The sequence below is a fragment of the Perissodus microlepis genome, chromosome 3 (assembly GCF_051167445.1).
Source record: "Perissodus microlepis isolate ML-2025 ecotype Zambia chromosome 3, ASM5116744v1, whole genome shotgun sequence".
NCBI lineage: Eukaryota > Metazoa > Chordata > Actinopteri > Cichliformes > Cichlidae > Perissodus > Perissodus microlepis.
This window is the reverse complement of record NC_140463.1, coordinates 31,328,619-31,472,797: the sequence shown is the minus strand read 5'-3', so window position 1 is coordinate 31,472,797 and position 144,179 is coordinate 31,328,619. Positions and strand designations below refer to the sequence as shown.

Below are 144,179 nucleotides of genomic sequence, written 5' to 3'. Positions count from 1 at the left end.
CTAATGTCTGCCTTGGTTCATTATTTGGTTCTAGGAGTCATCACATTCTCAGTTTTCAAATTTACAGGCCGTAAAAGAACCTCAGTATTTTCCCCCTGAAGAACAAAGAGTAAAAAGTGTTCTTTCATCAAAAGCTGAACGATGAGTTCACTGCATTCAAATCACCCCTTTCTGAAGTTCTGAGGGAAAAAGGGGGTTCAATCCTGTACTAGCAAGATGTACCTAATGACATGTCTGGTGAGTGTATGTGTCTTTCTTAAGAGCTCAGCTCACACATTGGTGTACAAGCCCCACCTTGTGGAAGTAGGAAAATAACTTTTTTTGGTACTCTGTTAACTAAACAAAAGGTTGATTCTGTTCATGTGTATGTAATGTTTTTAGTGGGAGAAATGTTTTATCATTCATCCAAGTGATTCATTCAGTCTAAAGACTGAAGACTCAATAAGTCAATAAGATAAAAATGAAAGTTCACTGCAAAAAGTGGCATCAGAGTTCAACTGTTTGAATCATAATCAAAGGAAACTGAGAAGAGTAATAACAGAATTCCCTCATTCAGAGGATTTTAAATGAATCTTACAGCTTTTAGTGTTACCAACAGTGAGGACAGGTGTCACAAGTTAATCTGGCTGTGTAATTAACAGATAAAATGATCAGTGTTGTCTTTGCTTAATGACTGGTTTTAGTCTTGACAATCCACATTGCTGGCATTGCATCTTTTAACATGTTTGTGGGTAGATTTGAATGCACCAGATGTAAGTGCAGCCACTCAGCCTCTACTCAATGTGGTCATAGAAGCAGGTGCAAATGTGTCACAAGTTAATCTAGTAGTAGGCTATGGCATAGGTGGCAGTAGTGGACTGACCTCCATTTGAGACTGCTCCAGCTGCTATGTGATAGTCAGTGAACCTGCTACAAATTGAAGATCATATGCAAATTTTGGAAATTAAATCATGAATCATCATAACTTAGATTTAAAACAAAAGATTTCAAACTCTCCTCCAGACTCGATAACACATGACAAACCAACTGACACACCTAAGACACTCACGTTCTTAAATCCACTCACTCTCACAAGCTCTACTAAATCACAAAGGCGCTTGTTTATTACTAATCACTGTGTAACTGCTGTAAATTCTAATCTCTTGGTGGCGCTGTCACTTGGTGTTCGCTCGCTCTGCGGTAGAGTATCACTTCCTGTTCCTGCTCAAACACAGTGGTGTTTCTGAGTAGCTTATTTGCTTAGCAATTTAATTAACAACTTTTAAATACATTCTTCTTTCATAGTATAATCTTCACGTGCTTCATCCGAAGCACACTTTCTGTGTACTCACTACCTAATTTATAGCCAAAGTTTTCACTCACTGTCTCTGTACTGTTTCGCTAGCTTAGCTTAGCTCGTAGCCGACTCGTTAGCACCATGGCTACTTCACCTGTCCCTCCTGCACTTTCTTGCTCATTGTGTCAGATGTTTAGTTACTCCTCGGCCTCCTTTAGCAGTAATGATATCTGTAACAAATGTAGCATATTTGCAGCTCTGGAGGCCAGGATTACTGAATTGGAGACTCGGCTTCGCACCCTTCATTCACCCGTAGCTAGCCAGGCCCCTGTAGCTGGTGCAGCCGAAGATAGCGTAGGCCCCGCTAGCTGTTCCCCGGCAGACCCCAAGCAGCTGGGGAAAGAGGGCGGCTGGGTCACGGTGAGGAGGAAGCATAGTCCTAAACAGAAGCCCCAGGTACACCACCAACCCGTTCATGTGTCTAACCGTTTTTCCCCACTCGGTGACACACCCGCCGGGGGTCAAACTCTGGTAATTGGTGATTCTGTTCTCAGACATGTGAAGCTAGAGACACCGGCAACCATAGTCAATTGTCTTCCAGGGGCCAGAGCAGGCGACATTGAAGGAAATTTAAAACTGCTGGCTAAGGGTAAACGTAAATTCAGTAAAATCATAATTCACGTCGGCAGTAATGACACCCGGTTACGCCAATCGGAGGTCACTAAAATCAATATTGAATCGATGTGCAACTTTGCTAAAACAATGTCGGACTCTGTAGTTTTCTCTGGTCCCCTCCCCAATCAGACCAGGAGTGACATGTTTAGCCGCATGTTCTCCTTAAATTGCTGGCTGTCTGAGTGGTGTCCCAGAAACGATGTGGGCTTCATAGATAATTGGCAAACCTTCTGGAGGAAACCTGGTCTTGTTAGGAGAGACGGCATCCATCCCACTTTGGATGGAGCAGCTCTCATTTCTAGAAATATGGACAAATTTATTAAACCCCCCAAAATATGACTATCCAGAGTTGGGACCAGGAAGCAGAGTTGCAGTCTTACACGCCTCTCTGCAGCTTCTCTCCTCCTGCTACCCCCCCAAAAACCCATCTCCATAGAGACTGTGTCAGCTTCCAAAAAGACAAAAAACAAACTAAAAACCAGCAACAAACAACTTAAACATAAACAATCAAAAAGAAAGAACAATACAGTATCCACATCTGAACCAAAGAGTAAAACAGTGAAATGTGGATTATTAAATATTAGGTCTCTCTCCTCCAAGTCTCTGTTAGTACATGACTTAATAATTGATCAACAAATTGATTTACTCTGCCTTACAGAAACCTGGTTGCAGCAGGATGATTATGTTAGTTTAAATGAATCAACACCCCCGAGTCATTCTAACTACCAGAAACCTCGAAGCACAGGCCGAGGGGGCGGTGTGGCAGCAATTTTTCACACCAGCCTATTAATTAATGAAAGACCAAGACAGACTTTTAATTCATTTGAAAGCCTGATGCTTAACATTGTCCACCCCAGCTGTGAAACTCAGAAACCAGTCTTACTTGTTATCATCTATCGTCCACCTGGGCCTTACACAGAGTTTCTGTCTGATTTCTCAGACTTTATATCTAATCTAGTTCTGAGCTCAAATAAAATAATTATTGTGGGTGATTTTAACATCCATGTAGATGCTAAAAATGACAGCCTCAACATGGCATTTAGTCTGTTATTAGACTCAATTGGCTTCTCTCAAAATGTAAAAGAACCCACCCACCACTTTAATCACACTCTAGATCTTGTTTTAACATATGGCATAGAAACTGAACATTTAACAGTGTTTCCTGAAAACCCTCTCCTGTCTGATCATTTCCTGATAACATTTACATTTACAATAATTGATTACACAGCGGTGGAGAGTAGATTTTATCAAAGTAGATGTCTTTCTGAAAGCGCTGTAACTAAGTTTAAGAATATAATCCACCCACTGTTATCATCTTCAATGCCCTGTACCAACACAGAGCAGAGCAGCTATCTGAACGCTACCCCAACAGAGGTTGATTATCTTGTTAATAATTTCACCTCCTCACTACGTACGACTCTGGATACTGTAGCTCCAGTGAAAACTAAGGTCTCTAATCAGAAGTACCTGACTCCGTGGTATAATTCTCAAACACGTACCCTAAAGCAGATGACTCGTAATCTGGAGAGGAAATGGCGTGTCACAAATTTAGAGGATCATCATTTAGCCTGGAGAAATAGTTTGCTGCTTTATAAGAAAGCCCTCCGCAAAGCCAGAACATCTTACTATTCATCACTGATTGAAGAAAATAAGAACAACCCCAGGTTTCTCTTCAGCACTGTAGCCAGGCTGACAAAGAGTCAGAGCTCTGTTGAGCCAACCATCCCTTTAACGTTAACTAGTAATGACTTCATGAACTTCTTCACAAATAAAATTTTTATCATTAGAGAAAAAATTACCAGTAATCATCCCACAGATGTAATATTATCTACAGCTACTCTTAGTACCATTGATGTTAAGTTAGACTCTTTTTCTCCAATTGATCTTTCTGAGTTAACTTCAATAATTACTTCCTCCAAACCATCAACGTGTCTTTTAGACCCCATTCCTACAAAACTGCTCAAAGAAGTCCTGCCATTGATTAATTCTTCGATCTTAAATATGATCAACCTATCTCTAATGGTCGGCTATGTACCACAGGCCTTCAAGCTGGCTGTGGTTAAACCTTTACTCAAAAAGCCATCTCTAGACCCAGCAGTCTTAGCTAATTATAGGCCAATCTCCAACCTTCCTTTCATATCAAAAATCCTTGAAAGAGTAGTTGTCAAACAGCTAACAGATCATCTGCAGAGGAATGGTTTATTTGAAGAGTTTCAGTCAGGTTTCAGAGCTCATCACAGCACAGAAACAGCTTTAGTGAAGGTTACAAATGATCTTCTTATGGCCTCTGACAGTGGACTCATCTCTGTGCTTGTCCTGCTAGACCTCAGTGCAGCGTTCGATACTGTCGACCATAATATCCTATTAGAGCGATTAGAACATGCTGTAGGTATTACAGGTACTGCACTGCAGTGGTTTGTATCATATCTATCTAATAGACTCCAATTTGTGCATGTAAATGGAGAGTCCTCTTCACCCACTGAGGTTAATTATGGAGTTCCACAGGGTTCAGTGCTAGGACCAATTCTGTTTACATTATACATGCTTCCCTTAGGCAGCATCATTAGAAGACATAGCATACATTTTCACTGCTATGCAGATGACACCCAGCTCTATCTGTCCATGAAGCCAGATAACACACACCAATTAGTTAAACTGCAGGAATGTCTTAAAGACATAAAGACCTGGATGGCCGCTAACTTTCTGCTTCTTAATTCAGATAAAACTGAGGTTATTGTACTCGGCCCTGAAAATCTTAGAAATATGGTATCTAACCAGATTCATACTCTGGATGGCATTACCTTGGCCTCCAGTAACGCTGTGAGGAACCTTGGAGTCATTTTTGACCAGGACATGTCCTTCAACGCACATATTAAACAAATATGTAAGACTGCTTTCTTCCATTTGCGCAACATCTCTAAAATTAGAAATATCCTGTCTCAGAGTGACGCTGAAAAACTAGTTCATGCATTTATTACTTCCAGGCTGGACTACTGTAATTCATTATTATTAGGATGTCCAAAAAACTCACTGAAAAGCCTTCAGCTAATCCAAAATGCTGCAGCAAGAGTACTGACAGGGACTAGAAGGAGAGAGCATATTTCTCCTGTTTTGGCTTCCCTTCATTGGCTTCCTGTTAAATCCAGAATTGAATTCAAAATCCTGCTCCTCACATACAAGGTCTTAAATAATCAGGCCCCATCTTATCTTAATGACCTTGTAGTACCATATCACCCTATTAGAGCACTTCGCTCTCGCTCTGCAGGCCTACTTGTTGTTCCTAGAGTATTTAAAAGTAGAATGGGAGGCAGAGCCTTCAGTTTTCAGGCCCCTCTTCTGTGGAACCAGCTTCCAGTTTGGATTCGGGAGACAGAAACTATCTCTACTTTTAAGATTAGGCTTAAAACTTTCCTTTTTGCTAAAGCATATAGTTAGGGCTGGACCAGGTGACCCTGAATCCTCCCTTAGTTATGCTGCAATAGACGTAGGCTGCCGGGGGATTCCCATGATGCATTGAGTTTTTCCTTTCCAGTCACCTTTCTCACTCACTATGTATTAATAGACCTCTCTGCATTGAATCATATCTGTTATTAACCTCTGTCTCTCTTCCACAGCATGTCTTTTATCCTGTCTTCCTTCTCTCACCCCAACCGGTCGCAGCAGATGGCCGCCCCTCCCTGAGCCTGGTTCTGCCGGAGGTTTCTTCCTGTTAAAAGGGAGTTTTTCCTTCCCACTGTCGCCAAAGTGCTTGCTCATAGGGGGTCATATGATTGTTGGGTTTTTCTCTGTATCTATGAAGCGCCTTGAGGCGACTTTTGTTGTGATTTGGCGCTATATAAATAAAATTTAATTGAATTGAATTGAATTCACGAGCTTCTGTCTTCTCTATTGTAACTTGTAGCACATAAATCTTTTAAGTTAAATTGCCTCTGCAATATAAACCTGTAATGTATATATCAAATATTGCACCTCTGTCTCCATGTAGTGTCCAGGATGTGGATCCACTGTGACGAGAGAGAATGGGTCAGATTTGAATGTCCTCTGTAAAGTGTGCACAGCAGTAAAAGGACGGCCGTTTGAATTCTGCTGGCAGTGTTTGAGGGAGTGGAAAGGTGCACGGCCTCGGAAGGACCGCTGTGAAAATGATGACTGCTCAAACCCGTCACTAGAAACACTAAAAAAAATGCTTGTGCAGATATCACATGGTATGGGTATGGAGTCCATGTGTGCGCCTCTCTGTCCGTGTCTGTCCCTCCTGTGGTTTGCAGCAATTAGGAATGCCCATGTACATGTTTGTTAACCATTTGCATTGCTGCCCCCAGACAGACCTCTATACCTGTTTGGAAGAAGAAATGATTGGAAAGAAACAAGGTCGTTAAGTTTCACCTACTTTGTATTGAGAGTGCCTTTTCTAAATGTAAATGTCAGCATGCTGTGTTTTAAACTCTCTGCTTTAATAACATCACATTATAAATAAAAATTATTGTGTTTTATTAGTGAGAAATTTACTAACAGATGTGATCTATACAGCTGTGTCATGTCTGAAGTCCAGTGATAAATCTACATAAATCTAATGTCAAATGTCATTTCAAATATCCAGTGGCTTTGAGGTTTCCATTGATGAAGAATGGACCCACTATCGTTGTACCCCATATACCACACCAAACCATCACTTTTGTTGTTCCAACAGTCTTGGAGGGATCCATCCAATGTGGGTTAGTGTCAGACCAATAGCGGTGGTTTTGTTTGTTAACTTCACCATTCACATAAAAGTTTGCCTCATCACTGAACAAAATCTTCTGCGTGAACTGAGGGTCCTGTTCCAATTTTTCTTTTGCCCATTCTGCAAATTCTGTGCGCTGATCTGGGTCATCCTCGTTGGGATGCTGCAGTAGCTGGAGTTTGTAAAGGTGCCATTTGTGAGTAGCTAATATCCGCAGAAGGGATGTTCGACTAATGCCACTCTCCAGTGACATGCTGCGAGTGCTACGCTGTGGGCTCTTGCTGAATGAAGCTAGGACAGCCACTGATGTTTCTTCATTAGTGACAGTTTTCTTGCGTCCACATTTTGGCAAATCCAACACTGAACCAGTTTCATGAAACTTAGCAAGCAGTTTGCTAACTGTAGCATGGGAGATGGGTGGTCTTGTAGGGTGTCTTGCATTGAAATCTGCTGCAATGACCCGGTTACTGCGTTCACCAGATATCAACACAATTTCGATCCGCTCCTCACATGTTAACCTCTTCGACATGTCAATGGCTGTGAACACAGAGAAACTTGTAAATAACTTATGAAAAAATAAAGTTACGTTGAAACCAAGCACACCATTGTTTTTCTTGTGACATTACCAATAAGTTTGACGTGTCACATGGCCCTATTCCTATTGAAAAAAACAAAAGTTGTATCCAAGATAGCCGACTTCTAAATGGCCACCATGGTCACCACCCATCTTGATGAGTTTGCCCCCTCACATATACTAATGTGCCACAAACAGGACTTTAATATCACCAACCATTCCCATGTTATTACGGTGTATCCATATAAATGGCCCACCCTGTAGATCACTGCATGAATTGCACTGAGGTAAACAATTTATAGAAGAAATTCTGTTTGCCCAAATCCACATTATGATATATGATATATAATACACATGTCAAAAGAGCAGGTCTGAGATTCTGATATGAAGCTTAACTCTAAATCACTGCCTTCAGCACCTGATTATGGTGCCTCAGATAGCGGCCATCGTGCAGAGTCTGTGGGCAGCTGCTGAGTAGATATTCCAAGGAGCTGCTTCCAGAGCAAAGGGGCAGAAAGGAGTTTCACTCTTTCTCAAGCTGATAAAGGTTTACCAGGTTAGCCAAAACTTCTACTCTCCTTGCCACCACAGTCCCACTGCTCTGCTCATTCCGTTTGGCCACACCTGCTTTGACCTCTTCCTGAAGTAGGTGGTAGGTGGTGTTCCTTTTTGCCCCAGGCCTCTAGGCCCATCATCAGGTTGCTCAAGCCATCTTAGACCATTTGTCTCAGATGACCATGATGAAGGCCTATGATTCCATGATAAGCTTATGAGTTAACCACTGTAAACTTATGTGCTTGTATTCCCAGAATGAATGCTCTCCTTTTACCCTTAATGCTGGTCAAGTGATACATTATGAAGAACATTAGCTGCATTGCTTTGGTTACCAGCAGAAGAAAATGTATCACAGAAAATACACACTAATCTAAATATGGAACCCAAGATGATCTGTAAACGAAAGAGTTCAACTACAGCTGAAACATGTAAGCGATGTTCATCATAATGCCTCGTAGCTAAGTGTAGAAGTAAATCTGGTTTTACAACATGCTTTCAAACACGGTTATTGAGCTGCAAATTGGAAACTACCTATTAACTAGAACTGTTTGTATCAGTGTTTGTTGTGTAACCAGAACAATGCTTGGTTTGGTTTTTGCTTGTTTACATCCTGGTTGTTGTGCCAAATGGTGGCCCTGAGTGGATTCATCAGTCCTATTTGACAATCATTCATATTAAATAATTCTAACATCCAGTTTGATGCATATTCAGAACACTGGAGAAGTAACACAATAATCCCCAAAACTCTCCAAATAAAATAATAAATCCAGGTCATAATGCTAGAAACACAGCGTCACCGGTCAGATCAACTTTGACTTCATGGTGGCAGTTTACTAAATATAAAGTGATAAAACCCATAAATCATCACATAAATAAATCTCCACTCGCAGCAGCACTAAGACTCTCATTATATAAAGTAAAACCATAGAAGTGCTGATCTGCAGTCGTATGACTTCTTGTAACTCCTGGAAAGAAAATGAAAGTGACAAAAACAAAGTAAAACAGTCTTGGGGACATTCCCTGGTGTGTGCAGAGGTCCGTGTCTGTGTTTACTGATCAAATCTGAGAAGGATAACAGGTGGGATCCAAATGAACAGAGTGCAGATAATTCTATGAAAACCGAAGCTTTAAATTTGTCTGAAGATGATGTGGTTTCACTTTGAAAGCAATAAAAGCTTGACTTCTACAGTTTAGCATGTTGTTGCTTGCAGGGCAAGATCTTCTAAATTCACAATTTTTCTCTCGACGTTTGTGCAGGTAATGAACGGCTTCACTGTGATGTGAGTCATGCACCAATTACACTGTTTGACCAGTTAAAGAAGTTAACTTTTTTTTAAAGATTCTACCACACATTTTCACTTCACTTCAGGGACTGTGAGGTCTCAAAAGCTTCAGCTTCTTCTTTTGGTGTAACAAAACAAGCTTTTTTCATCGCTCACTCATTTTCAGCTAATGAAGCTGAGTGTGAAGAAACTGGGACGAGAATCAGCACCTAAAGTCTGGCCAGCTGAAATGGGTGGAGCGCACATCAGCACCACTTTTCGGGGATGAACTGCTGCCCTGATTGGAAGATTTCAAGTATTTTGAGGGCATGTATAATAAGTGATGGGAGAGTGGGGCAAGAAATGGACAGGCAGTTTGGTCCTTTATTGGTTTGGTGTGGTGAAAAGAGCAAAGGGTAAAAATAATCAAGATTATAACTAGAAACTCAAATTAAAGATCATAACAAAATACTTAAATATGGCCCGATGTATTTGAGTAAAATATTGGCCTGAACTGTCCAAGCTCCAACCCCAGGATTTGAACAAGTTAGCAACACCTCATTTGATATAAGCTTGTAGATTTTTCTTTCTTCCTGCCATGACGTTACTTAGAGCCCACACAGATAAGTAAAAATCATCATGTAAAATATGATCTCTTTTTTAAATTTGTTATCAGAAAATGTGGTTTAGTTGTGCCAATGTTGATTTTAAAGTATTTACAGAAACAGCTAAACTAGTATAATAATCAGGATAAGGTGGAAATTTCCTCAGAGAACGTTTCTTTGAGATTACATAATGGAACGTTTTGCATTTATTTTTTTCATTGACAGTCTGATTTCTCTGAGACAGTCTTCTATTTTATCAAAGTTAAATGATGCAAACCACGAGGAAGCCAGATTCCTATTTATTTCTTCCACATTTAGCTTTGAGTCATTAAATATATTCTGAAAAAGATTTACTTAATTGTTGTGATTGTTAACTGAACAAAACATGTCACAGAAAATGAACAATTACGTTTTAAAATATAATCTAGGATCATTTGTGAATTACAGTGTTTACATACAGACATCAGTGAGCCGAACAATAACATTTGGTGATGTGCATTTATTCATGTACATTGTAAAAAGATAATGTATCACATAGGAAATTGACAATCAATGTGTTCCTTTGTTTCAGTATTTACTTTGTGGAGGTTCATCTGTGTATAGTTACATTTATTCTAATTTCTTCCTGTAACAATAATAATATGAGCTTCCTTACTGATTGTTTGTATCCTCTGTTTCAGACAGTGGATCTATGTGATGTCAGTGAGACTAAATAATCCTAATATTGTCATCTCAGGCACACACCTCTGACTGTGAAAACAGAAGCCCCAGAAACTTGGTAATAAAATAAAACAAAACTTTTGCACCTCAATTAATCATTATTAATATGTAATACTGAATAAGTGCTGACTATAGGTATGATAGGAGGCGTAAAATGTGAAGAAAGTACAAAGGAGAAGGAAAGCCATAGATGCAAGACTTCAATCAGAATTTTGTGTTTTGTTCTTTACATGTATTTATGGTTCGGTATATCCTATAAATTTGATGTAATCAGATGAATTCATGATGGACTCCTTCATCCTCCGTGAACCATAATCACCGCCTGCACTTTTTTGCCGGCTTTAATTTTGTATTGTGTCACTGGTGCAAAGTCGTTGTCCAGTGGCATGCCATCAATGTGCAGCTTCATATCATCCTTAGTGTCTCCTACAACAGCTTAACAGAGGACAGAGAGGATTTTACTTTACAGTCTTTAGAATAAACATAGCTACAAATATGTCATCAATAATTATACCATGTTCCCTGCATTAAAGTGAGCCACATCAGAGTGATTGTCAGTAAAGGTGATCCGTAGCAGTTAATTAATAATATAATAATATATTTTTATTATGAATAATAATAAAAAATAATTTCAAGAAAAAATCTTCCAAGGCATTTGCACTTCATAAAATTTTATTGATTCTTTTAAATAATAAAAAAATGAATGTAGAGTCGTTAAGCACTGATCATTATAATTTTTATTTATTTGTTAACAATTTTTAGGTTACTTACATTCCTTTATGAGCATTTTTAGCACTTCCTCTTTGAGAAGGCTCACAGTCATTTCTTGCAGCTGTTTAGCGCTCAGAGGCATCACGCGCCTCCGACCATCAGGCAAGATAATGAAGACTTCTAAAAGCATCTGAAAGTTATGAGAGGAAACGGTTACTACCTTTGTTTAACAGCGCTTAACACATTTATTAGATCACATATCATAAAAAAAGGAAAACAGAAATAGTTTAGAAACCTGTCTTCTCTTTTCAGTGAATGCTCTATGTGCAACCGTTTTGAAATGGAGTGAGGAAACTCGGTTCATGTTTTTATACCAAAATATTAAGTTAAAATAAAAATGTAAACTAAACATTTACACAGAAATGAATTATAATTTATTCCATGTGATATTAAATTTGTGCTGGGCATAGGTGTGACAGGAGCCTTAAAATGAGAAGGAAGCTCAAATTAATGATGGACCCCTTCCACCTCCCTGAACCATAATCACCTGCACAGTTGAGCCAGCTTTGATTCCGCAATCAGCCAGCAATGCAGAGGGGTTGTCCAGTGTCTTGCCTTCAACTTGCAGAATGACATGTTTCTCAGTGTATCCTACACACACAGTATTAAACAGGTTTGAGTAACTGTATGTGCAACAATTAAAAAATTAAAAAAAATCTTTGAAGGTGTTTGCACTCCACTTCACAACATTTAATAGTTTTTTTGGTAAAATAAACAACAACAAAAAACAAAAAGAAAACAGGTTTTAGGGACAGTTGATTATATCCTCATTAAAGACTGTAGGTTAGATCATTATTTATTTAATGTATCAGTTTTCAGTTCTTAGGTTATTAATCATGGATGGCCCACACTCTCAGTATGTCTTCTTTGAACTGGCTTACAGTCATACTTTGCAGCTGTCCAGGGCAAAGCATCATTGACAACCTCCAACCATCAGGCAAGATAATGAAGACTTCTAAAAGCATCTGAAAGTTATGAGAGGAGACGGTTACTACCTTTGTTTAACAGCGCTTAACACATTTATTAGATCACATATCATAAAAAAGGAAAACACAAATACTTTAGAAACCTGTCTTCTCTTTTCAGTGAATGCTCTATGTGCAACCGTTTTGAAATGGAGTGATGAAACTCAGTTCATGTTTTTATACCAAAATATTAAGTTAAAATAAAAATGTAAACTAAACATTTACACAGAAATAAATTATAATTTATTCCATGTGATATTAAATTTGTGCTGGGCATAGGTGTGACAGGAGCCTTAAAATGAGAAGAAAGCTCAAATTAATGATGGACCCCTTCCACCTCCCTGAACCTTAATCACCTGCACAGTTGAGCCGGCTTTGATTCCGCAATCAGCCAGCAATGCAGAGGGGTTGTCCAGTGTCTTGCCTTCAACTTGCAGAATGACATGTTTCTCAGTGTATCCTACACACACACAGTATTAAACGGGTTTGAGTAACTTATGTGCAACATTAAAAAAATAAAATAAAATCTTTGAACTTTGCACTCCACTTCACAACATTTAATAGTTTTTTTGTAAAATAAACAACAACAAAAAACAAAAAGAAAACACGTTTTAGGGTCAGTTGATCATATCCTCATTGAGGACTGTAGGTCATTTTTTTTTTAATGTATCAGTTTTCAGTTCTTAGGTTATTTACCATGGATGGCCCACACTCTCAGTATGTCCTCTTTGAACTGGCTTACAGTCATACTCTGCAGTTGTCTGGGGCACAGCATCATCGAAAACCTCCGACCATCAGGCAAGATAATGCCGAGTTTATGTCTGTGAAGGTTCTCAGTCATCCAGGTCATCGTAGTCAAAGGAGCTTGCAAAGAAAAGTGTCTGGACTTCTTTAAGTTGCTTGAAGACGTTTCACCTCTCATCCAAGAAGCTTCTTCAGTTCAAAGGTCAAATGGTGGGGAGTCCCAGATATAAACCTAGTGGGAGTATCCCCCCCGCAGAGGGACAAAAGGACCCCCTGATGAGCCTCTAATCGCCTGAGCCAAGGTGTGAAACTGGGTGTGGGTCCCAATCAGCCAGGGTTTCGGGTGAGCTCATTGTGAAACCTGGCCCCACCTTATCATGCGAATTCCTGAGGTCAGATGGCCCAGGATGTGAGTGGGCGTTAAGGCGTCTGGGAAGGGATCTCAAAACTGGATTATAGATGGCAGACAGTTGGTGTCGTAAACCACCGCCTCTGTTCAAAGATGGTCGCTCACAGTGGACATAGATGGCTTCTTTCACTCCTCTTTCAAACCATCTGTCCTCTCTGTCCAAAATGTGAACATTGGCATCCTCGAAAGAGTGACCTTTGTCCTTTAGATGCAGACGGACTGCTGAGTCTTGTCCTGTGCAGGTGGCTCTTCTATGTTGTGCCATGCGCTTGTGAAGTGGCTGTTTGGTCTCTCCAATGTAGAGGTCTGGGCATTCCTCGCTGCACTGTACACCCACTCACATCCTGGGCCATCTGACCTCAGGAATTCGCATGATAAGGTGGGGCCAGGTTTCACAATGAGCTCACCCGAAACCCTGGTTGATTGGGACCCACACCCAGTTTCATACCTTGGCTCAGGCGATTAGAGGCTCATCAGGGGGTCCTTTTGTCCCTCTGCGGGGGGGATACTCCCACTAGGTTTAAATCTGGGACTCTCCACCATTTGACCTTAGAACTGAAGAAGCTTCTCGGATGAGAGGTGAAACGTCTTCAAGCAACTTAAAGAAGTCCAGACGCTTTTCTTTCCAAGCTCCTTTGAATGCCGAGTTTACAATTTTCCTTGTTTAGGGGGGGAACTTGTGATCTTTCTAGGTTCTCTGTCTGAAGGTTATGAGGGGTAACAGTTAGTACCTTTTCTAAACAGCGCTTAACATTTTTTATACCACATATCATGGAGACAAAAGAAAACGCAAATATTTTAGCGACATGTCACCGCTTTTCAGTGAGCCCTCGACGTCCAGCTATTTTGAACTGTAGTGAGGAACTTCAGACTTAGTTCATGTTTTTAAAAAAATATGATATTAAAATAAAGATGTCAGATAAAAATGTTCACTTCAATGAATTATTATCTATTCAGTTTAATACAGAATTAGCATAAGTATGACAGGAGCCGTAAAATGCGACAAAAGTGCAAAGGGGAGCAAAAGCAAAAGATGCCACACTTCAATCAGAATCGTGCATCTTTTTCTTTACGTGTATTTATGATTCATGAATTTGATGTAGTCAGATGAATTAATGATGGACTCCTTCACCCTCTGTTAACGTTCCTCACCATCTGTACAGTTGAGCCGGCTTTGATCCCGTATTTTTTCACTGGTGCAGAGTCATCATCCAGTGGCTTGCCATCAACCAGAAGCCTGATATTATCCTTATTGTATCCTAAACACACATAACACCGGACAGGGAGGATTTTACTTTGCAGCCTTTAAACTAAATATAGCTACAAATGTGTCATAAATAATTATATTATGTTCCCTACATTAGAGTGAACTGCATGAGAGTTTGATTGTAAATAAAGGTGATCCTTAGCAGTTAGCAGTTGAGCCGTTTTATTAGTAACTATAATATAATATAATATAATATAATATAATATAATATAATATAATATATGAAGAGATTAAGAAATTATTAAGAAATTTGAATATAGAGTTTTTAAGTGCTGATAACTATAATTTTAATGTATTTATTTTCTGTTTTACGTTACTTACCTTTTTTGATGAGCATTTTCTGCACTTCCTCTTTGAAAATGCTCACAATCATTACTTGCAGCTGTATGGCGCTCAGGAGCATCAGACACCTTTGACCATTAGCCAAGATAACGAAGATTTCACACATTGCCTTGGTTAGGAGCATCTGAAGGTTATGAGAGGTGACAGTTAGTATCTTTGTTTGTAGTATTAAATCAGCGCTGAGTATAGGTGTGACAGGAGCCTTAAAATGTGAAGAATGCTCAAATTAATGATGGACTCCTTCAGCCTCTACTTACCATCCTCACCATCTGCTCAGCTGAGCCAGGCTCGGCAGTGGACAGTGGTGCAGAGTCGTGGTCCAGTGACTTTCCTCCATATTTCTTAGTGTATTCTAAACACACATAGCACAGAGAGAATTTTACTTTGCAGTTTTTAGACTAAATATAGCTACAAATACGTTTTAAATAATTATACCATGCCCCCTGCATTAGAGTGAACCACAACAGAGAATATTTTAAAAATTAAAAAAAAGAAAATAAAGGTGACTAGAAGCAGTTAGCAGGTCAGCAATTTTATTCATATTATCTGATACCTAAGTGTATCCGTAGGTACAACATTACAAAAAACAAATATGTGAACGTGCTTTCGCTTCACAAAATTTCACAGATTTTTTTGTAAATAGCAAACAAACACGTTTTAAGACATTTGAATATAGACTTATTAAATTACTAATAATTACACATTTATTTCAGTTTTTATATTACTTACGTTTCAGCAGACTTTTCTTCAACCCCCACCGGTAGTGGGGGTTCATAGCATCGACTGCCGCCATTGCTTTGTTTAGAAAGTGAGGCTGCGATCCTTTCAGGTTCTCCGTCTGAAGGTTATGTGAGTCGACGGCGTGTTTATATTATTTATAGACTCGCGGGTGGGTGTTACCTGTTCGTTGTTTCATTTTCAAAGGGAAATAACATTGCACACATTATTATTATCATTCATCTGACTCTACTGTGGGTATTATCAACACACCTTTAAAATTCAAAGTGAAAGCATTTTTGTGCATTTTTTCTGTTGTTTCCCATACAAATAATTTCTTATTACTCATGTCTTTTTCATTTACTAAGAAAGATATTTTCAGTTGTTTAAACAGTGCTTAACAAACAGTGCTTATTATGCCACGTGCCATAAAAAAGAAAACGCAAACCTGTCTCTGCTTCTCAGTATGTCCTCGATGTGCAACCATTTTGAACTGGAGTGAGGAACTTACACTCACTTCATAGTTTTATACCAAAATATGACGCAGCACATTGGACTACTCTGAAAAGCCAGAAATTAATCAAACACAAAATTCAATCACTGAAAACATTCAGTTTAGCAGTTCAGGCAAGCAGCTATAATTTGGGGTCTTATAAATAATAATAGTGTTTTACTATTTTTTCTTACTTTTTATAAAACAGTAACTTAGCAAACAATGACTGAGAACCTTCACAGACATATTTCCCTAAACTTTGGGAGGAACACCCTTCAATTGGTGTGGAAGTATAAAAAGGAATCAAGGAAACTAGCGGATTATAGGAACAATCTCCGCATCAACCTAAGATACAGACAAACTAGAGTCGTTCCCAAGAGTTTGTGCCTTGGATTCATGGTCAGGGGACACAGAGCTGAGTTGATTCTAGGGAGAGCACAAAACAACTTCTAAGTGAAAGGATAAGACAGGTCCATTTCACTGTTGATGCCCTCCGGACCAAATTAGCCAGACTCTGCAGGAAGTGAAAACACTTCTACCCTCCCCTATCTTGTAAACAAGGCTCAGCAGGCCCAACTCACTAAAGGAAAAGAAAGACAACTCAGGAAATTTCACACTTTACTAACAAAAATTAGAGCCTACGCCACACAGAGGAGAACAGGAAGACTTCACAACTGAAGGCAGTCAGGAAAAATTCAATAATAATGAGGGCTGTATTGAAAAGAGCAAGTAACTGCTTTGGCTAGGGGAAAAGCATGTAGCTAAAAAACTAAACTAAACTCCAGTCCAGTGGAATAGCAAAGAAAGATGACAAAAAATGATTACTTATGATTACTTTTAGAGGGTCCCACCTGAAAATGAAGCAGCTAATGAAAGAGGTGAAGAGAGAAAGATGGCAGCTTGGTCAGCATTAGTGGCCTCTATAATGTATGCAAATACATGTGGGTTGGAATCCCCGCCCCTCAAGCGCGCCCCCAGAAGACAAAACAGAACCAGCAGATTGAAACTGAACAAAGAGAATTGTAAGAAAAACAAATAAATTGTAAGCGGAAACAAAAAAATTATAGTTTCAATTATTTATTTTTTTACTTTCAATACAAGATTTTTCAGTACATTTATTTCAGTTAGAATAATTTTTTTTCAGTTTCAATATTTTGTCAGTTTCATTTTAAGTTGGCATCAATGCTTAAACAAAATTGAATAAATAAAACATGCAGTTCATTTACATAATTTAATTTCAAATTACAAAACAAAGTATCCCTGAAATTAAAAATACAAGTAACACGACGTTTAATATAAAGTTTAGGGAATTCGGGGTGACCATTTCTATTCTGTGTTTATCATTTGTACTGCGTGATTCGGGCTAAACGCAGCAAAAAATTTAAGAAATTTGTGTTTGGGTCTGATTAATTATTTCTTTTTTGTGCTTCTTGGCAATAAAGGAAAACAAATTTGTGGGTTGAGCAGCAGAGTGAGTATCAAATCTTCTGAGCCAATGCTAAACAACTCCAAACTTTGACCTTTCGATCCAGCTGCTATAGGCAGAATCTGGACTCATTGCAGAATATAATGTTCCACCACATCTTCTGGTTCCAGTGAATCATTTTGGGAATAACAATACAAACTGGTCCGAGTGCAGGGCAGTGACTGACTGTGTAGAGAGCCGTCTGCCAGATCATCCTGCAAACCTTGACCATAAATCTGTAGCTACAGCCTAAAGTTCTCCTCAGTGCTGACACTGAGAGCAAACTTGTTCACTTTGGGGTTTGTCTCAGACATTCCCCTGTTATACTTGGCCTTGAATTTGGAGATGGTACTGGGGCTCGCTCCAAATAATGCTGCAGCTTGGTTTTGCAGAGCACCAGCTTGAAGTTGCCCCATGGCAGTAATGTTGATCACAATACCTGGAAAATCATTGTAGAAAAAAATCTCCTTATTAAATCAAATGTTGTCATTCAGATGAGAACTGGAAATTACCTAACACACCCTCATCAGTCTCATATGTAACCACAACAATGTTTGGTATTTTTCTGGGTTTTTGTCTGCTTCACATCCGGCTTGTTGTGCCAAATGATGGCTATGAGAGAATGCATTAGCTGTGTTGTATAACCATATAAATAATAAAACTTTTTAACATCCAGTTTGATGTACATTCAGAACACAACAGTGGCAAAAGCAACACAATAAGCCCACAAACTCTCAGAGTAAGATAACTACATGGTACAATGTTCCAAAAGTAGTGCAATAAAACCCATAAATCATAAATAAATAAACCTGGACTCTCCGGAGCACTGAGGGCTTAAGTAAAATATGTATAAAATAATCATGATCGCTAATCTGCAGTCACATGCCTTCCTATTACTGCTGGAGAGAAACCGAAAGTAATAAAGATTAAATAAATAAAGAATTTTAGGAGCATTGCCTGGTGTGTGCAGAGGGCAGGTTCAGTGTTTACTGTTCATTCAAACAGATGAAAGGATAACCGATTGGCAGCAATCGGAGCAAAAAGAAGGGAGACTTAACACAGAGATATGACTGTCTGTGTTTGTGGTTTTGCCATGAAAACAAACGTTTCATGTGTGCAGCAGAGTATGTTGTTGCAAAGAGCAAGGTAATGAATGGCTTACTGTGACATGAGGCATGCACCAATTACAGAGTTTGACCAGTTTAAGGATTTGTAAGATCTTCCCACAGATTTTCACTGAAATAGAAAAGTAATGTGAGCTTCAGCTTTTCTTTTTTTTTTGTATCTCCAAAAGTTGATTCTGTTCATCTGGATGTAGCAAGTGACTTCTTCAGTAACCTGCAGTCAGCGGAGACTGAAGAAGTCACTTGGATGAGTGACGAAACATTTCTCCCACAAACGCTACCTCCAGATGAACAGAATCAACTTTTGGAGATTTACTTACCTGGATGGTTGAGCATGCATCAAGACGTTCTTTTTTTTGTAGTTTATATTGAAGCCTAATGTCTGGTTCAGGTCATTATTTGGTTTCTCACTGTTCAACTTTACTGGCTGTAAAACAACCTCAGTATTTTCCCTCTAAAGAACAAAAGTACAATATGTTCTTTCATCAAAAGCTGAATGATGTCTGGTTAGTGCATGTCTTTCTTAAAAGAAGTTCACATGTCATTTGGTGCACAGCCCCACCTTGTGGCAGTAGGAAAAGTACTTTTTAGGTACTCCGTGAACTATAAATGTATATGAACTGCAGTATATCCGGTATCTGTGATTAATGGTCCTTTATTAGAAAAAGACTGATTCAGGTACTAATGTGATATGTGGAATGCTAACTGACACTGATAAACCCATCAAGACTTTTAAATGTAATTAAATAAGCTTTAGTTGATAAAACTGCTGGTGGTGCTTTATTGTAGTTTTAATATGTTGATGTTGAAAAGAATCAGCTTGGTTGCAAGAGTTAAATAACTTTAACTGTGTTCAAATTAACTTCCATGTAGTCATTCATATTAACTATAGACTAGAGGACTTAATGAAATGCTCCAACATTTAATCTCTACCTGCTGGTGGCTGTCGGGATGTGAATATTTACTTGTAATGTTCACTGAAGTTCCTTACAGAGCACAGCTTCAGTTGCTGACATATAGAAATATAAATGAAATATAGATTAGATGGGAAAATTACCTTCACATGGTCTTTTTAGACCTTGCCAACGCCTTTGTGTCAGTTCCGCATGAGATCTTGTGGATGGCCTTCAACTATTTCAGCGTACCAAACCACATCACAGGACTGGTCAAGACCTACTTTCAGGATTTACAGTTTTGTGTCACAGCTGAGAACACCACCTGGGAATTGGAGTAATGGCAGGCTGCACGATTTCCCCTCTGGCATTTATCATGGCAATGGAGTTGGTCATGCGGGGATCTCGGTGGGTAAGAAAGGAAAACTGACAGCCAAGCAATTCTAGATCAGTGGAGAACCAATTCCAACAGTCTTAGAGAAGCCCATAAAGAGCCTGGGACGGTGGTACAATGCAGACCTCAATGATACGTGGCAACTAGAACAACTAAGGCAGAACTTGGCTAATGACCTCCGAGGACAGAGGCTGGAAGATTAAGGTGCGCCCAGTGGAAGTGGGGTCCGGGGATTTGTTTCCAGTGCCACAGCAAAACAGCTTAGAGAGATTGGGATCAGAGGACAGACGCAACACCAGTCACTGGCTATGGCTAGAAAGAGCTGACATCACTTGGGCAGCTAAGACAGCCAGCTAACCGCGAAACACACGCCCAGGATTGATTGTCCCGTGGTGGGCCTGCCTCAACAGAGGGCGTCAAAAGGGTGAAATATAACATTAGAAATTTTGCTGGTTGCTGTCTATCAACTGTCTTAGGGCCTCCTGGGGACTATGCAGTTAACCTCATGGTAGTGAAACCAAAAGGAGGAATGAAAGAAAAGAAAAATGTTCCACTCTTCTCTCCTCTTCTCTTCTTCCCTTTTCTGGGAGGCAGTGGGGAGGTAGAGCATACAGCCTGATCCGGCTGGGAGGTGTGGGAAGCCAGCTTGGGCGCCCCCCTTCCGGCTCTATTCTCTGCTCTCTCCTATATTGTCCCTTTTGTCTTACTCCTCTCTATCACCTTTTCTATCCCTTTGAAGAAGTGAGGCTCCATAAATTCTAAAGAGGTTAGTATTATTTCTCAGTTGCAGTGAATAGATAGAAAATAAACTGTAGAAAACTAAACAGCAGAAAGAAGAAGAGAAATAACAATTTAGCATAAACCAGTGACACACTCCGGGGCCTGATCAACCCTGGCAGGCCCTCCTTGGATGAGGGTGTCTAATGATAATGGCCGAAACACCCGAAGAATCCAAGGTCCACTACGGACGATGCGTCCCAAATTTTAATATGATAATCTAGACCAGATATCTAATTCCTAAACCTAACCAAGGAAAAAAATTGCAGATTAGCTTGGGTATAAGACCGAAAGTTGAGACACACAGCAATGTGTGCCGCTGGTAAAGCTTCTGGGCTGCCTCATAATAGCCACCCCTCAAGATTTTCTCCATTTAAAGCAATGCATTATCAGGGATTGTAACATCTAGTCCTTTTACTGAATCAGATGGGAAAATTATAGTTGATTCAGTGGCCTGTACATTAATACTTTAGAGCAAGGGTTTCACACTTCAGTCCTCGAGGGCCAGTGTCCTGAAACGTTTACATGTTTCCTTGCTGCAGGTGGGGTGGATGTGGATCTTTCTGCAATTTCTGTGTGTGTGTGCTAAGCTTCATCCACTGTTTACAAAAGCACATTCTCTCTTCTGGTACTGCACTGGCAGTGTGTTTGGGATCATCGGGTGATGATGGTGGATCAAAATTTGATCATACTTTTCTACATCCATAATGCTGCTAAATTTTTTTATATCTATTCAAAATCTAGAGCAACAGTCTAGTTTAGTCTGAGAGTCCAAAGTCCAGCTGATTATAAACTCCTTTTACTGAAAACCAAATGGAATCCAGAGGCAGTGATTGCAGTAGCAGCTCCGGGCGATCCAGAGATTATTATAATTAACAGAAATCGGTTCTCAACTCTATTAATACAAATACAGCAGTGACAAACTAAAAAAACACAATAAAAATCAGACACAATTAAAACAATAAAAAGCAATTTTAAAAATCTGTATAAAATGACTTTTTAAAATGACAAAACAAAGCTGATACTGAATACTTAGGTATGCTCAGTTAATGAGTTTGAATTTGAGTCTAACAGTAACAAAATTTATATAGACTTATTCTAACTTTAAAACAATGAGCCACTTACTCATGATAACCAGTACTGACACCTCCTGACTAGAGGCCAAAAATTAAGCAAAGAAGAACAAAAACATTGGCTGTATCCCAATTCAGGGTCTGCAGCCTTAAAGTACGCAGCCTCAACGATCCTCAAGGGCCGCGTACTAAAGACCGCTAAGGCCCGAAATGCGAGGCTTGTGAAATGGGACGGTCTAGCCTCCGTTGCGCTGCCCAGGTTGCCTAGCAACCATGATACTAACAGCTGGAAACGTTCTATACAGCATTGTTTGACAGAAATGAAGGAGAAAATCTTTTGTTCATTTGTTTGTTTCTTTCTACATGAGCTTTGATCATTCTCTGTAAGATTAAGCTCAGCTATTGAACGGCGTATATTTTAAAGTAAAGGCTTTAAAACCAAGTTAGTACAAACGTCACTAATGTCACATAACTTTGCCGACATGTGGCCAACAGTAATGTTTTAATGTTCTTCGTTATTAAACATTTGCACATAAATAAGTGACATAATATTCAGCACTTACTTAAAGTTTACTCTTCGGGCGCCCCTCATCCGCCGTTTTTTTCCGGCAAAATTATCCACACCCACCACCGCGCTATGCATTCTGGGATATGTTAGGCCACGAAGTCTACACCGCCACGTCCTTAAAATTCAGGGAAATGAAGGACGCATTTGAGGGCCGCATTTCGAGCAGCCTTCGAATTGGGACAGCCTTCGTCGCGTCGCTGTGACGTAATCGGCCTTAAAATGCAGCCTTTAAGGCTGCAGACCCTGAATTGGGATACAGCCATCGATTTGTTTTGAACTGCTGGTACCCCAGGTGGTGACAATCAGACGCCTGATTAGCAGCTCCTGTGAGACTGTGCGTCCTAGTCCAAGTTCAAGCTGGTGTTCTGCAAAACCAAGTTGCAGCAGTATTTGGTGTGACCCCTAGTAGCATCTCCAAACTGAAGGCCAGGTTCCATGTAACGGGGGGTGTCAGAGACGGGCTGTGAAGTCAAAAAATTATTTTTTTTCACTCAGGTTTTTGTGGTGTGTTTCAATTCAGCCCTCTGTAAGTTGATAACTTGGCTCTTTCCAGGACTGAGGAAACATAACAGAGCACTTCTCTTCATAGATTTTGATACACTACAACTCGTTGTCACGTTTCAGAGACGAGTGAGCTTCTCCTGGCTCATGCATTTGTCCTGACTGTACACTTGGTCGTTCACTAATCACCCACCCAGTACTTAAGGTTGAAGATTACCCTCTGTCACTACCAGATTTTCTCACTTGCTGTGGTAGTGTTTAGCTCCTTGTGCTCTGTAGTTTGACCTTGTGAGAAAATTTTGTATTGCTTTGGATTTACACAGGTCTATTTTGTGCAGACATTTCCAGCTGTGGGTCTGAGAAACCTGTTAGGAAAAAGAAACCCAAAAAAGGAAAGTTGTTTTAAGAATTTGCTATTCATATGCCCTAATCTTCATTCTTTATTTCCTGTGAAAAGTCTTGTGTGCAAAATAGTTCTATTGAACTTTAATTCTGGTTGTTTAGGTTTGAGTTATGACAGAACGATGTGGTCTCAAACACGGATTCCGCAGACACCAGCCATGGAGTGCTTCTCGGAAAACACAACCAAGTACAGTGGCGCCAACAGGAAGAAATTATACATCATGTAGCTCAAATAGAAGTGCACAATCTAAATCAGCTTAATCATACACCAGAAGTCTTCACTGAGAAGTTGGAAGAATGCTGAAGTTTTCTAGTGTACGCATGGGTTTAGACAAATCTGCTGCACCTATTCTTTAGATCAGGCAAAGTTTCCTTGATTATTCAGTAGAATTTGGGCTTCTATGTGAGCTGCATAGCTGCATTTGAACTTAAACAAACAAAAAAATTTACTCTCTCTATGCTCACTTATAGCACCAGCTACAGGTTGAAGTTCTGCAACTGCAACTTATAGACATCTGCACCAAAAATACAGTGCCGGATGGCTCTGGTCCACTTTAACCCCTGAGTACAGCTCTATAAATGATACAGTATGTTATTTGTGTTACAATGTAGGACGTAGCAGAAAAATGTTATTAGAAAAATACTCAAGTACAGACAAATGAAAATTCTACTTATGTACAATAATGAAGTATTTGCAGTTCATAACTTCTAAATTTGAAAGACACTGTCTGAATTATGTGCCTTTTTTGTAATTTAATGCAAAAACATGCTTAGGAGGTATATATATATATATATATATATATATATATATATATATATAAATAATTAGCTTTATTCTATGACATTATACACTTTAATGTAAAAATCCTCTCAGGACTGGAACATCCACTGCCTGAGAGCCAAAATGTAACTCCAACTAAATTAGAAAACCAATTTTATGCTATTTATCTGTATACAGACATATCTGAACTATATTCATTTTTAAAGTTATGTTTCACAATAAGCCTATGTGCACAGACATTCAGAAAGCCTATGTAGTGGTAGGGGCTTCAGGTTGTCAGGTTTTGCAAAGAGGCCACTGAGTGGTGCTCCATCCCTGCATTATTTGGGCTGACCTCATGGCTGCAAAAGTCACAAGGTCATGATGAATAGGTTAAAGTTGAGCCAGGTGCTTCAGCGCCTCCCCCTCGCAGCTACAGGAGGGCAAAACCAAATCTGTATGCTACCTCTGAGACACTGTTTAGTACTTTTTGCTCACAAATACTGAAGACAGGAAAATCCTCAAGGTTTATCGTCCTCAGTGTTCACATGTTTCTCTCACCTGTGCCACCTTGCTCATTAGTGCTTTACCAACACCCTTCCCTGAAAGACAGATCATGTGCATTACTTTAGATCTTTTGCGAATACAGATACACAGTGATGATGAGACATCTTCTCAGAGGCTGTACTGTACCTCTGAACTCAGGCATCACATACAAGTCCTCCATATAAATGGCTCTGCCTGACCAGGAGCTGTAGGAATAGAAGTAAAGTGCATAGCCAATCTTTATGTGCCCTGAAAGAAGAAAAATATCAGTCTGAGCTAGCTTACGGTTTACAGTTAACAGTTTCAGTATTCATGAAATTTGTATATTTTTTTTGTCATTCCTTCCCACTGAGTTAATGACTCTGAATATTTAGCACAATGATTTACACACAATGTGCTGATTTACTTTACACTGTAAACACATAACTATTCCTTTACATCAGTGAAAAAATGATACAATTTGTGGTGCTGCTCACAGTTAATGTGTAGCAAACTTTATAAATGAAACCTCACATTTCCCAGTGGTGAGGCTGGTTAGGTCATTTTAACCACTATTACTTTTTTGGTTTTGGTTTCTTGGAGGCAGCAGAACGTCAGGAGTCATGTTGCTGGTGCCCAGGGACACTATGCAATATATTCAGTTTTAGAATTTATATTCAGTGTTAACTGTAGCCTGGCTCAAAGTTAATGCTGTCTTATTTTAATAAACAACACTGTCATATGCAAAACCAGCGTGGCACTAAGGGTGGATAATTTCAGGCTGGCACATGCCATCCCTCTAGATCTGCCCCTGCTAGTGACTTGATGAATCTGATGATTCTGAGTCCAGAACAATTTAGCTGCTAACTTCTCTGCTGATTGGTTCTGGACAGTTCATGGATTTATTGAGTTTTTCTAGCAGCTGATGAGAGCAGAGCACAACATTAATGAGGTCCAGGACACAAGTAGCTACTTCTCAGTATAGACTGATATTTGAAGTCAGCAGATAGTGGACAGCAGTGACTGTGTGGAAAAACACATGTGTCATGGAAGGAAAAAGCACAGCTGGGCCGCAGAGAGTAAGTAAGCAAATAAGAAGTGTTTATGGAGGTAGACTAATGTACAATAGAAAGTACAATAAAACTTACTTGCAAAAAACTAAAAATGAGGCTTACAACACTTTTGTACCCTGTTTGGGTTTTATAATAGTTTATTAAGGCTTACAGAATAATAAATTTGCTTGCAAGAACTTGAACATAAAAAAACAAGAGAAAGGTGACTGTTTCCTATGTTTCTTATTGTCTTTCCCTCGCAAGCAACAGAGACTTTGTGCTCACTCTAAGACCTACTGGCATAGTTAGTATCAGTGTAGTGAAAACAGTGTGTAAAAACTGAGTGTAACATGATCACCTTCTTTGGTTTTGTGCTGTTCTGGCACCTCAGCGATGATCCCATAAAATAACGGGTTATTGGAAAAGCCATCTTGCTCCAAGTCTGAAAAGAAATTACAGACATAAACATCCATCCATCTATTCTCTTTCACTTATCCTTGGCTGGAGCCTATCCCTGCTACCATAGACAAATATAATTTTTTTCCTAATATTAAGGTCACACATTACAGAGTGTTTGTAAACAGGTGTTTTGGACAGAAGAAAGAGGCCAAGGACACTTGGTGGTGGAATGAAGAAGTGCAAGAAAGTGTTGAAAGAGGCTAGAAAAGAAGGTTGGAAGAGAGTGTGTTGGGAAGATGGAAGGAACAGTTTGAGGAAATGATGAATGAAGAAAATGAGAGAGAGGAGGACGGGTGGAGGACTGCTGGTCTGCAGCTATGAAGACGATGAAAAGTGGGAAGGTGGTTGGTTCAGAATACATGTACTATTTTTATAAAAGGAGAGAAGTAATGTTCTTAGCTTTATTATATGCTTGTTTGGTACTAGCCTTATGTGGCTTTGATGTAAGTGTTTCTTGAGTCTCTGGGTGTCTATGAGACTGTGACCAAACTGCTTTTAAAATGATGTTGTCTTTTTATTATAATTATTTTCCTAAATCTGGCCTCTGACATATGTTCTCGAAACAGTTAGAAAAATAATAAAACTAAGACTAAAACTAATAAATAATCAACAAAAACTAAACATTTTCAAAAAGTAAAAACTAAAGTGAAATATGAAATTCCACCCCAGAAACTAAACTTTAAAAACAAAAAATCAAAATTTAAAGAAATACTGTATATAATTTTTTTTTTAAACTACAGTAACTTGGCTCTGAACCTCTTTTGGGATATCACCTTGGATTTAATATGTTTATGAAAAGTATAAAATAATACATTTACAGTTATGGCAAAAACGTGAGACATCACTACATACACTACCTTTCTGGGTCACTTTCACATGCTCTGCCAGGTTTTCATACTCTGCCAGTTCCTGGAGAAAATCATAAATAGCATCAGCTGTTTATATAACAACAATATTCAGCGCTTTATATAACCTACTTCCATACTACTCTCAGGAGTGTCCCTGAGTGAATTTTAAACTGACTTTGAAAGAATGGAAGAGCAGATCAGAATTATAAAGGGATATTTTAACAAAGGGCATTCACTTGGGGCTTCATGGAAAATGGAAAATTAATGATTGCTGAACCTGATAAAGAATATCTCACTGCTGAGAGTAAACCTGGAACACAAAATGAGGTCAGTTCATTCAGCCGTACATTCTCATTTTTTCATAAAATCCAATATTTTATATTTCTTTCTGTTTTTTTCTGGAAAGTTGTGGTTTTTTTTAACTAATAAACCTCATTAAGCTTCTAAACATTACACGTTTTCAGTTATTTTTTAACAGTACATTTTCTTTTGATTTCCATTTTACATATGATCAAAGATTTTGAAAATAATAAAAAAGGGTAAATTTGCAGGCTCGTTAAACAAATTGTGGAGAGATATATTAACCAGGCTTCAGTGTTTTTTACTGTACTGATATTGTAATGAACCGCTGATCTGTACCATAAGTTATCCTTGCGGGGGTTTGTAGGAACTTTATGCGCAGTCGCACTGAGGACAGATATGCTCAGAGGCATGCCCCGTAACGTGTATGGAGAAGTCTGTCGTGCGATGGGAATAAGTTGTACAAAGTCCATGTAAGTTACGATAATACTTTGATAAGTATGATAACTGTGTTTCTAATGTAAGGTATGTTGCTGCGTTTGTATTGTGAGCTATCTGAAAACCTTTTTATTCTGTACTTACGTTACTTACATCCATGTGCTATTTTTTAGCTTAGACTAATTCAACCAGACCCAGAACTGATCCGGAATCAAAACAGGACTACAACAGTAAACAAGACAGAACCAGAATCAGAACTAGATGTTAGTAGCACTAAAAATCATCATAGACCTGCATTACACTTATTTTTTAATTCTACCAAAGTACAATATTTAGATGGCAAACAACCATTTGACTAACATGTGTGTCTCACCTGCTCTTGTTCCATCTCTGTTCTGTCGTCATTCTCTCTCTCTCTCTCTGTTCCTCTCTCTCCCTCTCTCTCTCTCTCTCTGTTCCTCTCTCTCCCTCTCTCCCTTTCTCTCCCTCTCTCTCTCTCTCTCTGTTCCTCTCTCTCTCTCTCTCTCTCTGTTCCTCTCTCTCTCTCTCTCTCTGTTCCTCTCTCTCTCTCTGTTCCTCTCTCTCTCTCTCTCTCTCTCTGTTCCTCTCTGTTCCTCTCTCCCTCTTTGTGCTGACAATCAAGCCAAACACTAACATCATCAAATATACAGTTGAAACCAGATATTTATGTACTCTTCAGATAAAAACACAAACACTTTTTTAATTGTAACATCAAATCAGACTAAATGTTTATTTTTTTAGATTGATAAATATAAAAACACATTTGTTAACTTTATTCTGAGCCACACTTATGGAGCTCCACAATTCTTTTCCAGGTGTTTTGGTTGACATCTCTTGATTTTTCCATGTCACAGAAACAGGCTCTGTGTTTTGCCTTATATGCATCCACAGGTGTGCCACCAATTTACTCACATGGACTCTACTAACCTATCAGAAGCTTCTTCAGCTCAGAATGGAATCGTCTGGAGTTTTCTTATTAATTAACAATAAACTTAGTGTATATGTGCTCCTAAATTTGATGAAAGTGATTAAAATAGACAGCTCCCTCTTTTTATTATGACATTTAACTAATTCAAAAGATATTTCAAAATTTATTTATCTAAAACAAAAGTTTACTCTAAATTGATGTCTAACAGTAAAAAAAAGTTTTTATGTTTTCTAAGTGTATGTAAATATCTGGTTTCAACTGTGAATATACTGCTGTGTATTGAAATTCCTCTTGTTTTGCATAGATATACTGAACAACATCCAAAGCATAATGTATAAAATAACATCTACCTGAGTTTTTTCTTTGAAAGAAGCTCCTTATGTCCATTGTTGTGTTCATCAGTACACAATTGAAACCGATTTAGTGAGTTTGTTTAGCCGTGGAGGGTAACAACTGAAAATATGAAATGTAAGCTAAGACTCTCTAAAAAATCAGCATTGCTGTTCGGCTTTTTATTTATCCATTTGTTGATTCACTCGAAGAGCAAGTAACGCAACCAAGTGATCAGTTTGATATCAATCTTTTGTGATACACCGTCATATTTACATTATTAGTTCAGTACGAATGATTTGCTTTGGTACCTGGTCAAACTTAAGCTCTCCTCTGTCTGCAGCAAACTCGCAGGTAGCAGCTTCTCCCCCCTCGCTCACATGGGTGCTGTGCTCAGTCTCCTAGTGCCTGAGCTCGGATCATACCAAAATTAGGGGGAATTTACGATGGTGCGCTCTGTGCTTCGTGTGTTGTTTTTGTTTTATACAGTTGTCAGTCAGGCATCTAACTAACAAATTACACTCCAAAAGACCCCATGCTTCTGAAAAAATGACATGGGCTTAAGCCCAGTAAGTCACCCCCCCCCCGCTCCGCTGATGGTTGACTCCACATCTCCCGAACACTATGTCGATTTAAGAACGCAAGACCGAAACAGCGAGACCAAGACCGAGACCAAGACAAAAGTCTGTCGAGACCAAGACAAGACCAAGACAAAAGTCCGTCGAGACCAAGACCACGTAAAAGTGGTCTCGAGACCAAGACCGGTCTTGAGACATCCAACTCTAGCTTAGACATGTGTGTCATGCAAGCTAGCAGCACCCCATGAGAAACGGGCCGAAGTGTTTAAGTGTTCACGGGAGTTTGCACCCTTGGCAAGCGGACTGAGGTATGTGATGAGAACTGATCTGTTGTTATATTTTATTTAACCGAACGGTGTAACCCCTTGATGCTGTTTGAAGTAACCCTTTTTGTTTTATTTAATCTGTGACTGTATATCCCAGAATTACTTGTTTGAACTTACCTGAATTAACTTAAGCTCATTGTTGTTATTGCTCATTGTTATACTTCAAAAGGACTGTACGGGTATCAATTTTTTCTTATTTTATAGTTTTCACAGTGCTCAATGATGTCCAGAGAATGAGGCGCGTGTGGTGAGGAAATAAATGGCTGCACCCGTTAGAGACTCTTCTGTCATTCTTGATGCCAAGGGCTGCTACAGTGAAAACTCATCGCTGCCTTGCAGCCATCTACATTCATCTTATTCTTTCGTCGAACTGTGAGTAAAGGAGTGTATCGCATCATCCAGAGACTGCTGGATCAGTAAAGGACTCAAAATAAGGACATTATAAATACAATGTCATGCACATCTGCATCTTGTAAGCTGTGTGAGCAAATGATCTTCAACATGGCAGTCTAAAGTAATGCAAGAAAGAAAGACCTCTTCTGTATTTAACACAGCATGTAAACTTGTGATGCGGAATATCCCACATTTCTTGCATCAGAATGCCTAAGACTGGATCTGGGCTTTATGCTATCAGTTGTACTTCTGTAAAAACTTAAGTGGCAAATTGTCTGATTTGAGGGCATCATCAGTATTATTATGTGTTAAATTATTTGGGTTTTGTTGCCAGTCTGTGAGGTTAAAGGTGTAAATATCTAAGTTGAGTGTTAATAAGTTTTGAAACCACCACTCAACCCATTTGAGTTCAGATATATACACTTAAAAGGGCAGGTGCAACAAGCCAAAAATAAAACTAATAATAATGTTGTCCCCCGTTGAAGAAATAGACAAATCTACAGAGGCACAACAGGCCAGGTCCAGCTCCAGAGAGCGAAGACTAACAGAAAAGGGGCAGGAGATGCATGAACAGGAAGCCAAGAAAAATGAAAGGTCACTTAGCAAGGCATATGAGTCCTGGAAGGAGTTAGCAAGAGGAGTTAGAACAAAACTGAAAGGTTTCTGCTCAAACGAAGACCTTGTTAGAACACAAACGGACATTAAGGCTAAAGAAGCATTAGTGCATGAACTGTATGAGCCTATCCGACGTAATCATACTTCTACTCCAGATGTTGTCAAGAGAATGGATGCGTGTGTTGCCCTAACAACAGAAATTTGTGATCTCATTAGTAAACTACTAGAAGATATAGATAAGACTTTTTAATGACAGGCTCGAGAAGGAGCGTGTAAGGATGATATTAAGTAAGGAGGAGTATGGATCTGGTTTTGGGAAAACTGAAACAGAAACAGTTATTTCAGAGCATTCAAAGGGCTCAGATTCATACCAGAGCCACCTCTACGACTTCTAGCAAACATGTGGATGCCGAAGCTGACCTTGCAGCTAAACTAGAGAGGCAAAGGCAATGCAACGAATACATGAACAGCAAGAAAAGTTGAGTAGCCTAGAGCATGAGTGGAAAATCGAGGAAGCACAAATGATTGCAGAAATGACAGCAAATCTAGAGGAAGAGAGAACTAAACTGCAACAGCTACAGGCAGAAAATGAGGAAAAAGTAGCAGCAGCCAGAGTGAGAGCTTACAACAACTACGATGGATTGGAAAGCCTTAAGTATGAGGCAGATGACAAATCACAACTTGATAGCCAAATCATTGAATCTCAAAATCCATTGAATCCACAGGCTGAATCATTTCGACCTCAGTGTGCACCACCTGAGATTTTGCAAAAGCAACAGGAGGTCAGCTTAACACAGGAGCTTGCAAGCTTGTTCGTCTCCAACCGTCTGCCTGCACCTGAACCCACAGTGTTCACTGGTGACCCTTTAAAGTTTATAGACTGGAAGATATCCTTTATGGCATTGATTGGCCACAAACACCTCCCCGCAGGTGAAAAAATGTTGTACTTGAAAAGTTATTTTGCAGGTGCGGAAGGCGGTCGAAGGATTCTTCTATCGAAACTCAGAAGATGCATATCAGGGTGCCTGGGAGATTCTTCAGGAGAGGTATGGAAGTTCATTTGTCGTCCAAAAGGCTTTCAGGGATAAACTGATGAAATGGCCAAAAATAGCTCCCAATGACCCAGTAGCCCTCAGAGAGTTTTCAGATTTCCTTCAAAGTTGGGTCGCGTTGTTGTGGATGAACTAGACAGATGTCAAGAGTATCCACCATTTGCTCATTTCACCAGATTTCTACAAAGGGAAGCTAGAATAGCCTGCAACCCCATTGCTTCTCCCTTCTTATTAACCACTAAAGTAACAGATGAAAGGCTTCCTAAGAGAACCAAGGCACTCAGCACAAATGCTCAAGCTAAGCACTCTGCAGGTAAACCAGGGATCTTAATTTCAAAGCCAAGACCACCATGCTTCGTCTGCAACGATGAAACACACGGTGTCGCCAAGTGCCCAACCTTTGCCGCAAGGCTTCCTGATGAAAAGAGAGCTTTCATTCGTGAAAACCGTCTTTGCTTCGGCTGTTTAAGAAAGGGTCACACTAGTAAAGAATGCAAAAGAAGGCACACATGCACTATATGTAGTCGAAATCATCCAACTTGCTTGCACATAGAGAGAATTGAGGGAGCCAGTGAAATGTTAAACAGTGATTCATGTGACGCCCACAAGTGTATGGTCACAATTGTAATTGTTTTGTGAATTGTTTTTGATGTAAAAGACCTGATTTTATGGTGGTATTGCACTTTTCATTTAGAGTTATGGACAATGTAATTGCGTGGCATTGCCACAAGGGGGAGATAGTGGTGAGTGCAATAGGCCGTTGCAGCGCGTCTCTGCCTCAGACGAGGAAGAGCCTGCAGACTGAACGCAACTGATGTCTCCTGTCTCTGCTTTTCTGTTAAAAAAACAGGTCAGTAGTTCAAGTTTGCTCACTGCAATGTACATATAAAGGCAAGAAACCTTTTTCTGTCTTAGTTTAAAGACTGCGAATGTTGTGAGAGAGTGTGTTTTCACCGATTGAGAGAAAGCTAACTATACCGCCATTTGTAATGGAAGCCGCCATTTCACTCGTAGTCTAAATAGGCAGCTGGTCTTATTACCTGTTTTATTTTGTGACAAATGCAGCTCTTAGACACTTCTTTTATCCTGACATTATTGGAAGTTACAGTTGATTAGGACCTACCCAGTTCTTATGTGTCAAATGTAAATAATCTGATGTATACTGTTTGTGGATGATTGTGAACTGTTTGTGAGCAATGATAGAATATTTTTGTTTATTGGTTACAAATGTAATATATTGTTTGAATCTGTTAAAGTATAAAGAATGTATTATGGTATATAAGCGGGTTAATTGCAGTGTTAGTGGTGCTGCACAGAAATGTTTTTGATGCTAAAATGCAGTAGAATTGGTTACAGATTTATTGTAAATAAGGACACTCATATACAATGATTAGTTTATAAGTTTATTCTTGCGAGAGTGCAAGGTAACCAAAAGGGTTTGAGCTATGGACCTAATTGAATGTTTGTGTTGTTAAAAGAGAAATGTGTGTGTCTAAATGGAAAGAAAAGGACGTTGTTAAATTCTGTTAATAAACCAGACGAGGAAGAGCCTGCAGACCGAACGCAACTGATGTCTCCTGTCTCTGCTAACAGTTTAAAAACAGACCCCATCGAAGGCCTGTAACATAATTTTGGTGGCCCGTACGGGGATCAGCATGCTACGAGGGTGACTGCTGATCCTTTAATCAACGAACCAGAGACAGCCATCACAGGGCAGGCGTGTTGGAACAGCAGACGTGCAACTGAGGCAGCAGCGGGACCTGTGTCGAGGAGGGGAACCCCTGCTGGAGAGGTGACGGGCTGCGTGTTTGAGCTGACTGCACTGTGAGGAGTTGCTAGCCAAAGAACACACAATGGAAGACAGTGAAAGAAAAGAACTGGCTTGGCAGATCAGAAAGAGTCTCTATGCACTGACAGCAGAGGAACTCTTCCAGATTGCTACAAACATCACACCAGTACCTGATGTGGACCCCGCAAGTGTAAGACGTGGTGATGAGGAAAGTTGTTTTGATTATGTTTGTGCTTATCTGCGCTGTCAGACATTGCTTGACTTAGAGGATCAGGGGTTTTCACACCTACTGTTGTTGAAAGATGCTATTATTCATCTCATTGATAGTCGTACCGCTGAAGTATCTCACCCTGTAGTCTCAGAGGAAAATGTTGTTACTCTCACAACACTTAAGCACCCTGAACAGAGTGATGTACTTACCTCAGCTATATTGCCTCTTGAGTCTGTTAATCCACAAATAACAGAGTATGAAATGCTAAAGGCTAACTACGAGGCACTTGGTAAAAAGTTAGCAGATTTACAAGTGACATCCGCAACACAAGACACACCCACCCCCACTATTACACAGTCACTCCAGCCTCGAGCTGAGAGCGTGACAAACAGCCGGTCCACCACAGACATGCGACAATCTAAGCCTGATCACATGGTTTCCCTAAGAGACCTGCCATTTTTGCAACGCAGAGAGTTTAAAGTACATGGTGGTCAGGTTGGGGACATTGCATCTGACATTAGCTACCATGGACTGTGTAAGCAGATTGAGGAGGGGCTCAAGGTGAAGCACACAGAGGGAGAGATCATTCAAGGTGTGCTCCGTATTATCAAGCTGTGAAGAGAAAAGTTATTAGAAAGGCAAATGAAGTCACACTCAGATATCTAATTTTTACATGCGCATGGGCGGTCAGTCCGATCTGCTCTGCTGTCAAAGTGCGCACAACAGATGTGACAGAAAAACCGCCCAGGGCTCTCAGCGCATTCTTTATTTATACTCCAAGTGAGCTTTCAAGGAAGTGGGAGTGGTATGTTCAGTATACAAAAACGTTTCCATAATAGGAGAAACCTTTAGCTTGTCTGTTGAAATAGGAGATAGCTTGGTATGTATAGAAACTTAAACATTTCCTTAAAAGGAGAGTGAGAGAGGGGGATGACCGTTAACTCAGGATGTAGTATGTATGTCACCGCATTCCTCTACACATCTGGTTCCACTTTCCTTTCCTGTGGTGGTTCCAACTCACAAGCTCTCCTATCTTAAATGAAGCTACAACTAAACAATAATCACAAAACTAAAAAATCTCTTATCATTCCCTCCTGTTTGTAGCGATTTTAAGCAAATACATCAATGTGTTTCAGACACAGACCCTACATTGTGAGTGCTTTCGGTCTGGTCGTCATAAAATGTGTATCATTCAAACATAATCATTCATCACATTAGTTTCATACTCATCGTCTTCTCCTTCTTCCTCGTCTGGCATAGTGACATATGCAACAAGAGATTGAGATATCATTCTTGATACCATTCCTCTTACACAGGGGATAATGCATGTAGTAAAGATACAAAACATAATAAGTATTAGGCCAATAAACATTAAAACCTTAAACATCAATGTTTTCCATGAGCCGCTCATAAACCAATTCCACCAATTACTTTGTGAATTTGCCCAGTCGGTTACCTGTGCCTGTTGAACGTTTCTAAGTAATTGTAGAGCATTTGTCATATTATCAGAATGCACATTGTCTGGAATATATGTACAACAAGTTATATTAAACAAAACACAGTCTGCGCTTTTCTGCCAAGATCATGTCCAGGGCAACTCTGTGTTGCATAACAGTTATTCTTATGGCATCAATTTCCTGATTTTGCTCTTTGTTGATGCTGGTCGATGCATTTAAAAACAGTCCAAAACTATAGTCCAATAGTCAGGAGGTTGCTGTGGTTTAGGACAATTCCTGAATATTGATAACCTAGACTGGCAAAGCTTGCTGCGCATGTCACTTGAATCATGTTCATAAGTCTGCCATATAATGTAGCATGCTGTGTTGTAGCAGGCATGTGTGAGCATATATAACAATCTTTGTCTTCTTTGCGATTATATATGTATCTATACCAGGCGTTGTTCATCCAGGGATGGATGTGGTCCTGTGTCACTTCAGCCAGGTGTGAGTTGTCATATGTCCATGCCCTTCTATGCATGTTGGCTTCTTGATCCTTTAAGTGCATCAGGGTCCATGCTGTAAGCAGCAGGGCCAAGGTGGTAAGCAGAATAATCTTCATGATGACCAGACACACCGATTTACTCTGGTGAGTAGACTACAGGCGAGAAGTAGAAGGCGGGATATACCCAATCAGCCCTCCCTTCACCTGTAGATCACCAAAGAGTCGGGATGGTGGTGTCTTTAGGTTGTGCTGTCACTCACTTCCATTTTTGCAATGGCTCTGGTGGGTCCAAGAGGGCCTCTCAGCGTTTTTGCAAGCTGTTGGCGTCGTTAGGAGTACTTGGTATGGACCTTCCCACCGGGATGGGTTCCAATTCTTTCTCTGGAGTACTCGTATAAGGACCCAATCGCCTGGTTTTAATCTGCAAGAGACTTGAGAAGCGTCGCATGGCAGTTCAAAACAATATCCCTATTTTCTACTAGTTTTGCCATTCTTTCTACTAAAGTTGTCTTTCTAACAGATTTATCTATTGGTTCATTTTCATCAATTCATGCATCTTTTCACTGAGGTCTGATTCAAACTATCTTACTTCTAATTCTTTCCAAAAATAATTTCACATGTAACAATTTATGTATGTGTGTTTTCTATTTTTGTTTACCTCTTTGTTGTGATCTGGTGGACATCTCTAAACACCATCATAAGTTCAGGCTTCAATTTCAACCCAATTATACTCCTCTGGGCTTCACCTTCCCACTGGCCCCTGTACCCTTCTCAAAGTGTCCTTTGTTGTGTTAAATCTCCAGCAAACACAATCTGTTTCTTCTCTGTTTCTTCCTTTTAGATTAAGTCCCAGCCAGGCAAAATATCACATTCAGTGCCTTTAAACAGTCATGTCACACTGTTCTTACCAGCCTGCTGTTAATTCTTCAATTCCACGATATTCTGTTGGTCTTCATCAGGAGATTGACTGTCCTTTGAGCTTCTTTTCAGGATCGGGACAAGTGGGAGGTCAAGCTGTAAAATTTTAAGCCAAACTTTGGCTTGTTTTCTCCCAATTATGTTAATCTATGGTTTTGCTACTATGCTCAAAATTCTAGGTTGAGAAAAGTCCACCTTTATTTATTTGTGACCTATATTGACACACTAAACCATACCATTAATATCATTTTCATTTCTTTTCTTAAAGCCTCCATTTGCTTCATCTGGCTAGAGTCTGTCTCTTCTGTTTTTCTCTCTGGGTGCTCACTCCTTATATGGGCATGCAAAGTTCCTGTCACACACACACTTCCTGTTACTCTCTTTTGTGTTTCTACAGGCTAATCAAACTCATTTTGTATTTACAATCTACAAACCCTCTGTAATTCTACTAACTTCTAATCTAAAATGTAACGTCATTCACACAATAATTTCATAATCCTCTCACACACACTGCCTTTTAAATAAACTAAACTCTTTGCATTTTTATCTATTTCAGACATTTTCTGAGTCTCTGTTTTATGGTGCCGTTAGTTCTCTCTACTAACCCTGCACTCCATAGATGATAAGCACAATGATTTCTTATACTGAATCCTAGTGCTTCAGAGACCTTACTGATCACATCATTGACAAAATGTGTCCCATTGTCTGATCTTATCAGAGAAGGGATACCATATGTTGGAATAAAATGATTACATAAACATTTTGCAATGGAGATTGCCTCTGCTTTCACTGGATATATCTCTGGTCAGTTTGAAAACACATCTATGATCACTAAGGCATATTTTAATCCTTGACATTCATTCAATTCAATAAAATCCATGTGGATGGTGTGGAGAACTGGCCTCTCTTAGGTCTTAAGTTTCCTTATGAGTTGTGTTTTTGACAGAATAGGCATGTTCTTACAAATTTTTCGCTGAAGTTTCAAAATTTATAGTGTAAAAGTATTATTTATCTATACTATATTTCCCTCCTGTTGACACATGTATTACTTCATGTGTCACTACAGCCGCTGTCCTGTGTAACGACTCTGGTAATATTGGTTTTCCATCACAGACCATTAAATCATCTTTCAGTTGTGCTCCACATTTCAGCCACTTGTTCTGTTCAGTGATTGTTGCAGCTTTTTGTTCGGTTTTTAGTACATCAAGTGGTATTTGTGTACAATGTTCGGATGTTAGAAGCGTTATCGTTTGTTGTGCAGCCTGCTTTGCTGTTTGATCTGCAAAATTATTTCCTTTTGTGACAATAAAATTGTCTTTTTGATGTGCTGCACATTTACAAAGTGCCAATTGTTTTGGCAAGCTAATCACTTCCAATAAGATTTTTAATAAGCTGCCGTGTTGCACGGGGTTATCCGTAGAGGTGACCATACCTCTGTTATGCCAAATTTTGGCAAAGTGGTGCACTGCTGAAAAAACAAACTGGCTGTCAGTGTATATATTTATATTTTGGCCTGCGTGCAATTCATATGCACATATGACTGCATACGTGCAGCCGACTCTTTTACTGCCTCTGCTGCGGCTGCATAGGCTTACATATGCAGGCAGGCCTGACGCTACAGAGTCTAATTTACACGAGTCTAAATTTCACCAGGAATGTTAACAGGTGTTATTTTTCTCCAAATACCTGTGTTATCACAGCTTTCATATAACCTGCTCCTCTATCTACACGTAAGTAGAAAGGCTTATCATAGTCAGGCAGTGCTAAAACTGTATCTGTCTGTAATGCCTATTTTTAAATAACTGAATGCTTCTTCTGTCTTCTCTATAGATGCAACATTACATTTTCACTTAATGCATTTTTAGATAATTTCTAGTTTTTCAAAGAATCCACCCATCTCACACATCTTACACATTTCAAACTTTGAAGTTAGGGTTTTATATATATATATATATATATATATATATATATATATATATATATATATATATTAAACTTTGAATTGCTCACAGTTCTAAAACTAGGCATTTGTAAATCATATGCCTAATCACTATGTGTCACTGTGATCCACAAGTATGGTCACAAATTCGCTTCCAAATCAACAAAATAAAATAATCAAACAAAAAACATACATGAGTCAGGACACAAAAAGAAAAATGCTGCTACTGAAACAGAGCAGAAGTGTGAGGGAAAAACTGAGCTCACAGACAGCTGCGTGTGTTGGCTTTTAATGCAGCTTCTGCTCTAAAAACAAATAAATAAAAATAAAAGAAAATGTGTAACATGCTCATCAACTTAGCGGTGTCCACATATTTAATTCAGCTTCTCAATCCTGTAGCTTTAGCTGTTGTCTACAGGGTTTGGCTTATTAGTTGTTATTATAGGTGTGCTCTATATCTCAGTAATATTTTATCCAGGATAAATGACAGATGTTTAAGCAGGTCAAGTGCCTCTATGCACGTAATTAGTTTAGATAGTTTCTTTATTTTCTTCATCTCATGTGTCATTATACTGAGTTTGAGCAAACCTTAAGCTTGATGCAGACTACTTCATAACAATCATCCACTTCACATCATAACTGACTAGGTTGCTTCTCATTATTAATATTATGTCATTATTAATATTATCATCTTTTTCTTTCTATATTATGACAATAGTATACTACAATATTTTATTAGTGTATACCACTATACTACTACTGAGCCAATTTAATAGTTAGGATCATCTTACTCAGCAAACAGATAATTTAGAATTCATCCAATCTGTACAAATTTGCTTTTCTCTGAACAGGTTTGTGCCTACTTTTTAGACTGGTCTTCTGTTTGTCTCATCTCAGATCCAACCTTCAGTCACATTCATTCTCTCTGTTGCGTGACGAACCAAGCAATTTATTATTATATATTTTATATTTTATTTTGTATCCATCAAGGGCTTCGGGTGATCTGCAGTTTCACCCTTTCCCAAGCTGGAGACATTCACCTTTTCACACACTTTCCTTGGCTGAACAATGACACAGCCCTAATGTACCTTATGCATCTCTCTATTTTATTTAAAAAGTTTTCGTGTGAATTATTTCCTTTCATTGATTTTATACATTCTGGGCATGATTGTCATGCTAACTATGTTTCATTGTTAATATCAGCTTACAGGTTGTTATCTTTCCTATTATTAGTTTCAATACGGTAAAAATAAGTTCTAATATAATTTTGTCTTTATTTATTTTATTTTTGTACTTCTTATATTTATATCTATTCGGTGGGGTCTGTTTCCAACCTTTTTAAACTACTTTAAACTATTTTGATCTCTAGTTTTCACTTAATAAGGGTTTTATTAGTCACTGCACTGTAGTGTGACCTGATGCTGATTTTACTATTAGAGTATCTTCTGAGAATTGTACTTCCTGTGGTCTTCTGTTCAAAACGGTTTTACATACTCCTGTATCACATAACATCTGCACTGGTTTGCTATTAACATATACTGTCAGTGTAGGTTTGCCTTTTACTTCAGACACTAATTGATAGACAGTAAATACTTCTGCGTCACTTTTATCATTTTCATTTGGCTTTTTCTCATTTAGTCATTCATTTGAATATTGCCGTTTGTCTGTTTTATGTCTGCAATCTCTGGCGAAATGCCCTTCCTTGCCACAATTCCAGCACGTATTATCTCTTTCTTCACTTCTTTCGCGTAAGTCTGTCTGTCCTACATATCTCTGGCCCTTTCCTCTAAATCCTCCTCTGTCCCTGTCTGTTACCTCTCCACCTTCTCCACCTTCCCCTGCGGGATGGCCGTATCTGGGGTTTAGTACTGCTATCATGGGAAAAATGCCGGGAGGACCAGGTGGATCAACATCACCTCCCATATCTCGTCCGTAGCGATCTTTTCCTATTTTTTCTTTTTTCTTTTTTTTTTTTTCTGTGGATTTTCACCTAGTGCTATTTCATCTAACATGTTTTGTGCCTCTGCATAAGGACCAGGTTGAGGTCTGAACGGATCACAGGATTGTTTAAGGGGGGTCGCAGCAGCGGAAGTGGGGGCTGGTTTCACAGCAGCAAAAGTGGGGGTCGGCCTCGCAGCAGCGAGTGGAGCATATGGTGGGGGGTCTAATACCTCTGCCTTTTCTTTCTTCTTTTCTTGTTTCTTTTGTTTATTCTCACATCGTCTATCTGCCTCTCTCTTCCATACTTGGAAATATTCTAATTCTTACGTGCGTTTTCCTTCTTTCTTTCTCTATTTTGTCTCTCCTATTTCTTTCAGTAATGCTTCTTTAAGTTGTATTAATGCAGATGGGCTACATTCTCATTTAGTCTTTTTAGAACTTCTCCATCTTTGCACACTAATTTGTCCGGCGCCTGGACACTTTTTTCCTAACCACTGTTCGTCAACAGTAAACTTAGTGGGCTAATTACCCATTAAAACAGAACTGCAGAGCCTTCTCTGGTATTAGACTTAAAGAGTGGTTACTGACTACGCCCTTCTACTCCACTCTAATTAGTGGAGCGGTGTCAGTTTTATGAGGCGGAACTCAACCGTTCTCTTTTGTCACCAGTACTTCAGCTACTGACAGGAAATAAAATGACAATAACAATGAGAGTGATTCAGCAGCGTATTTGTGCTGTTTAAATCAATTCACTCTCAACACACAGAAAACACAAACATTTAAACAGACATTTCACACAATCGCGCAGACCTTTTCGGAAGGCCAGTCCTAAAGCTTTTATTTTGAAAATCCTTTCGGCGGATCAGTCCAACGCTTTTATTTTGAAAATCCGTTCGGTGGATTACCCCAACGCTTTTATTTTGAAAATCCGTTCGGTGGATCACCCCAACGCGTTTATTTTGAAAATCCGTTCGGTGGATCACCCCAGCGCTTTTACAAATCCGTTCGGTGGATCACCCCAGCGCTTTTACAAATCCGTTCGGTGGATCACCCCAGCGCTTTTACAAATCCGTTCGGTGGATCACCCCAGCGCTTTTACAAATCCGTGCAGTGGATTAGACTAATTACACCCTTTCGGCGGGTGAGACCAAAGTTCGTTTTACGCGAGTGTAAATGAGTGACTTCCTTTACCTTCCCAAGATTCTCTGGCTATGTTGAAAGTCAGCCACTGGATCCCAGCGTCGTGGACCACTTGATAAAACACTGGCCAGGAATCGAATTTTAGCGTCCCTGGACTTTTTCACTCCTACCTAGAGGACAGATTTCAGTGCAGCTTTCCACGACGGCAGGACACAGCGGCCGATGCTTCCTATCCGGCTCGGAGGACCAAGAAAATGTGAAGAGAAAAGTTATTAGAAAGGCAAATGAAGTCACACTCAGATATCTAATTTTTACATGCGCATGGGCGGTCAGTCCGATCTGCTCTGCTGTCAAAGTGCGCACAACAGATGTGACAGAAAAACCGCCCAGGGCTCTCAGCGCATTCTTTATTTATACTCCAAGTGAGCTTTCAAGAAAGTGGGAGTGGTATGTTCAGTATACAAAAACGTTTCCATAATAGGAGAAACCTTTAGCTTGTCTGTTGAAATAGGAGATAGCTTGGTATGTATAGAAACTTAAACATTTCCTTAAAAGGAGAGTGAGAGAGGGGGATGACCGTTAACTCAGGATGTAGTATGTATGTCACCGCATTCCTCTACACATCTGGTTCCACTTTCCTTTCCTGTGGTGGTTCCAACTCACAAGCTCTCCTATCTTAAATGAAGCTACAACTAAACAATAATCACAAAACTAAAAAATCTCTTATCACAAGCCTGGACAGTTTAAGGACATGTTGATCAGTAAAGATGACTTGACCCTCATTGAACTCAAAAGCTTGCTACGTTCACACCTGAGTGAGAAGAGTGGGAGTGAGTTATTTCAGGAATTGTTGAGCACTAAGCAACATGACCATGAAACTCCACAACAGTTCCTCTACAGGATGATTGGACTGAAGCAGAAAGTCATGTTTGCATCCAGGCAGGATAACATGGACGTTGCGTATGAGACACATACGATCCAAAATGTGTTTCTACGCACCATTCATCAAGGTCTTCTACCAAAATATAGTGATATTCGTAATGAACTCAAGCCACTACTATCAGACTACAGTGTGTCAGATGAAGCCTTGATAAGGCAAGTGAACAAAGTGTCAAGTGAAGAGAGTGAGCGACAGCGAAGACTTGGATATTCCACTCGACAAAAGGTAACACATGCTCATACTGCTCAACTTGAACCGGCTAAAGACACTGAAATGACTGACTGTAAATCTAAGAGTAAGAATAAAGTCATAGAAGAGCTGGCTGCAAAGGTGGAAACCCTGACCAAAGTGGTGGAGTCTCTCACAGCCAGTCAGGCTCGTGAACCCACTTGTCAGTGTGCACACCCAAAGCAGAAGCCCAGACAAACTGCAAAACAGTACGGCTGTCCCAAGTGTATTGAAAGCGGGGCCACTTCATGCACTCATTGTTTTATCTGTGGGGAGACAGGTCACAGGGCAGTGGGATGTCTCAAACGAAGCCAACACAGAAGCTCTAGTTGGCCTTCTGCTGATATACACACTCCCAGAACCAATGGACAGCCAGACCCAAAATCACCAGGTATGTGCTCAGAAGAGTTTGCTCATGTCAGAAGTAGTTGGGCGACCCTTCCAATGAAAAATGCAGACACAGGGGCAAGTGAGAGAGTGGCACAGCTTGTTGGAAAAAAATGTAAAATCAAGTGTTACATTCATAGCTTTGCAGTGGACTGTTTATTGGACACAGGTGCACAAGTGAGTCTCATTGATCGCCAGTGGGCAAAAACCTACCTCTCTGACCACAAACTCCGGCCACTGACAGAACTTATTGGAGATAAGGCTCTTAGTGTGCTTGGTGTTAATGGCCAGCCATTACCCTACGACGGCTGGGTGGGCATGATGGTGAGTCTCCCAGAGAATAGTGACCCAAACTTGATTGTACAAGTCCCCTTTTTAGTAAGCAGTGTGCCCATGGACTGCCCCCTGATTGGTTTCAATGTAATTGAACAGCTGATACTGGGGCCAAATGCTAGTACAAACCTCTTACCCACCATTGTGAGCCTCCTGCGCAGCGCAATGAACCTCCAGGATGACACAGCGACGGCACTAGTCAACTTCATCCAGACCAAGCTTACCAGTGATAACGTGGTCAGCCAGAGGGTCCTAAAAGTGGACCTGTATGATGTAGTAATCCCAGCTGGTCAAGTTAAGTATGTTAAGTGTAAAGTCTCCTCTACAGTTGACATGTCCAACCCCCTCGTGCTCTTTGAACCAACTGAGAGCAACCCACAACTGCAACAGCTTGATGTTGGCAACAGCCTCCTCACAGTTTGTGATGCCAGAGTCCCATATGTCAAAGTACCTATTGGCAACCACACTAAGCACGATGTGACCCTCACCGGCAGAGCAGCCCTTGGAACTATTGAACCAATAGCAGGAGTCGTACAAACTGACTTACCAAACCTCGGTGAGCCCAAAGTGACCCAAGATGTCAACTCTGATGTATCTCAAATACCCCAGCAGTGCGGTGAAGATCAAGCAACACAGGAATGGGATCCACCTGTTGATGTTAGCCACCTGACTGAAGACCAACAAACTGTTGCCAAGAAAATGTTAAGAGAAGAGTCAGGGGCTTTTGCACGTGATGAGAATGACATGGGGTGCATTCCCAGCTTGGAAATGACAATAACAGTCAAAGACACAACCCCAATTCAGAAATCGTACACCTCAATTCCAAAACCCCTCTATAAGGATGTTAAAGAGTATATTGAGGACCTCCTAGCAAGAGGATGGATTGTAAAGTCTAGATCTCCTTACTCTGCGCCAATAGTTTGCGTGCAGAAAAAGGATGGCTTCCTAAGACTCTGTATCGACTACCGTCTCCTGAACCAGCGCACAGTACCTGATCGCCACCCATTACCAAGAATCCAGGACCTCATTGACACCTTAGGGGGTTACAACTGGTTCTCCATTTTGGACCAGGGAAAAGCCTATCACCAGGGCTTTATAGCAGAAGGATCCTGCCATCTGACTGCATTCATCACCCCCTGGGGCCTTTATGAATGGGTGCGAATTCCCTTCGGTCTTACCAACGCACCTGCTGCATTCCAACGCAGTATGGAAGAAATGCTGGCTCCCCTTCGGGATGAGTGCTGCATCCCATACTTGGATGACATCTTGTGCTACGCCAAGACTTTTGAGGAACATGTGGAAGGGCTGAGGAAAGTCTTGAGAGCCCTGCAGAACTACGGAGTCAAACTCCGGCCGACAAAATGTGACCTATTTAAAAGAGAAGTGAGGTATGTTGGGCGCTTAGTGTCAGCTGAAGGAGTACGCATTGATCCAAAAGATCTCGAGGCAGTGTACGCCCTGAAAAAGGAGACACCTGCCACAGTGGGAGATGTGAGGAGGATCGCTGGGTTCCTGAGTTACTATCGCTCATATATCCAGGATTTCTCGAGAATAGCAAAACCCATCTATGAGCTTTTGCAACCAAAGAAAACCAAAGAGGAGCATCTTCTGGGGAAGGTTACAGGACAGAAGGGGAAAGGTGCACAGTTACCATCCAAAACACCAGTTGAGTGGGCCGAGAAGCACCAGGGTGCCATGTGTAAGTTGATTGATATGTTGGTAAACCCCCCTGTACTTGCCTACCCGGATTTTGAGCTTCCCTTCGTCCTTCATACAGACGCATCTGATAAAGGACTTGGGGCCGTTCTCTACCAACATTAGAATGGGAAGCTCAGAGTGATTGGATACGGCTCCCGAACACTGACACCGGCTGAAAAGAATTACAGACTCTACTCGGGCAAGCTTGAGTTTCTTGCACTCAAGTGGGCTGTCTGCGAGAAGTTCAGGGATTACTTGTTCTATGCCCCGTATTTTACCATCTACACAGACAACAATCCCTTAACTTATGTCATGAGTACCGCCAAGTTGAATGCGGTTGGGTTCAGATGGGTGGGAGAGCTATCAGATTTCAGGTTTGATATAAGGTACAGACCTGGCAAAGTAAATGTTGACGCAGACACCCTGTGGAGGAGTCCCCTTGACATTGACAGATACGTCACTGAATGTACAAAAGAGCTCTCCAAAGAAGCTGTTGCCGCTACTTGGGAGGGATGTGGAGCAGGCAAGCATGGAGATGTCGCATGGATCGCTGCACTGGCTCTAGCACAAGGTGACCAGCTTGAACCAGTAATCCAAGAAATGGTCACGCCCATCAATTTGGATGAACTACAAAGGGCTCAAAGAGCAGACCCTGCGATAGGTGAGATCATGAAAATGAAAGACTCAGATCAAAAGCTGACAGATGACATGAGACGGAATGTGAGAGGTCCTGCAAGGAAAATGATGCATGAGTGGACAAAGCTGAGCTTAGAAGATGGAGTTCTGTACCGTAAGACTGCAGAAAAACGCCAACTAGTCTTACCAGCTAGCTTCAAATCCCTGGTTCTGAAACATCTGCATGATGACATGGGGCATGTCGGGGTAGAAAGAGTTCTCAGCCTGGCGAGGCAACGGTTCTACTGGCCATACATGAGGCGAGACATCGAAGCCTATGTCACCCGGCAGTGCCCGTGCATCAAACAGAAGAAACCGGTGACACATGTCCGAGCTCCCATGTCCAGCATTACCACAAGCTCACCAATGGAATTTGTTTCAGTCGATTACCTCCACTTAGAGCCAAGCAGGGGCGGATATCAGTATATCCTAGTTGTGGTAGACCACTTTACTAGGTATGCCCAGGCCTATCCAACCCGCAACAAGAGTGGCAAAACTGCAGCTGAAAGGATTTTCAGTGATTATATCCCCAGATTTGGCTACCCTTTAAGGCTGCACCATGATCAGGGATGGGAGTTCGAGAACGAGCTCTTCCGGACTCTGCAACAGTTGAGCAATGTGGGGCACTCTCGAACAACCCCGTACCACCCTCAGGGTAACCCAGCTGAACGCTTTAATCGTACCATCGTGCAGATGCTGAGGACCCTGGGTGAAGAAAAAAAAGAAAGATGGAGAGAGTATCTCCCACAGATGGTTCATGCGTACAATTGCACGCGCCATGAAGCAACGGGTTACTCACCATTCTTTCTGCTTTTTGGTCGACATCCACGAATGCCAGTAGACCTCCTGTTCAAGTTGGTTACTGATGGAGAGCCACAAACTGCAAGAGGTTATGCTGAGAAATGGAAAGAACGAATAACTGAAGCTTACAGGATTGCGTCTGGAAACAGCCAAAAGTCAAGTGATCGTGGGAAGAAACACTATGACCGGCACTTGAAAGGAGTGGTACTCCAACCTGGAGACAGAGTACTAGTGCGGAACCTGACTGAGAGGGGTGGTCCTGGCAAGTTAAGGTCCTACTGGGAGAACACCATTTATGTGGTGAAGGAACAGATCAATGACAGCCCAGTGTACAGAGTGACCTCAGAGGCAAAGAAAGTGCGTGTTCTGCATCGCAATCTATTGCATCTTGTCAATGAGCTTCCTGTGAACTTGCCTGCTGGAAATAAGGGGGACGGGCCATCCGCCGTCAAGAAAAAGAAACCAAAACCAGCTCAAAGAGAGACAGAGTTTCAACCCCACTCTGATACAAGCTCTGATGACGATGAGAGTTCAATGTATTATGAGTTGAGGTATGATTTGAGGAGTGGGAACAAAGAGGATGCTCTACATACCTGGAACCATACTGTTGGACCCTCAAGGGGAACAGGTGAGTTCAGCAGAGTGGTTAACTGTGACGCACCTCAGCCAACAGAAGCAACAGTATTGGGGGAACCAGAAGCAACAGATGAATTGAGGGAAACAGGAACGGAACAAGATGGTGGACACCAAAGCACTGAACTTGACAACGACATGGGAGAGGAGGAACATGAGAGGGTACGGGAATCAGGAGTCACTGAAGTGCCTTTCACAGTCGACGAAGGAGAAGTTGGACTGCCGCTTTCAGAAAGGGCACAGTATACACCTAACGGGACCCTGCCGACTAATGAATCAGTTCTAAGAAGGTCTACTAGAGAACGACGGCCTGTTACACATTTCACATATGACACCCTTGGCCAGCCCTCTGTCCGGGTGCATCCATCAGTCAGTTGTGCTGAAGTGCACGAGTCACCAAACACAACACACTACACCATGCCACCATATCCCCTGTTACCTTACTTCCCCCTAGTGCCATATCGCATTCCAACATCTCACTGTGCACACCCAGGCACCTTCCCTCTATATTATAACTGTCCAATCTATACATGTTAGTACACAAGGAATGTGGGTATGTGGGAAGGGGATGTGTTTTGAGCTGTTTGAATAATGAGTATAATGAGTTTTAAAGGGTAAGAGGTTAAATGTCAGGAGCCATTTTCTTTTTGTTGGGGAGTGTGTGACGCCCACAAGTGTATGGTCACAATTGTAATTGTTTTGTGAATTGTTTTTGATGTAAAAGACCTGATTTTATGGTGGTATTGCACTTTTCATTTAGAGTTATGGACAATGTAATTGCGTGGCATTGCCACAAGGGGGAGATAGTGGTGAGTGCGATAGGCCGTTGCAGCGCGTCTCTGCCTCAGACGAGGAAGAGCCTGCAGACCGAACGCAACTGATGTCTCCTGTCTCTGCTTTTCTGTTACAAAAAACAGGTCAGTAGTTCAAGTTTGCTCACTGCAATGTACATATAAAGGCAAGAAACCTTTTTCTGTCTTAGTTTAAAGACTGCGAATGTTGTGAGAGAGTGTGTTTTCACCGATTGAGAGAAAGCTAACTATACCGCCATTTGTAATGGAAGCCGCCATTTCACTCGTAGTCTAAATAGGCAGCTGGTCTTATTACCTGTTTTATTTTGTGACAAATGCAGCTCTTAGACACTTCTTTTATCCTGACATTATTGGAAGTTACAGTTGATTAGGACCTACCCAGTTCTTATGTGTCAAATGTAAATAATCTGATGTATACTGTTTGTGGATGATTGTGAACTGTTTGTGAGCAATGATAGAATATTTTTGTTTATTGGTTACAAATGTAATATATTGTTTGAATCTGTTAAAGTATAAAGAATGTATTATGGTATATAAGCGGGTTAATTGCAGTGTTAGTGGTGCTGCACAGAAATGTTTTTGATGCTAAAATGCAGTAGAATTGGTTACAGATTTATTGTAAATAAGAACACTCATATACAATGATTATTGCGAGAGTGCAAGGTAACCAAAAGGGTTTGAGCTATGGACCTAATTGAATGTTTGTGTTGTTAAAAGAGAAATGTGTGTGTCTAAATGGAAAGAAAAGGACGTTGTTAAATTCTGTTAATAAACCAGACGAGGAAGAGCCTGCAGACCGAACGCAACTGATGTCTCCTGTCTCTGCTTTTCTGTTAAAAAAACAGTTTAAAATCAGACCCCATCGAAGGCCTGTAACATTCACCATCTGCAGGAAATGAGACAAAGGAAGTCCGCAATGTCATGTCACACACATTAACAAGATACTCCTCTGCTACGTCTAGCATTGTTCCAGTTTTTGTGTCCTTGGCAGAAGACCCCAACAGAGAGATTCTCACATATGCTCTGCTCGACACACAGAGCGATTCAACTTTCATCTTGGGAGATCTGGTCTCTGCACTAAATGTGAAGACTCAGCCAGTGCAATTAAAGCTCAGTACAATGACAGCAGTAGACACAGTCATAGCTAGTAAAGTGGCTTGTGGATTGGAAGTTCGTGGGCTCCATAGTGAGTCGCATGTTCAGCTACACCAGGCATACACAAGGGATTTCATCCCAGTCGATAAGTCTCACATTCCTACAAAGGACACCGCACTTCAGTGGCCACATCTGAGGCAACTGGCAAACAAGCTGCAGCCACTTCAAGACTGTGAAGTGGGATTGCTGATTGGCTATGATTGTCCATCAGCACTGGCCCCTCTAGAAGTCATTGTAGGGTCAGAAAACCATCCATTTGCTCAAAGAACCGTGCTTGGATGGAGCATCATAGGATCAGCAAATCCATATCTTGATAGAAAGCAACATCAGAGCTTTGTGCACAGAGTGGCAGTAAAGGAAATGCCATTGCCTCCGGTCAATGATGTGTTAAAGGTCCTAGAAATTGATTTCAGCGAAAGAAACTATCAAGATAAATATGTTTCTCAAGATGATGTTCATTTTGTAAAACTCCTCGGCAGCACAATCACAAAAGGGAAGGATGGACACTATGACAGGGCTCGCAAAATTTCAAAATCCCTGGTAGCCCTTCGGGCAGGGACTCTTCAGTTTTTGGTAGCCCAAAATAAATTTAAGTAGCCCGAATAAAAAAGAGAGCAATTTTTTGATTGATGTTTTGTTTCCTGTTTTGTTTCTGTTACAATATTATACATTAAAGTATAATATTGTAACGGAAACAAAACATTAATCAAAAAATTGTTTAAACACAAATTACAACATTGTATAAAAATTACAATCATCAACTCAAATACTTGGTTCTAATTGAACAGAAATTTCTATGAACTTGTAAGAACTGTGTAGGACATGAATCAGTCTGTGTCAGATCCTGAATTTGAAATTTCCACTGAAGTCACAGGAAAGAGGCAAGTGGAACCAAGATCGAGGCCATTTGCTTTTTGAAGTTTGCAAAGACTGCTAAATTTTGCCAGTGGTAGTTCACTCTTTGCAACATAGTACGCTGTTTTAAACTGATTTTCAGGTTTATTTTTAGTATGTTATTTGCAATTGGTGTTTGTTCTGGGAAAGATATTGCAGACTGAGCAATAATGCATTTCTTGCATTTCTCATGGGTTCTAATGGGGGCCTTTCTTAAAATGACTGGTCCCAGTAACAAAGGCGCTTGTCGACTCAGAAATCGAGGGAAAAGCAACAACACACCCGGCAGAACATTATGTTATTTACACGGGTGCACATAAGTGGTCCGCATGTGCGCATTCGCTGTCAAAATAAAAGACGCGCACCAGATAAGAAGTTGCAACGCGCGTTTGCGTCCATATAAAAGGCAGTGTTTTTGTCCGCTAGAGTGGGATTTTCACGGCACATTCTGCACCACATCTCTGTGCGTTCATCATTTGTTTGAAGCCAGCTCACCTCCTGCAAACACTTTTCCGAGAATACGTGCTTCTTTTGTGGTTCGGACTCCATCTGACATTTCTTTGGAGGTGGAGGAAAACCAAAGTAATTGCTTAAAGGAGCTTGCTTCTTCGACATCTTTAAGAGTTCTAAACAAATGTCTGTCCTCCTCCAGAAAATCTTATGTACGCAAACACACGTTGCAACTTCTTATCTTGTGCGCGTTTTTTTATTTTGACAGCGAATGCGCACCTGCGGACCACTTATGTGCACCCCTGGTTATATAGCTCATCATATCGCAGCCACAGAAATTCTTTTGTCCATGAAACCATAAAGCTGCACTTTCTTTTTGCCTTATAGTCTGATTTGTCATAACCTTTCCGTTTTGTGGTAAGCTTTTCTTTGGCTGTCACTTCTTCACGCTGACCTGTCTTATTTGGCTCAGCAGAACTAAAATATATATCCTGCTGCTTTTACACACGCACTCACATAACGCTCAGCGATTCTCTGCGCGATCAACCTCTCACATGTTTAAGCTTGCTGCGGGAGATTTTACTTGTCATGTTTGCATAGTAAGCTAACGATTGATAAGACGATGTCAGAGGAATTGGTGCGCAAATTATCATCACTCACCAATCAGTGCTGTCGCTCTCTATAAAACAGTTCGCGCGATTGCAAAGTGAAAGCAAAAAACAAGCGCAAATTCAAACACGATTTCAATATGTCACATATTGACAGTGGCTCACCGATGCCAATGACATAATTACCCAGCTACATTTCCGAAAGAATGCAAAAGCATTGAAATATATTTTCCTATGATAGCCCGACGGGCAGGGCAGAGACAGATTTTGGTAGCCCGACTGGAAAAATCGCTAGCCCCGGGACATCGGGCTAGCGATTTTGCGAGCCCTGTATGAGATGCCACTTCCTTTCAAGAGCAGCTCTCCACCCATGCTGCCAAATAACAAGCGACTGGCTGAAGCTCGTTTGCAACACCCCAAGAGGAAGTTACGGTCCAACAATCAGTACCATGACCATTACACAGCATTCATGGAGGAAACCATCAGCAAAGGTGTTGCAGAACCAGCCCCCCCTGCACATGAGGGAGAGACAATTTGGTACATCCCACATCATGGGGTGTACCATCCTAGGAAACCAGATAAACTTAGGGTGGTCTTCGACTGTTCAGCCAAGTTTCTGGGCATCTCTCTGAATGACACCTTATTGACTGGCCCTGATCTGATAAACTCTCTAGTAGGAGTTCTCTGCCGCTTTAGGAGGGAAGCAGTAGCCATCACCTGCGACATTGAAAAAATGTTCCATCAGTTCTATGTCCCACCCAACATGCGGAACTACCTGAGGTTCCTATGGTGGCAGGGCGGTCAGCTGGAAACAGAACCCCAAGAGTATAGAATGGCGGTGCACCTTTTCGGTGCTGGTTCCTCTCCAGGGTGTGCCAATTTCGGCCTTAAATATCTTGCACAGCAATGCGAAGCCGATTATCCTTCGGCGGCTGCTTTCATTGAAAATAACTTTTACGTTGATGATGGACTAACCCATCAGCCACAGAAGCTACAGACCTGATTATCAATGCACAACAGCTGTGTAAGACTGGAGGTTTACACTTGCACAAATTTAACTCGAACAAGGTGGAGGCGCTATCTGGCGTTGCACCTTCAGAAAGGGCAGTAACCACTGGGCCTCTCAACCTTAGCCTGGATTCAACAGCGGAGGGTCACGTACTTGGCATTCAGTGGTCAATAGAAAGTGACACCTTCAGCTTCAACATTGACAAAAGGGATCAACCCTCAACTCGCCGTGGTATCCTGTCTGCTGTTTCCTCCCTCTACGACCCTCTTGGTCTTGTAGCTCCCTTTATCCTGAGTGGTAAATGTATTCTCCAGGAGCTGTGTCACATGGGCATAGGTTGGGATGATCAGCTTCCCAATAGCCTACATGCACGGTGGGAGCAATGGAAAAGGGATCTACACAGGCTAAAGGAAATAGCGATACCCAGATGCTACCATCCTCCAGACCAGACCTTCCCAAAGTGTGGGGCCCGCCCCCTGGGGGGGGGGGGCGCAGAGCCATGGCAGGGGGGGCGCGGGATGACAAGGGGGAAAAAAAAAAACACTGCTAGCACGGGGCGCCTACAGAAACGCAAAGCAGGAGATGAAGCATCGCTGAATATGTTTCCAAACCAACTTCATTCAAAGCCAAAGACTAGAAAATAGGGTGAAGCATATCTTCCCTTTGGCTTCACCTGCACAAGTGCCGAGGTAGGTCTCCCCTGCAGAATTGGTTTTCCCTTTGTCGGGAGCAGCGCTGGGCTGTCTAAATCACGGACAAACAGTATCCCACATTCGTGATTTTTAGTTCACAAACACTTCTTGTAATGACTAACTACTCCTGACATTTTGGAGATGTTAGCTCTTTATACAGTAAAGTTACAGCGGGATACAAATAATATCAGGCTGATCCTGCCACGATTTGTTTCCCCGGTTCTAATCACGGACAAACAGTATCCCACAGCTGTTTATGTTTTTAAACCTATTTTGCACAGAGAGGCATTTTTTGAAAAATGTATTGATAGCAATGTTGAATATTATTACACAGGAAAAAAACAACAACTACATGTAAAATAATAACATCGTGACGCCTCTGCCTTTCTAAATGGAGGGACAGTAACTGCGTGTGTATATGTAAGCGTGTAAAACCTGAAGATAGTCAGATTAACAGTATTTTGTCTCTATCTGCCATTCTGCAATTCATCTCATGTAAACAATAACGTGGCGCACAGCGTGACGTGAAAAAAGGCACATACCTTTGACGTTGCGTGACGAACTCTGTATTCCTCGTCCACACGTAAACGCAAAAAAGGATTTTTTTTAAAAATCTCAGTTTTCGGTGATTCGAAACACCGTTTATGTGTGGACGAAACAGCTGCGTTTTCAAAAATACCCGTATAGGTGCAGACGTAGCATAAAATAGTTAGTAGTTTATTTTCTTACTACCTGCAATTTATTGCAGATTACTTGTATTTGCTTAATTGTTTACTAAATGTTTGAGGTGTGAAATAAACCGCAATGGAGCAAAATATGGGTGTGTGTGGTTGGAGGATGTGTGCGTGCGTGTGCGTGCGTGCGTATGCGTGTGCGTGCATGCACGAGGGGGGGGGGGGGGGGCGCAACATTTTTCTTGTAAAACAAAGGGGGGCGCAGCCAAAAAAGTTTGGGAACCACTGCTCCAGACTTTGGCAACATAGTGAGGGTGGAACTGCATCACTTTTCAGATGCCAGTAACATAGGTTATGGTGCATGTTCCTACCTCAGATACAAGAATGGAAAGGATGAAGTACATTGTAGCCTTGTGTTAGCCAAAGCAAGAGTTGCACCAACAAAGCTCATGCGCATCCCAAGGCTGGAGCTTTCGGCTGCAGTAATCTCCGCAAGGCTAAGCGTCATGTTAAAAACAGAGCTCGGCATGCAGATTAATGAGGAAATTCTTTTGGACTGATTCCCAAGTTGTATTGGCCTACATCAGCAATTAGTAGTGGCGGTCCTAGCCCGTTTGGCGCCCCGGGCGAACACTTTTGCTCGTTTCTCCTCCTCTTCTTTTCTCTTTTTTCTAAACTGAGCACCTGATGGCTTTGAACTTTCCTTGTCCATCTTGGTTTTAATTTTGCACTCCAGTATGAACACCCATCCCCCAACTTGAGGATCACCATAACATAAACTATTAGACCTACACCTTAGTTCACAGATTCACTTTGTCTAGGGTGCATTTCTGGGATTTCACACAACCCAGGATTCAAATCATAAATACATAATGGGCTTGGATTTACAACATTATGATTGAAATGCGCTCTATTTGGAAGCAGCAGGGCCCCCCTCCCCTTTCGACGGGTTGTGTGTGAGACTTTAAATCATCAAACTGTAAATTATAAATTTTAAATTGTTATTGATCCCTTTCCCCCGAGTCCTAAAGTGTACATTTATTTTCTTACTCTTCTTATATTTATTGTTTGTTTACTTGCACTGCTGTAACTGGAGCCTCGTTGTCTCGTCTCTCTATATACTGGACTGTATGTAGCGGAGATGACAATAAAGTTTGCTTTGACTTCAGCAGCAAGCAGGCGCACCGAGGGCTCTCGCGCTCACTTTTCGCGTATAGAATTTCGAAAAAACATCGTGCAAATTATGTCTTTATCATAATGTGTGGTGTTTTCGTGTTTGTTGTTTTGTTTTTATTTTGTTTTATTTTGCGAGTTGGTTATTAGATGCTGCTCCAGCCAGCCAGCCAGAGAATCCCCCGCCGCCCCGCCCTCTCCTCCCTGTGCAGCAAGCAGCAGGCGCACCTCGCAAACGGAGGGTGCCCTTACTCCCAGCAAAGGGGCGACAGAAAACCGATCGGTCCCTATGCCATGCCCAATATGCACTGGCTGATGTCGGGCAGCATGAGTACGAGCAATTTGGGGTTTTTTTTTGCCAATATCCGTGATGCCGCCCTGGGCAACCGCCCGTGTCGCCCGTATCAAAAACCGCTACTGGCAATGAGGCACGGTGATTCCATGTGTTTGTCGCAAATCGTATTCAGCTAATCCGAGAAACCACAGACCCTGCTCAGTGGCACTATGTGGATACGGCAGAAAACCCAGCTGACCACGCTTCGAGAGGTGTTTGTGCAGGGGACATTCTGTCAACGAACTGGTTATCGGGTCCTAAATTTCTATGGAAACCTGAGATACACCCAACACTACATTTTTTACCAGATTTGCTAGTCTGTGACCCTGAAGTTAAATCGGTGAAAACCTTTGCCACCCATGCCAATGAGCAAAATGACATTCTGAACCGTCTAAGCTGCTTTTCTAGCTGGACAACGCTCATTAGAGTAGTTGCAAGAATTAAGAGACTAGGCATGAAGTCAGATCGTGTCAGCAGCATTGTGACGGTGAAGGAAAGGGGAAAGGCTTGTGAGCTAGTAATCAGTCTGATTCAGCGACAAGCCTTTTTGCAAGACATAAAGACACTTCAGAAGGGCAACTCTCTTCCATGCTCTAGCCCCCTAAGCTGTCTTGATCCCATCTTAGATGAAGGACTACTTCATGTCGGTGGAAGACTGACAAAGGCAACGCTCAGTCGAGAACTAAAACACCCGGTTATCCTTCCAAAGGAAAGTCACATTACAAGACTAATACTGTCTCATTACCATGCCACCATCTGTCATCGGGGTCGCAGTCAAACTCTAGCAGAACTCAGAGCAAATGGGTTTTGGGTGCTTGGGGGAAGCAAAGCAGTTGCCAAGTTAATACATAAATGTGTGCAATGTCGAAAACTTCGGCGCCCCACCGAGGAGCAATGCATGGCAGAGCTCCCAAAAGAAAGGATTGAAGCCTCCCCTCCTTTCTCGTACTCTGGTAAGGATTGCTTTGGTCCATTTTCCATCAAGCGGGGCCGTAAGGAGTACAAAAGGTATGGGCTTATCTTTACATGCCTGTCTTCACGTGCTGTCCATATCGAGATGCTAGAAGACCTATCAACAGATGCATTCATCAATGCCCTTAGATGCTTCATCAGCCTCAGAGGAGCTGTTTGCCAACTCCGCTGTGACCAAGGCACAAACTTTGTAGGAGCCAGAAATGAGTTCAAAGAGGCTCTCAAACAATGTGACATGCAGGCACTGGAGGCTTTCCTGGCAGACAAACAGTGTGAGTTTGTTTTCAATGCTCCTTCTGCAAGTCATGCTGGTGGCATCTGGGAACGCCAAATTAGGACCATTCGTAATGTGCTAAATGCCACTACCGCTCAGTGTGCAGGGAGACTAGACGATGCCTCTCTTAGAACTTTGTTTTATGAGGCCATGGCTATTGTAAATAGCCACCCCTTGACTGTGGGCAGTATCTGTGACCCAAAGGCACCTGAACCTCTTACTCCGATGAAGTCCAGAGTTGCTCTACCACCACCTGGGAAATTTGTGAGAGAAGACTTGTATGCAGCGAAGAGGTGGCGTAGAGTACAATACTTAACTGAGCAGTTCTGGGGTAGGTGGAAAAGAGAATACCTCATGAATGTCTCCACAAGACAGAAGTGGCACAAAACCTGCCGTAATCTAAAAGTGAATGAAATTGTTATCATCAAGGAAGATATTTTACCAAGGTGTCAGTGGCAACTGGGACGTATTGTTGAAACTATTGAAGGCGATGATGGTTTAGTCCGTCGGGTCAAGGTTCAAGTAGGAGTCCAAAGTCGGACCAAGAAACAGGACCGTGCTTTCAAGCCCCCCCATTATCGAGCGGCCTATTCAAAAACTGGTGGTTCTTGTTGAAAGAGAATAATAACAACCATGTTATTATCTGAGAGGAACTGACATGCTGACATAAACAATGTAACAGTCCAGGTGGCACCTGCTCTATGATGTTTGTACACCTTTATATTGGTTGAAGTGGTTTCATTTTGTTGTTGTTCAAATCATGTATAATTAGCTAGTTTGTAAATCATAGCATGATTGGTGGGAGTGTAATGAACCGCTGATCTGTACCATAAGTTATCCTTGCGGGGGTTTGTAGGAACTTTATGCGCAGTCACACTGAGGACAGATGTGCTCAGAGGCATGCCCTGTAACATGTATGGAGCAGTCTGTTGCGGCAGGAATAAGTTGTACAAAGTCCATGTAAGTTACGATAATACTTTGATAAGTATGATAACTGTGTTTCTAATGTAAGGTATGTTGCTGCGTTTGTATTGTGAGCTATCTGAAAACCTTTTTCTTCTGTACTTATGTTACTTACATCCATGTGCTATTTTTTAGCTTAGACATGTGTGTCATGCAAGCTAGCAGCACCCCATGAGAAACGGGCCGAAGTGTTTAAGTGTTCACGGGAGTTTGCACCCTTGGCAAGCGGACTGAGGTATGTGATGAGAGGTGATCTGTTGTTATATTTTATTTAACCGAACGGTGTAACCCCTTGATGCTGTTTGAAGTAACCCCTTTTGTTTTATTTAATCTGTGACTGTCAGTGTTGGGAAGGTTACTTTTAAAATGTATTCCATTACAGAATACAGAATACATGCCCCAAAATGTATTCTGTAACGTATTCTGTTACGTTACTCAATGACAGTAACGTATTCTGAATACTTTGGAATACTTAATATATTATCATGCTTTTTACAACAACGTGAATGTACTATTGCTGTGTGATTTATTACTATTACTGAAGGTCCGCGACTCCGAACTGTAGTAAAGGGACCTCTGACTAATACGGCGGGGTCCCTGTCGGCTCGTAGCCGAAAAATAGCTTTACTTTGTTGTGTGGGTCAACTTTTCTTGCGAGAGACAGAGAGAGGCGTTGAAAGACTGCTGCAACGGAACTTATTGTTTTCGGAGGAAAACACGAACACAGTGTACAGTCGAGTCTTAATAGCTTACTTACAGCTGGGCTCGTCAGGCTCTCTTCTTGGCTACAGTGGTTATTATTATATTTACATGCTTCCAGCTCCCGTTTTTGCTCGATGACAACTCGTACCTTTCCACTCCCCTTTTTCTCCCTCCTCGCGCTCACAGACCCATAACGTGTATGGCAGTCCATTCTCCCTGCAACACGGACTACACTGCCCATGATGCTACATTCTTTAGAGCTATGCTTGTAGCATTCTGCCTGTTAGCTTAGCACAACAACAACAACAACGAAAAGGCGCTCTCTCACCCAGGAAACACACAGTCGCAGAGAGAGAGAGAGCGTCGCCCTGTAACCATGGCAACCGTAACGCTGCCGCCTGGAACAACAGAACGTAGCTGTCAAACAAAACCCAAACAGTCCTGACCCGCGACAAAATGAAACAGGAAAGTACCGCAGTGTAATCCATTTATTTCAACAAAGTAACTGTATTCTGAATACCACCTTTTTAAACGGTAACTGTAACGGAATACAGTTACTCATATTTTGTATTTTAAATACGTAACGGCGGTACATGTATTCCGTTACTCCCCAACACTGGTGACTGTATATCCCAGAATTACTTGTTTGAACTTACCTGAATTAACTTAAGCTCATTGTTGTTATTGCTCATTGTTATACTTCAAAAGGACTGTACGGGTACCAATTTTTTCTTATTTTATAGTTTTCACGGTGCTCAATGATGTCCAGAGAATGAGGCGTGTATGGTGAGGAAATAAATGGCTGCACCCGTTAGAGACTCTTCTGTCATTCTTGATGCCAAGGGCTGCTACAGATATGAATATAATTTGTTTTCTCATCTAGCTCCAGAAGAGAAAGAATGTATGTGAAATGTTAGACGTCTGTTGAATACAAAAACAAATCAAAAGATTCAGGAGGAAATGTAGCATCAAATATAAGTCAAAAAGAATGAATTCAATGATGCGTTGCCTGTTTTTGTTAACTTAAAACACAACTGTTGAACTCACAAAAACAAACGCTAATTCTTTGGTATCCATCCAAAATTTGACAGTCCAGTCTGGCAGCCCAAAGTCCAGCTTATTATTAACTCCTTTCAGTCCAAGCAACTGGAGACCAAAGGTAGTGACGGCTGTCACAGTTCCAGGAAGTTCCAGAGTTGTAATTCAGAGAAACTGGTCAAGCAAACAACCTGTTATATCAGTTAATACAAATACACAGTACAAAGCAGTATGGTGGTAATTTTTTATCTCTGTTCTGAAACACAAAATGATAGCCAGTAAAAGATCCATCATTATATAAAAAAAATAAAATATAATTTTAGTCTAACAGTGATTTGTTTTGTTTTACTTCTCTCTATCACCTTTTCTATCCCTTTGAAGAAGTTAGGCTCCATAAATTCTAAAGAGGTTAGTATTATTTCTCAGTTGCAGTGAATAGATAGAAAATAAACTGTAGGAAAGTAAACAGAAGAAAGAAGAAGAGAAATAACAATTTAACATAAACCAGTGACACACTCCGGGGCCTGATCAACCCTGGCAGGCCCTCCTTGGATGAGGGTGTCTAATGATAATGGCCGAAACACCCGAAGAATCCAAGGTCCACTACGGACGATGCCTCCCAAATTTTAATATGATAATCTAGATCAGATCTCTAATTCCTAAACCTAACCAAGGAAGGAAAATGGTAGATTAGCTTGGGTAAAAGACCGAAAGTTGAGGCACACAACGATGTGTGCTGCTGGCAAAGTTTCTGGGCTGCCTTTCCTCATAACAGCCACCCCTCAAGAGTCTCTCCATCTAAAGCAATGCATTATCAGGGACTGTAACATCTAGTCCTTTTTACTGAATCGGATTTATTTAATGGAGATGGACGTTGACCACCAAACATTGAGCGATTCTACCATGATATCAAGTGCTGACATCACCTGACTAGTGGTGCTAAATATTTTTTTAAATAGTTTTTTGTAACTTTAAGTAGCCAAAGGACTTAACTCATCTACTTTATTTACCATTATAGTGCAAATTAAACCGTTCTTTATGTGGTGAGGAGGATGGACTTGTTTCAAGAGTTCAAAGAGTTTAAAGTTTTACTGCTGCCAATGTTGAAAGTGTCACTGGCTCTTCACACTGTGTGCTATCCGCCTAGCTGAACCAGTTTAAACGTGGCATGGAAAACTGCTAATTTATAGAAACTACAATTCATAATAAATCAATCAATCAATCAATCACAAAGTGCTTTACATGGTTAAAAGCAGCTCAGCCCACCCCACCCCACCCCGCCCTCCAACTCACTCCCCACACTCTCATTAACATCAACGATCATGGATACATACACCCCCCCCCCCCCCCCAACGCACACATACACACACACACTTAAAGAGTAAAATTGGGCTGGGCACACATGAGCCAGGTGAGGAAACACTATCACGGGGAGCCGTCTGCACCAGGAGCCGGTGTGCCCAGCCTCCAGGCTGTAGGAGGGAGGCAAAGAAGCCCCCCAGCCAGGCTGAGAGGACCCACAGAGCCCCAGCAGCCACGGTCGATCACAGCCCCTGTGCAGAGAGCCCCCTCCGAGGAAACACTGGAGATATGACCTAATAAGAGTATATACAGAATAAAAAAATAAAATAAATAAGAATGGGATACAATATAAATATAAATAGAGTAAGAAGATAAAAAAATGAATAAGAATGAAATCAATAAATATTAGGTAAAACCTAAATTAATAATATAAATAGAATAACAGGATAGAATAAATAAGCATAAAATAAATAAACGTTAGGTAAAAGCTAAATTAAAAAGGTGGGTCTTGAGCCTGTTCTTAAAAACATGTACGTTCTCTGCAGCCCTGAGCTCCTCCGGCAGGCTGTTCCACAGATGAGGACCATACCACTGAAAAGCTGCCTCTCCGTGAGTATGTGTCCTGACTTTAGGGACAATCAAAAGGCCAGTACCAGAGGACCTCAAGGTCCGCGAGGGTTCATATGGTAAAAGCAAATCTGAGAGATAAGAAGGCCCAAGACCATTAAGACATTTAAAAACCAATAAAAGAACTTTAAAATCGATCCTGAAACACACGGGGAGCCAATGCAGCGATTCTAAAACCGGTGTAATGTGGGCCCGCCCTCTGGTCTTCGTCAGCACATGAGCTGCAGAGTTTTGTAAAAGTTGTAAAGGTGAAATATTCTTTTTGGGGAGACCAGAGAGCAGGGCATTACAGTAATCAATGCGACTGGTAATAAAAGCATGCATCAGCATCTCCGTGTTGGCCCGAGAGAGAATAGGGCGGACTCTGGCTATATTTTTTTAGATGATAAAATCCAATTTTGGTTACATGTTTAATATGTGGGATAAAACCAAGCTCAGAGTCAAAAATAACACCCATGTTTTTCACTTGTAGTGAAGGGCATAGTGAAAATGCCTGTAATTTAGACAAGAGTTTCTCTCTCTGAGCCTCAGGACCGATGATTAAAACTTCAGTCTTGTCCCGGTTAAGCTGTAAAACGTTTTCTGCCATCCAAGATCTTATATCTAAAATACAGTTAAAAAGGGCATCCATTGGTCTGGTGTCATCAGGAGACACGGAGATGTACAGCTCAGTGTCATCAGCGTAACTGTGGAAGTTCACTCCATGCCTCCTGATGACACTGCCAAGAGGGAGCATATACAAATTAAAAAGTACAGGGCCTAAAACTGACCCTTGGGGCACACCACATGTCATTTTATGAATCTTAGAGGAGCATGTATCCATACTCACCATAAAAGTTCTGTCTGTGTACAGCACCAGAGAGGCCCACCATGTGTTTCAGTCTGTTTAAAAGAATAGCGTGGTCTACTGTATCAAAGGCTGCACTTAGATCCAGTAGCACCAGGACTGAGAGCTTTTGGGAGTCCCAGTTACATCTAAGATCATTTAAAACCTTTAGGAGAGCAGTCTCTGTGCTGTGGTTCACCCTAAATCCAGACTGAAATATCTCCAGGATCTGTCTATCATTCAGAAAATCATTAATCTGAGTAAAAACAAGTTTTTCTAAAATTTTACTTAAAAATGGTAAGTTGGATACAGGTCTGTAGTTATTAAAATCATTACAATCCAAATTGCTCTTCTTCAGAAGGGGCCTCACCACCGCCGTTTTAAAGGCAGCAGGGAAGACACCCAACTGAAGAGAGCAATTTATCATGTATAAAAGCTCAGCTTCAAAAAATCCATAAAGTGTTTTAAAAAGTGAAGAGGGGATTGGATCTAAAAGACATGTGGTGGGTCTCACTGTGGAAAACTTTCTTAAGGTTCTCAGCATTAACCAAGACAAAGCTGTCCAGTGTCTCCTCAGGTACAATCGAGCCCTCAGATGTGTTTAAAATTATATCGCGATTAAATAAAATATCAGATCTGATGGCGCTGACTTTTCCCCTGAAGTGGTCTGCAAACTGCTCACAGAGTGAGTCTGTGGGGGTTCTTTGGGAGCTGTTAAAATCAGGGTTAAATAAATGATCTATGGTAGAAAAGAGGACCTTGGGATTATTTTTGTTATTACTGAGTGATGTGCAGTGTTAGTTTTCTGCCACACATAGCGTTTTGCATTTTGGCCAAAAAGTTCCATTTTGGTCTCATCTGACCAGAGCACCTTCTTCCATATGTTTGCTGTGTCCCCCACATGGCTTGTGGCAAACTGCAAACGGGACTTCTTATGGTTTTCTGTTAACAATGGCTTTCTTCTTGACACTCTTCCATAAAGGCCAACTTTGTGCAGTGCACAACTAATAGTTGTCCTATGGACAGATTCCCCCACCTGAGCTGTAGATCTCTGCAGCTCGTCCAGAGTCACCATGGGCCTCTTGGCTGCATTTCTGATCAGCGCTCTCCTTGTTCGGCCTGTGAGTTTAGGTGGACGGCCTTGTCTTGGTAGGTTTACAGTTGTGCCATACTCCTTCCATTTCTGAATGATCGCTTGAACAGTGCTCCGTGGGATGTTCAAGGCTTGGGAAATCTTTTTGTAGCCTAAGCCTGCTTTAAATTTCTCAATAACTTTATCCCTGACCTATCTGGTGTGTTCTTTGGACTTCATGGTGTTGTTGCTCCCAATATTCTCTTAGACAACCTCTGAGGTCGTCACAGAGCAGCTGTATTTGTACTGACATTAGATTACACACAGGTGCACTCTATTTAGTCATTAGCACTCATCAGGCAATGTCTATGGGCAACTGACTGCACTCAGACCAAAGGGGGCTGAATAATTACGCACACCCCACTTTTCAGTTATTTATTTGTAAAAAATGTTTGGAATCATGTATGATTTTCATTCCACTTCTCACGTGTACACCACTTTGTATTGGTCTTTCATGTGGAATTCCAATAAAATTGATTCATGTTTGTGGCTGTAATGTGACAAAATGTGGAAAAGTTCAAGGGGGCCGAATACTTTTGCAAGCCACTGTACATGTACAATGGACCCATGTCGGATAGCATAGTCACTGAAAATTTAGATAGTCTGAAGTCTTTGTTTCCTTGGTGAGTGTCAGTATTGAATATATAAATTCTTATGCCCAGCTTTATTCCTTGATTTTTTTTTTTTGTTCAAACAATTTTAGTCCTTAATATATGATTCTGAAACAGAGCACCCATTTGCACTTGCTGACTTTATATCAAATTTGCATGTAGACTAAGTTAATGTTTGAATTCTGTTTTTATATTTATTCATTACTCTCAGACTGTTCAGACTATTGTTTGTTCAACAATTTCATCAATTACATATTGAGTAAAATTCAAAGGACAATACAGATACACTGAGGCTGGGCTACTTTTCTGTTGTTACAAACAGACTTAATGGAAAGTCTGCTACAAAATGATTCAGCTCTTAGTTTGTGCAGTTTGTCAACTGAATGTCACCCATACTGGTTCATGGCTTATTAAAACACTAAGTAGCACAGACTGTTTAGTGCAAAAGCGCAGGCACATGTTTGCTAATAAGTAATTAAGTATTAAAGTATAGTAGAGGTCCAAACTGTTTTTGTACCAAGGTGTGAAAATGTGCTTAATGTAAAAATGTGTTTAATGAAGCCGCATGCCATGCGCATGTGGCTTCATTAAACAGCACATTTCATCAAGTCCATTTAAATGAACATTTCCCTTTATTCCAACTGTATGTGATTTCTTTTTCTAACTCCCTAGTTTACAGTTATACATGTTCAAGGGTGCAGTGACTTTGACTAACAGGAGTGGAATACCTGTATCTAACTCAGAGGCTAACTCAGAGGCAGTGAACTGGACCCATCAGCCATATTTGTGCTGTTGGTGCCTTTTGGAACATTTATCAAATAACATGACTTGCTTCATAGGTAATTGTGATTTTCTTTTCTTTCTTTTTTTTTTTTTTTTTTTTTGTGATTTGGCCTGTAAAATTCTAGTATGGTTATTTTATATGATTTCCTGAGATGATTCAGCTCAGGATATCAAATAAGCACTGATGATTTATAAGGAAGGGGAAAACGTGATGACTTAAGTCTCTACAGGGAGTGCAGAATTATTAGGCAAGTTGTATTTTTGAGGAATAATTTTATTATTGAACAACAACCATGTTCTCAATGAACCCAAAAAACTCATTAATATCAAAGCTGAATGTTTTTGGAAGTAGTTTTTAGTTTGTTTTTAGTTTTAGCTATTTTAGGGGGATATCTGTGTGTGCAGGTGACTATTACTGTGCATAATTATTAGGCAACTTAACAAAAAACAAATATATACCCATTTCAATTATTTATTTTTACCAGTGACACCAATATAACATCTCCACATTCACAAATATACATTTCTGACATTCAAAAACAAAACAAAAACAAATCAGCGACCAATATAGCCACCTTTCTTTGCAAGGACACTCAAAAGCCTGCCATCCACACATATGAAGAGAGAGAGAGTATGCATAGCATGCAAACAGCTACCAAACAGCCATCATAAAGCCATCCATAAAACCTTAGAAAAATCAGTCTTGAGATATTTCTTGGCCCAGTCTTGACGTTTCAGCTTGTGTGTCTTGTTCAGTGGTGGTCGTCTTTCAGCCTTTCTTATCTTGGCCATGTCTCTGAGTATTACACACCTTGTGCTTTTGGGCACTCCAGTGATGTTGCAGCTCTGAAATATGGCCAAACTGGTGGCAAGTGGCATCTTGGCAGCTGCACGCTTGACTTTTCTCAGTTCATGGGCAGTTATTTTGCGCCTCGGTTTTTCCACACGCTTCTTGCGACCCTGTTGACTATTTTGAATGAAACGCTTGATTGTTCGATGATCACGCTTCAGAAGCTTTGCAATTTTGAGACTGCTGCATCCCTCTGCAAGATATCTCACTATTTTTGACTTTTCTGAGCCTGTCAAGTCCTTCTTTTGACCCATTTTGCCAAAGGAAAGGAAGTTGCCTAATAATTATGCACACCTGATATAGGGTGTTGATGTCATTAGACCACACCCCTTCTCATTACAGAGATGCACATCACCTAATATGCTTAATTGGTAGTAGGCTTTCGAGCCTATACAGCTTGGAGTAAGACAACATGCATGCAGAGGATGATGTGGACAAAATACTCATTTGCCTAATAATTCTGCACTCCCTGTATTGATTTCACTTAAAGAAGTTGCAAATGATCCCTAAAGCATTTTGACATGTTAAATGAGAATATTATGGGGTCTGCTGATGACAATTTAATAGATTTTATTTCTTTCTGAGACCACCGAGCAGCTCAACAGAAAGTTGAGAGAGCAAATATTGGTTTTAGGCTTTGTGATTCTGTCAACTGTTCCCCTCTGTACTTTGGTTGCTTCTCAGCTGACTGTAAAAGCAGAGTGAAGGTGGTGGACCCAAACGTGACTGAACATACAGTCAAATTTAAAATATACCACATGTTTTGAAAAAGCAAAGCACAAGGCTAAATATGAAATTGCATTAAATGCATAAAAGTTTTATACAGCTGTATTATATACAACACCAAGCATGCAAACTATGGAAATATTAGTGCATATTATTCACATAATTAATTGTAACTGATGATAAACTTGGAACTTGGAAAAGTAATTAAATTCCGAAACCTAAACTGAACAATAAAACCCACACCTCATCTGCTTATGACACACTTGTGCAAGCCTACACAGGTGTGTCAAACATTTCTTCTCTTTTCTCTGTATGAACTCTCTCTTTCTGTGTCAGCGCCATGGTTAAACCACAGAAGGACTTATCACATCATAAATACCTAACTCCCTGGGATTTTCAAGAATTACCCTCTTCCTATTTTTAATACATCAAATATTAAGTTTCTCAGTGGTCTAGTCTTTGTAAGGAGTGTAAAAATGTAAAAGTAATTGAACTTGGTCTATTTACATATTTGATGCTGTAATCTGTGGTTATAGATTAAGATTGTTAAGATTGTTCTTTCTGTATTAAGGATGCTGTTTCTCTCCTCTTAGTGTCAATGAGCTGACTTGTACATGTAAACTAAACACAAAAAGGAAAGTTTGTGTTTGATTTTTTTTTTTTGTGGTAACAATCCTTAGCAATAAATCTCATACCATTTAAAAGCATGTTTAATCCCCGTTAAATGGTGCTACATTTGTTGGATGTACAGAAATAAATTATTTCTATTGTGAGGCCCAGCAGATTTTAAGGTCCTGCTGCTCACCTACAAGGCTTTAAATGGTTTGGCACCCTCATATATGTCTGACCTTTTGCACCTCTATGTTCCATCCTGTGCTCTCTGATCTCAGGATACTGGCCTTCTAAAAGTTCCTAAAGCCAGAAAAAAGACAATTGGGGAGCGTGCTTTTTCATTTCGTGCCCCATTTTTGGCCCATATTAGGCAGGCATGCTCTGTAGAGGCTTTTTAAGCTAAGTTAAAGACCCACTTGTTCACCCTATCCTATGTGTCCTAATTCTATGCCTATTAGTTTTTAAATTGTTATCAGTTTTTAAATTGTGTTGCTTTTATTCATTTCTGAGGGTTTTTTTTATCTTCAAATAACTGTTCAGCACTTTGTTTGAAAGTGCTTTATAAATAAATCTAGCATTATTATTATTATTATTATTATTATTATTATTATTATTATTATTATTACTGTTTCCAGTATTTCCTTGTTGGCTGTTGGAGTGAAATCTACATCAAAAACTCTTCACTGATTACTCACCTCTCCAACAGCTCCATCCACCCCAAGTCACAACCCTGCAGACCCTAACCCTTCGTGGACATTGTCTTCAAATAGATTAAGTAAGCAATCTGGATCATTCTAAATCATTTTAACCCTGTGGATTTTGTTGCTCTGGACAGTTTTTGGGATAAACTCACCCAGCTAATACCCATTTCCTCTTCCCTATATAACTTGTCTGTGACCAACTGTCAACTTACCCTGACTGGTGTATTCCCAGAGCGCTGTCAAAGCCTTCTTTTGTCTAAATTCCTTGGTTCTGCTTTTGCATTTACTTGTTTTGCTGACCTACCAGGTCTGATATTACATTCTTGAACTTTTATACAAATGTTTTATAAAGACATCTATTGTAATGAAATTTATTGTGGAGTGCTGTGTAATTTATTTATGATGGTAAAACTGTTATCAAAAAATGGTTGGACAAAAGAGGATGTTAAGGAAATACTGTTAAATCTTTAGCCATATGTCAGGCCAAGATGCAGAGTGTGAGTTAAACAAACAGTAGGATCATTTACATTTTGACACAAGTCAACTGAGTTTAATAAAAAAATTACATGAGGTGTTGAGACAGTAATTTTTAACATCTCATTTTAAGTTTAAAATCACGTACAATTATTTTATAGGATGGCAATAGATAAAAACCAAAAGTGTTTTTTAACTTACACTTTTCCAGTTAGGGTGTAAAAAGCTAAGGCTTTCAAATGAATTAAAACTGTCTGGATCTTTGGTTGACTGATAGGCTAGTCTGAAAGATGGCTGCCACTCCTCCTACTTGGCTTGAGCTTTAAGGATTTTGACAGCATGACTTAGCAGTGTTGATTCCTTAGAGAAACCTGTTAGAATAAATGAATATGAAGTTCTATTAAATAATTTACTAACAGGGATTGCAGAGAGCCCTAATTACTTCTAGCCCACATTTACATGGGGATGCAACTGGCTATCATTATTGCTTATGTGAACGATAACCTTAGCAAATCTATGCTCTTAACCAGCAGTTTAAAATTTGCTTCAGTGGACTCAGTCCTGATTATCTAGAGCAGGGGTCTCAAACTCACGGCCCGGGTGCCACTTGCAGCCCACGTCACCCCTACCCCACCCCGTATATTGGCGTGAAGAAATATAATGCAATTCGGCCCTTGAAGTTACTTTTTTTGTTAGAGAGGATTTGTTTGCTGTTGAGTGCAATGTTAAAATACGTTCTTTAAAAAGCAAAAAATAATTTAATGTGAAGGCAATACGAGCAGAGTACAAACATGTTGAGGGATTGGCTCTATTAGTTCAGTGAGAGAGTCAAAAACTAATGTGTACACTTATGTTTGCATTTTTATTCTGTTAAATACAAACAAATTTATAGTAGAAGGGCGGCCACATGACTGGCCAGAAAGAGAATACTAATTTGTTTATTTGGTAGTTCAATGAACCAGGCTTCAGTTAGTTAAGAGTGAGAAGAAAAATTGCGTTAATGTTTGCAGTTTTGTCTTGTAATACAATATTTGTAATTAAAAAACAAACAAACAAAACACTACATTTTCAGAAATATTTGTGGGTGTTTTCTTGTTTGTTTGGTTGTTTTTACTACTTGAACACTAAAGTAGCCCTCCAATGAGATGACAGTGCCAGTAGTGGCCCATAGCTTATTTAAGTTTGAGACCTGTGATCTGGAGATTCTCAGTCTAGTTCTGAGTAAAATAGTTCATGACATTACCAGTTATCATTTTATTTTTTATTTTTTTTTTCACATTTATTATTTTATTTTATCAATTGAGGTACAGTCTGTTGAAAAGTCGTAAAAACTTGACAGCATGGAATGGTCTTGTGTTTTAACAGGCCTCATGCACCGAGAACAGAATAACCACAGTTGGTCAAACTGCATCTTCAAACTTGATACCAGTAAATATTTCTATGAAACATTACACAACTCATTTGCAAATTAACTCACACATACAGTTACTGAGCATGTAACCTTTGGCCGCTGGGCTGTATGTAGGCATGGCAACACAGAGCAAACAGTTTCACAGAGCTGAAATGTGTTATTACTCCACTTCTAGGTTCGTTGCCCAAACCGATTGGCTGAATCGTTTTCCCCTTGGACGGTAAAAATACATCTCCAACACGCTTTGAAAAGAGAGAAATTGCAGTCACAGGATTATGACGCAACAAATCTAAAATTATAATAAACAAACGACAATGTTCTAGAAAGATTGACACGTGTTCCTGTTCTTAATTATACTAAACCAAACAAACTTCACTGAGTATTTTCAGTATTCGATCCCTGTTGAAGCTTGTATTTGTTTTTAAATTGTGTAATGGGTGTATTTTAACTGTTTCTTAATAAAAGCATATCAAACTTACCAAAGTGGGGAGAGAAAAAAAAATATATATATATAAGATAAAGAAACAACATAACATCTTCCACTATCTAGTGCCAGAAATTATAAGTTTAAAACAATGCAAGGATTTATTTAAAAAAAAAAAACAAACAAACAAAAAAACCTAAGCCCCGTTACCAGTTACCATGTTAAAAGTTAGCTATACATAAGTATACATGATGACAGCGACAGCCGAAATAGTTAGCATATTGTCAATTGCCATCATTACATTCAAGTAATTCATCACAGCTGAGCAGAGAGCACTCACTGACAGACATATTAAAAAGTCTTAGAGGTGTTTTCTTCATGTTCATTCCTCAATGTTGAGTTTGACGTCTACTCCTCCAGAAGCTGAAAATCATGAAACGTCATATTTGAAACTGTAAAGAGACCCTCTTTGACACAGTGAACCAGAAACTGCCTCTTTAACACATTTTTATATCCTCTGTTCACAATGAAAAACCATAGATGGTCACAATCAGGAAAACTATTTTAGCACAGCTGTCACCATCAACATGGTGTTAATTTTGATAGAAAGTCTGGCCATTGTTTTACTTACAACACAAGTAGTAAAGCAGGACAGGTAACATGGAAGAACTAAGGATCAACCAACCAAAAGACACAATAATGAGCCAGATTAGGGCAAAAGTAACAAAAGAAAAAACATACCTATCATATCTATACAAATCTGTTCAGATATAGGAAGAAAGAGAAATTGAGTTTCAATGAAGAACTGACACAGAGCAGCCCAAACTCTGCCTTTAGTGTGGAGAGCATCTAGTACCTAAAGATACCTAAAAAGGATGCACAATATGGAGCCTATCCCAGCTGTCACATGCAAGAGGCAGAGTACACCCTGTGCTGCATGTAGGAGATACTGTAGGCAGCAGACAAGCATATTTGCATATGCTACCATCGTTAGAAGCAATTAATACAATTTCACCCATCTGTAAAGTGTGTATACTAAACTACACATAGAAACATTGAGGAATCAGAACAGACTGTAAATCCAGGATAAAGCGGTTCAGTGAATGTGGTATTGGAGGTGTGGAGGTGGATCAGAGTGTCGGAGGAGACTCTGTAAAAGGACAGGATGCCAGCAGGATAGTCCACATACACTGCTACTCTGTGAGAGATGGGAGAGGAGGAGGAGGTGGTGGAGGAGGAGGAGGAGGAGATGGATGCCATTCTCTTGTTATGCCAGACATATCGAGGACCATCAGCAGAGCAGAGCAGGCTCCAGGAATGATCATTAAATCCAAACTCTGTGTCACTACCTCCTTTCCTTCTGATTCCTCTGTAACTCACTGATATGCAAATGTCTCCACTCCACTCAACCTCCCAGTAACAACGACCATTGAAACTATTTCTACACATCAGCTGAGACCAATAATCAAATCGGTCTGGATGATCAGGATATGACTGATCCTCCTTCACATATATCACCTTCTTGTTGTTTTCAGACAGCTTGAGGTTTGTATTCACTGTGTTTGTGTCGATTGTGAGTTCACAGGAATCTGATGGACAGAAAAAAACAAAACAAAATCCCGCTGCTGTTAGTAATCACAGAAATGAATAAGTGATGTGACAGTTTAAAGATGTTTGAATGTGTACTACCTTGTTTTAATGAATCACATTAAAAACACACTTACATTTTCTTAGACCTCCTGGTCTCAACCAATGGACTCCAGCAGGCTCCATCCTGAAAGGATGAGGAGGGTCAGACGAGCATATTGTCTTTCAGCATGCACACATGGAAGTTACATCACTCTTATAGATAGTTAGACACGAATAGAAATGTAAAGTTCAGAGATTGAGCTCGCACTTATTTAATATAAATTTAATCTTTGGTATTGGGGTCCAGACTTCTGATGCTGGGAAGATGACTGACTATGAAGCGTAGAGCCATCATCAGCATCAGCTATCCTATTTGGCTGCTGAGTGAAGCAGCATCTGTCTTTACCATCTAGTACCATGAGGTTATTATTTTTAATCAAACAGAAGGACTACTTTGGAGGGTATTAGGACTAATATACATTTACAGTGGTTATTAGACACAGTATGTTGGTAAATTTGTAGTTTTTAGTTTTTCTAAATAAATGATCAACAATTGAAAAGTGGATGTTAAAGACAGATATTCATAAATAATTGGGATTTTTTTGATCAAAAACTTGAAACACTTTAAAAAAAATACAAATAAAACAGAATGCAATGATTTGCAAATTTCATAAACCCACATTTTATTCTTAATAGAAAATAGAAAACATATCAAATCTTTAACCTGAAAAAACATAGTTTTAAGAAAAGTATTAGCTCATTTTAAATTTAACAGCAGCGACACATCTCAGAAATGTTGGGACAAGGACAACATAAGGCTAGAAAAGTAAGTGGTACCAAAAAGAGGGAAAAAGATAAAAATTTTGCAATTAATTAGGCTAATTAGCAAATGGTCATTACCATGGGTATAAAAAGGATATCTTAGAGAAGATCGAAAGAGGTTTAGTGGCATGCAGATCAATAATGAAATATCAATTCTTCCGAAACCAAATATTTATGTTCTAGAATCAATTTTCATATTAAAATTTTTACAATTTTTGTATTGTGGTAAATTTGTAGTTTATGATTAACAGGAACACATTGGAAAGTAATGTTGGGATTTAAATATATATTCTTAGTGCTTATTTGCTGGTTATATTGTTTTATGTATAAGAGAGGGCCAGCTTTGAGTCTAGGTCATAGACTGACAGGAAACTGCATGCTTTTGCAGAGCGTATGAGGTGCAGACAGAAAGTGAAGCTCTGACGAGACGAGAACTATGTTAAGGGTGACAGGTTGCCCTGGCAACAGACTTTAGAAAGAGGAAGTGCAAAGCTGCACCGGAAATTTGACACAAAGAAAAAGAGGAAGTAGTAACATATAAGGAGTTGTTTGTATCGAAACTGTGTGTGACATGCTGCAGAATATATAGTGAGACTGGCTGCTGCTGCCCCAGACTTGAGCTGGCGTTTCTGTGTGTGCTCAATCTCCATTTTCTGGAAAATGTAAAATTAAAGATCATTTTTTGAGTTAGACCACTTTGAGCCCAGTCTTTCTTTGCCGTCAAAAGAATACAAAGAACTGAATTTAATAGTAACTATATCATTGGGATTGCTTAAATGATTGGAACTAATTCTTCTTCCACCTGTAATAGTGATACTATCCAGGTACAGAGGGAGAAAATGTGGAGCTGTTGGGGACGTGTGGCACTGCTGCTGAATTCTGGGAAGTGATTTACGTCTAGGCTTAGGTTTTTGTGTTAATGCTTATATGACAGGAATTCACTGCATCCTTAAAGCTACAGAATTCCATTTTTCAAGTTGTAGAGTGGATGAAAGTGGATTATATAAATTAGGTATCATTAAAACAGACATTATATTTTAGAATAATGTTCATCTAAAATTGGGAAAGACTGAATATCTCATCGTATACAGTACACAATATTATAAAAATATTCAGAGAATTTGGAGAAATCTTTTTTGCAAGGGACAATATTTTATGTTTACTTTTACTATATTTTAACACAATATAGCTAATTTTTACCACTTATATTTTCAAAACAGGCTTCACGTTCAATGTATTTGAGGGAACCTATTATTTCATATCACTGCACACATTCCAGACATCAAACTAATTTGAACTTAGAAGTAACAATATATAAAAGACAATTTCTAACACATAGAATACAATCCTATTGGTATATCTATCATCAGTGGTTATCATAAACTTAAGATTTAAGTATCATTCATAGCATTATACTCTAGGTAGTGCTACAGAAGAGTGAGCATAAAGGGAGTGATGTAGCAGGTCGTTTTAAATACAACATTTCTAACAGCTCAACAAATATCAGGAAACACAAAAGAGTTTATGTGCAGTTTTTCAGATACTATGTCTGCTTGCTATAGGTACAGCTATAGCTAGCAAAAATAGTATCATTTCACATCTCATTCAAAGACTGCATGAAAACACATGGCAGGCAGTGAACCTATGAACCAACACTGTGAAGGCCCTACTGTACAGTGCTGTGCACAATTCACGTTTCAGATCATCAAACATATTTTAAAGTTGGACAAAGTAAATATAAAATGCAGTTTTTTAAATGACAATTTAATTTATTGAGAAAATACTGCCATCCCAAAGGATCCTGGCCCTGTGTGAAAAAGATATCTCCCTGCTAAATGATTAACTAGCTATGACTAACCATAATTTTTGGAAAACCAAGTACAGTTTCACTAGCCACACCTAGGCCTGATTACTGCTAGACATGTTCAGTCAAGAAAATACTTAAATAGAAGCCATCTGACAAAGTGAAGTAGGCTAAAAGATCTCAAAAAGCGACACATCATGCTGCGATCTAAAGAAACTCAAGAATAGATGAAAAACAAAGCCTCAATCAGTCTGGAGGCTTTGAGATTCCAGCAAACCACAAATCATCCAGGAGGTCACAAAACAATAATCAATAAGAAAGAAAATGGACATCCATAACAGAGTCCCATGTTGAAAACCACAGCTGACGAAAAAGAACAAATTTCCCAAAAACATCTCAATGATTCCCCAAGACTTTTGGGGAAAATATTCTGTAGAATGACAAGAGAAAAGTTACACTTTTTAGAACGTTTGAGTCCTGTTACATCTGGCGTAAAAATTAACACAACATTTCATAAAAAGAGCATCATACCAACAGTCAAACATGGTGGTGGTAGTGGGGCTGCTTCAGGACATATATGACTTGCCATAATTGATGGACTCTGCTTTCTACCTGTTCATGCCCTGAAGCTCAAATGCACTTGGTTTATGAAACAGCAAAATGATCTGAAACACACCAGCAAGATCACCTCTGAATGGCAAAAATAAATACTGTTAAGATTTTGGAGTGACCTGGTGACAATCGGGACTTAAATCCAATTTAGATGCTTTTGCATGATCTTAAAAAGGCTATTCATGCTCAAAGAACCTTCAATGTGGCTGAATTACAACAATTCTGCAAAGAAGAGTCGGCCACAATTCCTCTCAAGGGATGTTAAAAAACCATTGCAAGTTATTGCAAATCCTTGCTTGGAGTACTGGCTGCCAGTAGCGGCACAAGTACTTCTTAGGTTTAGGGAGCAATTATTTTTTCAGACAGGGCTAAGTAGATTTGGATAACCTTTTTTCCTAAAAAAAAAAAAAAAAAAAGAAAAACTTAAAAACTCATTAAAAAACTGCATTTAGTATTTACTTGGCTTATCTTTGTCTTATCTTAAAAATTGTTTGACAATCCCAAAGATCAAATATGCAAAAAAGAAAAAATAAATACATCAAGAAAGAGCCAAACACTTTTTCACAGCACAGCATATTGGGAAAAGAATGTAAAAGATCGAGCTGTTAGGCAGAAGGGATAGAGGAAGACCTTCATGGATGTAGTGAAGGAGGAGCTGGTAGAAATGCCCTTCAAAGAGTTAGAAAATCATTAAACTTAGGATTTAGCACACAAAGCAGTAAAATAAACATTTTCCTTCAAATAATTATTTCATCCTTGAATGTGCTTGCTGCACTGCTTTTTATTTCTTAAGTGATGGCTGCACTTTAGAAATAAGCTCGGAAACTTTAAACTGAATACATTTGAACATCAAAGATTACTGTATCACATTCTAATAAAGGAGACATGGACATCCCTTTATTTTGTCAGCAGATCAGAGTGAAATTAATTGTATTATCTGAACATGTATTCTTGGTGTATGTCCTAAGTTTAAATAGGGTTTGGGGGATGCCTCACAGTGGTAAACATGAATATAACCGTTTTTTTGAGAAATGTTTCTGCCATCAAATTCAAAATGGCATTAGAAAAAAATGTTATATTTTCAATTTTCAATTCTGAATAAAATATGGGTTTATAAGATTTTTACAAATCATTGATTCTGTTTCTATTGACAGTTTAACTTTTAGTGAATTGGGGTTGTACATTCTTACAAGTTAAATATATTTTTTTTGTCTAAAGCAGATAAAACTACCTTCTAAATACTTTAACTAAAATCAGCATTAACCGTGTAATGCTATAAATTAAAAATGCATTGATAAATGGAAATCCAGTCATAACTCTAAAGTGATTTCCAATGCAATATTGCTGTTAACAGAGCCTAACTATAACTAAAGCCGTTAACCTAGGGCAACTCTGTAGTCAGAAAATATCTTCCCTCCCATTCAGCATTACTAAGTTTTTGATTGTAGTTTCCAGTATTAGATTCTTCCCCTTGTCAATGATTACAGTGACTGTGCAGTCATTGGATTGGCTCATCTAATTTTCTTCTGGCCTTAGTGAACCAAACAAACAGATCAGCATCACTGGGATTTGCTGATCCTGGGTTACCCATTGATCTGTAATTTCAATACTTTTGTCCCTGACACTCCGTTAAGTTTAGGAATTATTTCCATGTTTTTCACTCTTGCATACAGAAATTTTCACAGTCAGGCTCCTGTGTCTGTAGACAGTTTCCACTATCACTGTTCATTTTGCTCTCTTAGTTCAAATAGCCTAAATTTACTATCTGTCCCACAAATCTGTCTATGGTAATCGAGATTTTAAATCTCTACCACTTTCTAAGTTTTTTTGTTTATTTCTCAGTTTGTACAATTTTTAGTTTCTTCTGCTTCTCTCACTGGATCATAGTCTGCCCCACCATAAATGCAAGCACAGGACGCAAGAAAGAGAGATGAGGAGAGAGGCGTCAAGACAACAGGTGTTTACCAAAATCAGGCAACCTGGAGTATGAATTGTTTTGCTACAGCACAATTACAGCTGTATTTTATGATCTCAGATCTATTAGTGCTTTTTTCAAAACACATTCTTATGTCTACTTGACAGGATTATCATGCTTTTTCAATTTTTAATCTCTCTCTCACTCACACACACACACACACACACACACGCAGATGACAAATTTAAATAACTAAAAAAACATCTGAATAAGAAGTATGGTTGGTTTATAGTTCTATCTCCATTTTTATATTTTAGTTGTAGCCACACTTCTTTTACATTGAAGATAAAAAGAATACACCTGTGCATCCTGATGCCTTTAGCTCCTAATTTTAGCTCCTAGAAATTCTGTATCATTTATGTCCAGTTTTGCCTTCATAGTGTAGTGGTTAAGACTTTTGTTTGGCAAGTGAAAGGTTGCTGGTTCAGTTTCAGCCATAGACTCAAATCCCTTTCGGGTTTGCATCATGGAGGGCAGAAAACTCTGCCAAATCAAAAATGCAGAACTACCTGCTGTGGTGACCCTTATGACATGAAGCAGGCAAAATTAGCTTCTTTTTCTTTACTGTATGCCAGGCACATGCAGGACGGGGGGCTTAAGCACCTGCACCTTTCCTCTTGAATGCCCCAAGTGCCCTTTTCTTGAGGCATTTTTGTGTGCGTATGGAGTCCTGCCTGTGTCCCTCAATAATATTTAACTATTAATCTCTATTAATCGGGCAGCACGGTGCAGTGATTAGCACTGCTGGCTCACAGCAAGAAGGTCCGAAGTTTAATTCCATCACCTGGCTGCGGCTTTTCTGTGCAGAGTTTGCATGTTCTTTTGCAGCAGCAACGCCTCAACAGCAACATTGTATCCCATCAGGTAAAACAGAGGCTGTGTTTTCTTTGCATTGTCCCCGCTTGATGAGTAGTATGATGCGATTCCATATTACATTCTTGATGAATGTGGGTTGTTGTTATTCAGCCTGGTTCTCTGTGCCCCTTTTTAACTTTGAGCACCCGTCCCTTCAAACATCTCTACACGGTCCTGGTGTATGCTATATATCAGCCTTGCCAAGCATTTTGTGACTCTTGTCTGTGGAAATGCTATAAATAAATAAATACATACATACTATTTTGCTGCCTTGCTTTTCAGTACAGGAAGCAGTAAGTAAAGAAAAGATCTAGCTAAATTGCCCTTGCTTTCAGTCTCTTTGCTAAGTTAGGTTAGCATGACTTAATAATCAGTCATTCTTTCCATACCTGAGTTTTTCCAGTTTCCAGCCTGGGTCCTTCATTCCAGCCAACAGCAGCTTAATTCCTGAGTCTCCTGGATGATTGTAGCTCAGATCCAGCTCTCTCAGATGGGAGGGGTTGGAGGTAAGAGCTGAAGCCAGTGAAGTACAGCCTTGCTCTGTGATCAGACAGCCTGACAGACTGCAAACACACAAAATAACAATTCACCTATGATTACTTAACTGTTTGTGTGTGTGTGTGTGTGTGTGTGTGTGTGTGTGTGTGTGTGTGTTTATGACTGATAAAAACACCCCCCCCCCCTTTTTTTGGGGGGGGGGGGGGGTCAGATACAATGAATCCATCAATTAAATTCAACATCATTTATATGTGACAAGTCACAACACATGACATCAGTTGCCTCAAATTGTTTAATAATGCACATAAACTTTTCTAAACTCTAGAAACTAAAAGTCTGAACTCTGGGAGCAAAGTGCCCTGTTGGGATAATATGATCTTTATGATATGAAGCAACCTAATCATTCAGGACTTTGTACTTGAGAAGAATTATTTTAAAATCCGCTCTTATTAGGGATCCTATAAAAAGAAACTAACATGGATAAATGATCTCTCTTTCAGAACCTGTTATTTTCGCTCAACTGAAGGCTTTTCAGGGAGCTTTAAGAATAGGCTGATGATAATAAATTATAATAATCCAGCCTGGAAGTAACATGCATGATCTAGTTTTTCAGTAGCACTCTGAAACAGGATGTTTCTAAGTATAAATATAAGATGAAAGATGACAGTACTACATATTTGTTTAACGTGCATGCTGAAACAAATATCCTGGTCAAAAGTGACTCCAAGAGTCCTCCAGTATTACTCACAGAGGCCAAGGTAATGCCATACAGGCTAAGTATCTAGTTATACACCACGTTTCTGAGATTTTTATGGCCAAATGCAATAACCTAATTTTTTCAGAATTTAGGGGAAGGAAATTAAGGGTCATCCAAGCGTTTATGTCTGTAAGACATATCTGTAGTTTATAACTAACTGATTTGTGCCATCTGTCTTCATGGATAAAGATAACTGGGTCCATCTCCATGAAAATGTAAGCAATGTGTTCTAAAAATAATTGCCTAAGATAAGATAAGATAAGATAAGATAAGATAAGATAAGATAAGATAAGATAAGATAACCTTTATTAGTACCATGCGTGGGAAATTTGTTTTGTTACAGCAGTGGACAGTGCAAAGTTGCATAGAAAAATTTGAGAAAAACACTGGAATAAGATCTCAATAAGATACTGTACACAATAGAATAGAATAAAATAAAATAAAATACTATATACAATCGAATAAAATAGAATACAAATGCTATATACAATATGGGTATAATACAACGATGCCAGCAAGAGTATTGCACTTAGTGTTATTGCTATTGCACATGTGTGGATGTGTGTGTTTGATCAGTTGAAGTCTTTGTTGTGGAGTCTGACAGCAGTGGGGAGGAAAGACCTGCGAAATCTCTCTGTCCCACACCGTGGGTGCCGCAGCCTGCCACCGAAGGAGCTGCTCAGTGCTGTCAGAGTCTCCTGACAGGGAAGCATGTATAACATAAGAAGTATTGGTCCCAGCACAGACCCTTGTGCAACTCCAGGAATCACAAAAGTTAATCATAATTTGAATGAAAAAAATTAGAATTTTAAAGATACGATTCAAATCAGTGGCATTTATTTAATGCCATATCCTATAATATGACTGATTTTATTCACAGTTGTAAAATGTTGAAGTCAGCGGTAACAAATGTGGCACTAAGGCCATAATAAAATCAGCAGTAATTTCACTAGTGATGTTTCTGTGTTATGATGAACCCTAACTAAATCCTAATTGAAAGTCTTCCTCCGCCAATGATAACACAGCTCTAATCAGAATTTTTGAAATTAATGGAGAGTTGAAAGTTGGTCTATAATTAGCTGGCTCAAGTACAGGCTTTTTAAGTAATTTACTTACCCCCACCAATAAAGCCAGTGGCCATAGCTGGTTATCTTATGTCACAATTAAATTTCCAGATATTTTTGTGTTATTAATTTTTGTTCAAATCTCAGTGACCCCAACCTCAAGGCCAAGGCCAGAGATCTGGCTTTGTGAAAATCTTTTGAATGCAGTAGTACAAGAAGGAAGTCACCTAGGATTTTTAAATTGATACCATGAGTGCATCTACTAAAAATCTTAGACAAGTTTGAATCTCAGTGACCTTGACCGCAAGGTCGGAGGTTTACTGCAAATCTACAATAACTTGAGAACAAAGCGACACAGAATTTTGAAACTGATACCATATGTTTTGTTTATTAGGAGGCTGAGATGTAGCACTGGGAGTCGTCAGTACTTTTGGATATCTGTAGCTTCTCATGTTTGACTTCTTTTTGGACATGGTATTCTAACTAAAAAAGTTTTTTACTTTATACTGGAATTCTGCATCGGGGTCCAAATGCTTAATGAATCCTTAATAATTAAAGAAATTGGTCAGCATGAGTGCAAAATAAATCTAAATCTCTATATAGATTAATGCATTAATGCATGAAAAACCATGTTTTTCTTAATTGTCATGCTTATTGGTGCCCTTTAACCACTTCAAAACAAAAAAGTAAAACAAATACCAAAAAAACCCAGACAAACAAAAAAAATGAATACGAAAACAATTAAAACAAGGCCTAATAATACACCCAAAGGTAATTAAAATGTCACTGGATAAAAGGTTTAGCTATTTATGCAATAATATAAATTGATTAATCAGATTTAAAATCATCATCAATGGAAAAGTCTGAATCCTTACCTGAGAAATTCCACTGTACAATGTGGACTCTTCAGTCCAGCACATAGAAGGGTCACTCCTACATCCTGCAGGTCATTGTTACTCAGATCCAGCTCTGTCAGACTAGAGGATGGGGAGCTGAGAACTGATGACAGAGCTTCACAGGTTCTCTCAGAGAGATTACAGCCATTTAGTCTGAAAAATCAATAACATTTTACCAACATTTTCACCACAACTAATTCTTGATTAACAAAATAACTTTGGAACAAGTTTGGAACAAACACAAAATACTTTAAATCTGCATAGTAAAAGCACAATTACAATCTTAACTGAAACAACGGAGGAGCTGGTAGATGGTGAGTTGATCTGATACCAAGTAATGGGCCAGTATTGTTGATACTGATACTTTTAACTTATAAAGACAGCTTGTGTAGGGGAAATCAGTCTGTGATGATTTATGAGGTGAATATTGATTAATATGCACACTTTGGAGTTTTTGCTGTTTTATATGTGCCAAGCAAATTAAAGTCCCTTGACTTAGCAGTGACCACAAAAAAACATTATATTCAGATTTTAACAGTTCATGTTTGAGATACAGTTTTCTGTTTCAATAAAACAATTAATTTAACAAATTTCAGTAGACTGAATATAATATTTGACTGTCTGAATATAGTTTATGGGTAAAGAGTCTGCTGAAGAAACAAATATAATCACCAATATCACTTAAATTAACATTCAAATTAACATCAACTAATGCTGATTACCCAGCATAAGTCATGGCTGAAACATTACCTTTGCCACTCTGAGTTACCTGAGTTGCCAGTCACCTCAGAGTGTCTCTGTGCTGGTAGTTTTGGTCTGAGAGATTTAACCTCTCAGACCAAAACCTGTCCATTTTATGGCTGAAAACAGCCATAAAATGGACAGGATGCTCCTCTTTCTCTGTGTCATTATGATCTCTTTCACTGAAGCCTGCTCAGTGTCTCTGGGCCACATGAAAGCAAGACAACAAAGCACAGTGGTGCAGGGGAGGAGCGGAATGAGCAAAGTGTGTGTGCTGATGTGAAAGGACTGGTGTTTCCACAAACATGTCTACTTTTTCTATTAACTTTTTTATTTATAATTTTTCAAGGGAACAAATGGAGAAAAGAAAAAGGAAGAAAAAGTAACCAGAGGTGATGGGATAAGACATAAATCTAAATCTAAATGAAAAACATGCTTCTTGCAAAAAGTATTATGAATTGATCTCACGGGCTAAATGACAACAGCTTTTCTCCTACTTTATTACTCCCAATTCTTTTTGGAGCTGCACAGAATACATCGTGTTCTATGGTATGTATGTGTTTGACAGTACTGGCTAGTGGTAATACCAAAGCATGTATCAAGCAATACAACTACTGTGTTTGTACAGTGGCAAGGTGCCAAGTTGTAGTTATTGGAAAACACAACTTTCGCATTTGTGCTGAGAGGAGGAGGGGAGACTGTCTTTGATGTTGTTTGTGTGTTTCCACTTTTGGCTCATCATCACCCAATAAACAATTGAACCACTGATAAAAAAAAAAGGAAAGTTTCTCTGGTCTGAGATAATCTTGATCATATAACACAAAATAAGATAAATATTTTTCCTTTTTTTGTTTCCACTTTTGCTCAGCTCTAATTTGAGTTAATAATATTCCTGTTTCTTTCTGAAGTACTCTTAGGACCTTTTTTCACATTAATTAACTTCATGCATTTTATTTAATAAAGTTTGCACAGTTCACACAGGTAAAAAGTTCTCCAACTATCATAAGCTCTTATATTTCTTAAATAAAACTTTCACTTTTATTTTATGTTTTTCACTTATACTTCCTTTCACAAAAGATTTTTGTAAATTGACATACTGTATAAGTCAGTCATCCCAAAAGGTTGATTCTGTTTATCTGGATGTAGCATTTTCAGTAGGAGAAATGATCTTATACAATGTTGTGATTGCAGCCATTCCCCAATTCTCTGTGAATGGTACCCATGGCCATTGATCAATGGTCTTTGATCAATGGTCTTTGATCAGCAGTTGTTGATCAATGGTCATGAGAATTTGCATATTAATAATCAATGAACTGACATCCCAGCCCATTGTTCATTCAGTGGTGCTAGTTTCAGTCATTATGCAGATGTACTGTTTATAAGGTTGTGGGGAAACCTGCAGTCAGCTGAGACTGAAAAAGTCACCTGGAAGAGTGACGAAACATTTCTCCTATGGGCTCAAATTGTGGTCATAAATATTTTGTACTTGTAAATCACTTTTGTACTTGTAAATCAGGATTTGTATGTGTAAAAATAATTTGTGTGTGTGTGTGTGTGTGTGTGTGTGTGTGTGTGTGTGCGCGTGTGTGTGTGTGTGTGTGTAAAAAAGATTTGTATGTGTAAAAAGAATTTGTGTGTGCGTAAAAAAGATTTGTGTGTGGACTTAGCCAAAAAATATGTATGTTGTGGAAATGACAGTCTTCACTAGTGGGGATAGTTGCAAAGCTTTCTTCGTTATGAATTAGCATACATGTTTTTATTGAACATTTGAAGAACCAGCAAAAAAAAAAACAGAAACTCTTGTAGAGGACATAAAGTCAGAGATAGAAACGACAAGGAGCAGGTGCATCTAGTACAGGTGGAGCTGCTGCAAAAACCCACAGAGCTCAGCAGCCAGCGCAACAAATTCTGGATCCTTGGCTTTTATTTAGCATTAGCAGCACATGTTGCGTCCGATGTGAAAGGACCTTTATGCTGCGCACTGTGACTCACAGCAAGGGTCCCAGGTCAGCCCTGACTTTGTGTTAAACTAATCCTAAAGTAATAATGGTATTTCTAACCACTTATATACCACAACTTTATCCTTTCAACAGCTACTGAAAGTTAGGGGACCTAGCTTCTATCGGATATTTATATAGAGATCCCCCAGCTTCAAACTATATTACCCTTCAAGGACCTGCAGTTCAAAAAAGCACCCCTCCGACAGCCAAACCCATCTGTTCTCTGATTGGATAGTTAAATTTGTGATTGACATGACATTGACTAATCAGATGAAAGGAAGAAAAATAGGGTCAAAATTCGTACTTGTAACTTGAAACTTGAGTGCAGAGTTTCGCACGTATTTTTTGGCTAAGTCTACACACAAATCTTTTTACGCACACACAAATTCTTTTTACACATACAAATCCTGATTTACAAGTACAAAAGTGATTTACAAGTACAAAATATTTATGACCACAATTTGAGCCCATATTCTCCCACTGAAAACGCAACATCCAGATGAACAGAATCAACCTTTTGGGATTTAGTTACCTGGATGATTGAGCATGCATCACGATATAAGTCAATCATATTTTTTTTTAATAATCAAATTTACTGGAACATATATATGCTTCTCTTTTATCCAGTTAGCATTGTACCTAGGGATGGGTACCAGTATCCGGTGCCATTATGGCACCGGATACGACATAAACGGTAGTAACCAGACCGAAAAGCAGCTCACATTTCGGTGCTTTATTTCGGTGCTTTTTTTTCCTGAGATGTGATACACTTCAGATTCTAGCCAATCATTTTACGTTTCCAAGGATAGTAGGCGGGCCCAGGTACGTACGTTCTTTTAGAGCAGAGCTACAGATTAAAAATGCCCAAGGCGAAGCGGTCAAAAGTCTGGCTGTGCTTCACAGCAAAAGATGCAAACTCAGCAGCCTGCAACAAGTGCTTTAAGGTGATACTGTGATACTGTGCAAAGGAGGTAACACCTCGAATCTGATGAAACACCCGGCGACGCATAGCGGGGTTTTTTTAAAGCCGAGAAATGCACCGTACCTACTAGGGGTGTGGTGCCTGTTATTGGACCCGGAGTTAGCAACATCCCCCAAAAACCCAAAGAGGAGAGTCCTGGCCCCTAGCCCTGTCAGTGTAGCAGAAATGATGACGGATGATGATGGCAGCAGCAGCCGTTCTTCTCTGCGTGAGTAGCTTAATGTTGTTCGTGTTTAATTTACGTTGTGTACTCTAACCACATTATTACATTAATGTATGTAAGGTAAACTAGCAAACACCATCGTGGATACATGCGGCTGTCTTCTTGTTTGATGGCAGATACTCCATTCACCCTGGCCAAAAAGGCTAAAATGACCAAAGAAAAATTCGAAAACAGTTAAATATGAGAGGTTTTTGAACAAAGTTTGTGTTTTTTTCCATTGTTTAAGCACTGCTTCCAGCCAAGAGTGATACCATATGTTAGAGTGAATTGTTAAATGTTTGTCATTTTTATGTTTACCATTTGTACATTGTTTTAACTCTGATGAAAGAAATTCCACTGTCCTTCCCCCCAGATTCTCGAGGTTCTAGGTGGGGGGCTGTAGTCTTTTATCACAGACACATCCTTGTGCTTTTGATGTAAGCTTCCTGCGTTTACGACCCTTTGGTCAGCAGGAGGTCTGACACACACACACACACACACATTCTTATTTAAATACAGAAGTTCACACATATACATACAATGCCTGTCTTAGAACCAAGGTGGCGTGGCTTTGTTCTGACGTGTTTTGTGTGAACTGTCTCTCAATAAAAGGCAGCAGGAGGAGGTCAGATCTGGAGGTCATTTTCGTGGTGGACACAGACGAGGCCTCCCTTGCGCAAATAATCGATCGATCGACTGTCTTGTTTTCTTCATGATGAATAAGTCTCTAGAATTAGCGGGGCTTGTGGAAACACAGACCCAACATTTATTTGGTCCTTCGGAGCCAGAGCCTAACACATCACATCCACAGAGGAGAGGGAGAGGACGCCACCACAGTCTGCTAGCAGCCAATCGTCTGGGACGATTGACGAAAGCCCTGTTACTTTGCTTTGTACCAGGCCGGAAATTTGCGCCTGAACTCCCCTCGGGATGGATGGCGATTGACGGGATCCAGAGACTCTTCTACTCACTGTTTGTTTACGTTCATGGGAAAAGGCCTTATGCGTCACTGAGACTGCGCGGGCAGACGCGGGTCCAGGGGAGCGCTGGTTGCGCGGTTTCACACGAACCTAAAACAATAGAGAGCGGCTACGTGACCGTGCGGTTTCTCGCAGGTACGTGAGTGCGCCAGCTGTGCGGGCAGGACGCAGGCTATTAAAGAAAAGAAACGGCTCCGTAGCTGCGCGGTTTCACGCGAGCACGGGAGCGCGTTGGTTGCGCGGGTCTACGCGAACCTAGAGGAAGCGGCTCTGTCACTGTGCGGATAGGACGCAGGTCCAGTATTTTTCTCCGCCGTTAAAGGTATAGAGAGTTTAAGATTATAGGCCTTAAAAAGAGTGTGAGCGTGTTTGACGTCACGGTGTGTGTGAAAAGGTATCCAGCTGGGGCAGACGTGATTCTGCAGATCACCTGCCCAGTGGCCAAAAAGAAATAAAATAGTTGTGTGGGTGAATGATAGCATGAAGAGTGTTTGGTGTTTCTCAGTCTGAAACAGCTGTAATGCTATTTTCTGTTTTGGAGAAAGTACAGTTTAAAAAACAAAACAAAAAAAAACAGAGAGAGATGTGTGTTGTTTAAGCAGTGATGAGAATAATGAAAGTGTGATGAGAGAGGAACACAAAAACATACAGAAAATGCATTAACTATACTAACCCTACATGCATACACACATACAATGATACTCATGAAGACCAGACAGCATCTTAAGCATGAGATTCTGTTTGTCATCTTGTCCAAGTCACTAGTAAGATGAAAGTGACACATAGACTAGTGGACTGAATATTATAGGAGGACAGATGGTTGCATCATAGAGGAGAAAACAGAATGCTGATGAGAGGTTTTAAATGAGTGAGCTGAGTGAGCTGATTGTGAGTTTCTGGTGTGTGAAGAAGTTTTAACATGGCACACATTTAGTTACATGAGAAGAAACTTATTATGTGCTAAGACAACAGGGTTATGCTGTATGTTGTGTGTGATTGGATGAATGTTTGAGATTAAACTGGCTGTTCATTTGTCTTTTGTTACTAAGTTGAGCCTGCCAATTGGGTTGTTACGATTTATCCCCCTGGCATGAAGAACACGTGTCATGACTTAAACAAGGCCTTTCTTTCCTTTGCTTTCCTTTATTTTCTTTCTTTCCTTTTATTTTGTTACTTTCATGGTGCACTGAAAGTTTTGTTTGATGATCTCTGTTTGAGCAGATCTGCACGATTAGAACAGAAGCGCTATACTGTTGCAAAGTGAGCTTCTCCAAAATTAAAATGGGCTCAGGAGAAAGCCACTTATTTGGGACAATTAGAAAATAAGTTCCTGTCCAAAAGGATTCAACGAGGAAATCCAGTCTAAATTCTTTTTCTTTTTGAAATGACGTCGTTTTGCTGAGCGTGGAGACGAATGCGACGATAATTTCCACAATCAGCAAAAGAAAGAATCACTGAGTGAATGAGTAAGAATTTTAAAATAAATGGGGAAGCTGACAAGACTGACTGACTCAACACCATTGTGTGAAGTTAACCCCCACCTGACAAAGGTGTGGATGTATCTCTGTGTGTGTCTCTGTTGCAGGAGCAGAAGGAGACCACAGGAGGAAACTTGGGTCACATGACTATGTGAACTCTGCAAATTTAACCTTTTTAGTTTAAAATTTTTTGTGTCTGTGAATTTACCATGGGTGTGTTATTCACTACCTTGTGTTGCTCACAGAGATTACTGTGAGCAAGAGTGTATACACCTGCGCAGCGCTAACATTTACATTTCTTTTTACAGCAGATGGTTAATCATGTGATTTGATCATGTGATTTACAGTAGGACACAACTTAATGATGTTTTTCTACCACAGGATTACTGAGATTTTGTGTGAAGAAAACTGTAGTTACAGGCTATATGTTGATGATGAAATTACACTGTGTTGTTGAGAGAATGTTGGAGAAAATGTGAATGTTACAGGGGAGAAATTAATACAGTTTGAGACATACTGTGTTTGAAACCAGTGTTACTTTTTCCACAGCGAGTGTTAACTTTATGACTTTTCACAGCTCCTCTGGAATCTGGATGGCCGACACCTGACAACTAGGATGAACCGTGTGTTTGGCTAATGTTTGTTTTTCTTTAAGAGTGCTTGTAAAGGATTCAGCACAGACAGACAAGTGACAATTGAACAGATGTGCAGTGGTTACAGAATAGTTACATGGGGCTCATTATCTGACCACTATTGGGCTCATGGTGAGTGACAAACTTAAGGAAAGTCACTGATTACAATGTGGAATGACGTTGAGAGGTTAAATGATTTGGAACAAATTATGGGAAAAGTAGGAGTTTAATGAGTTTAGAATAAACCTGCAATGATACTTGTCTCTGTGATGCTGAATACCTTATTACACTTATGAGCTGCAGTTGGTTGCAAATGTGAAGTTGTTTTAACTTTAAGACTTTGTCTTCTAGGATACAGGAGCTGGGAGTTAAACAAGCTGAACATTTAACTGCTGACTAATGTTTTTACACAGGGTTACAGCTTGGAGTGAAGCTGCTCCAAGGGACCAACCCTGGAGATTGTTTTAGGGAGACTGTGCAACATTCTTGTACATGTCTCATTGGGGAGTTGACACATGGCGAAAGCCATGTGGCGAGAGGAGTGTCATTTTTTTTTAATTTGTAGATGTCGTGAGGTGCCATGACGAGAAGGAGTGACTGAGAGGATCGCCCACAAGATGGAAGCTGAGGCCTGGAGAGAGTCTTCAGGAGGATCGGAGATCACCTTCAGCACAGAGAGCTGTGCTACTGGGCTTCCAAAGGATTGTCACGAGGAGATCGTCACGAGGAGACTTTGCACAGCAAAATCTTAAATACAATGAAAGAGTTTCGACGTTGACGTTAAGGAAGACAACTAAGGTGTACGACGTGCTCTGCCTTAAATCTTCAGCAGCGTTGGAAAATGAGAACCTGAGGGAGCGTGCCAAGCTCCAAAAAGTGACAGCGCAGAGGAGGTCCAGCGATGGACTTGTGGTTCTGTGAACAGCACAAATGCCAGGTGACTGTGAAATAACTAACAGCACTTTTTCCACAAGTGAAGCCAGTAACTTACTATCCTAAAAGATTAGCTCTAGTTGCTTGTGCTTTACCTCCATGCGTGAGATCAGTATGTGCAGCAGCTTAAGCTGTACAATGTCTCAGGAAATAGTTTATTTCACCTTTTGACATTATTAGTTCCACACGAGGTAGATGTTTATTACTGCAGACTAAACTTACATTTCTGTCACCTACAAGACACTTGTCTTTAATGTTACTATTACTCTCACAACCATACATAACCATAAAGTGGTGCACAATTCTGAATTTGTCAAACCCTTTTTGCCAACGTAAGAGGAGGGCACTTCTCATGAGCATAGAGAGCACGTGGAGAAGAAGTGTAAGCCGAGGGATGACTTAACAGATGTGCCACTCGTTGAGGGAAAGGTTTGGTTTGTTGATGATTTGAGTTTTACGACAGCAGAGGGACAGACTAGAACACGTTTTTACTGTAGTAGACTGAGAAAGTTATCTATGCATGACAACTAGCATGTTTCATATTTGCTTGAACAGCAGAGATTCTAGCTTTAACGGAAGCGTGTAAAGCTGTAGAGAGACAATATACACTGATAGGCAGTATGCATTTGCTACAGTACATTTCTTTGTAGTGCAGTGAGTGAGACGAGGTGTGACAACCTCTACAGGGAAACCTGTAGAACACACCAAACTCTTGCAAAATCTGCTGGAGGCAGTGTTATTGCCCAGTAGAATTGCCGTTTGTAAATGTGCAGCACACATGTGAGGGAAAGATCCAGTTGCATTAGGGAAAGTTTTTGCAGATAAGATCGCAAAAGAGGCAGCTTTAGTTGAACATGGTGTTAACATTTTAGCAGTACAACATCAGCAGACATGTAGGGCCACTCCCCTACTGCAGGAAAACAGTTGTGGCTCACCAAGGGAGCGAGCTTGCAGGTTGGTGTTTATTATCTGTGTGATAAACCAATACTGCCTAATAATTTGTATAAGACTGCTGCTATTTTGAGCCATGGGCTATGCCATGTTTCAACAAGAGGGAGAGTAATAATGGCAGCAGTAGTTTATACTCTAGGATTATTAAATACTTTAAAAAAAAATGCAGGTAGAGAGAACTAATGGAACAGTAAAGTTAAGACTTAGGAAGACAGGCAGGACATGGTTAGACGTTATAGAATTAGTTAAGATGTACATGAGGATTACTCCAACAGAGAACGGTCTGACTCTTTGAGATTATATATGTTAGAGCATTTAGAGTTCTACTCTTCTGTAGTGATGATAGAAAAGCAGAAGAGAGAGCATATTAGCAGATTAGATGTTTGAAATGTTTAAAAGTAAAGAAGTCTTGAGAACAAATGATCTGCCAGATGATTCTGTTTCTCCGCAGGAGTAGAGTCTGAAGTCTGGAGATTGGATGTTGATAAGGCCATGGAGAGGAAGTGCTGGTCCAGTCCGCGGTGGAAGGTTCCTATCGGGTGCTGCTGACGATGACCACAGCAGTGAAGATTGCCGGAAGAAACACTTGGATACATCAAGTGCACTGCAAGAAGGTGACACACATCCAGGCCAGCTCGGAGTAAGTGGCAGGAAGACCGGGTACAAAGGGGGGGGGGGGAAAGCCTCCAGGGCCCTTCGTCTCAATCCGGTGAAGAAACCAACTGAGCCACAGGTACTCATCAGAATGACTGGGAATGTGCTGTGCATCTTCTTGAGCCTGTGGACCCAGAGTGGGATGACAGGGAGCGCACTGGGACAGAGCAAACCACACCCAGTACCCGCATGGGTTTTCAACTAACTACTGGTGGCAGTTTAAGAACACAACCACTCACATAAACAACGAGACCAATGGTTATGCTTGTGATGCCACTGGCTACACATTCTTCTGGACTGTGGCCATATAGCATCACTGAGAGCGAGACAGTTTGTTTGGTTGCCTTAGCAACACATCCAGGTGTAAACATACTTGGAACACTGCCAACTTTTCAACTGCTCTGAACCTGAATGGAAGGTTGATTCACCAGTAGCTGGGAAGGTGAACTGCTCTGGTACGACAGACCTGCTCGTCTGACTCAAAGGATCTGACTCGCTGCAGGACACTGAACAGTTAAACGAACTGGAAACAGGCCAATTGCCTATGTGTATGAAGGACAATGGATTAGTCCAAGTTGGAGATTAACCATGGAACATGGCAACATCACCTATTCTTTTGTCTTCTGCAAGAAGGATGTAAACAGAGAAGCCTTTGTCTACATTTACATCATGAACACTTCTCTAAGCTGATTGAGGTTTTGAGCCAAGAAGATCAAAACAGCTTGATCCAATTTCCCTTACAAAGCTTTTTCTGCCGTGATAACAGGACAGGAGAAGAGTTGTAAATGCAGATAATTCACCGGTTGACTCTAACCCCCACAGGATGCCTACAGTGAGATTTGGGGGTTTGATAGGAGTCATAAAAAAGGGTGTTGACCATGCTACAGCTTTGAAGTTAGCTGAGAGCCACATGGACAAACAATAAAGTCAACTGATGTGTTTAAATGCCTATGTCTGTATACAGTTGGATTGTAGTGACATATGATTTTTGAGAATGATGATTCTTCTTGTTTGACTTTTGACATTCAGTTGTTTACTTGCAGAAATACATAATGAATTGCACGACAGGAGTAGATGCACCACAAGGCTGGATAGCTTGGTTAATGTCTGGTCCTTGGTGGCATCCTCTTTTGAAAATATTAATTCCTGTTTTTGGACTGTTGACATTGATTTGCTTATGTATAGGATGCATTTTACCGTGTATAAGATCAATGCTAACTAAAATGATTCCTAATACATTTGTTAATTATGTACTTTTATAACAACATGACATGACTGAAATTACTGACATGACAGAAGCCTGTGTATAAATGACGCCTGCGCTGAAAATGTCAAGTATGAGGTGCATGGCTTAGAATATACTACATAGGAATAATTTGGAGCATAAAAATAACATAACAGGAGGGAATGTTAGAGTGAATTGTTAAATGTTTGTCATTTTTATGTTTACCATTTGTACATTGTTTTAACTCTGATGAAAGAAATTCTACTGTCCTTCCCCCCAGATTCTCGAGGTTCTAGGTGGGGGGCTGTAGTCTTTTATCACAGACACATCCTTGTGCTTTTGATGTAAGCTTCCGCGTTTACGACCCTTTGGTCAGCAGGTCTGACACACACACACACACACACACACACACACACACACACACACACACATTCTTATTTAAATACAGAAGTTCACACATATACATACAATGTCTGTCTTAGAACCAAGGGGGCGTGGCTTTGTTCTGACGTGTTTTGTGTGAACTGTCTCTCAATAAAAGGCAGCAGGAGGAGGTCAGATCTGGAGGTCATTTTCGTGGTGGACACAGACGAGGCCTCCCTTGCGCAAATAATCGATCGATCGACTGTCTTGTTTTCTTCATGATGAATAAGTCTCTAGAATTAGCGGGGCTTGTGGAAACACAGACCCAACACCATATATGCCCTATAGCTGCAGAAAAGGCTAACATTGTTATCGTTTTACAAAAAAAAAACAGTTAAACATGAGAGGTTTTTGGACAAAGTTTGTGTTTTTTCCATTGTTTAAGCACTGCTTCCAGCCAAGAGTGATACCATATATGCCCTATAGCTGTAGAAAAGGCTAACATTGTTATCTTTTTTTAAAAAAAAAACAGCTAAACATGAGAGGTTTTTGGACAAAGTTTGTGTTCTCCATTCTTTAAGCACCGATTCGAGCACTGGTTCGAGCACTGGTTCGAGCACCGGTTCGAGCACCGTTTAAGCACCGGCACCGTTTCAAAAGTACCGGTTTGGCACTGGTATCAGATAAAACCTAAACGATACCCATCCCTAATTGTACCTTATTTGGTGTCCAGATGTCAGAATTAAATGATCCAGTTCATTCTTTCACCACACTTTTTATCCAGGTTCCCTGCAATGCTTTTTAAATCCAGCAGATGTTGCAATTCAGCGACACACCAACACGGTGTTGACATAGTAAAGGGCAATGTACCACACACTAGGCATTACCCACTTGTCACTAATATTAACAAACTATGTGGCAATAGGTAATAGGTAATGGCAATATCCAACACTTTGTAATGGCTTTTTTTCTTGCTGTCCATAGGATTTTCATGACATATTTGTCCGCTTTGCTTAGCCCATCTGGGGTATATCCTAAATACCCATCGATTTTCTTCCACTTATCTGGGGTTGGGTTGCAGAGGCAGCAGCCTAAGCAGAGAAATTCAGAGCTCTCTCCCCAGCCACCTCCTTAAGCTTACCCAGGGGAACAAAGAGGTGTTCCCAGGCCAGCTGAGACATATAATCTTTCTATCATGTCCTGGGTCTATCCTGGAGGACAGTTATTTCATTCAATTTTTTTAAAGACATCAGCAACCATTACACTGTTTTGGTTTTTTTGAATTGTGCATGTGCTCTTGTTTTTGTTAAGTAGAATCACCATTTTAAAACTAAAGAATTGAGTACATCTTTACTTACAGAGTTTTGTTTGAGGCTTTGACTACTGGCAGCAGCTTCAGAAGAGCCTCTTCTGAAGCTGAGTATTTTTTCAGGTCAAAGACATCCAGATCTCTTTCTGATGACAGTAAGATGAAGACCAGAGCTGACCACTGAGCAGGAGACAACAGTTCTGTGGAGAGACTTCCAGAGCTCAGGGACTGTTGGATCTCCTCCACTAGAGAACAATCATTCAGTTCATTCAGACAGTGGAATAGATTGATGCTTTTTTCTGCAGACAGATTTTCACTGATCTTCTTCTTGATGTACTGAATTGTTTCATGATTGGTCTGTGAGCTATCTTCTGTCAGTGTCAGGAGACCTCCTAAGAGGGTCTGATTAGTCTGCAGTGAAAGACCCAAGAGGAAGCGAAGGAACAGGTCCAGGTATCCATGTGGACTCTGTAAGGCCTTGTCTACAGCATTTGGGTAGAAGTATTTTTCTACAGACTCACTTCTATCAGACTTTTGAGAAACTGTTTGTTTTTCTTCCAGGCTATTAACTCCAGAGTTAACAAATGTCAGATGGACATGTAGAGCAGCCAGAAACTCCTGAACACTCAGATGGATGAAGCAGAACACCTTGTCCTGGTACAGTCCTCTTTCCTCTTTAAAGATCTGTGTAAACACTCCTGAGTACACTGAGGCTGCGCCGATATCAATGCCACACTCTGTCAGGTCTGATTCATAGAAGATCAGGTTGCCTTTCTGCAGCTGCTCAAAAGCCAGTTTTCCAAGTGACTCAATCATCTTCTTGTTGTCTGGAGTCCAGTGTGGGTCTGTCTCAGCTCCTCCTTCATACTTGACCTTTTTCACTTTTGTCTGAACCACCAGGAAGTGGATGTACATCTCAGTCAGGGTCTTGGGCAGCTCTCCTGCCTCTCTGGTTTTCACCACATCCTCTAGAACTGTAGCAGTGATCCAGCAAAAGACTGGGATGTGGCACATAATGTGGAGGCTTCGTGATATCTTGATATGGGAGATGATCCTCTTGGCCTGCTTCTTATCTCTGAATCTCTTCTTGAAATACTCCTCCTTCTGTTGGTCAGTGAACCCTCTGACTTCGGTCACCATGTCAATATATCTAGGAGGGATCTGACTAGCTGCTGCAGGTCGTGTGGTTATCCACAGGCGAGCAGATGGAAGCAGGTCCCCCCTGATGAGGTTTGTCAGCAGTATATCCACTGAGGTGGACTTTGCAGAGTCAGTTATGATTTTGGTTTTCTCAAAGTCCAGAGGAAGTCGACACTCATCAAGGCCATCAAAGATGAACACGATCTGGACGTTTTCAAAGCTACAGATTCCCGCTTCCTTGATTTCAGTAAAAAAATAATGAACAAGCTCCACCAAGCTGAACTTTTCCCCTTTCAACACATTCAACTCTCTGAAAGTGAATGGAAATGTGAATTCGATGTTCTTATTGGCTTTGTCTTCAGACCAATCCAAAGTAAACTTCTGTGTTAGGACTGTTTTCCCAATGCCAGCCACCCCCTTTGTCAGCACTGTTCTGATGGGTTTATCTCCTCCAGGTTTAAAGATATCTTCTTGTGTGATTGCTGTTTCTGGACTGTCAAGTTTCCTAGATGCTGTTTCAATTTGCCTGACCTCATGTTCATTATTGATCTCTGCAGCCCCTCCCTCTGTAATGTAGAGTTCTGTGTAGATTTGATTCAGAAAGGTTTGGTTTCCTGCTTTAGCAATCCCCTCAAACACACACTGGAACTTGTTCTTCAGGTTTAATTTAAGTGCACGCTGACCCCACTGTACACCTTTAGAGGAAGTTCCTAAAGGAAGAAATTGACAAAAAATAAAATTGAAGAATTTACCAATTGCACATGACCCCCCACACCACAAAAAAAAAAAAAAAAAAAAAAAAAAATTGAATACATGCCGGGCCATTTTGTGAAATGCTTGTTTAATAGATGTCTCTCTTTAGAGAACTCTTACTGCTCTGCAGACGATTAGCCAACTCCTCTTGATTCATTCTCCTCAGGAAGTGCAGTGTGATCTTCACAAATGCCTCTCTGCTGCTCCTACTCTGTTCTTCATCCTCACCCTCTAACACCTCCTCATCTTCCCTCGCTTTCTCTGAGTTTTCTGGTTGATCTGGATTCAGAACCTTCTGGATCTTCTTCAGCTCGTTCTTCACAAAAGTAACAATGTTGTCCTCCAGGAGCTGGAACATAATACTTCATTAGTTATTCAATCATCCACAACCTTAAATGATTCGTTGGTGGATGAAAAAAAAGGACAGAAAAGGCAAAACACATACACATATACACAAATCAAAACTACAGAAATCAGAAGACAAAAGCTAGTAGTTTAGTAGTGGTTTATACAGTGGTCCCTCGCTATATCGCGGTTCACTTTTCGTGGCCTCGCTGTTTCACTGATTTTTTTCTGCGCAACATTGCATGCTTTTTTTTCTTTCAGCGCATTGTATTCTACGTCCTGATCGGCTGTAGACCATTATCAATCAATCTCCTCCGTGCCGTGTCTCCTGTACCGTACAGAATATGTTCAGCTTGTCAAATTTACATAAATCTTCGATTGCCAGCGGTGTGACTCTGAAGTGCTGTACTGTATGTTTGTAAGTAACAAACACAACAATGTCAACGAAACGTTTTGCACCATCAAAGGTACCTGCGGTGAACTTCTTCACAAATAAAATTTTAATAATTAGAGAGAAAATTACCAATAATCATCCCACAGATTTAATATTATCTACAGCTACTTTCAGTACCATTGATATTCATTTAGACTCCTTTTCTCCAATCGATCTTTCTGAGTTAACTTCAATAATTACTTCCTCCAAACCATCAACGTGTCTTTTAGACCCCATTCCTACAAAACTGCTCAAACAAGTCCTGCCATAAATTAATGCTTCAATCTTAAATATGATCAACCTCTCTCTAATAATCAGCTATGTACCACAGGCCTTCAAGCTGGCAGTAGTTAAACCTTTACTTAAAAAGCCATCCGTAGACCCAGCTGTCTTAGCTAATTATAGGCCAATCTCCAACCTTCCTTTCATATCAAAAATCCCCGAAAGAGTAGTTGTCAAACAGCTAACAGATCATCTGCAGAGGAATGGCTTATTTGAAGAGTTTCAGTCAGGTTTCAGAGCTCATCACAGCACAGAAACAGCTTTAGTGACGGTTACAAATGATCTTCTTATGGCCTCTGACAGTGAACTGCTAGACCTTAGCGCAGTGTTCAATACTGTTGACCATAATATTCTATTAGAGTGATTAGAACATGCTATAGGTATTACAGGTACTGCGCTGCGGGGTTTGTATCATATCTATCTAATAGACTCCAATTTGTGCATGTAAATGGAGAGTCCTCTTCACACGCTAAGCTCAATTATGGTGTTCCACAGGGTTCAGTGCTTGGACCAATTCTGTTTACATTATACATGCTTCCCCTAGGCAGTATCATTACAAGACATAGTATACATTTTCACTGCTATGCAGATGACACCCAACTCTATCTGTCCATGAAGCCAGATAACACACACCAATTAGTTAAACTGCAGGAATGTCTTAAAGACATAAAGACCTGGATGGCCGCTAACTTTCTGCTTCTTAATTCAGATAAAACTGAGGTTATTGTACTCGGCCCTGAAAATCTTAGAAATATGGTATCGAACCAGATTCTTACTCTGGATGGCATTACCTTGGCCTCCAGTAACGCTGTGAGGAACCTTGGAGTCATTTTTGACCAAAACATGTCCTTCAATGCACATATTAAACAAATATGTAAGACTGCTTTCTTCCATTTGCGCAACATCTTTAAAATTAGAAATATCCTGTTGCAGAGTGACGCTGAAAAACTGGTTCATGCATTTATTACTTCTAGGCTGGACTACTGTAATTCATTATTATCAGGATGTCCTAAAAACTCCCTGAAAAGCCTTCAGTTAATCCAAAATGCTGCAGCAAGAGTCCTGACAGGGACTAGAAAGAGAGAGCATATTTCTCCTGTTTTGGCTTCCCTTCATTGGCTTCCCGTTAAATCCAGAATTGAATTCAAAATCCTGCTCCTCACATACAAGGTCTTAAATAATCAGGCCCCATCTTATCTTAATGACCTTGTAGTACCATATCACCCTATTAGAGCACTTTGCTCTCGCACTGCAGGCTTACTTGTTGTTCCTAGAGTATTTAAAAGTAGAATGGGAGGGAGAGCCTTCAATTTTCAGGCCCCTCTTCTGTGGAACCAGCTTCCAGTTTGGATTCGGGGGACAGACACTATCTCTACTTTTAAGATTAGGCTTAAAACTTTCCTTTTTGGTAAAGCACATAGTTAGGGCTGGATCAGGTGACCCTGAATCCTCCCTTAGTTATGCTGCAATAGACGTAGGCTGCCGGGGGATTCCCATGATGCATTGCGTTTTTCCTTTCCAGGTTAACAAAGAGGTGTTCCCAGGCCAGCTGAGACAAATAATCTTTCTATCATGTCCTGGGTCTATCCTGGAGGACAGTTATTTCTCACTCACTATGTGTTAATAGACCTCTCTGCATTGAATCATACCTGTTATTAACCTCTGTCTCTCTTCCACAGCATGTCTTTATCCTGTTTTCCTTCTCTCACCCCAACCGGTCGCAGCAGATGGCTGCCCCTCTTTGAGCCTGGTTCTGCAGGAGGTTTCATCCTGTTAAAAGGGAGTTTTTCCTTCCCACTGTCGCCAAAGTGCTTGCTCATAGGGGGTCATATGATTGTTGGGTTTTTCTCTGTATCTGTTATTGTACGACCTACTGTACAATATAAAGTGCCTTGAGGCAACTGTTGTTGTGATTTGGCGCTATATAAATAAAAATTGAATTGAATTGAAATTGAATTGAATTGCGGTAGCACCCAAAAGGCAGAGGAAGATGCTAACCATCGCACAAAATTTGGACTTCTGGACAGGGTAGAAGGAAGGTAGAAGTTACCGTATTTTTCGGACCATAAGGCACACCGGGTTATAAAGTGTATTAACCGAAACAAAACAGATATGTCAAGAAAAGTGTGTACAGCTTTAAAACATCTATAATAATTGTAAAAAAATAAAGTTCGCTACTTCGCGGATTTCAACCTATTGCAGGTTATTTTTAGAACGTAACCCCCACGATAAACGAGGGAACACTGCAAACACATGGAAAATCTCTTAGCAGCCCTGGCCTACAGCTGTATTACCAACCGGCCCAATTGCTAATTCTAAGCCTTATCAAAAAGAACAGTTTTAAGCCTAATTTAAACAACAAAGGCTTTTGTACAGCGTATTAAATGAATTCCAGAAAGCGTGTTCAATACTTTTTCCCACTGTCATTTCTTATTATTACCAGAGGCTGGAAGTAATGAATAGGGATGGGATTTGACAAGAATTTAGCATTTCCAATTCCATTATTGATATAATTTATCTATTCAATTCCTTATTGATTCCGTTATCGATTGGCATTGGGTTCTCATTGGCTCTGTTTTGAGAGTCACCAGCATCGCTAAGTAGCAATAAAGAAATTACGTTCATGCAAATTAATTCCATGCTGTAGGTCGAATGTTTGTCCATCTTTGCTCAGGTATTTCCCCTCTTTGTTGTGATCAGTGTTGGACGGGGTTACTCAAAAAAGTTATCATTACACATATAACACAGAATAACTTTCTTACAGTAATGCAGAATGTTACTTACAGTAATTACTCCCAGGAAAAAGTAATTAGTTACACTAATCTGTACATTACTTTCATGTTACTCTTTAAAATAGTTGAAACACACCATCTCACAATCACCATTTAACATTATAAACCTGAGGCTCCAACCCCACACACCAACACATATTGGCTCTTTTAATGAACGCTGCCTTGTCATTCTCAATCAGGTCACTCCTTACAAAACTAGCCATCACTCTGTTATCGCAAACCCTAGTCAAACAAGCAAACCCATGGTCTTAGACGTTCCTGTCGAAAAGCAAAATGTCGCTGGAAATCCACAGGTCTGATTGTCCATCATAAATACTTAAAAGAGCTTCTTCACTTAAATAATGAGTCAATGAAAGAGGCTAGATCCACTTATTTAAATAATATTATAAATCGCCATAAGAGTAATCCAAGGGTATTATTTGAGACTGTCATAACTGTCTGAGACTGGTTCCCTTTTTACTTATCTGATAGGAGGCTTCCTGTTAGAACAAACAAGTTCTCCTATAACATTGCCTCCATAACCTGAGGGGTTCCACAGAGTTCAGTTTTGGGTCCAATATTATTTTCTTTCTACATTCTTCCTTTGCTGGCAATATTCTGCATTTTAATGGCAATTCTTATCAAGATTCAAGGATTCAAGATTCAAAGCGTTTATTGTCATGTGTACTAAGAAAAAGCATTTCTCTGTACAATGAAATTCTTTCTCTGCTGTCCACACACAGATGCCGGTTAACATGTACAATAGATAAAATACAAATGGACACCAAAAAAATTGAAGTATTAAAAAGATTTATGTGCAAAGGAGCTATGAGCTTAATATGCTGGTTGATATGTGAGATGACCTGATGTGCAAAAATTATTGTTACTGTTAAAACAGGTCAGCTGTTCAAGAGTCTGATAGCAGTGGGGATGAAGGAGTTCTGGAGTCGAGATGTTGGGGGTATGTGGAGTCCATGTTGGGGTGTGTGTGGGGTCTTTGAGGATGGAGGCAGCTCTCCTCTGGACTCTGAGATGGTAGATGCTCTGCAGAGAGGGCAGTGGGGTCCTGGTGATCTTCTACGCAGTTGTTATGACTCTTTGCAGGCGTTTGCAGCCTATAGCAGTAGTGCTACCGTACCATGCAGTGATGCAGCTGGTGAGTCTGCTCTCCATAATGCAGCTGTAGAACCTGCTGAGGATCTTGGCCGACATACCAAATTTCCTCAGCCTTCTCAGGAAATACAGCCACTGCTGAGCCTTCTTGACCAGTTGTGTGGTGTTCAGTGTCCAGGTGAGGTCCTCAGTGATGTAGACGCCCAGGTACCTAAAGCTGCACTTCTCTGCGCCTCTCCACTTCAAGCCCCTGGATAAATAGCAGCTGGTGAGGCCTCCTCTTCTTCCTCGTGTCCACTATCACCTCTTTTGTCTAATCAATATTGAGGGTGAGGTTGATGTCCTCACTGTCCTCTTTGATCTGGGGGGTTCTGGAAGGTCTGGGAAGTCTGGGAAGTCTGGGGGGTGTCGAAGCGGGTGTAGAATCGATTGAGGTCATCCAGCAGACTGCCTGCAGAGCTGATGGTGCTGATGGCAGCCCAGTTCTCTGTGATGTGCTGTAAGCCTTGCTACATCCGCCTGGGGTCAGCAGAAGAGTAGAAGCCATCCAGCTTCTATTTGTACTACCTCTTAGCCGCTGTAATGGCTTTCCTCAGTCCATACTTCGCAGCTTTGTACTCCGTCTCATTGCCTGATCTAAATGCAAGAGACCAAGTACGCAGCATGTGTCGTACCTGACTGTTGATCCAGGGCTTCTGGTTTGGGAACTTTCTGACGTGTGTGGTGGGCACAATATGGTTAACACAGGTGCTGATGTACCTAGTCACGTATTCAGCATAATCCTGTATATTGACAGAGCAGCTCTCCATGGTGGCTGCAATTTGAAACACATCCCAATCTGTTTGGGCAAAGCAGTCCTGTAGGATGCTCTCAGACTCTGGGATCCACAGTTTAACGGGTTTGATGACCGGGTTTGATTGTTTCAGTTTCTGCCTGTAAGCCGGGTACATGAACAGAGAGATATGGTCAGACTGTCCAAAGTGGGGATGTGGTGCAGCCCTATATGCACCGTGTATGTTGCTGTAAACATGATCCAGGGTGTTCTTGTCACAGGTAGGAATGGCCACATGTTAGTGGTATTTTGGGAGTACAGTCCGTAAGTTGTCTGTGAAGGTTCTCAGTCATCCAGGTCATCATAGTCTAAGGAGCTTGGTAAGAAAAGCATCAGACGCTTTTCTTTCCAAGTCCATAAGTTGCACTTATTAAAGTCACCGGTGATGATAAAAACAGCATCTAAATGAGTTGTCTCTAATGCGCTGATGATGCCATGGGGTTTGCTGAGCGCTGCCACAGAGTCAGCACGCAGATGGATGTAATCAATGGCCAAAAACACAGCTGAGAACTCCAGCGGCATTTTAGGATTAAAAACTCCACGTCTGGAGAACCATGCTTCTGGACATTTGCAAGTCTCTACACCATGACTTGTTAATGAACGCACACACACACCTCCCCTGATAGCCTTACCGGAGGGAGCAGTTCGCTCTCCTCAGTGTAGGGAGTGAGTCTGCACCTAAACGGCGCACTCCGGGACTTTGTCTGAGAGCCAGGTCTCTGTGAAAATAAGAGCGCAGCATTCTCTAATTTCCCGCTGTGTTGTGATCCTGGCTCGTAGTTCGTCCAGTTTGTTTTCCAGGGACTTCACATTGGCCAGCAAGAGGCTTGGTAGCAGTGGTCGGCTAGACCGAGCTTTTAGCCTGGCATGGAGCCCCCCCCCCCCCCCCGGCTCGCTTACGTCGCGCCGTCTTCGAAGTGCACTCCTGGGGTCGGCTGACTCACTGGGGCTCGGTGCGTCGGGGCCTTCCTGGAGGTGGTGGTGGTGGCGGTGTCTACAATGACTTGAAGCTCCAGTGTAAGAGTAAAGTCCAAAGGAAGGGTAAAGTGTGAGTTATGGAAGATTGTGTGATTTATCGATGTCCAGTTGTGCCGATATGTTAACAGTGCACAGCACTTATCCAGTGCAAAAAAGAACAAAAACCAAACAACAACAAACAACAAGTAGGCATCTGAGAGCGGAGCAAGCAAACACGTCTGACACCGAGGGGCGCCATGATTATCATTTCTATGCCGATGACATTCAGCTGTATGTGTCTTTTAAGCCTCATCAGCTGGACAGATTGTCCAACCTAGTCTACTGCTTAACTCAAGTTACTGGTTGGCTCTCTGGCAATTACCTTATTTTAAACACCAACAAGACTGAGACCATGATTATAGCTCTTCCTGAACTATTTTCTAAAATCAGTCGGGTTCTTGCTTCTTTTTGTCCAACTGCTAAGTCAGACACTTGAAATGTTGATATAATATTTGATTCTTCTCTGGGCTTTAACTTGCATGTAAAATCTTTTATCTTTATTTTATTTTTCCTGTTTCTTTCATTTGTTTATTGCAATATGGTCTCCTCAGCCAAACTGGGAAAAATTGTACATACATTTGTGTCATTGCATTGAAATTATTGTAATGCCCTGTTTACGAGCTTGGACAAATCATTTGTTTCTCACCTCCAAGCTATACAAAATGCTGTGGCCAGTCTACTGACATGTTCTAGCAAGCAAGCTCACATTTCTCCTATTTTATATTCTTTACATTGGCAACCAATAAATTTTAGGATTCATTTCAAAACTCTAGTTTTAACATACAGAGGACTAAATGGCCAGGCCCAAGACTGTTTATTTCAGCTTCTTACAAAACACTCTGCTGCTTGTTGTCTACATTCACACACTCAGAAATCGTTAGTTGTTCCCTGTACACATCTAAAGACTAAAGGGAACAGAGCCTTTCAGTCTGTGGCACGAAGGTTGTGAAAGAGTCTACCACCACAAGTACTTTTGGTTGACTCTGGATTCTTTTAAAAAGCACTTAAAATCTTTTCTGTTTGTTCTATTCCTGATTTTTTTAATTTAATTATTATTTATTTACTTTAAAACTAAGTGTTAATTTTTCTGTCTTTTATTTATTCTTTTGTATTATTGATTTTGGCACCGAATGGTCATGCTGATTTTACCCTTTTGTGTACAGCGCTTTGTAGCTGTTTGTCTATGGAAAGCACTTAATAAATAAACTTTCTTACTTACTTAGAAAATCCTTAAAGTGGGCACACATTTCTAAGATCTTTCTCTTATTGGAATACAAACCTGACTGCACAAAGCAAAGACAGTGCTTTAGAAATGTGAACAGGTAGAAACGGAGGCTGCAGCCTGGCTGCTCACCTGCTTGTTACCTATTAAAGTTAAGGGTCTGGCTGCTGGAGTCGGCATTAACTCAGCTTTCATTCTGTGCTCTTGGCTAGCCTAGCATTAGCATGATGTCTTAGCAGATGCTTGTAAAGTACCAAAGTTTTGTTACCAAAGATTACTCTGATTTATGATACTCCACCATCTTACTCCTCAAAACCAAATCTAACACCTTACAAGTAACGCGGTACCGCAATCACTTTTTCAAGTAACGAGTAAAGTAAGCGGTCCCCAACCCCCAGGGACCGGTACCGGTCCATGAGTAGTTTGGTACTGGGCCGCGAGAGTTGAGGCTCTGGTGTGAAAATTTATGGTTTTCAGGGTTTTTATCGTTAACTAGGTTTTCATGGGTCTTTTCCCATGTGTTATGGATAAATTTATAAACTTTGCAGGTATTCTGGATAAAAGTCATGGCAGAATACCCCGAGATTGCTGCAACAGTACTAAAAACCCTGTTGCCGTTTCCGACATCATATCTGTGTGAAGCGGGGTTTTCTGCAGTTACAGCTACCAAAACAAAATTGTGGAGCAGACTAAGCATAAGCAAAACACTTTGGGTGTCATTGTCCCCTATTACACCCAGGTGGGACCATCTCATTGCAGAAACCCAAGCACAGGTTTCTCGTTGATTTTGAGTTATGGGGAATTATATATTTTCATGTACTTTATATTTGTTTTGTAGTTGTGTGTCTTATTTTGAAAGAAATATTTACACGTTACCATAGCAACCAGAGAGCATTAAGGGGCAGAGAGGGAGATGTTACTCTCAATGTTGTTGGTGCAGGAGGAGGACGCTGCTAATAATGTTGCACAATTACACAGTGAATTAGCATTTATTATTATATTTTAAAAATACCACAGTTTTTGTCTTGGTCATATCATTTTATTTTGTTGTATTCATCCGCGACACCTTAAAGGCCGGTCCGTGAAAATATTGTCTGACATGTCCGTGGCACAAAAAAGGTTGGAGACCGCTGAAGTAAGGCATAACTATTGCAAAAAAAAGTAATTAGATTACTGTTACTTTCCCGTAAGCACACTGCGTTACTAAACCGTGATTTTGTTTGTGAGAGTGTCTCATGACAATGATGTAAGCGCATGCAACAGACATGTGCAGATCAACAACGGATAATATGGAGTACAAGAGAGAGTATGACGATGCAGCGTTTAAAGCTTGGAAGCACTTCCATTACTTTGAGTTTAATTCTGTAAAAAGTGACAAAAACATTAGCGTCCGCTGTACACTCTGCGTGGGAAGAAAACTTATTTTTACAGCGAAAAATTAAACTTTAAATCTGAGGAAGCACCTAGCACGCTGCCCATGGGAATGTGAAATTCACAGAGAAACCCCGGATCCCCCCGCTGACACTGTGGCACTAGGCAAACCGGCACCGGGCAAAAAAACAGGTGAAAATAGACTTCAGAGCGATGGGACTTAGTGCTGCTGAATCTTTTTTATTGATCGAATCAATTTTATTTATTTTTTGCTGTGTTTTACTTGTGTCTATTTGAAAGAGTGGGTGTAAACACAAAAAGTAGTAAAAGTAACTTGACCAACACTGCTTTTTGACTACAGTTAGAGATTATTTGGAAGCATAATTTTGAGAATAAATCAGGTCTTCCAAAACTTCAACAAACCTTTGACACAAAATACCAATACAGAGAAAATTACAGAATCTCACATTGTGTTGAACTAACAGGTATTTTTTAGAGATGGCACGATACCACTTTTTTATGTCCGATACCGATACCGATATCATAAATTTGGATATCTGCCGATACCGATATGAATCCGATATAGTGTTTTTTAATCAATAAAACAGTTTTTTTTAAATATCTTGCTGCATTTTGTATAAGTTCATACTCAAGTTTAAAACAACAACTACACTAAAGCTATTCTGTTATACCTGTATGCAAAAAAAAATATTTCATAGTTCAGCAATACTAATCAATCTAATAAACTTAAACCTACACCATCCTCCCTATTCTGGTATTTTAAAGAGTACTTAGCGTAAATATTAAGCAACCTAACTAATAGGGTTCCAACTCCCAGCAACAACAAAAATAAATAAATAAAAAATAGGGAACCACCCCTCACGGTCCACCTCATGATGCTTAATCGACGTAATCAACCTTAATTTGATGCAGTGTGGAAAAAAATGCACAGAAATCAATTATTTTTCAAGAAATATTAAATAGATTCAACATATTTCTTCAACAAAATTGCAGACTGCACAGATGGTACCTTCCCAAAGGAAAAAGTACTATAGCTTACTAGGGTATATATATTAGACTTAATAGTTACTATATACAGTAATGGACTTCTATTCATTTTACATCAAATTAAAATTTTGGGTGTCAGATAATTATTTATTAAAAGCTAGACATTTTAAATGAGAATAAGAAAGAAAAGTATGTCTTTGTGCCCCCTTTTCCCTGTTAATGCCCTATCGGCCCCCCTGGCTAAACTTTGCTAGATCCGCCCCTGCAGAGTTACCAGCGTCAGCTACGTAGAAAAAGATCCTGGTGTAGAAAGTAATATTAAATAAATTCTAACAACAGCTTATCAAGCTTAAACGTGCTGCTGTTGTTTATCCACTGGTTTCCTCTTTCTGGTGCAAAGTGGGCCAAAAACAAACAAGAGAGACGGACTCGCGACAGAAAAGCCGATCAGCTGATCATTAAGCAGTTTCATGATTGAAGTAGCAGCAAGAAGAGGCAGTCGCTCCATATATCGTTTGTTAAGCTTAACGCAGGAATGCTTTACAAACATTCAGAGATGAACTTACACACTTGCTTTACTTCTCTCTGGGATAACTTTGTCGGAGATGAAATGCCGGGTTGCTAGCGAAGCTCCAAATGCTCAACCAGACCACCGACAGGTCCCGCATGCCACAGCCGCTCTATCACGTGATGCATACTGCTCCAACGTGCTAACGTTCTGAGGCGAGTTACGGCGTGTTGCAAGTTTTGTGAGGTGCTTTCGTGATATTTAATAGATCGGATTACATTTTTTATTTTTCTCCGATATCCGATCCAGTAATTTAGGTCAGTATCGGACCGATACGTAATATCGGATCGGTCCATCTCTAGTACTTTTTGCCTTTTTTTTTTTTTTTTTTTTTTATAAGGGCGGAGGTGAGCCTCTAATGCTAGCAAATTTCTATTCAGTTTATAGTGCCAGACAAAAACTGTACAGTATTCTAAAAAAAAAAAAAAAAAAGAAAAAGAAAAAGAAAAAAAGATTGCATTTGTTACAAATTTTAAAAGAATTACAAAAGAGGGAAGAGGAATAACTAACACAAACAGCCAAGAAATGACAAAAGCAAATGGAAAGCTACAAGTCATGGCTAACTGCTGAGCTAGTGGACCCAAAAACACCCAAAACAAACAAACAAAAAAACAATTAGTATTGTTTAACAGTGAAGTTTGTTGTACATCTTAATTGAGTATTACATGACAACTCACCAATGTATACACATCATGGATAATTTAATTCATGCAGACGAGAGGAACAAGGAATCTGACCACTAACCTTCTGACTGGCAGGCCCCTCATTACCTCATCACACCTAGCATAGAGATAAGTAAATGTAAAAATAGTTGTTATGCATGTACAAACCATAAATACGGAGTCCAGGTCCATGCCTGTTTGATGTTGCTGGGCAGACTGACCACTGGGAACTTCTGAGCTCTCCTGCTCCACTCTGTGAAGGAATAATGAAGAACAGTATGACTCATATAACAAACCATTATGACCAGTTGCCTAATATTATGTCGGTCCTCTGTTCCATCCTACCATCGGCTAATCCCTGTGGCTCAGAATGTAACGTGTGGTGTCTGACATAAAAACATCTCAGATAATGTAATTGCAGTAAAGGTTAGTGGCTCCTGGTATTCTTTCCAGCTCTCTTGTTATCATAAAATCATTAACCTATTGGTCCAGACACAGGTTTGATAAACCCATGCATAGGACCCATAATATAGAGTGGTATACAAAAGTTTGGGCACCCCTGATAATTTTCATGATTTTTCTTCATAAATCATTGGCTGTTTGGATCAGCAATTCCATTTAAATATATCATATAGCAGATGAACACAATGATATTTGAGAAGTGAAATGAAGTTCATAGGATTTGCAGAAAGTGTGCAATAGTTACTTAAATGAAATTAGGCAGGTGCATAAATTTGGGCACCCCAACAGAAAAATTACATCAATATTTAGTAGATCCTCCTTTTGCAGAGATAACAGCCTCTAAACGTTTCCTATAGCTTCGAATGAGAGTTTGGATTCTGGTTGAAGGTATTTTGGACCACTCTTCCTTACAAAACATCTCCAGTTCAGTCAGGTTTGATGGTTTCCGAACATGGACAGCCCGCTTTAAGTCATACCATAGCTTTTCAATAATATTCAGGTCTGGGGACTGAGATGGCCATTCCAGAATGTTGTACTTGTTTCTCTGCATGAAGGCCTTAGTAGATTTTGACCAGTGTTTAGTTTTGTCTTGTTGAAATATCCAGCCTTGGCACAACTTTCAAATTCACTGATTCTTGAACATTGTTCTCAAGAATCTGCTGTTATTGACTGGAATCCATGTGACCCTCAACTTTAACAAGATTCCCAGTCCCTGCACTGGCCACACAGCCCCACAGCATGATGGAATCACCACCAAATTTTACTTTGGGTAGCAGGTGTTTTTCTTGGGATGCTGTGTTCTGTTCCCTCCATGCATACCGCCTCTTGTTATGTCCAAATAACTCAATTTTAGTTTCTCCTTGTGCAAAGTGCGCTAAATATTTGAATGATGCACAGTGACTCCATCTGCAGCAAGTTGATGTTGTAGGTCTTTGGAGCTGGTCTGTGGGTTGACTGTGACTATTCTCACCATCGTTCGCCTCTGCTTATCTAAGATTTTCCTTGACCTGCCACTTTGGGCCTTAAACAGAACTGTGCCTGTGGTCTTCCATTTCCTCACTATGTTCCTCACAGTGGAAACTGACAGCTGAAATCTCTTTTTGTATCCTTCCCCTAAACCATGATGTTGAACAATCTTTGTTTTTAGGTCATTTGAGAGTTGTTTTGAGGCTCCCATGGTGCCACTCTTCAGAGAAGATGCAAAGAGGAGAAAAACTTGTAGTTGGCCACCTTAAATACCCTTTCTCATGATTGGATTCACCCGTGTATGTAGGTCAAAGGTTAGTGAGCTTACCAAACAAATTTTGTGTTCCAATAATTAGTGCTAAAGGTATTTAAATCAATAAAATGACAAGCGTGCCCAAATTTATGCAACTGCCTAATTTAGTTTAAGTAACTACTGCACACTTTCTGTAAATCCTATAAACTTCATTTCACTTCTCAAATATTATTGTGTTTGTCTACTATATGATATATTTAAATGAAATTGCTGATCCAAACAACCAATGATTTATGAAGAAAAATCATGAAAATTATCAGGGGTGCCCAAACTTTTGCATACCACTGTATATAATTATCACAATGTCTGATGCATGAGCAATTTTCAAACACTATACAAACAAAACACTTTTAAGCATCAGTCTTGGGCGTTCTTTGTGGGTTCATGATTCCCTTTGGTTTTGAGAATCATTTGTGCTTGAGTTTTGTTCTGTGTTATTTTAATTTTTTTTGTAATGTAGCGTATGTATAAGTTCACCAAGGAAATGTAATCATCTCATCAGGCTGCTTGTTCAGCTGCTAGTCTGTTTTTTACACTTTTACTTTGCCACCTTGTCAAACTCAATACTAAGATCATCTTCCCTGCCTTCTCATGAGCCAATTAGCCTCCACTCAAGTCACTCAGAGCTCCATTCAAGCCTCCATCAACATCTTCACCACCACCAGCATCTAGGCTCCAGGGGGTTCTGTCCTTAATCCTACAGCTGGGATTCTGTTCTCATGACAGGTCATTGGAGTCTAACTGTGAAATAGAGAAAATTCTCTATCTCAATAAATAATATTTAAGTGCTTCCAAATTATCTCTACTGTAAATATAGGTGGTATACTTTATATTTTCCTTGATATTAAGTAAGGTATTAGTAAATACGTTAATTATCATTTTTAAACCATTACTCCTCCTTACTGTGTCATGGATATAGATGGTTTAATCTTGAGTAATAAGCTCATACATTTTTATACGTTATAAACGATGGCATGACCATTTCTAAATTAACTATTATATCAAGTACAAACAAGTTTAAGAGCAGTTACTGGTTCACATCACATAGAAAGAAGTATTTACATTATTAGTGTATTAATAGAGGTTTTATAAATGCTTATTTCATATTGTAGTTCATGGTTAATTCAGGCACATACGTGTGGTAGTCAAGTATGTTATGTGACCTTATATAAAGTGAAAACTATCTAGGCTTTATAAACAATTTATAAATGAAATTTTAAAGCCCAACAGTATCTCAAGACTCAAACAACTTAACTCTCAACTATCTTCACAACAGAAAAAGGAAACAGGCAAAACACGAAGTGATACATAACATAATTATTAAGAGACATGAACATAATTAACCTAAGATTTGCAGAAAAGACACATTGAGCAGCCTGAACCACAGGGTACTTTTAATTAAATATATACTGTCATTTCTTAATTTAAAATGAAACATGAATAAGGTTATAGCTTCACAAGAATAAACACCACAACCAACCTATCAATCATATTAAAATGTGTCTGAGATGTTGAAGAGTTTGGAATTTCTTTAGTTTGTTCCTCAGGTTCAACTTTTCTCTGGTTTGTAGTCGTTTAACTAAAATTATGTTGGAAAAGTAACGTGTTTGCAGTGACTGGCAATCTGGGGACTGCCAGTCTGCCTGCAGTGAGCTCTGTAGTCAGATGGAGGCAGTGTACAAAGTATTTGGTACAACTGGTCTGTCAGCCAGCCGTGGAGAAGAGCAAAGTTAACAGACCTAACTTGGCACAGAGAGTTAAAAACAATAAAAAAGTGTCCACTGCAGCCATTGTCTGTGCTTTTCATACTATAATTATATATTTTTTTATGTTTAATTTTTTTTTTTTGCAGTTTTCCCATTTTCAAAATACTTCTCTTAAAATACTGCAGTAACATATTAATACAAGAAGTAATACAACACTGCATCAATTTTCACACAGAGTATTCTGCCTTTTTCTATGAATAATGGCTTTTTGAACTTTTATATAATCATTGATTATAATAATTGAACATCAACAATATATTTTTTAAACATGGATTTTGTTTATATTGCACTACTTTAATTTTAGCTAAGCCTGTTTAAAGCACAGCACTGGACAAGCGCTTGACTTTTTTGTTTAATTATGTGCCACAAAACTGAACCTAGATTGAAATCTCTATTAATTGGCTATGTACCACAGGCCTTTAAAATGGCAAAAGTTAAATCATTACTTAAAAAGCTATCAACTGACCCAGCGGTCTTAGCTAATTATAGGCCAATCTCCAACCTTCCTTTCATATCAAAAATTCTTGAAAGAAAGAATGGCTTATTTGAAGAGTTTCAGTGCTCATCACAGTACATAAAAAGCTTGAAAGTTACAAACAATCTTTTTATGGCCACTGACTGTGGACCTATTTCTGTGCTTTTCATGTTGGATCTCAGTGCAGCATTCAACACTGTCAACCAATATCCTATTAGAGTGATTAGAGCATGCTGTAAGTATTAAAGGTACTGCGCTGGTTTGTATCACATTTATCTAATAGACTCCAATTTGTACATGTAAATGGAGAGTCCTCTTCACACACTAGAATTGACTATGGAGTTCCACAGGGTTCTGTGCTAGGGCCAATTCTGTTTACACTATGCATGCTTCCCTTAGGCAGTATCATCAGAAGACATAGCATACATTTTCACTGCTATGCAGATGACACCCAACTTTATCTATCCATGAAGCCAGATAACTCACACCAATTAGTTAAACTGCAGGAATGCTTTAAAGAAATAAGGAACGACCGCAAGTTTTCTGCTGTTAAATTCAGATAAAACGGAGTTTACTGTATTCAGCCCTAAAATTCTTAGAAATATGGTATCTAACCACATACCTACTCTGGATGGCATTACCTTGGCCTCCAGTAACACTGTGAGGAATCTTGGTGTCATTTTTGACCAGGATATGTCATTCAACGCACATATTAAACATATATTTAGGACTGCTTTTTTCCAATATCTCTAAAATTAAAATCACTCTGTGGGCTTACTTGTCCTAGAGTATTTAAAAATAGAATGGGAGGGAGAGCCTTCAGCTTTCAGATCCCTTTTCTGTGCAACCAGCTTCCTCACATGGTGGTCATATGATTGTTGGTGTTTTCTCTGTTTTCTTTACCTTACAATATAAAATGTCTTGAGGCAACTGTTGTGGTGATTTGACGCTACATGGATAAATCTGAATTGAACGCAATTCAATTAGATTGAATTGTGAAACAAAATTATCTGTCTAAATGTCAATGGCAATATTATTTACACAGCATATTTCGTTAGAATTAAACTCAATGTGCTCAGAGGACAGACGACAAAAAAATAAAAACTTTTGTAGAGCTATCTTCCTGCATTAACAGTTCTGAAGATCTGTATACTATTTCTCACTGCTTTGCAATAACCTTCTTCACATTTTATTTTGAATGAAGTAGTTTATATTTAGGTTGAAGTAGCTTGTGCTGCTCACTGTGTCTCTTCTGTAAACCTTGGGGGCATTATGTTTGCATCTTAGGTTCTAATAATCACAGTATGCATGCATGTATGTTCAATTTCTCCAGCATATAGCGCTGGAGTATTCTAGCTTGGCAGCATGATGGTGTGGTGGTTAGCACTGTCAAACCTCACAGTAAGAAGGTCCTGGGTTCAAATTCACCTGCCTGCTGGTGTTGCTGCGTTTGCAACCTGCAGGCTCTCCCAGTGCCCCTGTGGGCTTTCTCCTCCTCCCATGGCCCAAAGTTAGATTAATTGGTGAATCTGAATTTACCCTAAGTGTGAATAGTTGTCTCTCTATATTAGTACTGTGATTAACTGGCAACTTGTCTAGGGTGTACCCCATGACAGCCGGGACACGCTCCAGAACCCCTACAACTCCAAATTGGATAAGCAGAAGAAACTCTTTTGAACCCAAGCCATCAATCAAGAAACCTGCTTGATGGCTTGGGTTCAAAAATTCAGAACTCTGCAGACATTGTATTTACTAATAAAAGAATGAGAGAGCACATTCTACCTGTTGTATAGTCCTATAGTACACTTGCTTATTTTTATATCCTTTTAAAGCACTTCATGGTCTTGTTCCACTATAAATATCTCACATGTTTAACCAGTCCAGCCCCTAAGGTCCTCTTACTGCAGGAAAAGTAGAATTTTCATCAGTAAGCAGCTGCTTATGCATTACACCATTGACTCAAATTATTAACACCCACCAGATCCTACTAATGGTCTCAGAAAATGTTTCTTGTAAGATTAAATGCTAGAAATGTTTAAGTTTGTTTACATCTCAGTAATGAAGAAACACAAATGTGTTCCCCTGTGAATACAATAAGAATACAAATATGAAGAAATTTTAACTATATGTCATACAATATTATAGAACAACTTTTGAATTAACGATTATCAGATTTACAGAGAAACAAATCTCAGTGATTGATTTCTGACTTTGGGGGCTGATTTGTGGGATGTTGAGTTCTACATGTGCAGCTGTTGAATTTTCAGGTGAGGGATTTAATTGCTCCTGTGAAATAAAATTATTTGCTTCTAATATGTTTTTGCTCGGTTATGACATAAAATCATTTTATATATAACCAAGATTTAGAAATTAGTGTCACATGGGAATTTTTTTCTCTTACTACATAATATTTAAGGTGTGACACCTGTGCTCCAATGACGAGTAGAAATTGAAGAGACTAAGTCCTAGAGTTGCAATATAATCCCAACTAGATTTTTTTCTTTGTACAGCTTAACTCTGTTGCAGCAAGAACACTGTATAGAAATATAGACCATGTGTGTTGGGTTTATAAAAAAATTTTTTTTTAAATTATAAAAAACAATTATTCTATCACTTGAAATTTAAATAACTTATGACAGTTAATTAAGTTAAGGGTTCAGATCCAATTCAAGTTATTTCCTAAAACACAACCCAATCAGAGGCACTGTAGGGTGAGCCATAAGTTACAATATAGAGAATAATATTCCCTATATAGTCTTTTAAAATAAACTAAAAAATACAGAGGTTCTGACATCAGAAACCTCATACCCTGTTATGGCCAGTTGCACCCTCATACAGTAGCCGTATAAGGTCTGGTCCTTTGCGACACTTTGTATGGGCAGAAATCTGTGCCATCAGAAACTCAATTTGAATAAGTTAAATTCGAATTTGAATTGCTCGGATTGAATCTGAATTGTAACTTAAATAAATGCTTTTAAAAACTGAATATGAATTATCCTAATTTGAAATTCAATTTATTGGTTTGAAAATGATCATCACTAAATTGAAATTGAATTTTATATTTTGAAAATGAATTAATTTGCTTTGAAACCGTATTTTATCCTTTAAAAGTTTAGCTCTCGAATAATTTCAGATTCACTTCTCACCATTCAATTTCAGTTCCAAAATTCAGTTTTTGGGGACTTACATCCGGTTCCGGTTCAAGAGTAATCGAGCACAGATTAATAGAACTACGTTTTACTAGCGGACCGAAAGTGTTACTGACGGGAATCTACAGCGTCTTGAGCTGAATTAAGACTTCAGAAGTCATTCGTCATGTCGAATGACCAGCGGATAAACTCTCAGGTTGGTAATAAATGTATTACATGTATAAGAACAAGCGTCATGTTAACAAATGATAGCCGTACAGTAACTTTTATGCTTATTGTAGCTGTTAGCTAAAAACGCTAATTTAGCGTAGTTTGCCCTGGATTCAGCTTTGACAAACAAATATGATCGACTGTTTCTAGTAGAATTCCAAAGTTGTCATCTTGCACCCTCTCAGAGCCCTGTATGCTTGCAGAGATCCCTACAGTAGGGAAACATGCAAAACGGTGTCCAAACCTTTGTATTTTAGCTTTATTTATGTCTTACACAGCATCCCAACTCTTTAGCTAACTTAATAACTTTAGCTAAAGTGAATAGTTAGTCTCATTCATTAGTGCAGCATTACTGGATCACCTGTTTGAAGTGATATAATATGATATACAACGATCACTAAAACAGCAAACTTTGTAAATAAACAACACTTCTCATTCTCTAAACGTTTGGCCACAGCTGTAGATTACACTATCAGTGCTTGTTCACTCTTGACAATAATTACATTTCTAAATTCTCTTTGTGCATTTACAGGTAAACAATATCTAATATTTTATCTAAATGATTGCTTTGTCTTTGAAAAGGTGAAGAGTCTGAGGCCGGTGACAGTCCAGTTCTACTCTAAGTACATCCTTACGGTGGCTCACAGGACAAGGCCACATTCCTGTCCTGCCAGAAGAGAAGAAAAACTTCAGTCTTCATGCAGTTCAACCACACCTGTCATATTTCGTATGACAGGGGTCTCAAACTCCAGTCCTCGAGAGCTGGTGTCATGCAACTTTTCCATGTGTCCCTGGTGCAACATACCTGAATACAATTAGTAGGTCATTAGCAAGCGTATAGAACTTCACTCCATGCTGAGGTGGCAACCCCGAACCCCACTCAAGTAAATGTATGTATTTGGAAACATATACTTCTAAAAATACTTTTATTGCACCATGTTCATTCACTCATGAGCTGCTGTAACATGGCTGAATTGCCAACTCAGCATGCAGTCAAGTTCTGTAGTTTTGCTAATGACCTACTAGGCGTGTTGCAACAGGCACACATGGAAAAGTTGCAGGACAGCGGCCCTCGAGGACTGGAGTTTGAGACCCCTGCTGTATGGTGTTCATGCATTTTTTTTCCCCCACAGTTACAGCATGTCTGACTGCCTGTTCAGCATATGCAAAAATATATGATGAGTTTAAGCATATGATGACAAAGGCCTTCAATTATGGTGTTTGTCATCACATGTCACAGACATCTGGATGATCATTTGGAATAAACAAAAAACTAAAAACATGTTACTTCATCTTTTATCTTTATTATTATTGTTCTTATTTTACATTTTTCATTGTTAGGCATTGGGTTTATTTGTAGTAGTCCTTTCCGACTTCTTTCCCTCTTCCATGTTACTGTGTCAGCTTGTCAGCATCTATTTGGGGTTGGGAGTGGAACAGAAAGTAAGGAAATCCAAAGTGCCATTAAAACCAGGAGAGGTTCTTATATTTCAGAAGAAGGGATTAATTCAAAAGAAAAGACCTCAATGCCTTATTTTATTTAGGAACCCTAGAGAGCACTTTGCAAAATAACACATTCTTATAATTTCACCCTCAGATGAGCCAAGCTATGACTGTCAGGGAAGGTGATGTATGTACAGAGCATATGAGAGTGGTTAAGTTAATGTCTCTTGTCTAGATGAAGGCACAAGAGGAATCAATGGCAAGGCGTAGAGATTCAATATCTTCAGTCTTCAGTGGACACTCCATTTCTGGCACAAAACACCTGTAAAAGATGGTCGATTTAGGAGGTGACCCGACAACTTCAGCCTGTCAAACATAGCAATGGAGCAGTATGTTTAAAAAAAAAAAAAAAAAAACTAATTAAGCATGCACTCAGTACCCTAAGAATTATTATGGTAGTTAAACACAGTGATAGTCACATATATCACTTCAAACAGATGTGATCCAGTAATGCTGCACTAATGAATTAGACTAACTATCAAATCACTTTTATTGTCACATCACATGTGCAGGTACATTGGTACAGTACATGTGAGTGAAATTCTTGTGTGCGAGCTTCACAAGCAACAGAGTTGTGCAAAAATACAATAACGTAAAACAAGCAAAATATAAGAATGGCTAAATCTGAGACTAATAAATATATGTACAATATATAATAGTATATGCATTACTGGATGTGTATACTATTCACTTTAGCTAAAGTTATTAAGTTAGCTAAAGAGTTATTAAGTTAGCTAAAGAGTTATTAAGTTAGCTAAAGAGTTATTAAGTTAGCTAAAGAGTTGGGATGCTGTGTAAGACATAAATAAAGCTAAAATACAAAGGTTTGGACACCGTTTTGCATGTTTTCCTACTGTAGGGGTCTCTGCAAGCATACAGGGCTCTGAGAGGGTACAAGAGGACAACTTCGGAATTCTACTAGAAACAGTCGATCATATTTGTTTGTCGAAGCTGAATTCAGGACAAACTACGCTAAATTAGCGTTTTTAGCTAACAGCTACAATAAGCATAAAAGTTACTGTATGGCTATCATTTGTCAACATGACGCTTGTTCTTATACATGTGTAGTGGAGATATCAAAGATAGGCACGACTGTGGCACTGATTCAGTCTTTGAGCACTACGGTCACCCCAGTGTGTAGGCCAGAACACCACTTAAGGCCAAATTGTCCCAGAGTATGAAAGAAGGAGGGAGCTTGAGGTTCCGTTTGAGGCACTTTATTGTCACCACTCAATTTCTGGGGCTGTAAACACAGCGGGTGTACATAGGTGTGTGTGTGTGTGTGTGTGTGTGTGTGGTTTCCTACAAAGGAAATAAACAATGGAAATAACGATAAATAAAGAGAATAGACAAGTCAAATACTCAAATATAAACATGATACAATATAGTTAACATAATCAAATATAAAGATCAGAAAAATATAATACACTTCAAACTGCTCACACTATGCATCTAAACAACATTAGTGCGAGGTTACTTCCGGTAGTTGTACAAAATTAAAAGCGTCCCCTTTATAATCCGCTATAATGCTCTTATTGTGAAGGGCAAGCGGGACGCCATACTTCCGGTCGAACTACGATCGCTATTTTATTAATCCTCGTACCTAATTGTTCGCTACAAACTCCGCTACTTTAAAGTAAACAATCACAAGCATCACATACAACATACAGAGAAGGTCTGATAACACAGGAATGACATTATGGACATACGAGCGACCGTACATGCGTCAACAAAGCTAAACCGGGGTAAGCTAACAACATAAATTAGCATATGAAATGAGGGTGAACTCACGCGTTGCATGCGTGGCCTACTGCTCCCACTATGGACTACATTAGCTCCTAAATGGTAACATACTACAGTACTGACACAAACAAAGGCAAAATACAACACTTGTCATTTACGCACACATAACATTCCCCAGGAATCAGTGCACCCCCTCCGAACCAACACTGCTCATCCGACATTAAAACTGCCCACCTTACTAACCGGATGATGTCACTAGAAGATGGGCTGGCCCAAACTGACAGAAGACTGAATATTAAATTAACTTATATAAACTTATAAACACCAATAAAACTATTCTATGAACTTTAGGGCCTTTTATACAACATGTAATACATTTATTACCAACCTGAGAGTTTATCCGCTGGTCATTCGACATGACGAATGACTTCTGAAGTCTTAATTCAGCTCAAGACGCTGTAGATTCCCGTCAGTAACACTTTCGGTCCGCTAGTAAAACGTAGTTCTATTAATCTGTGCTCGATTACTCTTGAACCGGAACCGGATGTAAGTCCCCAAAACTGATTTTGGAACTGAAATTGAATTGTAGAACTGAAACTGAACGGTGAGAAGTGAATCTGAAATTATTCGAGAGCTAAACTTTTAAAGGATAAAATACGTTTTCAAAGCAAATTAATTCATTTTCAAAATATAAAATTCAATTTCAATTTAGTGATGATCATTTTCAAACCAATAAATTGAATTTCAAATTAGGATAATTCATATTCAGTTTTTAAAAGCATTTATTTAAGTTACAATTCAGATTCAATCCGAGCAATTCAAATTCGAATTTAACTTATTCAAATTCAGTTTCTGATGGCACAGATTTCTGCCCATAACTTTGGACCATATTTTCAAAATAAATATATTTATATGTATACTCAGTAAGAGTAGTAAGTAAGTGATGTGAAATAATGAGTCATACTCCCGCTTTAATGTGAAAACACCCAAGAGCCTGAAACAGAAAGAGTTAACAGAAAAAAATGATTCAAGTAGTTTTGTAATCAATCCTAGCTTACTTTTTAGCAGCAGAAGGTTGACCTTTAAAATTGACGACAGAACGTTTTGACCTGTTACTCTGTAAGGACACAACGCTGAGTTCAGGTCCAGATCCAGGTTTACGTTTAGATCCACGTTGAGTCCTGTGAATAATGAAGATGAAGTGACGTAATTACTGAGCTGTGACATAGACAAGAGTCATGGACAGTTGGAGATGGTAATCTCACCTGTGAGCTTTGGTCTGGCTCTCATGTTCCCCACATGGAGTGGTTTTAGAGGAAGAGACTCCCTCCTCTCTGTTCTCACACTGATCCATGCTGCAATATCAATATTCATATTTTGTCAGTTCAACACATCTGAATAATGTTGTCAAAAATCTCTGTTGATCTATTATTCAAAGCAGATCAGCAGTTTTAAAAGCTTCACACCAATTATTCTTGTTTAGTTTTTAAACTGTTATTAACTACCTGTAGGAATGTGGAAAACTAGAAGCAGTGTTCTGACAAACCATCCTACTTTGGCAAAACATCCTACCATAAGTAGTTTATGCACATTTCTGCTGTTACAGAGTAATTCCAGCACAAATTTAAGTAAGTATGACGGTTTGCCACTTAACTTTGCCCATCAGAGTATGCTTGTAGCTCATAATTATAAAGCCAGGACGGTTTGCCACTTCATTTTACCCGGTAAAGTATGCTTGTAGGTAATATTCACAAAGGTAGCATAGTTTGGCACTTAATTTTACCCGTCAGAGTATGTTTCTAGCTCTTATTAACAAAGGTAGGAGGATTTGGCACCTAATTTTAGCCGTTAAAGTATGCTTCTGGCTCATATTCACAATGGTAGGATGGTTCGCCACTGAATTTTAGCTGTGAAAATATGCTTCTAGCTCAGATTAACAAAGGTAGGACGATTTGCCATTAAATTTTAGCTGTTAGTATGCTTGTAGGTCACATTCACAAAGGTAGGATGGTTTGGCACTTAATTTTACCCGTCAGAGTATTTTTCTGGCTACTATTCACAAAGGTAGTACGGTTCGCCACTTAATTTCGTGTTGTGTGCATGCGCAGAAACAACGGGTAGGATGGTTTGCCAGGTAGGATGGTTTCCCAGAACAGCGGCATTAACATTAAAATAAAGTTTGAAGCTTAATGTGTCCAACATAATAAAAATACGAGTATGAACCAATATGACCTAATCCAGAGGGTATTCTTTATTATTTTATTTATTTATTATATTTAGAAATGCTAATTGGCAAAATAAGAAACTGTTGTTTTAACTATCTTAAGGGAGAAAATTGGTCTCCAACACTTTACAACTGAAAAATGGGGAAAATCATTTAATTTCTAAAGGTATAAACATATAGATCCACATGTAACCCTTGTGGTGTCCTCGGATCAAAAATGGTCCCTAGGTGAATGGCAAACAAGCATATGGGAATCCAGAGGCCACCAAAAATAAAACAAAGTTTTCATTTAGATTTTTGCACATCCTATATATAGAAAAACTGAATTTTAAGACCCGTTACACTGTGAAACGGGAAAAATTGGAAAGTTTTTTGGCAAACAAAGCGAATAACATTCTAAAAAGTTCCACTGTGGCTCAAATTGTTAGACAAAGAATATATTCAAGAAATTTTTGGAAATGCTTCAGATAAAAAGCAAACAAATGTGTTTTTATTTTGATGTTTAAATTGTCTGAACATTTGCCTTCCCTTTACCTAAAAATAAAATGTGACCGGTACATATTCATCCTTAAATTAACCAACAGCAGAAAAGCTAATATAACTTTTCAGGTCCAAGTGAAGTTAACTCCCTAAACACAACCCAATCTGAGGCACTGTATGGTGGGCCATAAGTTTGAATATAGAGAATAAAATTTCCTATATAGTCTTTTAAAATAAAGGCCATCTAGAGCACCACATACTCAATTCTATTTGTACTGTCTTTGCGAAAAAAAACAATTACAAAAAAAAATACAGAGGTCCAGACGTCTGAAATCTCATACCCAGTTATGACTAAGTGCACCCTCATACATGCATAAGATCTGGTCAAAAATGAAGTGGACTGCAGACTCAGTGTAAATCCTAGTGAATGAAGCCTCAGCTTGACACTCCCTAATACTCCCCAAACAAATCCCCGCTTCTAGACAAACAGATCCACAAGACCATTTGATAATCTTCACTGAAGCTCTTTACTTCAACACTGAGCTATTTAAAAAACATCATGGCAGTGATATGTTATACACTGAACGCTTACAAATTTTTAAAAAATGAAGAGAGACAGAGAGGTCAAAAAACTGTCTGGCCCCACTCTCACATAAGTGCATCTCCTTCCAGTTTTTTCTTTTTTCTTGGCACATGTCCAAATGGTGCCTTATATAGAAGTCCTATCCAATAACAAACACAAACAACACAAAAAAACAAAACAAAGCAAAAGATTACCTCACAAACAAAGAAAATTAATTATACTAAATGAAGACCCCCCCCCCTTAAAGTGCCATAAAATATAATTAATTTACATATATTACTCAAACAAATGAGCCATGAAATCTGACTAATCTAAAAGTACTGACCTATTACATTTATCATGCGAAATACTGAATATGAAATTAACACAAATCCAAAATATATACATACATATATATATATATATATATATATATATATATATATATATATATATATATACACATACATATATATATATAAGCATATATACGCAGTGTAAACAGGAGAAACATGCAAAGATAGCTGTCAAAATGTTTTGTCTGAGGCTCCTTGAAGGAGATTCACTGTAAACTCTGCCAAGTAAAGCAACCAGCTCACAGTATGACACATCTAGGTTCAATGATTTAACATCAGTTTGGGGAGGAGGGTGATCTCTGCAGAATAGTCCAATACTTTCCACTAAAAATTAAAGAATATCCAAAGAGTATAATTGAAAATTTCCACCAGGAGACTTTAGATGTTTTTAGTTAGTAAAAATGAATGTTTTTATGTTTGATCCTAATAAGATTTTTTCACACGTTTTTTTTCCACATAGCAGGAGTTACACAGAAGTAGAAAACCCATCAGTATACTATCACTGACAATCTTCAGTTAGTAGAAATTTGTGCAGAATAATGTGAAATATAATGAGTCATACTCCCGCTTTCATGTGAAAACACTCAAGAGCCTGAAACAGAAAGAGTTAACAGAAAAAAATGATTCAAGTAGTTTTGTAATCAATCCTAGCTTACTTTTTAGCAGCAGAAGGTTGACCTTTAAAATTGACGACAGAACGTTTTGACCTTTTACTCTGTAAGGACACAACGCTGAGTTCAGGTCCAGATCCAGGTTTACGTTTAGATCCACGTTGAGTCCTGTGAATAATGAAGATGAAGTGACGTAATTACTGAGCTGTGACATAGACAAGAGTCATGGACAGCTGGAGATGGTAATCTCACCTGTGAGCTTTGGTCTGGCTCTCATGTTCCCCACATGGAGTGGTTTTAGAGGAAGAGACTCCCTCCTCTCTGTTCTCACACTGATCCATGCTGCAATATCAATATTCATATTTTGTCAGTTCAACACATCTGAATAATGTTGTCAAAAATCTCTGTTGATCTATTATTCAAAGCAGATCAGCAGTTTTAAAAGCTTCACACCAATTATTCTTGTTTAGTTTTTAAACTGTTATTAACTACCTGTAGGAATGTGGAAAACTAGAAGCGGCATTAACATTAAAATAAAGTTTGAAGCTTAATGTGTCCGACATAATAAAAATACGAGTATGAACCAATATGACCTAATCCAGAGGGTATTCTTTATTATATTTATTTATTTATTATATTTAGAAATGCTAATTGGCAAAATAAGAAACTGTTGTTTTAACTATCTTAAGGGAGAAGATTGGTCTCCAACACTTTACTACTGAAAAATGGGGAAAATCATTTAATTTCTAAAGATATAGACATATAGTTCCACGTTTAATAAAACAAAGTTTTCATTTACATTTTTGCACATTCTATGTGAAGGAGACAAGCTAAGTCTCAAAAATAACATGACAGGAACAGAAGCTATGGTTTAACTAAAACCTAAACTGGAACCCACTAGAAGCAACTATGAGGAGTGACTAAGACAACTGTGAACAGGACTCTGTGCGGGTGCATGAATGCTATGACTACATGGCAAGGATTAACAAACATGAACATGACCATGACCTGCACAGAATCCTGAAAAAACTCTTAACTTGAGGTGTGGGAAGGAACACAGAAGACACGACACAGACTGAATCAAACACTGGGGCTGTGTCCCAATTCAGAGACCGCACGCTTGAAGTACGCATTTTAAGTGTGATTACGTCACCGCCACGCGACGACGGCTGTCCCAATTCGAAGTGTACTTCAATGCATACTCCAAATGCGCCGTCGATTTCCCCAAATATTAAGCGTGGTCCGGTGCACGCTTCGTGGTCCCATATATCCCACAATTCATAGCGCGGCGGTGGGTGTGGATAATTTTGCCGCAAAATACGGCAGAAGGGAGCGGCCGAAGAGTGAACTGTCAAAAGTAAGTACTGAATATGACGTCACTTATTTATGTGCGAATGTTTAATAACGAAGAACATTAAAACATTACTGTTGGCCACATGTCGGCAGAGTTGTGTGACATTAGTGATGTTTGTACTTTCAGTGTTAACTTGGTTGTAAAGCCTTATATATATATATATATATATATATATCTCATAATAATCTGACAATACTATAATATTGGCCATATTATATTTACATTACCACAGTGAGATGACTTTAGTCTCATGAACAACATTAGCTAATTGTTATTTACTAACTAATCTTGAAATGACTGTTCAGTACAGAAATGAAGCCCAACAATCATGTTTTAGTCCTGTGGTCTCAGCCTCAGATACTCAACTAATCAAAGTGATGTCATGACAAAAATGAATGACCAACAAAACATTTTTTCTCCTTCATTTCTGTCAAACAAAGCTGTATGTAACATTTCTCGCGGTTAGTATCATGGTTGTTAGGCAACCTGAACAGCGCGACGAAGGCTAGACCGTCCCATTTCACAAGCCTCTCACTTCCGCACTTCTCGTACGCACCGTACGTAGTGCGCGTACTTCAAGCATGCAGACCCTGAATTGGGACACAGCCAAAGACTAAATACCCACAGGGATGATCAGGGGAAGTGGAAACACATGAGGGAAAAGCTGACACACATGAACCTAATGACAGGGCAGGGGAAGTGAAACTAAATGCAATGAACAAAGAACACCAGACTCTTCCAAAATAAAACGGGAAACATGGAGATGTAGACATGACACGAACTTGACAACAAGAACAACACAGACATGAAACATGTCAGGTAGACACACGAGCCAGGGAGACTTAGTAGAGGGGGAGAAGAAAAAAGGAACTAAGAAACAAAGGACTAGCAATCTAAAAACTAACTAGATGAGCTTAATTGGAACACAAATAAATACAAAAGATAGATAAAAACTCAAACACTGGGTCACACGACCCAGTACCGTGACATAACTTTTAAAAAAGTTCCACTTTGGCTCAAATTGTTAGACAAAGAATATATTCAAGAATATTTTGGAAATAGTTCAGATAAAAAGCAAACAAATGTGTTTTTATTTTGATGTTTAAATTGTCTCAACATTTGCCTTCCCTTTACCTAAAAATAAAATGTGACTGGTACATATTCATCTTTAAATTAACCAACAGCAGAAAAGCTAATATAACTTTTGATCGGTATAATACAGTCAGTATGAGAAACATGAGACCTGCAAAACCTGTTGCACCACCTATCCTTTCTTTGTTTTGGCATTAACAGTCAAAATCCCTGTTGAAGGACAGCCAACAGTCTGTGAAACTGTATTTTAAAGAAGAGGCCTACTTGTTGAATGTATATCTAGGCAAAATATATAGTAAATGATAATTTTAAAGGTATCCAGTTACCCGGTGTACCTCCCTTGGTAGTCCCATGGTACTACCATTTGTCTTACTTCCTACTTTCAGCAGCGAGTGTGAACTATGGAACAGTAGTTTTATGCTGGAACTGAGCTACACACAGCTGATAACAGCAAGGAAAGAAACAATACAAACTAACTTTTATGGTAAAATAATTGTTTTGTTCCACCAAATATAAACAAAACAGCACAGTTTGTTTTCTCAAGAAATCAAACATCAGCTGTCCCAACATTACAGAGAAGAAACTGACAGTAAAGTTACTAAAGACAAACTTTAAAGAAAAAGAAGGGAAATAGTATATAGGTGCAGTGATTTATTGAAACACCCGAAAACATACATAGAAATGCAGGATGGCAAAAACATAGGGCCTAAGGTAGAAGGCGCTCCTTCCCTTTACACAGAATGCATATATGTTCAGTGTTAGAGTTTCACTTCAGTCATTGTTCTATCTTGTGAACCAAAGCCTAAGTTTATTTATTATATATGCAGTATACATTATGAATTGAATTTTGGCTCTATTTATTCAGTGACTTTATATTTGATAGATTAAAATAAACACCTTTTCTGCAAGATCTTGATGGCGGAAAGGCAAACATGTTGACATTAACTATGCAATGATTTTATTTTTGGAAAGTGTCTTATAGAGGAGTTTGTTGGCACTGCAGCATTATAACTTATGTTTGTAAGCCAAAGGAAAAAAATTGATGCTCAAAAGAGCAAGGAAAGAAGAGAGATAAAGTCTGTTCCACAGACCTCTGACAGTGGTTGTTGTCCAAGGTGGTAATCAAAAGATGGAATGATACTATTACTCATTATTGCTATATGCTATTATTTTTGCACTTACAGTGTGTGTGTGTGTGTGTGTGTGTGTGTGTGAGTGTGTGTGAGTGAGAGAGAGAGAGAGGGGGGGGGGGGGGGGGAGCGTGAAGGAGAAACCTCATGAAAGAGAATGAGGGATTCCATAATTTGCAGAATCTTACATTGTCTTGGCTGTAAAGCCCCCCAAAATATACGTAAGTGTAATCCAGTGGTAAGTGTAATATGACTCTCTTCACTTCTCTGTTTGGGTGAAAACAGTCAACGCAAACAGTTTGTGACGCAGTATTTTTTTAATCCGAGGTCTATAGGTTGAATTTATATCTGTTATAAATAATAATTTTGCAAAGTTCCGCTATGTATACTCTGCTGCCTCCGTAAATATAAGTACCCCGGAGCCCAGAAGCTGTACAGTCGACAGCTAGTTTTCTCCTCCTCCACAGACTGATTGATGCAGTAAAAAGCTACCTTTAATCATCAGCAAGTGGATCCACAGAAATAACGACTCTTGTTCCGCTGCTGAAAAACAACTAACTCTGCTGCTGCTCATTTCCGGACTCTGGTGACACACATTTAAAGACGGAAGAAACGAAGCGTTTACAGGATGGCTTCGTTCGTCCAGCCGTTAATCCATTAACGTGAAATACGGATATTTTCTCATGTTTCTGTTCGAACTAAGCAGCACACAGCAGATGTTAGCGTGGGAAAAACTGTCTAATTTACACACTGGTTCTCTTACCTTCACATGAAGCTTCACGCAGAGATGATCAGCACCAGACAGGAGAAGCACGAAGGTAAGGAAAAATGAAAGTACATTTTAAGCAGGAAATACCCTTGTCGTCAAGCCAGTCGTCACGTCTTTTGTGTTGTGTATGTAAACTAAGTATTACGGTAAGAAAAAAAACAAGCACAGATTTCAAAGTAAAAGCAATTCGGGATCGTTTTAACCATTTATTTTTTAATTACTATTTTTTTTAGTATTCTCTCTGTCTATTGCTATTAAATGCTACTAAAGAAACTTTGTGTTTCCACACACTAATTTTACATTATATTGACGGCATACGCCCAAATTCCCATACATGCTATATTTTAAACTCTGAATGCTATTAAATATTCTTGTTTCCACAGACTAACTTTACATTGTATCAACAGTATACACCCTTACAGTGGTACTCAGTCAATATCAAGTCAATCTGATTTTCAATTTTATTTTCAAATTCAAAACTATAGTCATTTGAAATTGCTTATATGTGCTAGTTTTATGAATTCAGAGTGCTATGAAAGTGCTCCGAGACTTTCTGTTTCCACAGTCTAATTTCACTCATTTAAATAAAAAAAAAACAGCTTTTTCCCCTTTCAAAGTAAAATTTGTATGATTGAACATATGGAAAAAGAGCTTGCAGAACATATAAAGGCACTAGCAGCAACGTTTCAGCATCTAAGTCCCATGATTGGCTGTGAACTGGCATCAAAATGACATGATATCTCTCCCAGTTGGATCAAAGAGGAAAAAGCAGGTTGGGTTAAGTGTGCAAGTATTTAAAAGATTCATAATTATTTTCCCAGGAAATACTCATTTTCAGTTATCACCACACAGATAATTCTCAGAGAAGCAAAACTGGGTAACTATTTAGAGCTATTTAGCTTCACATTATGTAAATATGTATGTAATTGTGATTGTCATTGACATTGTGACCTTTTCAGGAAAAAACTAATCCTACAACTATGTTGAATTGGTTGAGAAGGTTGATGGTGCTGACATCAGTGCAAAGCTTCTAAGGCGAAGTAGTAAGAGGTCTGTGGATGGAAAGCCCATCTTCACTTTCTAAGAAAATGATGAAGGGGTCATTCCTAGAGAAGATGTGCATGGAAACTACCCACACCACGAAAACCTGGTGGTACAGCATGAGGGGAGCACATATTTATATTCCCCTGTAGCATTTACAAGTGAGATGTGTCAGGAGAATTGCAGTTAATTTGGTCTTCATTTGAATTTCATTATTGTTCTGAACAAAATTTCTTTGACGCTAGGCCATATGTAAGAAAACTGGCCTTCGATGTCATATATTACCTTTAAATGGAATTGCTAATTTTTATTTTTATTTTTTTCATTTTGAACTAACTTTGTTCTGATGTGTTCATGAAGGGCTAGACCTTGTTTAAAAAAACTGACCTTTGATGTGCTCATGTGCTGCAATAAGCCTGTAAAAAATTTGCCTTTAATATTGGAAAATACATTTAAATAAACCCTAAAGTTATTTTGTATTGAGTTTGTCTAGGTTTTATGTAGCATTACAGTTTCTGAGATCAAAATATATTGTTTTACTTTAATAATTCCCCAAGGTATTCTCTCCAAAGTGTGAGAATAGATTATCGTAGTATTAGGGATTTAGTTGTATTAACCATAGCAAAACATTATATTCATTATTTAATTAAGTATGTCATAGATCAAGTTACTAAACATTCACACATAGAGCACACACATATTGAATTGGGAGAATAGGTCAGAGGTGTATGTGAGAAGCAGATGCGACAGGAAACTGCCTTTAGTGGGATAAGGAGTTGATAATCCAAAGCAAGGAGAACATAGTGTGTGAAGAAGTGGGCAGCAAGGACACAAGATAGGGAGGCAGGAGATAGAGAGGGATCAGCAGGCACCTAGTTTTGAGAGACAAAGGCTGTTGATTTCTGTGTATAAATGTGTGCTGTTGGGACTGCCCCAGCGGATTTTGATGTTGGATGCTGAGCTGTGAAAATCCCCAAGTACATGTAATAAAATTAATTACTACTCAATTTCACTGTGTGTTATACTTGTATAACTATGCATGTGACAAATAAAGAACCTTGAACCTTGAACCTGAGAGGAAGAGAAAGAATGTGAAGGTTTAGGTTTTATGACTTTGGAGGTGGGAAGAAGCTATAAAAATGTGTGAACCAGTCAGACACTTCGAGATCTGCGGGAGCCCTCCTGTGCATATCTCCCGTCCGGACGATTGTAATGCTTTCAACAAAAGGCACAACTTACCCCACACTGGGAGCAAGTTGTGCAACAAGACCACTTTTTTCAGAAAAGTATATTTCTTAAATACTATATTTCAGATCCAAAGTGATTGTTCCCGGGGATGCACCACATCCTGAAATGTATGTACATATTTTAGTTGGAAGCTTTAAATTTCTCACTTTATCCTCTTTTCCATTTGTACCTACTTGGATCAACTGTCCATGGTTAACCACAGTTTTCAGAGTTTTCCATTAGATCATAGTAAATAGTACCAGGTACTAAAATAGTACCTTCTTGGCCAGGGTTCCAAGTGATCCGGGCAGGTACTAAAATGTGACATCATCAGACTGCATGCCACCGACTGACACTCAGATGCGTTGCTATGATAACGACCATGCACATTAGGTAGTACTCGATTGTAATGGAAAACCAGTCATGGCGAGTCGATCCGAGTAGGTACTAATGGAAAAGGGGCTTTTAAATAAAAACTGGCACAACTCACAAGACTCTCCTCAACTGTGATGGATTTGAAGCAAAAAAACACTGCTGTGGACTGGTGCTCAGTGACTTTGGTGCTCATGGTTGGAGTTAGGTTACATTAAGTGTAACAGACATTAATATGATTTTTAGCTGATGATTCTTAGATTCATTTACTGAATACCAAACCTGTTGCTGAATTCAGTTGTAAAAATCCACAAAGAGCAGTAAACCTCAAGGCAGCAAGAGCACAGGTCAGCTGATCACAACCCATACACTAAGAAAATCTATTGGAGGTCTCAATAGAAATTATTCTAAATTGGGATTTTTTTCCCATGCTGAGCCACTACAACAAATTTTAGGGTTCCCCCATATGCTGAATCCCACTTTAACCTCCTCACTACTCATCTCCCTGTTTAGAGCCAGAGTCACCATTTACAATGTGGGCAACAGAAAACAGAGATATTTCAACACAACACGTTCTCACTCCCAACTCGTCAAACGTGTGCGGCATGGTCAGGCTCCCTCTGCTTCACTTATGGACGCGCAGGGTACCCCCCTCGCGTCGGGAATTGACGTGAAGGGTCCTCCGATTGAAGAGATTGCCGCGGAAGTGCCTGTTGTAGGTATATTTAGACATTTTCCAAATCACATTGTAGTGACGTATACAGAACACAATAAATTATATAATGTAAACAACTACCTGAGAAACAGGTAGAACGATACTTTTGTATCGTTTATTGCATTTATGGAGGGAGTGATGTATGCTGGGTAATGGCACAGCTAGCTACTGGGTGACTTTATTCACCCGCTTCGGCTGTTATCAGTCCATACAATGGGCGTTATTAGCACAAATCAGTCCCATAGATATGGGCCATCTCCTGCTAGATTGTTCAGAAGGTTGTTCTCATCCATCCAGATGGAGGATCACTAACAGGAGCGTGGGAAGACTCCAGAATCCACTCTGGCTGGAATCCGGTGGATATGCAGTGTGTACAGGTAAGACCATTTAAACGGACAGCATTTATAGAATGACTATTAAAAGTCAGCGAGTGTCAGTAATGTTAATGTGGTTATCTTAGTAATACACAGAGTGCTAATATAACAGCTTTAAGATGCATTTGTAGATATTATTACGTGTTTTACCGTCTTTATGGTGCTAGCTTAAAGTTACGGTGTAAACGTTAGCTTATATTGGAGTAAAGCTGTTACTGTTTAAACGATGTTAGCACAGAAATATTAGCTTCTGTCATGACTGATGAAGTTACTAGTTAATAAAGTTTTCAGTAAAGTGTTTAATCGCAGCCACAGATTGACGGCAAATATCTAGATTAGCTTCAATGGATCTATAATAAATATGTGCAAGTTTCAGTGCTTCGTTTAAACTGTATGATACTTATACTGACCCAGGGTCAGTGTAAAATACAATCCTAGCTGTGTGAACAAAGCCACTGTAAATTTAATCCTGCATGACAAACCTCAGGATGCAGGTTATTATTACTCTTTCCTGCTGGCACACCTGTCACACCTGAGAGTCAGCTAGAAACTTACAGTGACGTGGACATCATGCAAAGACTGCCAGACTCTGTAATACTGCAAATGATCAGTGACTCAGGTTAACACTAAACTTTAAACGGTACCTCTGTGTCTCTGTGTGCTGAACATTTAGGATTGAGTCAGGCTGCATTGACTGTGGGACTTTAATGTGTTAAAAGCAGGTTGAAGACGGCTCAGAAACATTTGAAGATTAAAATTTAGCATTGTGGCTGCTGGTGGTTTGTAAAGCCTCTACTCAGCTGTATTTTTGTTACTAATTTATGTTTGTTGTTGTTTAACACAGATTTCAGAAGAGCAAATATGCTTAATAGTTTAACTAGATTTCATTTGTCAGTGTGGGACTGCTGAGTCACCTGAAGAACTCATTTCATTCATTCTCCACATGATGTTCATTTACAGAAATGTTTCACAGGAACTGATTTCTCCCAAAGGGTGAACTAGTGTGTTTCCATAGATTACCTCTGTATGAATGTACTTCTTAAATGAAGGCAAGTGTTTGTCCTTTTTTGTTCCTCAGGTACAGTACGTGATATCAAGGGCAGGCGGTCAACACTGGGGGTAGACAAGAAGCAGATGTACTTCCAAGAGGAAGCTGCAGTGAGGTCAGAGGTCAGAATCTGAAACAGCTCAGGTTTATATTTTAGAGGTTATAAAAAATCAAAATGTATTTATAAAGAAACCTTTAAATAATAGTCATAATTATGATTATTATAAGAAATATCAAACATTTAAGTGGATTTTCTGTTACACATATTGTGTTAGCCCTGCAATAAACTGGCAGCCTGTCTTTGTCCTGTATCAGCTGGGATAGGCTTCATCCTCCCGCAACCCTGAATTGGATACATTGTATTCCAATTATGTAATCTGATCATTTACAAACTCAAGGTATCTCATCAAAATGTAAGTAATAATTATAAAATGGGAAAGCAGAAATAAGTGTGACATGAATGTAAATGTGTGAGCTGACATAGAGGACAGCTACATGTAGTCTGAAAAACCTTTGTTGTCAAGTTTGCAGGTATATCAGCACGAGACATTCTTACATAGAAGAGTCTGTTAAAGTCTCTAACTCAGTGAAGCATTATTGGTCCCGTCTGTTTGGATAAATATAGTAAGTTGATGTATGTCCATTTATTGACACATTTTCTTAAGTGCTTATCCAGTTCAGGATCACAGTGGAGCTGCAGCTGGATATGTTCAGTAAATAAACCTTACAAAAGTCAACAATAAACCTGCATCCATGTACGTTGTTGTCCACAGGATGAGAAAATCAAACTGGAAGACTGTGGAACATGTTAATAAATGTTTGTGTGTTTATGCCTGTGTCTTTCACAGGAGGCGCTGGAAGGTTTCCCTAATAGTTCCTGGTGAATCAAAGCAGAACCATAAAGATTGCTGGATTGCATGATGGCCTTACCCCTGAGCAGTCATCCTGTTAAAGGAGGAACCACTTAGAAGCTGTTTTCAAAGTAGCTGAGCAGATTTCATCTCAATTAAGCGATTAACTGTTTGTTCGTTTGTTCTGCCACTTAAAGAGCATTTAAGGACATCTTTTGAGTGTCCAGTTGAATTAATTCTACTGGCTCTCATCGTCATTTGTTATTATAGACATATTTTTCATGTTCATCCAGCTATTTAGTAAATTCTATCTATTTAATAATATAGCTATAAAATGTAATATAAATATAAAAATATCTAAATATCTCCTGTCCTTTATGTTTTAATGATGTAAGTCTGTTATCGTGTTACATTAGCATTCCTCACATTTCAATGAGATGCTGTACAGTACAATCCTACTGACACAGCAGAGGGATAACGACGGCTATTCAACATCGTTACACGACACATTCGAGCTGCATGATGCAGACAAAGTGACTAAATCATCTTTTTTGTGGTTTATTGTCTTCAAACCAGCAGACAAAGCCGATTGCAGAAGATGTCAGAGAAGAACTTCAGGCCGTGTACTGAAAAGGTATTTTTTTCTTGTTATCAAAAGACATTTGGAGTGGCAGCTTCTACAACTGGTTGTGCTAAAGTAAAGTTTACAGTCTAAGAAATCACAGTGTTGATATTCAGCACAAAGAGAAAAGCTCACTTGTTTGAATTTATTTACAATCATAGTTTTATAAATTCTGACTGTAAACAGCTTTTACAGCTTTGATATTGTTTGACACTCGATATCAGGTGATAGGGTTTAATTTAAAGGTTTCTGTGTCCCAATGAGCCATTTACACCGATCAGTGTCAATTTAACTGTAACACATTCATTATTTAGATTCAACAAAGAAATAACTGAATGTAAAAAATGGCAGCCCTCAGGCCAGGTTTATAGAGATACATGCATGCATTATGAAATTTATGTATCCCAGATAATTGTTATTCATCTAGTCATGGCAGACCTACCTCTTCCTCCCAAGTTAACTGCAACCCAAAAGAACTAGTGGGGCTATTTACACACTCACAACCAGTGTGGGGTAAAAAGAGCCACCAAAAAGCTGTCAGCCACAGATGTGCTATAAGAGTTAGAAACTCTACTTATGGAGAAACTTTCTAAGTCTAACAGAGGACAGGTACTCCTGCCCAAATAACATGATATAACCCCACATACAGCCCAGCCATAAAGTGAACCAAGTCATTTAGTTAAAGACAGCATGGGACCAAATGCATGTAACCAGCCTGCATCAACCTGACATTTCTTCCTCCTGAATTAAATGAATGAATGGATGAAAGTTAAATGACTACAAACCTAAAGCCACTAGTTCCCACACTGGAGCTCCCTGACACTGTGTGTTAACCGTATTTAGCTTGTATCAACAGTTGTAACAGGCTAAGCCACCTGAGACACTGTATTGAATGATTGTTCCTGTCTTAAAGATTTCAGCTGACTGGTTTCAGCTCAGATGTTCTGCTTTTTCCTTTCAGTAGATCAAAGCAGCTCGTGCTCCTTCTGCTTCCAATTTAGAAGAAGAAGAAGAAGAAGGCGAAGGCTTCAGCGAAGTGGCGTTCATGGTCTCAGTGAACAGTCACGGTCACACACTGCATGTGGTTTTAAAAGCAACATGTCTGTTCACCACAACAATGGAGATGTGTAATATTAGTGCAGCTACGGTTTGTTCTTGAACATCAGTTCTGTTTTCTACTTTGATCACTTAGACCAAAAAAGTGTTGTTTTCAGATTCTTTCTTTTAAATCTATAAAGCACCTGTTCATTTTTTTATTACAATTAGTTTCACATAAATGTTAGTGTTTCCTTTATGATCTTTTAATGCTTACACTACACTGTACATGTCTACATTAGAGACATTTCTGTTACCTGTTTCTGTTGACTCAGAGTTGTGAAATGTTCTTTTATTTCATACACAATATGAAGTTCATAATTTTCTTACAAATAAAACTCTAATGACAAACATGAACAGCTGTGCTTATTTCTGAGACATGAGTTTTTGAATGTGTTGATATTTAGACAGTGTGCATCTGTATGCTGAAGCTGTAATGGTGAACCTGAGGTGATGGTCAACAGAAGGCAAATATATATCAATATAAAACAATATTGAAGTAATGTCTTTACCCTCTGCAGCGTGTGCACGCAATCACCTTATTCACTGTAGTAAACATGCACCGCTAGCTCACGTGACTGACTGTCTCCATGGTTACATCGTATATTATTAGCTATGTAAACAGCTTCCAAAGATACCGCCATAGCTCTCTGCAGCTGTAACACTTAAACACTTTGCAAATCATTTCATGTTTTTGATAGTTATGAAGACAGAATATGTTTTTAAGGTCATGCTAGGCGGTTGCTATGGTGGTTGCTGTGGACTTGGGTGGACCGCGTCCGATTCCTGTTATTAGCTGTCCGCCGTAGGAAGGCTGCGTTCCATTTACAAGTAGTGACAGTCTGCCGCAACTCGAACTCAAACCCCGCTTTGTTCTTTAATTATAGGCCTTTTATAGCCGTTCATGACACGCACACATAAAACACTTTGCCTCACCATGAGAATGCAACTTTACCTAACCTAACCTTAAAGTATCTGATATAGGATAGAAAAATGAAGCAACCAGAGATTTAATGATGAAGACTCTGGGTTCTGTAGTTCACGTTTTACAGTCCTGAATGACTCTTTGCATATGATTTATTGAAGAGTTTAAAATGCACTTTACATTTAGACTGTTGCTGTTTAATTTTTTACATTGTTGCCGTGTTATGTCATGAATAAGGTTCACCTGCTGGGGGTTTGATGGATCAGCTGGACAATACAGTCAAAGACAGACTTCATTCATCATATGCAAGAATCCTAGTTGGATTTTTGTTGTCACTCATGTTTTTGAACCAAATATTGAAAACAATTCTGACAGACTGGATACCTGGTCAGGGTGTACATTACCTTGTACTCAAGCATCCCAGGACAGAGCCCTGCCCCACCATGAGCCTGGGTGGATACGTGGTTATAATATAAAAGGACCAATACTGAATATGAATATTTCATGAAAATTGAATTATAATACAAATTAGTAATAAGGGTTTCTCTGCACCCTTATCTACCCCATACTCAAAGCGCTACGGGCAGAGAGGGTGACAGGAGAGGATGGCACTGAAGAGAAGATGCTCGGTTTCTGGAGTCTCCTGGTCCTGTCAGTATTAGTAGGATGCATCTGCTGTGTCTTCTCGTGGATGCTCACCTACCTTGACTCGTTCCAGCCTGGTATGGATTTCCCAACACTGCGGACAGTGGCCCACGTCAGAGACGTTTAATATTGATTACATATGTCTGAATTGCTAACCCTAACCCTAGCTCAACAGACCACAATGCCCTGGACTGTCAGTATTATTACATGCTGTGAACATAAGTACCTTTGATCACAGTTTATGTTGTAAAAGAGAAGGAATATTGGAAAGAAAGATCAACATTGTGATATTATTTCTTCCAAACTGACCAGAAACATGCTTGTCAGACTCTCACAGCAAAGGATCAGACTCACTGTGCATGACAGCTCGGGCCAATGATGTCTGTTAGATTGTCAGTTGTTTAGTGCTTCTGTACAGTTAGGGTCACCGTCTCTATTTCAGAATAATTAATATGCGGAAAACACTAAAAGTTGATTGTCTTCCAATATTCTAGCATAATTAAAAAACTTTGACTTTGTAAGTACATATTATTAGTCCTAATGCCAATATGATTCTTCATAACTCCTGCTTTGAAATTTAAAGTTTACCTGATGAAAGATCATTTACAGTGGCAGTCTGTCAGGATAATTCTGACTGTAAGATCACTGTATTAATCTGAATCCTTCTGAAATGTGCTGTGAATGAATGCTGATGCAACTCACTGTGGGAAAGCTGTTAATAAAATGAATCTGTGACACATGCAACACATTCACAGAGGAAGAGGACACAAAGGGAGGACACGCAGAGGCTGTGTTGAAGTCAGAAATCCAAATCTTTATTAAAAAACAGGCGGCGATAACAAACAGGAAGACAAGCAGTCCATCAAACAGTCTACAGGGTCAAACATACAGAGAATTCAAACAGCAGTAAAAAATAACTGGACACTGAAAAACTTAAAGCAATGTGTGACGCAATAAAAGGAAGCAGCGCAGTATATTCACTGAAATATCATCAATTACGAAAGAGAAAAACGACGATTTCTAAGGATTATTTTCTTAAATGCAGTTAGAGTGTGGCTGGTAAAGATGGAAACATACAGAATGTAAACTGTGTGAGTTTGGTGAACTTTGTTAGTAACAAATGAGGTAAAAAAAAAAAACAACCCCAAAACAGACAAAACACAGAAAGAGGCTCTCAGTATTCATTAATAATTAGAAAGAAAAATTGTGGTCGTGGATTTTTACAGTCTTAGTTCCGCTCGCTGTCATCATTATAATCATCATGATCAATGGCGAGGTCCTGAGGTGGGTGGGGCTGTCTCTGGTGATGTCACCATGAAGGAACAGCATCTGGCACGTGTTGGTGAAACATCTCAGTACACTGGTGTAGTTTCCTCTCCAGCTGTTTGACATGTGACACTTGAACATTAAGGGGAAGAAGAAGAAACAGTGTTAGGTCAGGTGACCACATGGTTTCTAAAGTAACTGACAGGAAGTAACCAGGCCGTTAGAAATGGATGGCATGTGTTTAGAGTTACTGGAGTTGGGTAACTCTACTTACCAAAAGCAGAAGCACACAGATGACAGATCAGATGCTGAATGTTGCAGGAACATGCTCATATGTGGTGGTCATTCAGTGCTGCTCCGGCAGGTTAGACAGTCCAAGACTGATATCCTGCCCATCTGAGAGTTTGAAAACACACATGCAAAGATTTATTTTGTATTACAGTCAAAGTTGGATGTTCATTTTTGTCCTTTAAAAATGTTTGTGTATTTGAAAGCACTAACATTTAAGGATGACTTGGATTATCTCCTTTAAAGGGGAGACAAGTGTATCCACTGATCTACGTCACTTTACCTGGATGATGACTCCTCTCCCCCTCACTCAGAAACACTCCTAATATAACCAAGCAAATAAATAATATTGAAGATTTACTTACATCATTACAAAAACAGCAAAAACATCTCCCTTTGATTCTATTTCTCCATTCCTGCTGAACATCAGGCAACAAATATCTCAATAAATCACAGTAAAATGTAAAGCACATGTTTTCTCTGCTTTGTCTAACCTCTGCAGAGCCTCTGTCAAGAAAAACATAACTGTAAGCATAAAACAAATATACATTTCATAACATGTCACTGGACAAACCTTGGTCAGTTGATTTCCTCTGTGCAGTGCAGACGAACATCAGTCAGCAAGTGACTCTGCTGGTTCTTCTGAGGAAACACCACCGTCTCTCCACACCGTCACCATCTGTGAGCACAAACTGCCGCTCTGCTCTGCCAGCATGTAGGAAATCACATATCACACACACAGGGGTGAAGAAACATCAGAGCTCAACTTTGGATACTTTAGATCTAAACAGATCAAACTAGCTCTTAGTTTCAACAATCAGTGAGCAGACAAACAATGATACCAAACTGATTCTGTATGAATACAATATACTATTTTCAATACAGGTGTCAAATTAATTTATTAAAACTAATACAGATATATGTATATATTTTTTTGCTAAATTAGTTTGCTAAATTATAAGAATATATTTTTATTTTTTTTTCATTTAACAATTGCAACTGAAAGAAATTAAATATTGAACAAAAATATATTATCACATTCTGAGCATGCTCAGCACGCTGACAGACTTGAAGTTGCTACAGATTTTAAGAAGTGATAATTATAGGGAAGAAACTTCTCTTTTTCATCCGTTTAATCAAACATTTGATGCCTCAGCTGTCTCAGTCCTATAGCGTTCTGCAACTACAACTAACCTGAGGCTTGGATTTGGCTGCAGGTGCCCCTGTACATCCTTCTCAGCAGCACACATGTGGGTACCATTTAATCCCACTTCTTCCTGAGCTTTGCTTCATCACAAGACCAAAGGTGGCATCCCGTGTCACAGTCTTATCATCACCCAGAAGAAACATTTGAAGAAACATCATGGAGAAGAAACATTTACGCGCCTCCTGGTTTTGTTTTCTGATCCTGCGAAAAGACTGAGGACAACAAAGCCCAGAGAACACGAGATACACAACATCCAACATTCAGACTCAACAGCCTCCATAAATGAAGAGCACCAGGTTGGTTCAGTTATAGTAGATATAAGCATACTTCACATTACTGGGTATGAATAATAATGAGGGGGCAAACTTTGAAGATGCAGAGCATGATGTCCCATCATCAGACTGTAAACAAACATCCACCAGGCTTCTTTGTTGCCAAAATTGATGATTCTCCTATCAGAGATCAGTAGAGTGTATTAACCTGTGGTATAAGCAGCAGTCACTGAAATATTACTCTTTCAGATAAGAAATCTAGGACATAAAAGCCAGGGTGGGAGGGATCTCTGCAAACTGACTTAACTCTGCAAGTGTGAAGCTCAACAAAAATCTGACTCTCCAGTCACTGACAAACAAAAACTCCAGGTGGGAGATAGAAAACGCTGTCTGGGTCTTGCTGGATGTTGCTGGTCAGAGTCCACACATTAGCAGAGTGCTTCTTGGTCCCACTGACCCATGTGGACAGCGACTGTGGAGAACTGTTCTGGAAAACAGAGAAGAGAATTAAAATAACAAAAAGCCAAACAGGATTTCCACAAAGACTCTCTTGGAATCAGCAATCAAAAAATCACTGGTTCATATTTCAATTAAATATGAACAGGTTCCTTAAATGTACGCAGTTCAGATCTGATTTAATTTAATTTCCTTCACACAGCACATTTGTCCAGGCTGACAGGTAAACATAGAATTAATCTCAGGTAACATGACTCATAGTAGAGATTCAGTAAGAAAGATTGCTAGCTCTAATATTATTACCACACAATCCAAGGACACACCAACAGCTCAGATTTCTAGAACTATTTAAACAAATGTCTTCTGAATATTCAATTCAGGTTCACAGTGGGAGGGTGGGAGGTGTCGTGGAATTTTTTAAATAAAGTCTGCAACACAGAAAGAGCTGTGATCAAGCTATTTATTACTGCGCCAACACACATCAAACATCACAGTTCAGTCATGTCAGCTCTGCCACAGAAGTTGTGCTCCTACTCCTTTATGCATTCCAAGGAAGAGGGAGGAAGTTAAACTGATCCTACCACACTTCAACGGATCAATGGTTAAGCTGTTTTGTGCCCTTGGCCTTATCAGCACCTGTAAAGGGAGTTGTTTTCTCAAACTGCTAACGCTGAAGTAAGTTCACCTAGTTTTAGAAACTTTCACTGAACAGTCTATAACAGTGTCACAACTAAGCATATGCATAAGCACTTAAATACTTTAAATGAGAATAACAGAAAATTTCTATTACAGAGGCTAGAGCCTGTCCCAGTAGTCATAGGTAGAGCACACCTGGACAGGTCACCAGTCTGTCAGAGGACTAACACAGAGACAGACATCAGAGTAACAAATCTATTTAAAATTAATGTAAGTTTGCTGCAGCTGTATGTATGAACATGTGTTTCTGTGCTCACAGTCCACCTCTCAGGAACCTGCAGTTCATTTTTAGTCTACTTTAAACAGACCTCACAAAAGGCTGATGTGGCTGGATCTGTAGTCTGATTTAAGTACAATACCTTTGGCCAGGGATTAATGTGGTGCATCGCTTCACTGCAGTCTTACGTATTTTCCCCACACCTGAATAAAAAATACTGATATATACAAATAACAGCTTCAGCTGATGCAGCCTGACTCAATCCTAAATGTTCAGCACACAGAGACACAGAGGTACCGTTTAAAGTTTAGTGTTAACCTGAGTCACTGATCATTTGCAGTATTACAGAGTCTGGCAGTCTTTGCATGATGTCCACGTCACTGTAAGTTTCTAGCTGACTCTCAGGTGTGCCAGCAGGAAAGAGTAATAATAACCTGCATCCTGAGGTTTGTCATGCAGGATTAAATTTACAGTGGCTTTGTTCACACAGCTAGGATTGTATTTTACACTGACCCTGGGTCAGTATAAGTATCATACAGTTTAAACGAAGCACTGAAACTTGCACATGTTTATTGTAGATGCACTGAAGCTAATCGAGATATTTGCCGTCAATCTGTGGCTGCGATTAAACACTTTACTGAAAACTTTATTAACTAGTAACTTCATCAGTCATGACAGAAGCTAATATTTCTGTGCTAACATCGTTTAAACAGTAACAGCTTTACTCCAATATAAGCTAACGTTTACACCGTAACTTTAAGCTAGCACCATAAAGACGGTAAAACACGTAATAATATCTACAAATGCATCTTAAAGCTGTTATATTAGCACTCTGTGTATTACTAAGATAACCACATTAACATTACTGACACTCGCTGACTTTTAATAGTCATTCTATAAATGCTGTCTGTTTAAATGGTCTTACCTGTACACACTGCATATCCACCGGATTCCAGCCAGAGTGGATTCTGGAGTCTTCCCACGCTCCTGTTAGTGATCCTCCATCTGGATGGATGAGAACAACCTTCTGAACAATCTAGCAGAAGATGGCCCATATCTATGGGACTGATTTGTGCTAATAACGCCCATTGTATGGACTGATAACAGCCGAAGCGGGTGAATAAAGTCACCCAGTAGCTAGCTGTGCCATTACACAGCATACATCACTCCCTCCATAAATGCAATAAACGATACAAAAGTATCGTTCTACCTGTTTCTCAGGTAGTTGTTTACATTATATAATTTATTGTGTTCTGTATACGTCACTACAATGTGATTTGGAAAATGTCTAAATATACCTACAACAGGCACTTCCGCGGCAATCTCTTCAATCGGAGGACCCTTCACGTCAATTCCCGACGCGAGGGGGTTACCCTGCGCGTCCATAAGTGAAGCAGAGGGAGCCTGACCATGCCTCACACGTTTGACGAGTTGGGAGTGAGAACGTGTTGGATATTTTTTCCTTCTTTTTCTCTGCTCATGTTCTATTTAACAGATTTAACCTGAGTACAATTAGAAATAAAAATTTGACTAAAATCAAGTTTGTAGTCCCATCTGCTAAGGTTATTATGCTACTTTTACTTTCTTACTTTAAGTACATTTCAAAGGCTGTACTTTTTCACTTTTACTTGATATTAAGTTGAATGAATACTTCAACTTTTACTGGGCTATTTTTTAACATAGGTAACTGTTCTTCTACTTAAGCACACAATCTCTCTAAGCCACCTCTTGAGACTGTAAGACCAGACTGACAAACCTGTGCACCGCCTGGATTGACTACAAGAAAGCCTATGACTCAATGCCCCACACATGGGTCCTGGAATGTCTAGATCCACAGGACCCTAAGGGCCATCATCAGGAAGTCAGTGGGGATGTGGCAAACAACACTAGAGATCAACATCAAGGCAATAGCGCAAGTCAACATCAAGTGCGGGATCTACCAAGGAGATGCTCTGTCCCCACTGCTGTTCTGTGTAGGCCTGAACCCCCCTCAGTTAAATCACTGACAAGACTGGCTAGGGGTACCAACTACAGAATGGAACAATTGTCAGCCACTTACTCTATATGGATGACATCAAGCTGTATGCCAGGAGTGAAAGAGATATTAATTTACTGACACACTACAAGGATCTAATGCCATAATATCAGAATGTCATTCGGAATTACGAAGTGTAGTGGGATGTTAACAAAGATAGAGAAGGTAGTCAGAACTGAGGGGCTTGCACTACCAGAAGGAAAAAACTCATTGCCACTTATTTCAAATGCTTGATTGCTGTTGTTGCTGTTAAGGGTGACTCAACCAGTTATTATGTTTCAAGGGCAATTATTTTTTTTGCAGGGTAGGTTTGGATTTTCTTTTCCTCTTAATAATAAAGATCGCCATTATGAATATTTACTGTCCCCCTGGTCACCCAGGAGACTTTTTGATTACAGCCTTCACAAAATTTGTGGACTTAAATGTTAGAAACTCATTCATTGGTGGGGACTTTAACTGTCATTTAAACCCAATTTTGGATAAATCTCCTCAGGGTAAACCATCCCTTTCACCTCAAGCCAAGACCCTCGTTACCTTATGTAGGGAATTGGATTATGTTGACGTGTGGAGGGCACAGCATTCTGCACATAAGGAATTTACCTTTTTCTCTAAAGTACATACTTGTTATACAAGAATTGACTTCTTCTTTGTCCCAAACCTTATTTTGCCATCAGTTACGTTTAGCTCGATTGGTAACATAGTTATATCAGACCATGCAGCAGTTTTCCTTCATTGCAACGTCAGGAATCCACCCCCCCAGGATAGACATTGGCACTTTGACCCCTCTATCCTGTACGATCTTGGATTGACAGGCTACCTCACAGTTCTTGTTAATTAATACACCCTCCACGGATAACCCGTCGTTACTCTGGGAGACATTAAAGGCCTACTCAAGAGGTCTCATTATTTCATATACTAAAGGTAGAAAGCGTAGACAAGCAGAGCAAAGGAAGGTTTTAGAATCCAAGCTAAAACACACAGAAGGAGATTATCTTAAAAAACCTTCTACGTGTAAACTCAAAGAAATTTATGCTCTACGTTCGGCATTAGACTGTCTACTGACGAAAGATGCAGAGACTAAAATTAGATTTGCTAGGCAAATCCAAGATATAAATGGTAAACAGTTTTTTGACAACACCAGTATTAATAATATATTTAGAAATTTCTATGAAGACCTTTATAAACCGCAAATTCAGACAAATACAGCAGACCTATTGGATGTATTTTTTGCCCCTCTTAACCTTCCCAGGGTGTCTGAAGACCAGAACCTCAAATTGGACTCTCCCATATCAAAACAGGAGGTATTAGACGCCATTAAAGAGCTGAAGGCTGGCAAAGTAGTGGGACCAGACGGACTTTGTGCCGAGTTTTATAAAGAATTCAGAGAAATATTAGCTGGCCCACTGCTGAACATGTACAATGACTCCTTTAAAAAGGGTCTCTTGCCCAATTCTTTAAGGGAAGCCAATATATCCCTTTACTTAAAAAGGGTAAGCTACCTGAAGATTGTGCCTCCTATAGGCCAATCTCTTTGTTGAATGTGGATCTGAAAATCCTCTCCAAGATATTAGCAAAACGTCTGGAACTTTTACTCCTCTCGCTTATTAATGAGGACCAAACGGGTTTCATTAAAGGGCACAATTCATATAATAACATGCGTAGGTTGTTGAATATGATCCAGTTCTTCCAACAAAAATCTCTGCCTGGTGTGGTAATTTCCCTTGATGCAGAGAAGGCATTTGACCGTGTTGAATGGTCTTACCTGTTTTTTACACTACATCAATTCGGTTTCAGTGGAAACTTTATAAACTGGATTAAGTTACTTTATAACAATCCCTGCTCTGCAGTTCTCACAAACGGGGTGTGGTCCTCCAACTTCTGGATACTGAAGGGAACCAGACAAGGCTGCCCCCTTTCCCCTTTGCTCTTTGCCCTATCCATAGAGCCATTGGCAGAGGCAGTACGAGTTCAGGCGGACATATATGGTCTATCTGTAGGACAAAGACAGCATAAGATTATTCTGTATGCTGATGATGTACTTGTTGTATTGACTCGGCCGGAAACATCAATCCCCTCTCTGGTTGAAACTATTAATAAGTTTAGTGAAATCTCAGGCTATAAAATTAATTTCAATAAATCAGAAGCGATGCCATTGGGCAGTCTGAAACAAAAACCACAGGCCCCTTCTCCATTTCCCTTCACTTGGTCCCCACAGGGCTTTACGTATCTGGGGATTAGGGTCACTCCCGCCTTTGAACAGATGTATAAAAGTAACTTTACCCCCCCTATTTGAGCAGGTCAAATTAGATCTAGAGAGATGGAAGTCCTTACCGTTATCCTGGCTCGGTCGTATCGCTCTTCTGAAAATGAATATTCTACCCAGGCTACTTTACCCAATACAGATGGTTCCGACCCTTTTTCCACATAAAGCTATCCAAACTCTAAATGGCTGGTTCAGCTCCTTTGTTTGAGCAGGGAGGAAACCTCGTCTTAAAATATCCACGTTATGTCTTCCATCCTCAAAAGGGAGCCTTGATTTCCCAGATATAAGGAAGTATCAGCTGAGCACCCATATGCGTATAGCTGCCGATTGGGTACAACAGCCTTCTCCTGTCTGGTTGGATATTGAGAGCTCTATGTCTAACTTCCCTTTGAAAAGTTTGCTTTTTGTGGGGAAACTTAAGACCTTAACAATGTTCTGTAGCAACCCATTCACATTATCTACTGTTAAAGCTTGGCGAATGGTTCAAAAACTAGAAGGAAGGTCTCACTTAACATCTCTTTTCACTCCCTTATCCGATTATCCTCTTTTTCTGCCCGGGACCACTGACCCTGGCTTTCGGAAATGGGCTGCGAATGGTATTTCTACCTTTTCTGACTTAATGGACGGGTCTAACCGCATGTCCTTTGACCAGCTAATCTATAAATACAACATTCATAGGCATGACTTCTTTAGATATTTACAAGTGAGGGACCATATACAGAGGGCTACAACAATACTCACTAATCAAACTGTCTCTAAATGTGAAAAGCAGATATTTCAGCCAAAACTTCTATAAA

At 39.6% G+C, this 144,179-nt stretch overlaps 3 protein-coding genes and 2 long non-coding RNA genes across 11 annotated transcripts; 1 reads left to right on the top strand and 4 right to left on the bottom strand.

Moving 5' to 3' along the window:
* Positions 1-10,045: 10,045 nt before the first annotated feature.
* LOC146391195 (uncharacterized) lies at positions 10,046-15,712 on the bottom strand. The gene is made up of 9 exons (XM_084924058.1): positions 15,618-15,712; positions 15,146-15,240; positions 14,868-15,012; positions 14,432-14,538; positions 13,931-13,980; positions 12,823-12,944; positions 12,483-12,586; positions 11,162-11,291; positions 10,046-10,825 (listed from the first exon to the last, which is right to left on the bottom strand). The coding sequence occupies exons 1-9, from the start codon at positions 15,679-15,681 to the stop codon at positions 10,686-10,688; spliced, it is 957 nt and encodes a 318-aa protein (XP_084780184.1). The 5' UTR covers positions 15,682-15,712; the 3' UTR covers positions 10,046-10,685.
* Positions 15,713-22,733: 7,021 nt separating this feature from the next.
* On the bottom strand, positions 22,734-40,641 carry LOC146391194 (thialysine N-epsilon-acetyltransferase-like). Its single transcript, XM_084922724.1, has 6 exons — positions 40,534-40,641; positions 26,949-27,000; positions 25,991-26,074; positions 24,749-24,850; positions 24,617-24,657; positions 22,734-22,853 (listed from the first exon to the last, which is right to left on the bottom strand). The coding sequence occupies exons 1-6, from the start codon at positions 40,639-40,641 to the stop codon at positions 22,734-22,736; spliced, it is 507 nt and encodes a 168-aa protein (XP_084778850.1).
* A 28,493-nt stretch (positions 40,642-69,134) lies between these two features.
* Positions 69,135-125,975, bottom strand: LOC146391193 (protein NLRC3-like). 3 transcript variants are annotated; one of them, XM_084924030.1, is made up of 12 exons: positions 125,762-125,974; positions 121,675-121,764; positions 121,468-121,590; positions 118,455-118,544; positions 118,248-118,370; positions 106,771-106,855; positions 95,099-95,327; positions 93,135-94,935; positions 80,615-80,788; positions 77,810-77,983; positions 71,448-71,497; positions 69,135-71,312 (listed from the first exon to the last, which is right to left on the bottom strand). In XM_084924030.1, exons 2-12 carry the CDS (start codon positions 121,761-121,763, stop codon positions 70,759-70,761), a joined length of 3,492 nt encoding a protein of 1,163 aa, XP_084780156.1. In that variant the 5' UTR covers position 121,764; positions 125,762-125,974; the 3' UTR covers positions 69,135-70,758. The 3 variants fall into 3 exon arrangements, with proteins under 3 accessions (XP_084780156.1, XP_084780157.1, XP_084780159.1); XM_084924031.1 differs by lacking the exon at positions 125,762-125,974 and adding an exon at positions 125,491-125,583; XM_084924033.1 differs by lacking the exons at positions 121,468-121,590; positions 121,675-121,764 and having other exon boundaries at positions 125,762-125,975.
* On the top strand, positions 125,711-133,448 carry LOC146391192 (uncharacterized). Of its 4 annotated transcripts, none has more exons than XR_014799905.1 (5): positions 125,711-125,816; positions 129,420-129,499; positions 130,575-131,299; positions 131,393-132,029; positions 132,979-133,448. It is a non-coding gene; the product is annotated as an uncharacterized LOC146391192 (long non-coding RNA). The 4 variants fall into 4 exon arrangements; XR_014799903.1 differs by adding an exon at positions 128,921-129,122 and having other exon boundaries at positions 125,715-125,816; positions 130,575-132,029; XR_014799904.1 differs by adding an exon at positions 128,921-129,126 and having other exon boundaries at positions 125,715-125,816; positions 130,575-132,029.
* Positions 133,449-135,347: 1,899 nt separating this feature from the next.
* On the bottom strand, positions 135,348-140,222 carry LOC146391191 (uncharacterized). 2 transcript variants are annotated; one of them, XR_014799907.1, is made up of 5 exons: positions 140,010-140,222; positions 137,431-138,202; positions 136,811-136,936; positions 136,223-136,558; positions 135,348-136,080 (listed from the first exon to the last, which is right to left on the bottom strand). It is a non-coding gene; the product is annotated as an uncharacterized LOC146391191 (long non-coding RNA). The 2 variants fall into 2 exon arrangements; XR_014799906.1 differs by lacking the exons at positions 137,431-138,202; positions 140,010-140,222 and having other exon boundaries at positions 135,353-136,080; positions 136,811-136,987.
* Positions 140,223-144,179: the final 3,957 nt, after the last annotated feature.

What these genes read in the sequence shown, in the direction of transcription:
- LOC146391195 (XM_084924058.1), bottom strand. Translation starts at nt 15,681, where the DNA reads ATGGCGGCAGTCGATGCTATGAACCCCCACTACCGGTGGGGGTTGAAG. An exon ending in GAAGAAAAGTCTGCTGAAAC is followed by an intron (nt 15,241 to 15,617) that starts GTAAGTAATATA and finishes ATGTGTGTTTAG; the next exon opens with AATACACTAAGAAATATGGA. An exon ending in CCGGCTCAACTGTACAGATG is followed by an intron (nt 13,981 to 14,431) that starts GTGAGGAACGTT and finishes CATAACCTTCAG; the next exon opens with ACAGAGAACCTAGAAAGATC.
- LOC146391194 (XM_084922724.1), bottom strand. Translation starts at nt 40,641, where the DNA reads ATGGGAGGTGATGTTGATCCACCTGGTCCTCCCGGCATTTTTCCCATG. An exon ending in TGTGAAAGTGACCCAGAAAG is followed by an intron (nt 26,075 to 26,948) that starts GTAGTGTATGTA and finishes ATTTCTTTTCAG; the next exon opens with ACTTGGAGCAAGATGGCTTT. An exon ending in TAATGAGCAAGGTGGCACAG is followed by an intron (nt 22,854 to 24,616) that starts GTGAGAGAAACA and finishes TTGACTTCACAG; the next exon opens with CCCGTCTCTGACACCCCCCG.
- LOC146391193 (XM_084924030.1), bottom strand. Translation starts at nt 121,763, where the DNA reads ATGGATCAGTGTGAGAACAGAGAGGAGGGAGTCTCTTCCTCTAAAACC. An exon ending in AGCCAGACCAAAGCTCACAG is followed by an intron (nt 121,591 to 121,674) that starts GTGAGATTACCA and finishes CATTATTCACAG; the next exon opens with GACTCAACGTGGATCTAAAC. An exon ending in CAACCTTCTGCTGCTAAAAA is followed by an intron (nt 106,856 to 118,247) that starts GTAAGCTAGGAT and finishes ATTCCTTCACAG; the next exon opens with AGTGGAGCAGGAGAGCTCAG.